This window comes from Dromaius novaehollandiae, chromosome 8 (genome assembly GCF_036370855.1).
Source record: "Dromaius novaehollandiae isolate bDroNov1 chromosome 8, bDroNov1.hap1, whole genome shotgun sequence".
Lineage (NCBI taxonomy): Eukaryota > Metazoa > Chordata > Aves > Casuariiformes > Dromaiidae > Dromaius > Dromaius novaehollandiae.
The window spans coordinates 23,549,986-23,674,118 of record NC_088105.1 but is presented as its reverse complement, the minus strand read 5'-3'; the positions used below and the strand labels follow the sequence as shown (position 1 = coordinate 23,674,118).

At 41.1% G+C, this 124,133-nt stretch overlaps 1 protein-coding gene and 2 long non-coding RNA genes across 12 annotated transcripts in view; 1 reads left to right on the top strand and 2 right to left on the bottom strand.

Annotated features, from left to right (window-relative positions):
- The window catches only part of LOC112993096 (uncharacterized), a 14,951-nt gene extending 4,627 nt beyond the window's left edge, over nucleotides 1-10,324 (bottom strand). The window contains exons 1-4 of one of the 2 annotated variants that reach the window (XR_010390203.1): nucleotides 10,178-10,324; nucleotides 8,928-9,000; nucleotides 933-1,267; nucleotides 667-756 (exon numbers count right to left, since the gene is read on the bottom strand). This is a non-coding gene — a long non-coding RNA (uncharacterized LOC112993096). The remainder of the gene's footprint in view (nucleotides 1-666; nucleotides 757-932; nucleotides 1,268-8,927; nucleotides 9,001-10,177) is intronic. The other variant, XR_010390204.1, reaches the window with a different exon arrangement.
- An 18,451-nt stretch (nucleotides 10,325-28,775) lies between these two features.
- Nucleotides 28,776-111,867, bottom strand: ZNF644 (zinc finger protein 644). Of its 9 annotated transcripts, XM_026116564.2 has the most exons (9): nucleotides 85,357-85,519; nucleotides 64,633-64,684; nucleotides 49,101-49,174; nucleotides 45,708-47,751; nucleotides 44,711-45,266; nucleotides 43,929-44,534; nucleotides 41,256-41,378; nucleotides 33,990-34,092; nucleotides 28,776-33,449 (listed from the first exon to the last, which is right to left on the bottom strand). In XM_026116564.2, the coding sequence occupies exons 4-9, from the start codon at nucleotides 47,718-47,720 to the stop codon at nucleotides 33,257-33,259; spliced, it is 3,594 nt and encodes a 1,197-aa protein (XP_025972349.1). In that variant the 5' UTR covers nucleotides 47,721-47,751; nucleotides 49,101-49,174; nucleotides 64,633-64,684; nucleotides 85,357-85,519; the 3' UTR covers nucleotides 28,776-33,256. The 9 variants fall into 9 exon arrangements, with proteins under 9 accessions (XP_025972349.1, XP_025972346.1, XP_025972347.1 ...); XM_026116561.2 differs by lacking the exon at nucleotides 85,357-85,519 and adding an exon at nucleotides 111,763-111,867 and having other exon boundaries at nucleotides 44,711-47,751; XM_026116562.2 differs by having other exon boundaries at nucleotides 44,711-47,751; nucleotides 49,068-49,174; nucleotides 85,357-85,522.
- A 1,986-nt stretch (nucleotides 111,868-113,853) lies between these two features.
- LOC135329042 (uncharacterized) lies at nucleotides 113,854-123,269 on the top strand. Its single transcript, XR_010390202.1, has 2 exons — nucleotides 113,854-114,243; nucleotides 115,326-123,269. It is a non-coding gene; the product is annotated as an uncharacterized LOC135329042 (long non-coding RNA).
- The last annotated feature ends 864 nt before the right edge of the window (nucleotides 123,270-124,133 follow it).

The following is a 124,133-nucleotide window of genomic DNA, read 5'->3' as shown; positions in this document are numbered from 1 at the left end:
CATCTTAAAGAAAGTGACAAAAACAGTTGACTAGCGCTCAGACGTGCTGGCGCGCTGCTCGGAGGGGCCGGCAGCGCCCGCAGCGGCCCCCTCCCGGCGCCGCCGGGGACGGGGGGTCCCGGCCGCCCCGGTGCGGGGCCCGGCTCTGCCCCGGCCCCGCCGCGTCCCGCGGGGAGCTGGCCGGGCCCGCGCCCTGCTGCTCGAGCCGCAGGGTCCCCGGTCCCCGCACCCCGAGGGGCCTCCCCGGACTCGCAGCTGCCCTGTTGCTCTGCGGCCTCGCTACGCGACAGGCCCTGGAGGGGGGCAGCCGGGGAGGCCCACGGACACGCAAGGAAGCGCTCGAGCCCCCGGAGCTAGCGCCACCCGCGGCCCCCGCCGAGAGCTGCCTCTTGCGGAGTCCGCCCCCCCTACCCCTCCGCGGCCGGGAAGAATAGACGGTCCGTGGCCAGCTCCTTGCTCCAGCAGAGCCCAGGCGATGCCTGGCAGATCCGCACCCCACAGCTCCAGCTGGCGCCTTCCAGCTGCTCCGAGCAAACCAGAGCTAAAAGCCAGTTGGAAAGGGGCAAGTGGAGGGCCCGGGGAGAGCTCAGGGCTCAAATCCAGCCCGGGTCCGCGCACACAGCACAGATTCTTCTCTAACTCCTCAGCTTTCGCAAAAGGCCTTACCTCAGATCTGGTGCAAGCAGCTGGAGGCGGCCTTTTCTCTGAAGCAGGCTTGGTTTCATCTATTGCAGGGTGCCCATGAACAGCAGGTACCTAAGACAAATAGCAGCAAAGCCTTTACTAGAAAAATAAAATCTTATGAGCCCTATCAACAGATGCAATGTATTGCACTTCCACAAGCACACAAAAACAGCGGTGCCCTGACACCACATCCAGGCACCCTTGCACCATGCCTTCGTTTTGGAGAGCACCACTTTCAGAGAAGGTACCTCATTTCTCCGGTTGGCTGGGTTAGACAGGAGTGTTGGCATGTGATTTCAAAGGCGACAGGACGAGACTTTCCACCCGAGAGCACAGGTTTCCAATGGGATGTCCCATTGGGCTACCCAGCATAAGGTGCTGCGGCTCTTGAAGGTATGCTACAGTCACCAGGCTGCTCCGGAGTCAGGTGCTGGATGCCTCAAAAGTCAGGGAGCTCAAGGAAGGGCCAGTCCTGTGGCTGTGCTGAAGCCGGGGCACAGCGCCCTGGTGCCAGAGGAGAAAACTGGGCTAGCCGCAGCGTGGCCTCAGGATTTGCAGGCCCCGAAATGCAGGCTCGGCAATTCTGAATAATTTAAGTAAGGACAATGTGTCATTAAAATAAGGCTCATCTCTTACTGATTAACTGCCACAATAAACTAAGCAGGACAGGAGCAAAACTGCCATCTCTTGAAATCTTGGAGACCAGGGGCCTTTCTGGAAGACACCTTTTATTTGAACACAGATTATTGGGCTTAATGCGTTAGGAACGGGACGAAATGATAAGGCCCCCGTAACATAGGTCAGGCCGATGATTTAACGGTCTGTTCTGCCTTTAAGATATTTTGACTTGCAAACTCGCCATTTGGGGTTTATCGAGTCACCCCTCGGCCGAGGCACTCTCGGGCCCCCCGCGGGCAGCGGAGGCCGAGGCCGCCCCACCGCCAGGGGCCGGGGGGCGCCGGGGGAGCGCGGGGGGGCGCGGGGCGGGGGGGGCCTGCGCGGCCCGCGGAGCTGCCCGGCCCGGCGAGGGCAGGAGCCCTGCGTGCAGGGACGGCGGGCTCTGACCCCCGGCTCCCCTCGCTGTGCAGGCCCTCCCGGGAATCGGATGCTCCCCTCGGCCGCCGTGGTTTGCCGTCGTGGGAAAAAGCCCACGTCGAGGTCCCGCTCTGACGTGCTGCCTCCCATGCAGGAGGGAGACTCCCTACAAAATGGAAGACAAGGATCAAAGGAGATGGTCGGTACACCACAAACGCTCGCTGGCGCTCAGAAACGTGATTTCCTCAAGGAACACATTTTCCGCAGGAAGTCATGGTGTAACTAAATCTTCCTTCCCCCACAGTTTAACCTGGGAAAAACGAATGATCGCGGACTGAATTTGGAAGAAATGACCGGAAGAATTCACCATAACTTCACCTTAACGCCAGTTGAGCTAACAGGAGCCAATGCTGCCCCTGTAAACGACTCTGCACGCAGCAAACCACGCGAGGAGACCCGGGACAGCGCCTGCGGCAAGGGCAGGCAACCGCCCCCAGGCCAGCGGCGGGGCGCAGCCTGCAGGAGGCCCCGGCCCGGGCCCGGCGCCCCTCGGCGGCTCCGGACCCGCGGGGCAGCCGCTCGCCAGCGCGCAGCCCAGCGCCTCTGGCTGGGGAGGGCGGGGAGAGGGCACCTGCAGCGTCAGCCCCTACCAGCGCGGGAAAGGTGTTTTCACATTTTAGCCCGTCTCCCGATTTCTTCTCGTGTTTATCCGGATAACCGTAGCGAGCTGGCTTGCAGCGTGCCGGGCGGCCCGACCACGCGGGGCGTCTCCAGGCCGAGCACCGCCGGTTCCCGCCCGAGTCGGGAGCGCCCGGCTCGCTCCGAGCGGCGGGGGGGAGGGGGGGCACACGCCCGCCCGGCGCCCGCCTCGGCGAGCGGCGAAGGAGGGACGGCTCCTGGACCCGGCTCAAGTCAGCCCGCACGGGGTGGTAGGATCCGGCCGCGGTCGTTTGGAACGCAGCCAGCCGGACGGCGTCGGATGTGCGCGGGGAGGGCCCGCATGACGCGGAGCTCCGCGGCTGCGGTTCGGCGGCGGCCGGAGCCGGGCGGGCACCGCTCACCGACGGCAGCGCCGCCGCGGCGGCAGCCTGTGCCCGCGGCGTGAGGGGAGCAGCCGCCGTCCCCGCCCCGCAGCACCGCTGCCCCGGGGCACCGCCCGGGAGGCGTCTCCGCGCCCCGCGCTGTCGCGACTTCCGCCCCCTTCTCCGGCCGGCGAAGGCGGCGAAGCAGCGGAGGGCAGCGACGCGGGAGCAGCAGGGCAAGGCGGCGTCCGCCCAAACGCCTCGCCCGCCGCCCCTGAGCCAGCGACAGCCGCGGCGGGGAGGTGGCGGGGCCCGGGGGCTCGTGGGCCCGCGGCCGCCCGCCCCGTCGCGGCCCGGCCCGGGGGACACGACACATCCCGCCGCCTCCAGCACGGCCTGCCGGGGGGACCCTGTCCTCCCGCCGGAACGGCGAAGCTCCCGGGAGAGCAGGCGTCGGCTTTGGTGGTGTTTGTCCTGCGGGATCTCTGGGGAGAGGGGAGCGTCCCCGCGGCAGGCACTGCCGGCAGCGGCGCGGGCAGGCGTGGCCGGACCGCGCGGGGGCCCCACGCCCTGCCTGAGACAGCGGGGCCGGGGGGGAGGCACACACCGCTCTCTGCTTTTCCCTGCGGAAATTTAAGGAAGAGTGATCCTCTCCGGGTCTTCAGACAGTTAACCTGCCGCGTATCCCTGCCGTGGCTGCTGCGCTCCGCACACAGAAACGCGCGTATTCAGATCAGCAGATATCCCCCGGCTGGAAAAAGGTGTCACCACCGGTGATAAAATCAAGGTGGTTCTCTCCCCCCCAGCCGCCGTTGCAGTTCATTAGATACAAACACCATCGCGGATGCTGGGTAAGACTCGCAATTGCACCAGTAATTTTTGTATGACAGGTCTAACGTTACTTGAGCCGCGAGGCGCAGCAAAATTAAAAAGGGCTCCCCTAACCATTCTTTATCCAACGCTCCCAGGAAGTGCAAAGTGGTGGCACGTTTAAAGAACGAGCGTTTACTTTTACAGTGCTGGTACTTGAGGGACCTTTACAACAAAACAGTCCAGATTCCTAAGGACATTTTCTTTTCAAGTCACTTTCTAAATATAGCACATGGCAATCCACTAAATAGCACCGCGTGCTCTGTCGTACAGTTACGGATATTCAAAGTGAAGCCGAAGCATAAAAGGAGAGACGAAGACAAAAATCACTGTAAAATTTACAAATAAGCATCGAGTATTTAAAATCCACGTGTGCATTAAGGTCATCCGAATAGCGAGCAGGACGCTCTAGTCTTATTTTAAAATACCTGTCTTTTCCACGGGGACAGTTGTTTGCCTCCTGACCCATCGATAGCCTATTAATACAATTTAATTCTGCAGTTGCTTCTGTTTAAAGAGTGTTTGGAGTGAATTGTTTCTTTTGTTTATGATCAAACAAACGAGCCCTGGTAATCTTATGTTTTATCTCCCTAACATATGGAAAAGCTATTTATCCTAGCCAATCACAATAAAGTGAAGAAAACCCCATTTTATGGAAAGGTATATATCACAAGTTTGTTCATCATTAAAGATATGATTACCAGTGAAAACCCTCCGAAAGTGGCACATTTATGATTCCAGGAACAGATGGGGACATCCATTTTCCTTGCAAATACTTTTGAAATTGCTCTACTGGTAGCAGTATAAAAATGATATACAGATGCCAGTGCCAACGAAGCCGGGACAAGAGGTCCAGATTTACACAGTAAAAGCTTCACATGCGCTCTGTCAGCTCTGATTGATCTGCACTATACCTCAGAAACTTGTTGACTGGTAAAGGAAACAGTGCAAATAATTCACTGCAACAAGCCAGATAATTCACCCAGCCAATCGGTCTGCTTCACTTTTTCCTAGCTGTGACATACGAGTCCTCCTTCCGCACAAAGATGCATCATTTTCCAGCGTGAGCAGTATTCAGTGTCAGGGAGGGGGAGGGAGGGAAGAAGAGAAGAGAAGAAAAGAAAGAAAGGTAGGAGCAGCACACACAAAAGAAAAGGCGAGACAAGGAGAAGTTGTTTTTGGGTAATGGGCACAGCCATCTACCTTTTCCACTTTGAGCCCCAGCAAAGCCATTCAGCCCCAATTGTCATTATCATATTGATTAAGTTCATCAGAGAGCAATTTTAGGTTTAACGCCAGCGGATTGAGAAAGGGAGCAAAGAATTATCTAAGAAAAGCACAACATTCTTACCGCAGGGACGTTTCCCTGTTCCAGTTCATTGAGGGAGTTGATTAAGTTTAAATGAAGCAGACACTGGATAAAAGTAAGGGTATTGACCACTGGGCAGTGCGGTCTGCGCTTGAAAAGGCCTGATACATGCAGAAAAGCAAGATTTGCTAAATGCTCTAATCTTCAATCAAATCTTACATCAATACAGACAAAGTTTGGTAATGAGAGATTCAATGAAGCATGCGGGAGAAAGAATTAATCCTCTTGGTCTAAACTGGGTTCAACTTTGAAGCCTGCTCCGAAGGAAAGACAGTTATCTAAATGCTAAATAAGAAACTTATTGTACTTTTCATGGCATGCTAATCTTTTGTCTATTTCATCTCTATTATTTGTATGCTCATAGATGGCAGTTGTCATGGTGATTATATCAAACCACTTCTGTGCGGATGACTGCGAGGAACCGGGGCCTCCCTGCAGCCCTCAGCCACAGACGCAGCTCAGCCAGCCGGGGCAGTGGAAGGCTGCCAGCCCGGCCCGCCCGGGATGGGCAGCCCCGGCCCGGCCCCGGCAGCCCTGCTCCGTGCCCCGGGCCAGCACCTCGGCGGCCGCCGGGCCCGGCCCCTCCAGCTGCGCCCGGCGGGGAGACGGGGTGCGGGGAAACACCTCCCCTGTTTGACAGCGTCCCTGTGACAGCACCGGCCCCTCCTCTTTTTTTCTCCCCAAGATCACCCAAACCGGAGCGATCTCCCTCCATACAGAGGTGCTTTTCTTTTCTTTCTTACTTTCTCCCTCTCTCTCTCTCTCTCTTTTCTTTTCTTTTTCTTTTTTCTTTTTTTTGTGAGCTTGCCTTGATAAGCTTTTGATGTCACAAATCAAACACTCGCCAGGAGGTAGATAATGGGGAGTGTGATCTCCTCTGTTTGTACACAGACAGCGCTTTTGCACCGGCGCTGCCTTGAACCAGTGTCAAACTCCGCGGGCTCCGTCGGACGCCGCCTGCCTCCCCGCCGGCCGGGACAGCCGGCGCTGCCGGGCAGGGTGCTCGCCCGGCTCCCCGCGCAGCCCCGGCGGCAGCCGCCGCTCCCGCAGGCGCGGGCAGCCCCTGACAAGGGGAATTAAGATTCATGTTATGCAAATGCCGAGGTGAGCGCAGACACTCTAATCGCGAAGGTTTGGAGGAAAAGAAGAAAGCGGCGCACGGGAAAAAGAGAGAGAGAACCAGCGAGAGAGAGCAAGCGCGCAGAGACTGGTTTTTAACTGCACTTTGCTAACGTTTGCAGGCAGCCGCCTGTAGCAGCACCGGGCTCTACCCACGGCAGCGCTGCCGGGGCCGCTCGGCTGTGCGCACCGGGTCGGGCCGGGTCGGGCCAGGCCGAGCCGGTCGCCCCGGCCGCTGAGCTCGCAGCCCCGGCCGAGCGGCCGCGGCAGGAGCAGCCCCCTTCGCCGGAGCGAGGCTCCCAGGCTGTCCATCAGACATCCTAATTTCTCCCGCAGTCCTCCAGGGAACCGACAGAGACTTCTTTTGCCCAGCTCCAGGGGAGGGAGGTGCGGAAAAGGTGGAGGGTTTTGCTCAGCTCCAGGTGGGGAGCCAGACAGCAAAAAGATACGGGTCCAGAAAAAAGGGGGTCTCTCCCCCGGCTTGTTTCCCTGTGATATAATCATCTGAGCACACAAGGGTGGCACCCGAGCTTTTATGTGTTTTACAAAAGTTGCCAAATTAAGGCCGGATTAGGGCTCCCTCCAGGATTTGTGGGCTCTTTAGAGGCTGGGAGCTGCCCATATAACCAGTCAGTGCTTATGAAAAGCTTAAAAAGTAATAAAAGGGGGAGTGATCCCGAGAGAAAGTAACATGTATAACTCTTATTAAAGGAGCAGCGAGCGGGGCTGTGAACTTGAATAACTGTTTGAACTTTAATTTGTTCATTAACAGGATTTGCCCCTCACTGTGAATGTTATTACTTCTCTTAAAAGCGAGGTGCAAACGCAAAGCCATAATGAAAGAGCCTGGCAAAAAGTTAAACGCCTAGTAATTACACTAGCCTCATTGAAATCTTAAAGTAATACAAAAGTGAAGAAAATGGGAGCCGGGCTGATACTCTCCCGACGACCCAACCTTTAAACAATAGAGGCGCAGAGCTCAAGGCCCGCATTTGACTTCCTCGCAACTCAGCTACACACAAAGCTGCTGCGAACTAACGGGGGCCTCTGATCCGCATGAACTCCAGGTAGCTAACTATATGTATATGTAAAATGCCTGTGTTTAAACAAGTTTAGAAAACCTTTAAAGCTTAAAAAAATCCTTGTCTTTCTGTTTTCCTTTTCCTCAGTGGGGGAAGTCTGTTTTATTCCTCTAACTGTTTTAAGTCTTGAGTGAAACACGGTGTCAGAAGTCTGATCTAATCTGCATGTTTGTATCCTAAACAGGGCGCATTAGCTTCTTCTCTATCACACCGACAGTAGATAAAACTCTGGAGATCCGGAATAAAACAAACTACCACTCCTCTCAGAAGGTATATGACTTTGTACTGATGCGTTTGCCAGTTAGCTCCGCATTGACTGTCTTTTCATCTGTCAGTTATTTCTTTCCTGTTTTTGTCAACTGGTTTTTTTTCCCCTTATAGATTCACTTGTCATCTGCATCCTTCCTCAGCAGGAACATACAGCCAGGTCGCAATTAAATATACAGATACACGAGCTGTTAGCAAGACTTCACCCTTACATCCGAATCAGAAAGCAGCAAAGTTGGGGAAATGATTGCCCTGTCAATTATTCTTTATACTTAAAACGCCTTAAAGCTCGCCGGCAGAGCGCCGCGTTTGTTGTTCAGACGCCTGCTTTTGTTGGTGTCCCTTTCGCTGCCTACCAGGCCCTTGAGGCATTACCCTGAGCGGCTCCTTCCCTTCCGCAGGCGCTAGAAGCGGTGGCCTCCGGAGCCCCCGGCCCGCCCCTAGCGGGCTCGTCCCTCCCGCCGCTCCGCGCTGCGGTGTTTACGCGGGCGGGGAGCCGGGCCTGAATAATTTATTTGGCGGGTCGGCGCCGTCTCCCGGCCTCCCCATGCACCGGGGGAGGGCTCGCCATGCTAATAACAAAAACCTCGCAATTACAAAAAGAAATCTTAATGCGGCGGCGGCTAATTAAAGCAATTAGCTCCCGCCAGCGCCTGCCTCCCTCCCCGCCTCCGTTCGTCAGGGCGCGATCAGGAGCAGCCCGGCCCTGCTGCAGGGGAAGGGCCCGGGAGGTGCCGCTGCCGCTGCCGGAGCGGGGGTCGCGCGGGGCCGGCCCGGCCCGGCCGCGGAGCTGCGGCCTCCCGCGGAGCCGAGCGGCGCCTGCGGGTAGCGGCCGCCGTGGGGCCCCCGCACCGGTACGGGACCGGCCGCGCGGCGCTCGGGAGGCGCCCGGCCCCCGCTGCCGCCTGCGCGGGCTGAGCCTACGCTCGCAGGCGAGCTCCGCCCGGCAGACAGTTCAAGGTCTCCCAAGGACCGTCCTCCTCCAGTGCTGCGCCTCCACCAGCAGTGCTGCACAAGCGTGCGGTTTTTGACCACCTGAGTTGCTAGTGTTTGAATTTATTTGGCTTTATTTTCTCATTATGGTTACGTACACATTTATATCCAGCATTCTTTCTTTATTTTCCAGCTCAGCTGGAAATGGACAAAATTGATCAAGCAATGTTTTGCAGTAACATCACAGGCTAGAAAAAAAGGCAAGACAGCTCCTTATAGAGTGGGAATGAAAATCCCAGTATCAGTTTAAAATGCTTCCCTACTCATACAGCTGCATTCATATTAAGGAGACTATGCCATCTTAACACTACAAAGTCGAATCATTTCAACTATACCCGTATAAACAAAGATATGTCCTATTTATCAGTCTAACCATTTACTCCTTAAAAAAAAATCTTTCAGCCAGCACCACTAAATTCATTAGGTAAAAGACCCCGAAGTATTTATTCAAATTGGTTCCCAGAGAAAAAGAATATTATTACTCACAAAGTAAATTAATTTCTTCAACTATACTTGTCCATCCCAGATGGATAATCAGCATTGTCACCCAAGGGAAAGTCTGCAAAAACAGGAAGACTCTTCAGTGTACGCTGAATAGCAATAAATGCAGCCTGGACTTGACCAAGAAGACAGGAGAATGAGAGAGCTGAAACCCAGTGACTCCTGCTCTCATCAAACAGAAAGGGAGCATAATTTTCTGTGCTTTAACTAATCATGACTGTTGTTCTAACTTGCAAATTGAAAGACAGTTTCTAAAATAACCAGGTCCCAAGACAGCAGCATCTTAGTCAAAAAAAAAAAAAAAAAAACCTTCCCCTGCACCTGAAAATTAAATAGAAGCCGGAGCAAAGAACAAAGCACAGGTGTAGTTTGTCTTATGTGAGAAACTCAGCACAAAATACACACAGCTGCATTGTGCACCAGCTGAAATATTTGAGTGGCCTTCAGCTCCCATCGCTTTGAGGCCATATTGCAAAAGTTATGCACACAGGTGATAGGATGGATATCTCTAGCAGGGTTCCTCAAGAAAAAATCCCAGTCTTTTCATCATGAAGAAAAACAAAAAGTGTTTCTGGCAAGGGCTGCTAAAGTAATAGCATATGCAAGTTGTAATCTGGTTAGTAAATTGCAAGAAAGTGTCCTTAAAAGAGGGGGAAAGCATGGCCTTAGTCTTGCAATGAACTCAGACAAATACAGATCAATGTATGTATCTATTATTTTAGTGTGACTGACTGAACAGAATTTCTTACAGGATCAGGGCAATAACTGCTACTATTTAGTTAGGTTGCCTCACCTAACCTATAAAGATTGCTGTACATGTGAAGTGAATTTAATTTAGCACAGATAAATAACATCCAAGGCTTGACCAGACACTGATTAAATTGTTCAATTTCCCCAAGTGGACTTGATTAACTGCAAACTTGGAGCTTGATATCACCTTCATACTAGCATCAAAACCCTTGCTGTTTCTTCTAGCAACCTCATCTGCACACTGAGCAGGAAATGACAAAATGGAGCCTGAAGGAACTGGCTCCCCATGGGAGACTCCTTGGGCACAGGAGCAACTGAGGCTGCTCAGGAAGAAATGATCGTGAAAGCAGCTCCACCAGCACTGCGCAGGCCCGAGCACGTCACCTGATGGCCAAGATGCCATCAAAGTCAACCAGATTTTAAAGAATGAGTAGGCATCTACTTGGTTTCACTGAAGTATTTCTCCCTTTTAGCAAGGTGCTTACCGCTTTTAGCAAATGATTTGGTGAGATTTTTGCATGTTAGTAGCCGACGTTTGTTATCAGAATATGCGAGGGTTTTGCCACAGCTTCTCAGGTCGGGGTTTGTCATGAGATGCATCTTCTATGTCTGCTCCGCTACATTTCTGGCACCCTCACCTTTGAAGACAACAGGAATTTTGTGTTAAATACACACTGTCAGATGTATTCTTGGTCATATATTTCATACACTTCGACCTGCCAGATGTATGGATTGTAACGCTTTCATTAATCAGCATTTTACACAATACATCTTGCTCCTGTGAGCTAACCTTATTTTCATATCAGAACTGACAATTCTTGACATCATAGCTTTAAGCATTAAAACGGCAAGACAACAATCTATTGAGTTATATTCTAACTGTGAAAATAAGTATATAAATACTGTACAGTGCATCTGAAGTTGAATTAGGAAACAGTCAGGATTTAAAATCTTGTTATATTAGCAAAAATAACCATAATTTTAATGCTAAAAAAACTTAGCCTGTAATGAAAATTGTTGGTCTGGATTTCAATCGGAGCAGGAAAAGCATCTGTATTTCAATGAAAGTGCAACCACACAAAAAAATCAGAAAATTTTTTCCTTTTGCAGATGAAAAATAAAAAAAGATTTTGCACCAACTGCATGAAATGCTTCCTAGTTAAGCATTTGAATTTTAACTCTCTGTTTTTAGTGATTCAGCTTTATATCGCTGCGTGAAACTGGATGGTTCTTTGCAGGCAAAAAGAAAGGCAAGTCCTCCGTCCGGAGCGGCCTTACAAATGCGGGTTAGGGTAATTTGTTTTCAGAAGGGCTTGTGCAACCAGAGAGCCGTCGCTGCCGGCGAGCAGCCGTGCCCAGGTGTCCCGCAGCGCGACCCGGCGCTGCCTGCGCGGGCCGGGCCCTCTGTCCCGCGGCCGCCCCGGGAGGCAGCAGGATCGGGCCCGCTGCGCTCGGCGGGGAGAGAACGGTCCTTTGCACCCTCGGTGCGTGTGCACGGGAACCCGCTGCAGCTCCCGCCGCAGCACACAGGTCTCCACCCCCCCCCGGGCGCTTTTCTCCCGAGTGCCCGCACGAAGTCCGGCGGGGCCGTGGGGGGCTCAGCCCGCCCTGCCGCAAGGCTCCACCGCGGCCCCGCACGGCGGCTTCCGAGCACAGCTGCGGCCGGCTGAATTGTCACTGTGGATTTATCGTGGCTCCTTCCTAAAATTAAGGATTTTTTTTAAATAATACATATAAAATGACCTGGGTTGTATCATTAAAAAAAAAAAACTTTTCCCAGCGAACGATACACGGAGAATAAAAACCGCGTCTAAACGTAACCGCGCAGGCGGTATCGGAGCGCTCCCAGTGCCTCTGATCGCGAATTGCAAACGCGCCAGTCGTTTGGGACTCCCGTGACTGCATCCGCGGTCACTTGAACCCGCCGTCTAGCTCAGAAATGCACCTTCCGAGCCGCGGCGGCAGGGCAGGGACGCGGCTCAGCCCCGCGGCGAGCGAAACCCGCCGGGAGACGCGGCCCCCGCCCCCGGGGAGGCTCCGGACACCGCGGCGGCTCCGGGCAGCGCGCTCCTCCGCCCCGCGCCCGCCGGGCACCAGCAGCAGCGCGGTCGGTACTTACTCGCAGCCGCAGCCGGCCCTTCCGCGCGCCGCCGCCGCCCGCCCCGTCCTCCGCCGCCGCGGCGCGGGGCGCCCCCTGGCGGCCGAGGGGCTGCCGGCGCCGCCGCCATGTCGGGCCGCGGCGGCCGGCGCGGGAGCCGTCCCACCGGCGCGAGCCGCGGTCTCCGTCTGACGGCTGTAATTTATTCCGCGCAGTCCGTGGGCTGAAACGATCAATTAGCAGCCCGGAACGCGCTGTGAAGTAAATTGTCACACTCCCTATTACAGGGCGGTTATCATATATTTATAAGGTGCGTTTTCTGCAATCAGAGCCAACAAGGTGTTGAGTGATCAGTCATAAAAGCCGCTCTTCAGGCGAGGAGAAGCCAGGTACCGCGCGCCGGGAGCGGAGCCGTGTGGCAGCTGTCGCACCTCTCCGCCCGGGTGTTAGATGGTCTCGCGGGGAGGCCCCGCGCGGGCACGGCGGCGGGCTCGGCCCGGCCGCGGCTGTCGCAGGCGCTGCCGCGGGGCCCCTCGGCGGCCAGCCCCGCCGCCGCGCTGCGCGCCGCGCTGCCATTGTTCGCGTCCCGGCGAGCCAGCGGGGTGCGCGGCCCGCACGCGCTGCTAATTGGAGTTGGCAGCCCGGGCTGCAGGCGCGAGGGGCTGGCGTTGAGCGCGCTGCCGCGGCCCCCGATGCCGCCTTCCCTCCTCTCGAGCAAACGCCGCGGCAACGGAGGGGGAGCCGCTCCGCGGGGGTCGCCCTCCTGCCCCCGAGCGCCCGGAGAGCGGCTGGCGGCCGCCCCGACCCGCCCCGCCGGGCGCCAGAAGCGGGTCACGCCGCGCGCGCGGCCGCGGTGCTTCCCGCCTCCCGCGCAGCGGCCGCGGGGCCAACGGCCGCAACGGCCGCGCCTCGCGCCCGCCGCGGGCAGGGCGCCCCCCACGCGCTCCGCGGGAGGCGCGGGCCGAGCCCGGGAGGGGCAGGCGGGGGCCCGGGCCGGGCCGTCCCTCTCGCCCTGGCCCGGGGCGGCTCGTCCCGCCTCCGCGGGCGCGGAGTCACCGGCGCGGCGGGGCTCTGCCCTCGCAGGCTGGCGCGGAGCCGCCGCTGCCTTCCCCCTTCGTCTGGAGTCCGTAATCAAGAGCTCGATTTTGTCATTTGGAAATACTAATTATCTAATCACGCCACGCTGCAGAACGTACTTGTCTGCCCAATTAGCTAGGACAATTATTAAAATTCGGAGGCCTAATTATGTCTCAATTTAATGCTGGCAAACTCGTGTATAGAGCAGTAATTAAAATCCTCTCTTTGCCTCTGCCTTTAGGGCAGTGGTTGATTAGGACCTGTCAGGGGCTGTACTGAACCAAACCAGTCAAGCGTATTGTGCAACATGACCCTGCATTGTTAAGTGTGTCAACATATTAACCTGAATTCCCTTCAGCCCCCATAATCACATTTGGTAGGAGGAAGAAAAGGGCTAAAACATGAAGCATTTTATTAAAAAAACATAAATTCTTTTTAATTAATGCTGTAAGAGATCTGACGCGTTTTGAGCTACCAAATGCTGCAAGTCATGTAAGACTGGTGCGTCTAATTACCACTAAAGGAAGATTTGCTCTCCTCTGATAAAAATCCTTCCCTTTCCTCTCATTTAAAGAAAATGATCTTTCTTTTGGGTAGTGTATTTTTTAAAACCCAGCTAGTTGGCTTCCAGTGATAAAGTTGATTACCAGTTTTTTGTTTGATGATGGAACACAAGTGAATATTGACTTCTGTGAGAATCAAACAGAAGACTGGAGGCATAAATAAAACGGCCAGGATTTAACACTTGAAAGAAGTTAATAAAGTTTAAAATTAAAAATCATAATATTGGAATAATTTCTAAATATTTATTTTTATTCAGCTCTCAAGTTTGATAGGAACTCACTGTTAAAGCGCAGAGACATGAGAATTGGAGTTTACCCTGCTGGTTAAATTTATGCCCAGGATAACTCAATCCGTTGCTTTGAACAAGGAAGCCCAGAGCCCAGTGCTCTGCAGCTCGGTCCACCACGGGAAGAGGCCTGGCCCTGCTGCGAGTTCCCTTTGGGCACATCTCTCCTGGCTCGAAGAGCCCAGTGCTGAGGAATTTTGTTCCTTCGTCTCTAGTGAGTGAGTTCTCCAGGGTTTGAGATTATGAAAACAGATCTTAATTCCCTGCAAAAGGAAGGCCTCCGTGCTGCACAGAAGGGAGGTGGCCCTGCTCCCACTGTATGTGCCCTACATCTCCAAAGTGGCCCTGCTCTGCGCCTCTTTGGATCACAAACCGAAGTGCAAATCTGTGTTCTGACTTGTTCTAGTGCCTGTCAGCGTGTTTTCCTCTTGTCAGCAGCAATTGACTGGTCAGGTTCACCCTTGTACCACAATTGTAACAGCTCATTGACAGACCAGTGACCCAGCTGGACCCGATAATGGAAAACTATTGATTTTTGTGGGCTCAGCAGATCTAAAATGAATGCCCAATATAATGTCATCAACTGTCTTGGACTCTGATAAGGAGACAAAGTATCAAAGGTGTGCTACCCGTCCTGACAATTTGCTTGCAAAAAACACTGGATACAAACAAGGAAGTGGCCTTTCTCGGGTCCCCCTCCCACCCCCAGTAAACAATGACCAATCAATCCCTGTGTAAATGCTAAGAAAGCTCAGACCAGATGTGATGGGGATTCCAACTACCCTTTTAGCTGAGGAAGTCTATGACAGCCCCTTCAGAGTTTAAAATGCTTGCCACAGAAGAATAAACATTTAGGTGAGTGACAGTAAAATCCACACCCATCTACCAAACTCCAGAGAACAAGAAACATAAAAGGAAGAAAGACTGCCAGGAGATGCAATGCAACAGAGGCCACTATTAACTCTTAGCTACAGTAAAGCAAAAAAAACCCTTGAATAAACCCGTGACACTTGAGCTGCTCACACAACTCTTGTGTCATAATAAATGTACTGGGCTTAGCAACACATTGGATGATAATACATTATAGTTAATAAAAATACTGATGATGCAAGGTGAAACTTTAAACTCATAAGTTTGAATTTGACTCAGTAGCACTCATACAGCTGAGACATTTGTGGATAAAAAGGTACTCAAGTCCAACTGAAGTTTGGGGCGGGGGAGGGAGATCTTCACTTCAGGGTTTTCAGGACTGTGACAACTATTTGAGGCAAAGCAGTATTGTGGATAGGTTTAAACAGGAAAATAATGTCTTTTTCACTAGTGTCTGATGTGACATCCTTCTTGAAATAATGTTTGCCTTCGAGGGAAAAAGCAATAGCTTCAAGATTTACTTTTTCTGTCCTGGAGAACCCCATTCTAAAATTGTAACATACTCTCCTCGAGTAGATCATTCCATTTACATAAAGGAAAAAATCACTTTCATTTTCCTGTAGCTGTGTGACTGAACTCAAATCTCACCTATACTTAAATAAATCAGAAAGTCGGTCGAATATTACCAGCACAAGACCCATGGGAATCAGCATCAGCTAGGTGCTGATTTTCTGTGTAATACCAACCACTTTCTTGCAGAAGATATTTCAATGAGCCCCAAACCCTTCTGTAGGGCTTGGGGCTTGCCAGAACTTTACTCCTTCCAAATTAATGAAGTGTTCTCTAAGGGTGGGAGGGAAAAACAGAGATACTTTTATCCTGGCAGATGCCAGCATGCATTTAATTCAAGATCTAATACCAGTGGAGATTAGAACAGCTTTGTGATTCTGACAAAAATTCAAGGGACCTTGGGGAAACAATGTTTCTTCTAATGAAGAACGACTGGCCACTATTATCACAGAAATACCAGCCCTTCCTTGATGCATTTTCATCTTCTGTAGCTTTCTGTTCAGTGGCTTCTCCCCATACATGCCTTGCACCTCCCACATCTTTGGTCTATCCAGAACATACACACATAGGTATTGCCTTTATCTTCCACCTTTTTGACAAGAGGCATGGTTTGGGGATGTGTTACATACCCTCGTCAGGAGGAAATGACTGCATGGATTACTTTAACATGACAGCAATTGAATTGCTGTTTCTTCCTATTGCATGCAGCCTAGGCTTCCTCTCCTCCAGACAGCTCCTGAACAGTAGACCTACCACCACTTGAGCTTTTATTTCATATTTAATTTCCATATGTTCCTTTCAAGCATCGCTCTTCCTAATGTCCCCTCAGGGCCTGATCCTGTGAGAATAAGTATGTAGCACCTGAAAGTGCTAAGCAACGCTGTATGAGTTACTGATTATTTAGCTCAGCACCCAAACCTCTGTGGCTTTTGCTTTTTTAATGATTATTTTGAATTAGATGAGATGTAAACTCTTGCAGCTTTTTGTTTTTTCCAAAAGAAAAACCCAGAACATTTTCCATTAGTTAGAACAAGGAACTCAAATCCTCCCCACCCCCATCTCCAAAGAGTTTTTCACGGCATCAGAAATGCATTGGTGATGCTCAAACCCAAATGTTTTGTCTCTGGAGTCTCAGTTCAATTCTCAACTCCTTTTTCTTCCCATCTGCCAGAACCCCAAGTCTTGTGTTAAGCCGGGCAGAGATAACATCTACACACTCCTCTCTGCCTGAGTACAATGTACATATTCAGGCCTTTAGATAGCAAGCTCCCAGGACAGGGCTTTTGCTCAGTAGTATTACTGTTGTCATATTTTCCCTGTTGTAATGTTCCATGTACATTTAGGTCATTTATAAAATATAATTAACAGACCTACTGGATTCCACAATGGCACAAAGAGGGGAATAATAAAAGTAGAATAACCATGTACATTTGCTTTCCATAGCCATGTTGGCCATGACGGCTGACTCCCAAATACTAGATGAATAATAAAAATGAAACACAAATCTGAATATTTAAGAAGTATAGCAAAGCTGTCCATAGTTCACTTTCACTTAATGGAATTCACAACACTGTTAAGCTTTTCCATCTGAAGACGTTGATCCTCTCTGCCCTCACAGCACACCTCTCTTCATTCCAACGATTATACTTAATGAAAGTGTAGTAATTTTATGATCTGCTGGCAAAGAAAGTATCTAAACACACTAAACCCTAAACTCCTGCAAGCACTTTGTGCCCCTCATATTTTCAATTAAAGGCATTAACTGAATATAGACTTCCACTTGTTTATTAAATTGTTTCTAAATCAGTTTACATACGTACCCTATAGCATTCAGTACTCTGGACTCAAGTCCAGAGTATGTCAATACTACGTGCACTAACCTAGCTGACCCAGCCTGTTCTCAGATAGCAGCATATTTTACAGCTGCGGCCATGCAGTACTGCAGCAAAATCATGGGTACTTCCTTTCACTGCATGCAGCTGTATTGTTGGAACTCCATTTGGGCTGTGATTTTTATAGGCAACTGCCCTCTGACACAGCCCAAATTATGTTTTGAACATTTCCGAATAGGTTTTTGCTAACAATTGATTCTTCTATAAAACAATTGAATGAAATTAAAAAGAGCAAAAACCCACATTCAGATCAATCTGAAATAATACTTTTCAGTTTTCTTTGCTGAAACAAAACAAAACCTTTAAATTTTGCATCAAGGAAAGTGCTTTGTTTGAGCCAAAATGTTTTATTTCAGGCACTTGCAATAAAAAAAAAATTAAAAAACAAAGGAAATAAGAGGTTAGATTCACCACAGCTGCTGTCATTCCTCTTTTATCCACTAACCCAGTAATTAGGGCACTGACCCAGGATGTGGGAGATCCATGTTCAATCCCTTCTCTGCCTGAAGGGATTTGAACCTCCATCTCTCATCTCGGAGGAGAGCGTTACAAGCAGTGCACTAGCGGGGCAGCTCGCTTTGTCTCCTTTTGTCTCTGTTCCCTCTTGGGCAGGCGTTTGGGCGTTACCTGGATCTGTGAGTGCAATCCAGGCACCCCAGCTCATGCAGGAGCAGCTGAAGTGCCAGCCTGTGGCACTCCTGTACGTCTGCCCTGCAGTTTGGGGAGTGCTGAGGTATTCTGTGACAAGTAGAACTGCAGATTCAGATTCAGTAGATTAAAAGCATCTCAAATGCATCACACCACAGCGGCTAAGGTATATCCCAGGACACAGGTGATCGGGCTATCAACAGCTGAAGCAGAACCTGGGTCCCCCTTCCTGGCTATGGGTCATAATCACGGGGCTACTGCATGACAGGGGGCCAGAAACCCAAACATCATGGCTTCATTTTGTCACTCTAGATTCAAAAAACAAAAAAATGCATTTACTGAGCCAACCTGAGTCTGCAAATAGTTTTAGTAAAAATCATTTTTTCCCAGTAAATAAGCAATGTGCTAAACAATTGTTGCCCAATTCTAATAAATATTATACTTGTCTAAACCTAAATCTCTTCTCACTCTTCTAACCACACTTCTCTACAATTTTCAATTACTCCCCTAGTCAGTTTTTATCTATTGTGTTTCCTGTGATGTTAAAGATTGATGTAAAGAAGAATTTTCAAATACACAGTTACCACTTTCTTGTTACCTTTTTTGTACCTTTTAATCATAATTAGTTTCATAAGCAGCTTACACTAGCCCAGGAATTAGTTTTAGTGTTGAGTATAGAACTAAACGTTTCAAACCACCAGTCCTATGCACAGCATGCAAGGAAGCTTTTCACACAATAGTTAATATGCATCATTTTCCACTATCACCAGTGAAATCAACTGAAGTCTTGTTTTGTATTAGGAAAATTTGACACTTCAACTCTACTTTTTTTCAGTTTTTAGGTTATCATCATCATTTTAATAATTACTATTTAAAATTGTTTTCTACTATAGATTTCTATAGAAAGGAATGTCCTACGTTGTTCAATTTCTGCTCTTTTATTTCTAGAAGGTAAATAAATTACCTGGCACTTCTTATGAGCAGATCTTGATTACCATGTAGAAGTCTATCATTTCTCAGTATTTGATAATCTTTTATTACAGCTGACCTCTGGGGACTCTCTAGACAAGTGGCCACACGAAGTCACAGTCAGAGAAGTGGATTCACTCATTCAAGTGTGAGAAGGACTCCTTTGTGATGAACATTAAATAAAAAAGTACTTTCATCTTGCTTTAGGAGCCTCTAGCACAGCATATTTATGGAATAATAAAACAGGGCTTCAGGCCTTTCATACTCTTACATCAGTAACATTATTCTCCTCCTATCATAATTATATGCTCTATACACTATATAATTTAGTGTGTCTAGCTTCTCATAGCTAATGGCCTCAAATACTCTAAATGAAATAAATTTTATAAGGTACTGTTATCACACAAGAAGAAAATCACGGCACAAAACCAGCTGAAAATAACCCTGTGAAAACAACTCTTTTTTTTTGCCCCTCCAAAAAAGTAATTGTTAACCAGCCACATCTTGTCAGGCTGTTTGTACATCCCATTTATTGTTGCTCAGTACAAACCATCACTCTGATTATTACTGTTTATTTATATTACTGACTAGAGACTTCAGATGAAAACCCTAGTACCAAAAGCTATACAGATACAAAACTAAGATGCTTCCCTTCTCAAAGAACTTTATTCTTAAGAGACAGAACAGACAGAAGGTGGGAGGGCAGAATAAGACATGTAAGTACAGTGATCAGAGAGCTGACAGTATGCTCAAATAAAGGAAAAACTGTTTCCAGAATTAACTTTGTATCTCCTTTACGCTGATTTTAGAAAGGACAAAAAAAACCTTCAGAGTTACTATTAGACTTGAAAGCATAGAATGAAGCACAGAACTTCTGGGGAATAACATGAATCACAATCCATCAAGGTAACCTCAGACCTTCATCTCAAAAGTAATAAACATCTGGGTTTTTTTATACCCACTTAAGTCAGTGGGAGAATGCTATTGTAAATTATTTGTATTTCCTGTACAAATGTGTATGTGAGTGCATGTATATACATATATATGTTCAATATTTCATTTAATTTTTGTATCAAGCAAAATACATTAAATGGGACAGAAACAGTAACAGCCTTTCTTCTCATGGTATTTTTATTCTGAAATTATGGAAGAGATTAAAAAAGAAGATCTCATGCTATTTTGAGTCATAAATGGTTCTCTTTGGCAATGAAGGTTCAGAGCAACTGCGAACACTAAAGGAAGCCTCAGGTGCCCTCGAACCCAAATCCACAGCCCCAGTTTGTGCACTCTCAAAGCGCAGCACAGCAAGGTTATACGCACAAGCTGTGGGCACGCAGCCTACAGCCCTAGTGCTTTGAGCCTGTTGTGTGTGCAACATGAGAGCAGCGTAAAACAGCCACAGAGCCAAACCTGGCTCCCCACAATTCCCCCTCAGAAAGGAAGAAACTCAGATGCTGACAAGTCACGGCACAGATTTACCAAGGTCCCTCTCTCCTTGCCCCCCTGTGCCTGTCCTTTAGCCCAAAGGAGGCTGGGCATCATTTCTGCGACAGCACTGATGCTGTGCTTCAAGTTGTCCTTGAGAACAACTCCAGAAAGGAAGGAAAGCCACGCTACTCCCTCTCCCGTATCCAGCTCTACCAGCTACGTCCAAGTGCAGTCTGACAAGATTCACAACCACAGCCTAGGAGTCCATCCACAAAATCACATGACAATGAACTAGCGTGATCTTATTGGCATCCTTCTTTGAGGTGAAGTGTAAAATGTTAAGTCGTTCACTGGTTAGTGAAAATCCCTGTAAAGGACATCCCTATTTCTAACCCCATATGGGGCACTTCAAATTTAGTCTCACTTGGAGCACCAGCTGCTGTAATTACTTCATCCTGATCTTTTATAAGGTGCGTTAGATGAGCAAATACTACATCTATAGCAGTGACAAATATTATTCTTTAATTGTATCAATGACATTTTTATTTTCAAGGTTCAAGAATCCTCTTCAGCAGGCCTATTTTATCTTTTAACACTACCTAAGAGCCTTAGTGAGGACTTCCTAGGATGCTTTCACTTGTATCTGTTTATGATAAGACTCCACTACATACGGCCAGGAACATTTCTTGCCCATCTGCTCCATAAATTTCTCTGTAAGGCTTATTGTAGGACACAGTAAATGAGTTATATAGTTGGTCAGCTGTTGCTTTCCATTTTTGTTGCAGTTGCTTAATATATTGCAGATAGAGCCCATACCTGCATCAGCCTGTTTGATATAATTTCCATCTGAATGAAACTATTAGATAGGGCATTTGAATTACTGCACTGCATTATTTATCCTAGTCATATACAGCTGCTGGAAAGGATCTTGAGGTCTATAAGTTACTTTATTCTAATGTTATATGAAAGAGATGCTTTTCCCTTAATTCCCTTGGCATATTTAACACTGCCTATGACAATTAGAAATGCAATGACCTGGAGACTGATTATCCAGCATGTTTACTGACAATTTTTCAGACCATCCTTTTTTTGTCCTCATAATTGATGTATTATTTCCTCCCACCATCCTCTTGGAGTATGAAGAAAACTCTTGGAGTATGAAGAAAAGTCACTCTTTACTAACTTTCTTTAAGAACAGCAGCAGTAACAGGACAACTGGTTGTGCAGAAATAACTGCACATCCCACATGCATGTAGAAGTATAAGACAGAAAGCCAAGGTTCTCCATCGTCCAGAGATACACAGCAACATCATGTTAGTCTTCTCCTTTACTCCAGATCACACCTGGTGGAGCTCAATCAGCTAATTTGAGTCTTCTCTTGATCCTGCTCATTTCAGAGCATTCATTATGCTTGAAAATCAACATATAACAGCAAAATACATCGTAAAGGAAGAGGAACAACCTAAAATCAGGAAAACAAGCTTGTTTTCTGAGCAGCAGCCGTGCTGCCACCCATTTAATTTCACCAACGTCTACCTTTCTTTGCCCTAGACCCAATTTATGACATTAATTGTTCTGGAACAAAAGGAACAAGAATAAGCTGGTGTACCTCCTGCTCTGCCAATGTGCTGGCCTTGGAGAAGGGCACAAGGCAGATTTCCAAATGCCAGGTTGGCCCACGCTTCCTCCTGGAGCACGGCGAGGATGGACGGGAGTCCTTGTGCTCATGACCACCATGCTACCACGATAGAATGGTATGCAGCTTTTAGCCTAGGTACTGCTGATTTTTCTGGGCAGTGGTCCTGTTTGACTGATTAGCTTCCCAGATTTCTTTATCACCAAACCACCGTCTGTAGCCAAGACTCTTTGCTCCCTTAGGGGAGCAAATTCCCTTAGGGAGTTTCCCATGGTAAAAGCTTTTGCTGCTTCAGCCCAAGGGGGAATAGGAAACACCTCTCTTTCTTTTTGCCTTGTTTGTGCTAAGAAGCAAGAAGAAAACATGAATAGACTATATCTGGCTTGCATAACCACTGGCAATGTTGAGTGTTTCACAGTTCTCAGCAGAACCAAGAAGATTGTTCTAGAGAGCTCTAGCATCTGCTAACATTTACTTTACTGATGGATTTGGGCATTTATCTGTTCAATTGCTTTGATGTGTAGGTTTTCTGCAACTCTAGTATCTCATTTGCCTTTAAATTGTGCCTTTCATCTCTGCATTTTGTCCTCTATATAGGTGAACATCTGAAACCCACTTACTTTCCAAAACAATATTTAATGCTTGTGATTTCTGTAACTTATCCAGGTATTTGTTTACTTCACAGAAGAGTTTTGAATAACAAAAATTGTGTGGCCCAAATAAAGCCCTACAAATGCTGCCTATACCTTTTATGCCATGCAAGAAAACAATAATTTTTCTTTTTTTAAGTGATACTTTCAGGAGAAGAGAAATGTAAGGGGGAAACAGCAGTGACCAAGAGAACAGTTGAAAAGAAAAGCAGAGAGCAAAGTAACTGAGATCAATTCTCAAAGAAAGAAGTTACTTCCTGGAAAGTTAGCATAATGTTTTGGGCTGAGATTTCAAAAAAGGTGACTGACTGCCTTGCATGCTGCTTGTGATGGTCTCTCTTCAAGGATCAGAATAAAATAAGTAAAGCCACTATTCTTTAGAGAACAGCAACACACACACACACACACACACACACACACACCAGATTTTGGGAACATTTAGGCAGATAACAGGGAAGTTAAAAAATGGAAATAAATAGCTCACCACCACCACCACCACCCCGCTATTCACACAATGGGCAGAAGAAACTAGACCATTACCAAAAACAGAGTTAAGATACAGACAATAGGAGAACTAGTGCCTTTTTAAAGAATTTAAAAGCAGAACTCTGCCAAATGGGACCTATGAAGAAGGAAAATTCATCTTGCACACCCTTACCATTACTAGGCTTTTTGAGCTTTGGATGCAAATTGCACCTTTCCTAACCACCCTGAACAAGAGTATAATGCTTCTCTGCAACCCACGTCATCCAGCAAAAATGTCACCCACTGCACTTGTGAATAAAAGCACACGAAGAAGGTTTATAGGCGTGTGTCTGAAATACACTATACCTTGGTTTTTGAACAACATACTCCCACATGATGTGAAATTAGGGCCATATTCAAGCTTTTGTTATGAAAAGATGATGTGCCTATGTTTAAGCAAATTTGGTATGTCCCACAGGGCTACGTGTCATTCGCTGAGCTGTGCTGCTGGAGCCAGAGCCAGATGGCTGATGCAGAAGTCTTTTGCAGGGATACATCTCTATAGAGGATGATGTCGCACTGTACTTGGTGACCAGGCTGTCACTGAATGCAACTCCGTCACGGTATTTAAATCACATTAAAGCTTTCTTTTATTACATACCCCCTTGTGGGTTTGTCTGGCTACATTCTAATTACTAGCCTCACTGCACTACACGGATGCTCCACTGCTCACTATCCCTCCTGTTCTATGGGAAATTACTGTATTTTGCACAATCCTAATGAAAATACTCCAATCAGATAACTCTCACCTTTTTCTCTTGCATTTCACATTTTACAGCATAAGTTGTCTCTTGTTTGGGGGAGACAAAATATTCAGGTATACATTCATTTTTAGAAACTGCAGAGACACCTGTTAAAGCTTCCCAAAGTAGAGTTCAAATGATTACGTTTGCTATTTTCTTACATATTAGCTGATCTTCAAATATCAAAATATTTTTCCATGAAGGAAGTCAGATGTCAGCTACTCCTGTTTTTCAAAAATATTATATTTTTTGTTTCTTGTTCTCCACCTGTTGACTTACCAAATAGAATATCTTAAATGAGATGCATTTCACTAACTTCTAAGGGCTTGTATGATCTTTTTCTGAGCAATCTTTTTTAGCAGTAGGCACAATCTATCTCTGTTGCCCATGTATTTCCTGACTCTGATTTGGTCAGAAGTCACCGGACTTTAACGGAGAACATGATGTTCAGGAAAGGGCAGGGAGCAGGCTCTAGCTTTGTGCAGTGTGTCCCCAGCACTGCCACCGCCACAGCTCTGCCAGTCCAGTCTCCATCTTCCAATTTCAGCCCTAACCATACCTGAGTAACAAGCTGATTTCACACTTTCTTGTTGTTTTCATCACTTTCCAGCTGAATAAGATCAAAATCATTTTGACTCTTAATCAAGGCAAAATGCCAACACGGTACAAGGATACATTGATACTTACTTCCTTTGGCTTAGTTCCTAAGTATAAAACTGGAGGTCAACATCATCAGCCTGTGAAAGCAGAGCACTTCAGGTGGGGAAGCAGCCAGATCCACTCCAGTGAAGAGAGGTACAAGTTCTCAGTTTTCCAAGTCTGTCTAGAATAACCATGGGCTTTTCATTAGAACCTTTTTTTGTTAAAAGCTACCAACTAATACTTTCCTAGGGCTAGGGGGAAGGGTCAGAGAGAGAAAGGGCATGCAGGGAAAGCTGGAAAAAAGTAGGGGAAGCGTTTCTATTATCTATGTTGATAAATGAGCTCTCAGAGACAGCAGTGAGTATTAGCACTGACTGCAGACAGCACATGCTACAGTTTGCTGGCAGCTGGAACATGAAGCAGTTGAACTTTTGAATACATATGGTTTAATTTTCAGCAACTGCTTGATTTTTTTTTTGATCCCGAAAAGATCGGAGTTCCCTCTCTGTGCACAATAATAACAGTAACATCAGAACTGATTGGTCACTTAGGTCAAATTCTTCACAAATAGAAATCTGAAATAAAGCACCTAAATTCAAAATCAGGCTTGACAGTTAGAGATGCTGAGCTCTCACCGGCCATTCCCGTCTCTCTCTAAAACCAGGAGAATAGCTAAGTGCCTGGCACTAGGTAGCCAAGATTGACATTTTCAGTCTGTCAAGGCAGCAAGGACCTCTGAAATCTGGAAGATGACGACAAGATAAGCACGTTATTGCTTCAAATAAGAAAAAAAAATTCCATTGTAGATATAGCTGCCACAGTAGTATGCATCAAATAAATCTAGTATGTAGGCAAAACAATCTCTCTCCTGCAACATCCCTGCTACTTTCAGTTTCTAAGGTAACATGAAGAAGATGTATTTTGTATCATCATACAACATCTATAACCCATGCACAACACGTTATAGTATGGGAAATTTAAAATCAGGGTTTTCCCATCCTCTCCCCACCCTTTATTGAATTATGTGCCAGCTGCCACATACTGCAAGAAATTATGCTAACCTGCAGGTTGCTGATTTTGTTTGCTGCTAACAGCAGGGGGGTGGGGGCAGAGAGGGGGAGTTCAGATTTTCAGCTGGAAATGTGCCAAGGGTCTGAAATCACAGTTTAATTTCATAAGGAGAATTTCATGAAATCTATTGTGTTCATTATTTACTGGTACATGTGCTGAAATTCTTGATCTTCAAAGTTTTCACCATTTTTTAATAGATACCTCTGTTTCCATTTGCTCAAAGGAGCTAACCAGCTGCTCGTTCACAAAGATCATTCAAGCAAATGCCTCATTTTCTAAATAATTTCCTGTTTTCAGGCTGTCAAGAAATAAAGAATAATAGAAAAAAAAATCAACCTACCTTTGCATAAACAAAATAGGAACACTGTGCCAGGAAAATAAAACGTTCAGTTTTACATATGCAATCATTCTACATATGGTAACGCGTTAGGTAAAATGCTAGCTCTAAACACTAGAGTGAGCTCTAGAAGTCACGATGGGCAAATTGTATGATTTTGGCTTTGTTTTTTTCTATTTATTTTCTCTTCCAGAGTAATTTTAAAACCTAAATAAGAACCTCCTGTTTCCCCTCTTTACCCTTACCACTTAGTAAAAGACAGCTAGTGTCTCCCCTATAAAGCAAATCAGAATCAGATCATTAGATATGTTTTTTTGGAATACTAAGCAGTATACTATTGCTTAGATCTTTTCCATAAAACCTTGGGAGCAAAGTATCAGCCTTCAAGAGGTAGAAACTATTGGTTGCTATTGGAGTAGCAACCAATGGTAAAATAAAGTCATAAAGAGGAAGAGAGACACAAAAGGGAGAAGAAAAAGCAAATGTAGATGTGAACAAAAATTTAGGAAAGGGAAAACAAAGCGAGGCAGGAATGAAGACAACAGGAGCAGTCAGGTTAGCAGTCCAGTAACACGCACATGAGGACCATCCCCAGGTGGGCGAATAGAGAAGTTTTGGATCCAGGGAGAACACTTACACCCTGGGTTAGGGGGTCTCAGATCAGCTAAGTCAGAGAACACAGTTTTAGTAGTAGAGGCTATTTCGATTAGAAGAAAATAGCATGGAACTGTAGACGTAAAAGAGCAGGGAGGAGAGATTTTTTGAGGCACTGAATGGTAATCCCTGTAAGAATAGAATCTGGAAAGTTAAGATCTTGGTATCAAATCTGTGACGAGACCATATGTGGGAAGAGCAGCTCACGCTTATTCATGACAGACCTAAGCATCTATGGATTTATAGGCAGCACTTTCAAAAAGCAACAGTAAAAGCACTCCGGAGGGCAAAGGGAATGGTTACAGTTGACTTCCAACGCAAGAGCTTGGACTGAAAGCCTTTTCTCCCTACCACTGCCTATTTCTTAAACAGTTTGGAGTTGAAACTTATTCCATGGATATTCAAATAAGGACACTCTTTGCCCTAAACTCCTCTCCACCCCTGCCAAGAACCAAGACAAGAACGCACACACCTCAAAGATTTAGAAGCACAAGAAATGCCACCATCAGCTGAATGTCAGAGACTACAGGTTTCAACTTCAGGCTTATACTGTCCCCCCCTCTCTGCAGTTTCCATTTCATTTTTTTTTTTTTTTAAAGATTTTTTTTCCTGCTTCTTTATCTAAGTAAGTATATTTTCTCTTGCTTTCAGACAATCGTTTTTTCATGGATGAGACAGATGAAAGAATTATTTCTTGTCAGTAAGTTTACCTGGATGACATGCAATTCCTTATTTGGTTAAAATACAGGTTAATCATGTCAGCTTGCATTCTGCTTTATCAGTCACTTTTGTGAAGCTGTCTCAAAGAGCACAGTGGGATTCAGAGCTTTAGCATTTGTTATTAGAGCAGTGACTTCAGTTGTATTTGGATGAGTTCCACAGAAATATGATTTGTATCTGCTGCTGGCTTCAAGATTCGTAATCAAATGTCTAAATGTGTGAAGTTTCTAGAGTTTTCAGTAAGAGGATTTTCCAAATGGTGGATTATTGATATGTAGGAGGACTCACCACAAAAATCATGCAAGAATATTTGATGTTGCAGGTCTTTGCCATGAAAACAGAGCATTCAATAAGTGGTGTTATCAACACCATTTAACACGTAAGCTTCAGTTCTTATGAGTCAGTACACTTTTTACTGGACATATAGAACGTGAAGCCCTACAGCACTGCGATCGATGCCTCCATGCCCTCACCTCTCTCGCTGGACCAGCAGTAGGAGTTAAGCTCCTGAGGCCTCCTGGTCTCACAGTTAACAAGATGCTGTTTAGTTTGGTTTTCATTGTATTAGAAGAGTTTGCAGAGCCTGCAGGAGGAAGTTCCCTCAGTGCTTTTTTAACAAACCTTACCTCCATCTAGAGAAGGGCATTCTTCAAGGGATGCATTTATTGTTTCCTTTCTAGCCAAATTAACAGCATGTCACCCTCCAGCAAATGTGTGCAAACCATACTTGCAACCAACGGACCCTTCCAACCCGCATACTGGCATGGCAGGTCAATCTGTACTTGAAACAAGAGAGGCAGAAGCCACTTACCTGAGTCACAGACACCACCTTCTCCAACCACAAGGTTCTTCTACTTGATGCACTTGCGTACCACTAAGTTTTATAAACGACTGCAACGTGATTAAAGAATTCTGCCATTTTTAAACTGTAATAGGGGAACAGGGCACCAAAACTGGAGGGAAATATTGTTTTGCTTTTTTAAATAGAAGGTTGCCAAACTATAGTGTAACTATAGGTAAGAATGAGCAAGGCCAAAGTATCCACCCTAGCAAGATCAAGGGCATGGAGGGAATCCACACTCTGGCCCTTATAGACAACAATTATTTTATGCTAAATTCGATTAACTCCTACATTTTTGCTCTTATGGGATGAAAGGCTGTGGTATGGGCAGGGAATCTTTTTGTGCTACAGCTGGAAACTGTGGAGAATTGAAGAGGACTCTCAGAGCCACAGCAGAGAGCTGATGGGATTTTTCAAAGTGGACTCAGGAACCAAACACATCTGAAAGCCACAGGGCAGGCCAGTGCTGTAGGAAGGGATACTGGGAAATCAGGAACTCTGCAGGACAGAAACAGCTTCTAATTGGAACTATCAGCAAAACTAGATTTTGTGGAGCAAGAATTAAGGAAAATATTTGCAGATGCTAACCACTTATTTGTCAAACGAGAGGTACAGCTTCAGAGTCTGGGCATTTGGGTCTGCAATCTTTCCTCAGCCGCCCACCCTCCTCCTTGGTCTTCAGTAGTGGAACGTAGATTAATGTCTCCCTGCCTCATTTGTCCAAGTTTTCAGAAGGCTATAATCAGCAAGGCATTCTCTCTGCCTTTCAACTATATTGGGAAGCAGTTCCTAGTTAGGATAAAAGTGCTTGATTTGCTCTGCCAGTGACCTCAGAACAAAGGGAAAAATGCCAAGCAGCCTGCAGGGTTAAAAAGAAACACTTTATTGCAAGAGATTACAGACCAGGCACCATGGCCAAAATGTTTCTGTTACATTGAAATTGCTAACCATTTATCAGGCAACACCACCTACAAAGAAAGCGTGGTGGATCAGAGTATCTGAAACCATAATGCAGTCTACCTCTTAATAAATACTACCCTAAGAAGGTAAGTTTTTTAAAAACAAAGTTAAAACTTTATAAACCAATTTTGGGAATATGAAACTGATGCTTAAATATTCGACCCATTAACTATTGTGATAAAAGTGAAAATTCTGTTAACTATAAGCCCTTGACTAAATGGGCCTCTTTCATGGTCCTTATGATTTAGTTAAAAGCAAGTACTTGTTATTCACTGTTAATTTTCCACACTTGTTCAGCCCACATGGTCTCTAGCTTCTATAGATTTTCAGAATCATGTAGAGATATAATTAATAACCCTTTTAAAGCATTACTGAAATGCAAGATGCTCTACAGTTGTAAGTGGCTCAGGAAAAGATTTAGTGTCACATGCTTCATAGGAACCGCCATGTGAAGCTGAATTTTCAAAACTTTGGATGTATGCACATCTCTAAGCCCTGATTCATGTTCTTCCTGCAACGCACTTACCTGACAGACCTCGGTGATTTTCCTGAGCATAGCTGAAAAGGTAGGACTTTGTTTAGGCATACAGCTCAACTGCAAAAAGTCTGGTCCAGGACATAAAACCCGTCTGTTAAAATCCCCGTCTTTGCAAAGGTAAGGTGCTTGCTCTCACTGCCCGATAGCTTTTACTACAATAGCAACTAACACAGAAACAAGGCTAACACAAGGTCACCTTCACATCATCTCCCATGAAGAAGAGTGATCTGTTTCCTAGCACCTCTGGCAGGCCAAGGTGAGCCCTGGGCAAGCACGCCTAAGCTAGATCTGCAGACAGAGCAGGACATCCTAGGCTTGTGGATACAGCCCACCTAATGCGTTCACACGATCCAACTGAAGCAGTATATGGCAAAAAGGAGTAAATGCCCAGGGACACTCATGATCTACTTGCCTCGCTCTCTAGCTTTCTATGCATACAGCCTGAACGCATTACCATTCAGCAGCAGGGGCCAAAGGTACTTTCAAGTTGCTTTCCAAAAGTTCTGCAGAAATCTCTCTTCAAGAAATGCAGATAGAGCTTTAATTTTAGGTTTTCTTTTAAAAAAGGCTATTTGAAAATAGTACTGGAGCTAGAGGATATAGAGATTCTTCTTACAAAATGCAGGGGTTGAACTACACTTCACCAGACTTGTCTAAAAATCCCCCAAATCCTTTTATAATTTTCCAGAGGCAGCTACTTACCACAGCTTTACCAGGAACTAGGCTAGATAGCCGAAGTGCAACTCCAGAATGACAGAAGATTGTAATAATGAAAAAAAACTAACAGAAAAGGCACCAAACACCACACCACTGTTGTTTTTAACCCAAAACAATATAGCTAAGTTGAACAGATTTTTAACACTGGCGTTTATATGTGCAATTCCAACTGTCCAGCCCTTTAGCACAGACTTCCATTAAGCCTCTCCAGCATCTGCAGTAAATACAAGACTCCTCAGAAAAATCAAGTCACTAGTTCCAAGGTCTAAATATGCCACACGTTAGAGTAATATAATAAAAAGTGACTGATTTAATTACCTCTGTTCTACAAGATTTAGAATCTCCGTAACTCTAGTTTTATATCTACTAGTAGGTACTGAGAGAAGACTTACATTTCCAAGCAACAGAAACCAAGAAAAAAAATCCCCACTTGAGGCCTATAGGCTAAAGAAAGCTTAAATGGACTTTTTTTTTTAAAAAAAAGACCATTCAACCCATATATGAACTAATTTAATGATCTGAATAGTTCCACGACTTTTCTGCACACTTCGTATATTGGCAAGCATCTGATGCAAGCATAGCAGGACATCAACAAAAGCACATGGCTAAAAAACCCAGGCAGCACTGATGCACCCACTCAGAGAGCCTGCCACTGAGAACAGCTGATCCTAATCAAAGAATCTCATTTTGGAAGCTATAATCAGGATTAGAGCTTCATGCTCTTCAGATGCAACCTTACATGTTTAGCATTACACATAGTAATTCACTATTGGGTTTAATGAATTAAATTAAATTCACTAAATTTATTATTATAAACCTAGTCAAGTTTGTTGCTGCTAAACTCTGCATGATATGGCATATATATATACATATATATATATAAATAAAATCATTTGCACTTAATTGAATTTTTCATCTCTTAACCAGCCACAGAACATGGTGCTCTCACAAGCACCTTTTTTGGTGAGAAGAGTAAACAAGCACTCTATTAAAGCATTATGAACATTTGAGGCGATCTGATCACTTCCCCTCTATCTTCTATCCATTTCAACATATTGCTGCAAATCTTCCATCTTCACATCATCTAGATTTGTAGAAGATTGCGGGACAAGTTTTTAGTTGCTCGCATATCACTTGTCTGCAATACACTGCAACATACTAGTCATCTATCCCAATATTTCTAAAGCCATTTCTTCCCCAGCCCTTAAGTGTACTCATGTGCATTTTCCATTTAAAAAGTAGGGATATAATTGGACAACAAACCTCAAGTTATCTGTAGCAACTTGCAGAGTAAAACCCCTCATAGTACTAAAGATCTTGATAGAGATAGGATGCCCTTGTCTCAGGACTATCATGTACAACCATGTATTGCTGGCTCATCTAATTTTTCCAGAATGTTAACAAGTCCTACGCATTAACTCTTAACTGTATACATACAGGAAGACAGATATTTATTCATATTTTCCAATCAACTGTAATGCATCTGTGAACACGTCATTTTATTGCAAGTAAATATTTTTACTTAAGATCATGAGACGATTCTAATCTCAAGCAAGACAAATCAATTTCACAAACTTAATTCACACAATGCAAATAAATGCTTCACATTATAGACATTTAGATTTTCTTTAAACCTTTTTATTTAGAGATTTTTCTGGTAAGGAGATATACCATAGGAAAGCAATTTCACTGGCAGTGAGGTATGTATATACTCTACCAAAATACTCCTCTTGTTTTAACTGCTTTTAACTTTATTTACATATAAAGAAAATATCAATGCATATCCTTGGCTTAACTACAGTATTAGTTACCCTATATGAGCAAAATGAAATGTTACTTGCATACAAAATTGATTTGCAGAGGAATCTGATTTATGATTTAAACAAAAATCATGTTCTGAAGACAGTTTAAGTGAACAAACACAATTCATCATGACCAAGACACCTGCACCATATTTCCATCCTCACAGCACATTTATTTCAGTAATTCTGTAAGTAGGTCCTTAGCATGAGCATAGTGTTACAGTTTTCATACATATAATCACATCCAAAACAAGCTCTAAAATTTAAGTTGTAAACATTCTCTTCATATGTAGAAACATTTCAATGTGTTTGAATTTTCTAAAATGATCAACCTTTTAACAGAATTATAAATGAAAAGTCTACTCTAAACCATGTAGTGAGCAATGCTTATTAGTACATTTCTACAGTGTTAAATAAAATAGTAGAGAGGCAAACTTCTGTAAGCAAGTCAGACTTTAAGTAAATCATCATAAAGAAACAAACTTGTTAACAAAAAGATGCTTTGTAATAAAGAAAGTTGTATTTGAATCTACTATGATACAAAAACATAAGGGTAAATACCATCTTTGTTGACAAGTAGGAGGTAGCATGGATGCACCACTTTATTGTCAGTGAGAAATGCAACTGAAGTAAAGAATATTTCCTTACCACAAATTTCCAGTATTATGTACATATTTCTCTTAGAAATTTGTTTAAACAAGTTTCCCTCCACTTTTTAGTACAAAAAGCCTCATGTGATTAAAAAAACAAAAACACTTACACACCTAGATAGAATAGTACTAATTGCCCTATTTGAATGAAACAGTCTCTTGAACTATGAAGTACATGATATTTAATGCCCTAAGTTGAGTAAATTGTATTAGCAGTTCTTGGTATTATACAAAACACTACATACATACAAACAAAATATAATAATATCTTATTTTACTATGTAATTCTTTTTGGAATAAACAGAGCCTTGATTTGGGTAACACTGCAGAGAACATGGTTTCTTTTTTTTTTTTTAATTTTATTAAAATCCGTCTTTAAGTACCCATGTGCAACAATTTAAAAGTGGCTGCCATACATGTAATGGTCTTGTATTGATAGTGAACACGGTAACTGACAAAAACATAATAAACCTTAAAAACACATCTTCCACCCTATATAAAATATAAAGACTACTTACTGTAACTGTTAAGTATTCAATTTTTGATGTTACTGTAATCCACTTTATTTTTCTGTCTTTATGATTTATAAACATAATTTAGTGTAGCAATTTATTTTTAAAAAATGACAAAGTATTTCAAATTTACATCCAATTCAAATTTAAAATGTTTCCTTGTTCTATGATGCTGCTTCTGCCATCAGTAAAGAAAATGAAGTTTCAGTAATTGAAGCAGGCTTTTTAAGTAGTGATGTGACTTCAACCATGCCAGCTCCAGTCCGTGGAAGATTTGCGTTGACGATGTGTCGCTGCAAGTGCTTTATCCAGTCTTCTTGAACAGACAAAGGTCCTCGAAAGACCAGACCACAAAACCTGGGCAAATATTAAGATTATTCCACCAAGATATATTTAGCACTACTGAACAATGATCAAATCAAGATATTAAATAGGAATTGCTCCCCCCAAAAATCTTTTCTTGAAGTTTGCTCCTACAGATTTCAACCAAAAAACCCTTAGTTATTGATTTCGTTTATAGTAACTTTGAGCACATTAAAAAAATTGGAGTTTATACTACAAGTTTCCCCTCTTACATTTCTAATACAAGAGATAACAATCTTTACTTCTTCAACATGGGGTTTCTTTTGAAGGACAGAATATTACTCAGAGATGACTAATAGGATTTTAGCTAGAGCAACAGGAGTTCGCAACCTAATAATTAAGTATAACTGATTCAAGTCCTCTTGTTCAAATTAATGGAAATAAGGAACTGTTCTCCCTCCCCCCCCCCAATTTTTTTTTTTTTTTTTACTTTTATCGCATTTGCATTTACAGGATATAATCTTAAATATTCTTATGACTACAATTAGCAAGGTCTTAAAAATGTGTTCTTTCACTTAAAATAACCACATGTACCTGCATCTGAGTATGTAAACTTCATCAGCACTATGAGGTAATGGCAGCATTTTTTTCTTGCTTCCAGATCTTGACCTTGACTTCTTTTGCTTACAGTCTAAAGCTAAGAAGACAGAAATTTCCATATGTGAAAGTGATACTTAAATCAGTCTTAGACCAAACAGAGATATTCAGCAAGTGTCCCTTATGGCACTGGTGAAAGACTTCTACCTGCTTATTCTATGTTTAATCATAAGATAAATCCAAAATAATTACAGTGTGCGCTAAGAAATTTACTGGCAAAGCATGTTAAGCTATTTCTTAGTTTAGTACAATGTTTGCTCTTTAAAATATTAGATAATTGACATTAAGCATTAAACTATTGTCTTAGTATCAGCAAGCACCTACTAGCTTATCGGGGAATTATACAGAAACAAAGCACCACCTGAAATTCCCTTTCATCCTTAACATGTTGTCAAAATCTTCAAACTTGTTTTGTAATTCAAGCAATGTAAGACCACACACACTTCAACCAGATTACAACTGCAGAGGTGTAGCTCTTAGCTAATATCATCAAGAAATTCTATTTCGAATGGAAAATCTGTCATTTATTTTCAACATAAAGCAAAATTTTGCCCTGTTTTTATATTAAGAATCTCAGATGAAGCTTCTCCTTCACTTCTGTCTGAATTCTATAGTAAGTTATAAAAAATACGTAATAACCCTTTGCTGTAGGCATGGATATTAGCACAATCAACAGGCATGGCAAGGCCACTTGATTAATTCAGTCGTGGTGTGTAAACTATGTATGAAAATAACGTGTGTGAACAGGAAATACAGAGCAAGTGGGTTCAATTAGCATTAAAGAAGTTTGTATCTCCCATAAATAGAATCTTCAGGTTTTCTTACAGACTCCCATTTCATCTAGGAAACAGCTAAAGTTGGGGGAGGAGGGGATTAGACTGAGTTAATATTGTTATGATGATAAAGCTCAAGAAAAACAAGAAGTTTGGGACTATTCAGACAGGAAGAGAGCTACACTCTGCTCCTAAACCTAAGACATTGACACTAGAACGATGCAGAAATCTGAATGACAGTAACAAGTAGTATTCTTGATACAAAAAAGGCATATGCTACATTATTGAAACACCTTAACAGTAAGATCCAAAATTTTCATTTGTGTCCTGTTATACTCATCTAAATTTTGACTTGTGTGATAGAAAACAGAATAAACTGCTTAGTACCCCGAAGCACAGAACATCTGCTGAGGCAAAGCATACAGATTAAAAAAGGCAAAATAAATGGACTCGACTACATCTTTCATTTTTCTTCTGTCCTTCAAATAAGCAACTCTCATACATGGCTTTTAACCAGTAGCCAAGCCGACACACTGACCTTTCCCAGCTGCGTCCTCAGATTCAAAGATTCCTATAGTATCCAGAAAAAATACAAGTCAGTAGAAAATGCGATGACTTTTGGAGGCCTGAAGGAACCAGAGAACTAAATTCAGACTGCACACAAGTTCAGAGCAGATACCAAGCTAAATGGCTTCACCCAGGCACTGGAGGATGTCTATCACTAAGATGATGAGACTCAGTGTTTTTAAACTGATAATATTAATGAAAGCAGTTTGTATATAAAAAGAGAATAACCCAAAGAGAGAGAGAAACAGCCAAGATAACTTCTGAGAAAATGATCTAGATAATTGGTATGGGATTCCTTCTGCTTTATGCTCTTATCAAAAGCCTAATTTTTATATAATTAGGAAGAAAAAGCCCTAATCTTTCAGACCTTACAAACTACCAAAGTAGTAGAAACATTAAACCCACTGTATCATCAGTAATAGCACTGTCAGGAATGCGAACTGTGTTTGGAAAGATGAGATCAAATACCAAAATCTGGATACCAATTCTCTGAAGAGAACTACTTTCATGAGGGGAGAGGTATCTTCAGCAGTTATTACAGCAAAAGCTTTGCCATTATAGATTTTGCAGAACATCATGGGGAGGCGGGAAACATTTAGAAGCCACAGTCTTATCAGAATGCAAATGCATCCATGAGTTGCATCTGATGCCAGTTAGCTGATATCACTAGATAAATGAGTAAAAAAAAGCAGTAGAGAGAAGGCTCCTGTGACAGCAGCCCACAAGTACTTGAAACTTAAAATAGCTCATTTACCTTTACATTGGCAAATTTAAGACGTTCATTCCCATCAAGAAACTTGAGCCTACTCACACACATCCCAAGCATTTCAGACAGCCTCTGCCTTCCTATTAGTCCTAAATTGGTCTTTTGTAATAGACTAACTCAATCCCAGTAGTTTTCCATGTTTGTGTAAACTTCTAGGAAAAGACAACCCTGAACTGTTGTGTAATCAAGTGTACAGCAACATTGTAACACTTGTCCTAATATACCACAAAAGGTAGTTTCCACTCCCTCCAAAGGCACCTTTTCCAAGAAAGTGAGAAAACAAAACAAAAGAATGGGTATCTTCTCAGAGTCATTTAAGACAGAGGCTCTAGATACAGAAATTACAAAACAACAAAAAGAAAATATTACAGTAAAAGATATCAAGAAAAAAATTCAGATCACCCAAAGAATTCTTAGGGTAATTTATCTAAGACTGGAAGTCGCATATTAGACTAGCAAAAAGCAGTTACAAGAAACAGAAAAATACTAAGAATACGAAACCTGTGCTCTGTAAGCAGTATTTTTTGTTCCCCTTTGTCTTTTGACCTAGTAAACACATTTCTTTACGTTTTAGGGGGCACAAAGTAGCACAAATACATTTTGAAGTCATTCCACTGAAACAGAAGAGTAAGTGCAGAAAGAGAAAAATCTGGGTGAAGTTTGACTGAAATATGTAATTTCAACACCAATTAAGACACATACCAGTAACTGTCACATTAATTCCATTTTTGTGTGTCCAGAAAAACAAGTTCAAATGAAGTCACATGCACGCACTTGCTTAAGTACTCTACTGATATGATGCTTACAATTAACAGAGCATCAAATAAAACACACTATTGTCTCACCTATAGACAAAGCATCCAAAACTCAGTTACTGTTCTTCCAGTGCTTTTACTGGAATAAAAGCATAACCTTGGCAGAAAGTATGTATTTAATACTTTCAGGAAGAGACCAAGATGACTCAGCACTAGTAAGCTGCATGGAAACTCAGTCCACAATTGCAGCAAATTGCCAGAATAAAGGCAGGAAAACTGGTAGGTACTACCTACCATTATGCCTACTTTGTGGCTATTACAGCTTTCCAAACTATCATCCTCCATAAAGGCCCAATTCTCTCTGAAAGAAGCCTTCTTCCTTCAAGTTTGGCCACATGCTCTCTCTTAGTTGCTGTTTCCAAAAGCTTTTTGTGAACAACCGGTTACACCACTTTATCAAAAGCTCTGATAAAGCACCACAGAGAGAAACAACCCATTTAAGAAAGAGAAGACAATCATGCTTTGGAGAGCTCTCTTTGACAAACTCCAGTCCAGTTTGACTGCATACTACTTAACAGAGCGCACACTAGGTAAAAATGCTACATATAAAAAAACCCTACTTTACCTCAGTGACAGCTTAGCAAGAAAGACTACAAAAAGATGGAGATAGGAGGCTAAAATGAATATGCCTAGGACAACATGGATTATATGAAAATCACAATTAGAGGTCCTTCATTCCTGACATTTGGATTAGAGGTCCTGACATTTGGTCTGAGGTTCGAAATTAACATGCATCCATGCTAATTTTCATGTCCTGCTTCTTAACATCCCCCAAAATGGAACACTTATCACCTCAAAGACTGAAGCTGGGTCTCCTTATTAGGACCTCACTACCTTTGCCAGAGAACAATACACAGACATAGTATACGTAAACAAATGTAAGTTCAGTAACTGCATACATAAATGGGTCTAATTAGCCATTTAAAAACACTACCAATTAAAAGGTCAAAGTTGATGAATTTTCTTTCTTACATATTTATTTACTAATTTGTCAAATTAAGTCATTTGCTATCTCTCATCAGAATATTTTTTAAAATTCCAGTAATTTGCTCCCTGAAAGATTTTATGGGATATTAATTAGTTCACTGTGCTGGTTGATCAATTATGACTGTTACAGCACAGAACAAAGACACGCAAATTCAGATTTTTTTCTTTGGCTACACGTTTCCACAGCAAACTCCCAGAAGCTACAATTCTGACAACGTAATATTAGAAATTATTTGGAAGTGTAGTAGCCACATGAACTATTATCCCTTCATGCTGTCGGCTCAATGGTCAGATTCCTTGTTCTGCATTTCACTGTTCTCTCCCAAACGTCTGAAAAAGTAGTCTCCATCTACGAAAGCAGAGACAAAGGGAAAAAAGTGCTGATTCCCAGAGGATGACAGCTGGTAAAAGACGACTGAGCAAGTGAAGAGAAGAGTCAACAAACAGAAGATGTAAAAAGCTGAGGTGCAAGAGAGATTCAGGAGACCTCAGGGTGGCAGAAGAGATGCCTAGAGAGCAGAAAGAGAAGGAAGCTTTGGATACAACTGTATCAAGTAGAGCAAGATGCATTTTGAAGATTTGGCATAGATCTGTCTGATATTCTAAAGACACTCAGAAGTAAATCCACCACACACTTCAAGAAACAAATGCGTAGCTATTTACCAAAACAGGTCATAAAAGAAAACTAGCATCTACTCAAGATGAGTGATTAAATCATTATCTTGTTCAAAATTGGACTGCTTAGCACAAAAAATTAGCTGACTGCAATGTTAAAGACAGTCATGCAATTGCTAATATAAAATTATGTAGTTATGCAAACAAATGGATCCAGTCAGGCATCTGCTATGCAGCAGATCTTTACTGGATAATTGTCTTCAGAAATTAAGTTTAACACACACTAACCTTCCATAGCCAACAGCCCAGAAAGTTCCACTTCTGAATTTTTTTCCTGAGTCCATTCCCAAATTGACTATCACACTTAGCTATTTCTACTGTATAGCTACAAATGTCAAGTTGCATTTTGAGAAACTAGGATAAGATTTGACTAAATGTGATAAAATTACTGATTCTGAAGCAGCATGGCATCTCCTAGAAAAGCAGTATAATAATAGTCAATACTGAAAACATATGCAGACAAAGCAGCAAAAAAATGAGCAGAAGATGAGTATGTAAGCTAATGTAGCCCTGGGAAAGCTTTCACTTCTGCTTCAGTGACTTGAATAGATTGCTACATTTCTCTTCTTAAACAGTAAAGCCTTGATAGTTCCCCTAACAACTGCCGTATCATATAAGAATTACGGCACTCATGTTTGCATACAATTATTTAATTACAACAAGAAACTGGAACAAGTTTCCAACAAAATTTCTTTATGGTAGCTATGTTTGCTTTAAAAGATAAACGAAAAGCTTTATGAAAACATATTGTCTGTCTTCATACAGCTTCAAAGATGAACCCAAACTGAAGACATCTCAAAATTGCTCTCAACTGCAACCATTTTTTCATAAGAAAAGCTGAGATCTCCAAGAGCAACACTCATAGCAGAGTTTAAAACCAGTGCATGCTAGTGAAATCTTAGATTAAAAAGTCATTCTCTTTAAAAAAAATTTTACAACAATATATTGTGGAGTATCAAGTAAAGCCACTGTTTAAAAAGCATATTTTCTGGTCTACTAATCTTTCATTGCATTTTCTCAATTGAAAAGTCAACAAACAAATTGTAAAGTTCACAAAGTTCACAAACTTTGCAAAGCTACAAAAGTTTTAATGGTAATGATTAAATTAATATTGGTTAATATACACTGGTTGCATAATATTATAGCTACAATTTAAGTCTTTAAGTCACTGGTTCCAATGAAAGGCCTTTATCTGTGTGGCATAAACTATTGTCTGGCTTCCAGGCCCAAGTGACACAAGACTCAGGAGTTTTCTTCTTAAGTTCTTTTAAAAAAAACCCTAAGAAAAGGCCAACTGTTCTGATGAGTATGCTACTACTTAGTTAGCAAATTAATTAAAAAAAAAAAAAAAAAAGAAAAGAAATCTCAAAGCATCTTACAAGCTACCTTCACTTTTCCCATTTAGCAAAAGGGAAGCTGAGGTACAAAGAGCTTGTCCCAGGATCCAACCTCTTTGTACATCTAGTCTCTTTGCCACAGTGCCTCCTCCCCTCCTCCATTTAATTATCATTAGATTCAATGTGCCCCTTGCAGAATCACTAAGTGTATTCTCCTACACAATGCACATATTGCATCTGCTGACTTCATTCCAAGTCTCCTTTGTTATAGCGTTAACCTAGGGTAACGTAAGACCTGACATCCACAGTCCCAATCTGTAAAATAAGTATTTCTTTCAGCCTTCTGCAAAAAAAGCCTGAGACTCAGTTTACATGTTGTTCTTCGCATAATGAATTGCATCTATAGACACAAGTAGATCATGCATTTTACCAAAGCATTATGTAAATGTCTGTACTTGCTGATGATGGGGGGAGGGCAGACAACCCACAAAACTGATGGCTGCCCTTAAGTAATTAATATTCCAGACTTCCTATTGCCCAATTTTCTCACTCTATTCCAAGCTCTGCTCCCCAACCTGCTGTTGATCATATGAAGTCTTCCTAATCTCGGCAATACTCCAAGTAAACTCAGGAATTTGCCTACAGCCAAGCGAACTGCAGGTCTCTAGAAAGGAGTCTACATCAGAATATAAACTATTAGAGGAACCGCAGTATGAAATGTGTTTTAATTAAAAAAAATTAATAGCAGTGCCAAGTGTGGTACTACACTCATTCCTTGTCAGATCAGGTAGTTTTCGATTTGTGAGCCAAAAAAATGAAACCGACTACATATACAATGTGTTGTTAGAGAGGCATATACTGTAAAATTAGTCGCTTCTCCTATTTTAACTATTCTTAGTAATAACATAATAAGTTGTAAAAATTACTTGTTAAGTTTTTTTAAAATTTTTGAGATACTTCTAAAACAGTTTGTTAGAAGGCCAGCTAGCCATTTTGAAAGTTGTGATACGGTGGGAGAATGAATTGAAGCGAACATCTCAGTTTTGCTTACATACCTTAAGTATTGGATCCAAAACAAATCAGTCAGAATGAAAATCAGACATGAGAGTGGACAACAGCAACATACCTTTGTTTACAAGTTGCTGAAGTTCTATGGCAAATACAAATTCTGTTTTACCAGCGAAAGCTTCAAAATTATTTTGAATTAACATATGCTTTTGTCCAGTCTGATGAGGAAAATGCATCATAGACAGACTTGCTTTTACATCTGTAACAAAACATACCTGTCCCAGTCAAAAGTCCAGCACTCTTCTTTCGTGCATAAGCGCGTAAGTGGTTGGACAGGCTAACAGCACTTGTAAACGTCGTATTGCAATGCACACACGTTCTAAGCTTCACAGGCATACCTATCATTCAAAAGAAAACTATAATCCAGTTCTCTCTTCAAAAAATGAAATTCTCAAAGCGTTGTAAAAAGTTTTCTGTAATAAAGATGGTTTAAAATATATTCACTGCATTGATGTAATTGTTTAGTATATTAGAAGGATCCAAGTTAACCATCATTAGTTTTTCACGTAGTGCTTTAAGCCAAACCATGTTATTTGGAAAGACGAGAAAGGGGGCAACCTGGACCCTTAGGCTACTCTTGATTTAATACCTACTGTTAAGTTCCTACAAATGTCCATGTTATGCAGATCTAACCCCAAAATACAATCTTGCAATTTGAATAGCACAATTCTGTTGAGAAATTTCAAAGCTTGCAACTTTCCCAATAAAGAGAATTTAAAAAGTCTAGTTGACAAAGTGGTAATTAAAGTGTTTTACCCATAAGACTAAAAAGCTCAAAACTAAATTAGGCTGCTGTTGAAGGCTTGGAGAAAAAGGTGGTAAAACACGCCACTGAACAGCTGTTAGACAAAACATTTTGTTCAGTGCATTTTCTGTTCATTACCTTAGATGCGCAATCAATAATGCAAGTTAATGCTTTGACGTTTTTTGCTAAAATCTTTGTGCTAAATAAATGATCAACAAAGCAACATAGTATTTATCATAGGAAAACAGTGAAACAATACCGAACTCCTCATTTACCCATCAGAGAAACCATTACAATTTCCCCCCCGCTCAACTTTACCATAATGCTCTCCTTCACTTTACCAAAGATACAGTGTTTTCGTCAACTAAGATTTCAAGGTCTCTACTATTTATAAAAAGCATAAAAAAACCTGCTAGAACTACTCAGCTGGAAAGCCTGTTTGCAGGAAAGAAAGAATTCTACTCTCCAGCAGCCCACAGAAGACATGCTGTTTTTTCAGGCAAGTTATAGAAGAACACTTGGCTGGTAAAAAAAACAAAAAAAAACAAACAAAAAACAAATTTTAAAACTAAAAACAGAATTAGAAATATTTGCCTTTTTAAGTAAAATTAAGCTATTTCAACTTGATGTTAAAGATTTTCGTATTAACTCAACTGGCACAGTGCGTTAGTTGTCAAATTCTGTTACCTCAGCCACAAATAATTATAGGGCCCCATTCATAAATGTTAGTATTATGCAAGCATGTTTATTTTCACCTGGTTGTTCAACACAACCAAACAGGTGCTACCTAATATTCATCAGTAAACATTAAACAGAGAGCAATATAGTGTCAGATTTGGCAAGCTATTCCTTCAGCATTGTTTTTTCAAATAATTAATCCTGTCAGAGATACTCTTCCTTTATTAAGCAATCGCCTGTCTTAAAGGACAACCACAGACATCAAGACGACATTCAATGTAATTCTGTTCCACCTCTACTATCTCCCTTTAGAAAGCCACCTTTGTTAAGAAATGGATTGCCACACTTTGTGTAGTCCCCTAAAAGAACTTCTGAGCACATCAGATTTTCTGTTGTTGTTTGCTTTTATTTATTTAAAGGAAGACAAGAGTATAGGTGAAAAAGTACTAGGCACTGCCAGTTTTCTAACCTGCACTGAGTAATAACAAGAAAAATCAACAGAACCAAAAAGTCATGGGTATAAAAATAAGATCCTGCTCATCAGTCTAAAGAATGCTGCAGCATTATAAGGTGGTGTCCAAGCAAGAAATATGTAAATGCAAGCTCTAGATATACACTAAAAAGGATGCTCTAAGAATTGCCCAAGACTAGAGAGAAGTAGGTTAAAAACATCATTCTAAAAACTGTTCTATTAATACAGAGTGTCTAGGAAGCTAATTATGGAATTGTTTTGTTAGCACAATTCTCAGAGGAGGGGAAATATCTGTCCATATCAGTCAGGGGTTGAGTATTAGAACCCTGCTGGCAAGAACTGTATTAAAACAAAGCTTGAACTAGCACAGGTCTTCATTCAGGATGGACAGGCCCTAAAAGCAAGCATCAATTTCCTACAGCAGCCACAATTTTACAACAAACAAGAAATTAATTTATGTTGAAAGAGTAAGTTTGTCTAAGTTGTCAAAATTAGTCAACAGAAATTCATCATTTTAGAATATTATGCTTTTATAAGGGTGTCAGCAGTTCTGTCAATTTGAGCAAATGCTACTTTGCACAAGCCTCAAAGATTTAAATGAAGCAGTTCCAAAACCAGTAGTCTTAAAGCCCAGATGTCTGAGAACTGTTAGTCTACCAAATGCACATGAACACTTCAACTTATTGTTATTGTAGGATGTGTTTTCTTCCTTACTGAGGATCATTTTGTATCCACTTTGAATTCGCATGCCCAACCAAATGCAGAATAGGAACTACATTCCATGCAAAAGAACTCGGTGCTTCTGAATAGTCACTTTAGGAAAAACACATAAGAAAAGTTTGCTGTGCTACCTCTTGCAGTCAGTGTCCTCTGAAAATGAAACATGAATTAAATGAACAGATCTCCAAGTAAAATACTCTACACTCATACACTTTCTACGAATGAAAGGATTCTTTGGAAATGTAGTTAAGACAACTAGAAACATCATCTTACCTGACTGCATAGTCAAGTCCATTTTTTGCGGCTGATACATCAATGGACTGTCTTCATTTAATGGAAGAACACATTTCTGAACAAACCTCTTTCTTGCAGTTTGATTATGAATCTTTTGAGGAGAAATATCAGGATTCCTTTCTTCTCCTAACCTTTTGTTTTTCAGAAGTTCTATCAGTGTAAGTGACTGATTTTTTTTTTCATCATGTAGTACTGCTTTTGTTTCATCACATTCATTTAGGAAACTCAGCCCTTCTTCCTCTGATGCAGACACAGATGTATCTTCAGTCTTTAGGCCATTATGGTATGCTTCAAGAGGTATAACATTCTGAGATAAAAAGTCATCATTTGATGCAAATTTCTGAGCAACAAACGGTCTGGGAATAATGCGGCGACTGTTCAAAGCCTTTAGGATTTTTTCATACTTCTCTTCATTTTGCATCATCTCATTCAGAACACAGATTGGAGACTTGTGTGCATCCCACTTGGTTTTGCCAAGCCTCTTCAGGTGTCCTCGCACATGATTAGACAATCCAATTTTAGTATCGAACCAGCCTCCGCAGAGCTGACATGTATGCTCAGAGGAAGTTTCAGATTTCTCAATTGCTACAAAGAAAATAATCGTTTTCAAGTATTTTGACACTTAATTACACACAGTTTAACATTAGAATAGCAAACCACAAGGATGAGAGGCTTTACAACAAGATAAAGCAAGTCCTGTCTAATGCTCAGTAAATCCCTTTGTCCCCTTCACTGCATACCCAAATTTTAAAAAAACTTACCTTTTCTAACACGTTTAACAGGAGTTCCTGTTCCAGTTCTTTTAAAATGTTGCATTTTGTCACTTGTTGCTATCTGTTCTGGTGAAACAACATGACGGGCTTCATAGCTTAATCCAGCTCTGTGAAGATGTCCTCGGACATGATTGGACAAGCCAACACCTGTTTCAAATGTTGCTGGACAATATGGGCAGGACTTCTTTTCAAGCGACAAATCAGTCCAATGGAAAACTGAATTATGCTTTGGCAATGCCGATCCTACATTTTCTAAATTCTGAGGATCATGCAAATCATGCAGGAAGTTACTACCCTCAGCATCTTCATAATACTCAAAATAAAAGCCATCATTCTGCTCATAACTAAGTGAAGATTTATCACCAGCTTCATGATCTTCCATTTTACCTTTGAATATGGGGAATAGGTTTACATGCTCCTGATTAATATCACTGTAAGATTCATCCTCCACAGATTGTGTAGTGTAATCACATAGTTCAACATTATCCCATGAACTTTCATCCTCCGTTTCATAGCTGTCTTTTTTTTCAGCAGAGTTAAGTTTCTGTAAAACAACAACAGTCATTTTATGCAGAAAATCTGGATAGCAATCCAAATCATCTCCTGTAACAGAGCCTTCCCTCTTGGATTCTTTAACCACTCTTTTAACAGCTACATGCCTACGATCTTTATAGCCTTCTGCCCTTTTGCAATCAAGATTATTTGAATCCATGACAAAACAATTATTATGGGGACTATTTGACGAAGAAAACAAATGTAAAGAACCGACAGAGCTGGACTCTTCCTTTTTTAAATGTAAAGGATAAGAGTCACTAGATTTTTTAATCATCCTGTAGTTTTCATATTTGTTTCTATACAAATAATTACTGCTTGTTTTGACACTAGCTTTCTGCTTTGCTGCTTGATGAAAATACTTAGGTTTCTGGTCATTGCTATTTCTAATCAAAAAGGTCTTGTTTGTAGAATTTAGATTGCACACACTTACAGCTGACTGCGAAACGCTTTTCCGAGCCTTCTGTATCCTGTAGGGTCTCTTGTGAAGTTTTGTGAAGTTACTGGACTGTGAAGTAGAGCCAAATGATCTTTTTACATCCTGTTTTAAAACAGAGTTCTTTGGAAAAGTAGAAGATTGTTTGATCAACTGTTTTGTCCTGCTACCAAAATCTAAAGATTCTTCAATTATGCTGCCTTTTCTTTTTTCTAATCTAAGATGGCTACCAAAGGGATCAATGCATGATGTTGGATGCAAATATTCCATGTGTTTTTTTAAAATGCTTCTAGCTGATGTAGTAAACGGACACATCTTACACATGTACGTTGATGACTTTTTTGAGGATCCTAAATATGGATCTTTCATGGATGCTTTTTTCTGTGTTTTCCTCTGGGATATGTCGCTACCGATAATTGAACATTTGACTACTGCTCCATGAGCAATCCCTCGATGGCATTCCAGTTCATTTTCTGTCACAGCCATGAAATTGCATTCCTCACAGCAATAATATCTTTTATCTTTTTCATGGGTCTTTGCATGCTGCACAAACGTTTTGGGACAATTGGTACCAAATACACACTGTGGGCACTGTAACCGTGCACTCCTACCCTCATCCTGAAGTTCTTTCAACTCACGGATTTCTTCCATCAGTTTCTGCCTTCTTTCCTGGTGAATTATCATATGTTTAAGAAGTGAATTACGATCTCGAAATGTCCGTCCACATTCCCTACATGCATAGGGCCTGGGGACATTGAGATGTCGGAAATGACTATTCCCATCTAAATGGTACATCATATGCCTATGCAGATGTTTCTTCTCCCTAAAATTCACATTGCACTTTGTACAGGGATAAAATGATGGTTCATCAGTACTGAAAGTAGATGGTGATTCAGAATCATTCTGTTCACATTTATTTTTTAAAGTATTGGAAAGAAAAGTGCTAGTGTGAACAGGAGAAGCATCTTCTGCACAGTTACTAGCAGGACTATAAATCAGCTGCTGAATAGCATCAACAGCTTCCAACTCTTCATCTGTTGATTCGGGCTTTACTTTACTCAATGAATATCTTTGTGGTTCTATTATTTGTAGCTCCTCATTCTGCTCTAAGAAGTCAACATTTAGTAATTTTGATTTACTGGGAATATAACTGGTATCACTAAAACAGTCTTCAGTATAGCGTGTTATTTTGCTAACATCCATTTTTCGTTTTCTCTTTTTTTCTAGACCTACTTTACAGTGAATGGGAGACTTCTCTATTGTTTCTTCATTTGTCATAAGAAACTGTATAAACTCTTTTTGAGGATCCCAGCTGGGATCACATCCTGATCTGAAACCACTTGTACCTGAGGAAACACCTGTTAATGTGTCAACACAATCATCTTTTACTAGTAAATTTTTATCATCCTCACAAACTTCTACTTCGCCTACTAAAGTGCTGTCTACACTATTTCCTACTGATTTCGGTGAATCACAACCAATTGAAGCAGAGGTAGGTAGATTTTTAATGGAATGAGTCAGGTTCTTAGCATGTGCTACATCAGGTAACAAAAATAAAACTTGGTGCTGACTTGATGTCTGCGTTGTACTCTTTGCAGGCAGCTGAAGATCATGAACCACTGTCAAAGTTGAGCAAGAATCTGTATGACGACCTACAGACTGTCCAGTGGTTAACGAAACACTGCCTTTATTCATATTGGAAGTCTTGGTTGAGGTGGAGTGTGAAACTGGTCCATTAACAGCAGTTCCTCTAGGCAAGATAAAGTTTTCACTAGAAACAGTAGGAGCACCAGTGTGAATAAATAAAGAAGTCTGGCCTCCACTTAAGGCTTTTTCAGATCTGTCCCTTGAGAGCTCCTCAGACAGAGTCAATGTATTGTTCTTCTGAAATGACGTGTCACTCTCTTGTGGTTTAGGAATGCCACTGTCTTCCTCAGATACGAAATTATCATCACATAGGATTTCTTCTTTAGCACCAGTGACTTCAGGATTTATTTCCAAATCATCCATACTGCTGGTCTGTCCATTAAGTACATTTATACTAAAATAATAATAAAAACAAAAACAAAAATGAATCAGGCACTCACAGAAATAAATAATAATGGCAGTTTTAATTTACAATTTTCTCCAGGACCACCCTTTTTCATACTTTAAGCTGAAAAAATAATTTTTGAACTGGTTAAAAAATATATTTAAGATATTCAAGACATTTTTAAATTAATCAATAAAACAATAAAAATTGTATCCATTTATGGGCTACAATAACAACTATACAGCAAACTACTGACTGTCTAGTGTCCTAGTTCAAGATGTCCAAACACCTACGTGCAAGCAAAACGAGGAAAGCCCTATTGACAAAAATTGTGCAAACATATTGTGTGTACCTAAACATGAACACAGTTCCATCTTCAGTACTTTTCTGGACTCAAAACAAGTTATGAGTAAAGGCTTTGCAGACATCTGTAAGACTCATTTCAGTGAACTTTTTAACCATATTTGCCTTTAGCATCTGTGAAGCTAAATTAATCTGAAAGTATCACTTTGTTTAAAGTACTTGTATACCACTGATTGATACTACCCAGAAGCTTACAAAAGTGTTTGCTTTGGTATTAATACAGAGAATACAAAACTTATCCAGGTTCTAACAAATGATTACTGATAGAAACATAGCAAAGGATCATAAAGTTCACTGAAGAAAATAAATAATTTCTTTCCATTCCCATTTTACAAAAGAACTCTCCTTTAAAATCAGATCCTGCTTATGCTATATGGCCACCTTGAATGGTAAGCAAGTAAAATAGCATTACCTCAAAGGTGGAAAAATTAAGCAACTGAAAAAATGTTAATTAGGATTTATGTACCTTAGCAAATCACCATGTTGAATCCAGAGCATGACAACAGTAGTGTCTACTAGTACAGAGAGCTACTATATATTAATTCCCTCTGGGATACTTTGTGTACCTAAGTATGTTTTTCTACCAGTGATTTTCATTTGCATGCAAAATAATCTACCTGACACTTAGTGAGCACAAGGGGCTTGCCTACACATGAAAATCAGTGTGCAGTAAACTAGAGCGTGAATTTAAAGCTATTCAGAATTTACCACTTGTGTGGACGCTAAGAACACGGTAGGAATAAGTCATTAAAACATCCACCCCAGGAGCTGGAAGCATCTATCAATATTTGGGGGTGGTGGTGGTGGTGAGGGGAACACCACAAACCACACCACCATATATTTTATCCTTAAGGAGTACTCACTTAAGATCTTTTGGGAGATTTGGCTCCTGTCATCACGTATTTAGCTTCAGTTACTAATTAACATTTTGAATAAAAAGTTCTGTTAAAAGGAGTCATTACCTAGACTCCTTCAATTAAGATGTTATAACTCACAACAAGTGTCCAGGGCTCCTCGCAATGGTCCTTCGTCAAAACCAAGGAAGACCATGTCTGACATCCTTTTCTTCCTAAGGAGAGAATAAACAATCTGCTTAAAGGGCACCACTTTCATCTTTATACATCACAGACTAAAATGTTCAGAATTGCTATTAGTTTTTCAGTTATGATACACACTTATCTGTGCAATCCGAGGCTACCTAGGGCCTCATGGAAATTCAGCCATATTATGCTTGCTTCAGATCAGAAAAAGAATGAAACAAGTATTTAGTTTGTTAAAAAGAAGACTTCAATGTAATATGACTTTCTCACTATTTTTACAGCAAAGTATAGTTTAAGGCAAAATATAATAAAAAAGCTTCTCAATGCAAGAAGTTAAAAAAAGCTGCCTTTGCTACACAATCACTGAACCACCCAATATAGAAACACTACAGCAACACACATCAGTTCAGTAAGAAATGCTTAAAATATATAAAACACGATTATATTATTTATTAACATGCCCTTTTGCAAGCATGCTATTGGACAAAACAATTATTTTTTGTCTTATTTCTTAAATTTCTGAATTTCTTTGCTGCTTTGACACAGTTCAGTTTCTGCCATAATAAAAAACAGACTCCCAATAAGATCGTATTTAATGCTATCACCCTAAAATGGTGATGATGCACCACCAGCAGGAGTATTTATATCACATAGACAAGTTGAAATGGGCACCACAAACACGCACTAAAAATCAGTAATGCAAAAGTCAGTTAAAGGAAGCGATAGCTGCAAGCATGCACCACTGCACCTGCAACAGTTTTACTACTGAGTAGTATGAACTGCATATAAACTAGGCAGCAGAGTTCAAAAATATACACAAGAAGTTTAGAAGAAATTTAGTAAGTTAGTTATGCCAGAAAATTTGTATTCTCCTCATTTTATCATCATAGACGTAAACAAATGTATGCTCAGTCAATTCGAGAGCCTATATTAGCTTTTCTCAACAGGAAACAACATTGCTAACGAAGTGGTAAATTCAGTGTTAATGAGTGGCTTCACTGTTACCACCTCGGAGGTAAAACCTTCCATGCTCCAAGTTCCACCCATCTGTTCTGGTGTGAGGGGTTCAGAGGAAGAACATAAGGCAACTTCATTTGTACCCCCTGAACAGCAGGGTGGCAAACTGAGAATATCCTGCCTGCTTGGAGCCTGCAGTCCTCATTATCAGAATGACTCCCCAAAACTTCTCATGAGTTTACATGACGAAGACAAAAACCATGTTCCTCTGCAAACAAAACTATACGTGAAGACTCTAAATTAGTGTTAAAGCTTAAGTTAAAAAAATGGCAATGGCATCATACAATCACCCATAAACCAAGATTCCCTTCGAAGCTATCATAAACAATAGCTAAAATTTACATCGTGCAATTTTTAACAAACTCCTTCCCATATTGTGTATTTATAGAGATTGTGAACTATTCCATATGGATCAGATTAGAACATGTCTATGCTAACAGATCTGTCTCTATGTAATTCAGTCTTTGGATCAAGCCCTGAAGTTTACTATATCAGTAATATCACTGCAACATTTTAATAATTTTCTGCTAATTATCACGTTTTCAGCTATCAGGGTGGTGCGATTCCTTATTTTATGTATAGGACAACAAAATTATGTTAAGAGATTTAAGACGGTGCTATTAAAACAAGCATGTATCTTTTTAAATTACAGGAATTTCGAGTCTTGCGATAATAGAAGCAAAATTCAATACTTCATTTACAGTGAAATTATCTCCTCCAATGCGTAGGTACATATGCAATAATACATGCAGCTAGATAAATGCAATAAAACCTACACGCTGCCGTCGTCTGAGGAAAATGTTACTGTTCAACCTGCATCATTCAGGAAGCGCAATACTCAAACTGAAACACTACCTACCCTGAGCACTCTGGGTAGAGGGGACGAAAAACAAAACAAAGCAAACAAACCCCAGCCACTGTAGTAACTAAGATTCAACCAACACTATACAATACTCTTAGCATATTTCTATCACATAGTTTTAAAAGCATCTCTCTCCATCACACCAGAAATACACACAGTACTGATTGCCAGAATATATAGTAACTAACCCATATTTACTGTACTTAAAAAGCTAAACATTGACAGATTAAGCTTTTAATTTAATGTTGCAAATAATGCTTAATAGATCCCCTGCCAAGGCAAACACTATGCAGTTGGGCTAAATTTTTATTTAAGCACAGAACAACTGCTGACTAAAACCCTCCATGACATAACGTTTGCAGGTGCTATTGCAATATATTGAGGAGATATTGTATAAACACAAAGTGACAATGCTTCAAAAGCCTACCCGAGCACACACAAGTAGAAAACAATCAAGGATTTAGCTAGGCCACCTTCCACTCCACCTCAGTTTTATTATGGAATACTTGTAAATTTAACATGTTAAGTTCTTACATGGTTTTTGATCTATTTATTTTTTCATCAAACATCAGTTTTAAAAAATCATAATGAGTGCTGTAGATAAGGCCGCCTGTGGCCAGATACTGTAAACATTAAAAAAAGCGTAAGGTCAGATCTGTCTTCAAGCTGACAGATCATCATCTAAATGCCTTAAGCTAATCTCATTGTCTCAAAAATCTCGAACATTAGTATTTTTGCAAACTATCAGCACTTGCTATAACACCCATACTACACTACATCTTGAGGTTACTACAGAAGAAACGAGGTGATAATTGCATATTAACATAATTATTCAGTAATCCCTCTGAGCAAGCTTCCTAGGTCACTCAGTAATTCAGATTAGATGCAACCTTCCTGTCATCAGATCTATGCTGTCCACTTTCTGTTCATTAATAATTCTTTTTGATAGGAAATGTACTTAATTCCATTCTTCTATGTACATTATTAATTGTATTTATTACACGTAGGTTTACAACGTTCCCAAGTTCTCATTTCATAATGACAACCTTTGCTATGTAATAGGGTCACACACCAAATCAGAGTAATGCTTTCCTACAATGCTAGTTCATTCAAACCACACTCTGGAGCTAAGCATAGTTTGCTGTTGCCTCCTGGCAGTTTCAGTTAGAAATTTGTCAGTTTTGGTTTTATTTTACTGGGGGGGGGGGTGGGGGGGGGGTGGGGGTGGAAAGCACACTTTATTTTACAAGGGTTTTAGGATCTGAAAGCACACTGGAGCCGAAAAATTAAGATGGAGCAATTTGGATGAGTTTGTGAAAAGCATGAAGTGCTTTTCTGTGGTTAAATGCTAAGTTTCTCATTAATGCTAAAAGCATACACAGTGACTATTTAAGTAGCACAAAAACTTATAAATCATTTTTTTAAATGGACTGAATTTACAGCCTAGTTACAGAAACTGAAGAAATGTAAGTTATTTCAACAGTACTGTAGCAAAGGCAAAAAAACATGATACCCCCCCCCCCAACCCACTCGTTCTGTGCTAAGTAACTCTGTGTTAAGTCAAGTTCTTCAAGCAGACACAGGAATAACCAGGACGCTCAAGAGATGATTCAAACATTCAAGGGATACAAAGGTGTTTCAAGTTCCCCCTGACTTTCATTTAGATTTCTTATTTCTTCAAGACTTTGTTTTATGTAAATACAGAAAGCTAATAAAATCCACCATTTTATCCACAAGCATTCCTGCAATAAAGCTGAAATACATGAGATGATGGAATCAAACACACACGTTTTTAGGCAACAAACAGCAGACCAGAGAGCGCTTCAGTTTGTCATGGCATAGGACTAAAGCAGAGGCTCCTTCATTTCTGCCACAACATACAGCCTATAGCTTTATTAACTTAATTATGACAAACAGTGAAAAATTTAGGAACCTTTGGAAAAATGAAGGACCATCTGGAGAAGTAGGAGCTAGTACAAGTTTTACAGGAGTCCACTGAGGGAGAGAGGAGGAGAGAGACAGACAGAGACTGCCTCCTAAAGTACCAGGTATATTAGCATAAAGCAGACATTTTCAGAAAAATCATGTTAGATATTTGGATGATGTTTGTGTCTCTTCCACACAGTAATGCATAGCATAAACTCCATAACGACTGAGTTTTGGGTGTTATCTAGCAATACGAATACCCAAAAAAATGAATAAATTATGACACTTTTTTGATCATTAGAAAAGTGTTATAGGATTCTTTATTTCTTCTTAAAAGCTATCCTGATCCATTCTTCAGTTTGAAACAGAACTACAAAGCCTTACAACCAAAGGACAAGTCACTGACTCACTCTGCCCTCCTCCAGTTTTCTATTTGTGTTTGCAAATTAAATGTTTTAAAATACATTCCCTTCTACATAACATAGATGCAAACTATTTGTAGACTGCCTTACTTATCTTTAAAACCTACAAACTTTTGTAGTGAACAGAGCTTGTTTAATATGTATACTACAACACTAAGAACATTGCCCTCCCACACTTTACATACAAGCATGCGGTTATTAACAGAGCTATAGGCTGAAGGATTCTATCGAAAAGCAAGTATACCTGAAATTCTGATATGTAGCTGTTAACATGAAAACCCAAACACTGGAGAACTCTCATAGCTAATAATACCCCCACATCAGAACTGCTTTTTAAAGCAGTGAGGAAAAAACACTGCCACAACATGAAGAAGTTGCATTATTAAGTAAAGAAGTACAAAGTTACTACAGCCCACAGGAACGGCAGAACAATCACCACCTGTGCAAGTGATATTTTTTCCCAGTATGGATTCTTACCAAATTAAGAAACAAGAAACTAAAAACCAACATGGAAAATATTTTTCCCAATTGTCAGATTTCTGTAGGACAAGTTCACCATGGCCAAGTACGACAATAATCACACAGCCTTTTCTCCAGGAGCTTGCAGGAGATAACACAAGGGAGAAGGGAAAAAAAAAAAAAAAAAAAAAAATAGAAGTACCACTGCGCAGGAACTGGAAAATTCTCCAGTTCAGCTTCTATCAGCTGGACAGCTTTATCACAAAAGGAAGGTGTCCTGCACAGACCACGATTAAAACTTCAACTGCTGCTATTTGTGCAATCCCCCCTGATCAGAGACAGAAGTATTGATTTCAATTCCTACTAAAACACTGCAAGCCTTGATAGTGTAAGTACCATTTACGTCTCTTATTGCCTTACCAGAGCATATATAGGTCACTTAACACTGATCTCAAACACACTTCTCTGGATCTGTGTTTTAAGTGCAGACTCAGTTTAGACTAAGTACGACTAAAAAGAACCAAGCCAGCTAACTATTCCTTGTCTGATCATATGATGCTTCAGATTTCTAAGCTACTTCTACCTCTGCAAAACACATCCAACCTCAGTGCAAAGTCTGACAGAAATTCTAAACAAAAATATTTTTTCAAGACATCTGAAAAATTGAAATAAGATTTTTCCTATATTTCACAAAAAAAAGCGCATGTGTAATGCAGAATAGAGGAAAAAGAAACCTAGTGTTCTACAAGAAATTTGCTAGTTCCTAGGATTCAAAATTCACTATTAAGTCAGTAAATGTTTTAAAAAATTGAGTGCAAGCCAAGTTGCAAGAAGGTTTTCCATGATGAAATTTACTATTTCAAGTTCAGATCTTCCAGGAAAGGTAGGATGGTATTCTACTAACCCATCACCCTACAAAGGAAGCCGATCTTTTCAGCAGGATTATACTTGGAAACGTCAAGCCTCAAGCATAGTATTTCTCAGAAAGTTTATTTACCTGAAACTTTGTTTCTAATGGAACAGCTTCTTCAAAAGTTATGTATCAGCTCGTAACGGAAAAATGTTTCATAAAAAAAAGTCAATTTTAGCAACTTGATTTCTTGTCTGGAATATTTAAGAGCAGTATTTTAACATTTCACATCTTAAAGAAAAGATTTCACAACTGAAGCATGACTGTCTTACAATTGAAAAATCATGGAATATCACTACTGCCACCAACCATTCTCCATCTTATTTCTCTAATATTGATTTGCTTGGGAAAATAAATCAATTTGTCACTTACAATAGGATGCATCATGTTAAAATTCAATACCAAAGTCAATAAAATAAATGACAATACAATTTAGGTGCCAAAAGAATGAGATATATGACTTAATTTTTTTTTCTAGTTTTAAGTGCTAATGCAGCATTTTAACAGGGTTACATTGCCCAAGACTATTTAAGTGAATTAGATACTTCTAAAAGATGCCTAACCAATACAAAAACAAGATTTTGAATCTAGCAACCTCAGTTACAGCTTGAGTGGAAACTCGAGGCTTCCACAACTCCCCACCATATTCCATACCTCTGTCCATAAAGGATAATTGACTACTGCAGTCTCTACATTTATGCAGACGTCTATCTAGTTTGCGTTTTTGGTAGTAAGATCAAGTTTGAAGTGGCACACCAATAATTTCTCACTAAGGATAAGAAGAACTATAATCAAATTAAGTGTTCCAAGATGCACATGTACATGGCAATCAATAACAACACTCCAATTAAATGGATAAACGTTAGAAAAAACAGTTCATACTGCTGTGTTTAAACAATACTTGAGAGCAGCTTAAACAAAGATTTCCATTTCTGTTTATTCACACATAAGCAGAAAAAGAACCAATGCTGCCCAGACTAGATTTTATCATAATTACCTCAAAAAGTTTCTCGATTTTTAAAAAGACCCAATGACACAAACTTTAAAGAAGCCTATTTTTGAATTCATAACATTGTCAACATTGGGCTACAAGCAGTAGCCACTTTAGATGAAATATAGGAAATAATGCTTCTGATCTAAAGCCCTAAAAAGAGGACAAATTACTTTTGACAAAAGGTACAAATAACTTTGCTTCTACAAGATCCCAAGCAAGACTGTGTTTTATGATTAGAAAACTTTAAGAACAATTCATTCTTTTTATACTAAACATTACATTGTATTAGAAGTTTTTTTTTTTTTTTTTTTTTGGCTGTTCAAGAGACAAGTATGAATTTCAGTAACCGGTCACATCAGTAACGCAGCTTACTAACAGTACCTGCAGTATTTGCATCCAACAGCACTTTTTCAAAAGACTGGGGAGTTAGATCTTTGTCATCCTCAAGCCGTGTAGTAAGCTAACATTTTGAATTCTCTTATGAAAATATGGCCTTGTGACAGCAACTCTAGGAGGCATTTTCACCAAGTGCTGCTGGATTCTGAAGGTAGTAGACAACCATACCATACAACGTATGATACAACAGTTATGGGAATATACCCTTGTGACTAAAAATGTAGAGAACAGGTAGGACCTCCTAGCCCACAGTTAAGGCAAAGGGCTGTTAAGATGCATCAGATCCAGATTTGCTTGATCTCTCAAGACCAAATCACTGCAGAATCACTGTCTACTTAAGCCTAGTGATGATTTACCTGAGAGAATACTACAGCTAGAAAGAATTTGAAATTTTATTATGGTTTTTTTTTTTTTGGGTTCTGAAATTCCATGATCATGTAATTAAACCATTGCTACTGTTAAATATTCAAGTATCAAACTCCCTTATATATTGTCAGACAAACTGTAATGTTGTGATACTCCATAGCATACGTTCTTCTGTACCCTGACTCCCATACTCTGGTGGGCCCAAGATGGCCAGCTTCTCTCCTTTTTCCATCACTGTATTACAAACTTACTCTCACCTCTGCTCTACTGTCAAATGAGCACATTTAAAGCTAAAAACAAACATACACTTGCATTCCAAGTATCATTGCTTCCCTATGGTGACATCTTTCTCAAACTGAATTTCTTTGCTGACTGCCTACTTCTTGCATTCATAGACTTTACATGCAAGAAGATATCGAGGATTGGACTAAAATACACAGGACTTATCCAAGATTATAGTAGAGGCAAATAACTTATAACTGAACTGAAGTATACCTTCTACAACGTTAAACATTCTTTCTCTGGGAAAGTACTGAATTTCTTAATCCATCCGAAAGCAACTACTTGGAAATAAACGTACATCTCTTTCCATTTTATTTTTCTGCCCCCCAACAACTTCAGTTTTAAGTTGGTAAATCTTGCTACACCTTTGTTGCTAGAACTGTTTAGTATCAGACCTCTTCCTCAATTACTTAAAGTGATTACAAAATTTCTAACACTTGCTTAAGAAACTTAAGTACATAGAGGTCTTTAAGTCTCATTAATAAGGAATATTTGCCAGAAGGTTAAAAACTCTCTTGACTTAATGCTCTGTGATACTAATGCACAGTATTTCTCTAGAAACTCAAACTCTTACATGCATTGACAAATTCTTTTCCTTCCTATCAATCTCACATGCTTGCATATTTTTCCCTCTAAAAAACCTAAACCCTTGATAGAACACTTTTTTTTTTTCCCATCACCATGACCTGCCTTTAGTCAAATGTATTCTGATGCCTAATGGAAGGTACCAGCAATTATTTACTTAGACACAATATGATGAATGTTTCATTCTATTAACTAGCAGCAATGTTCCTCACGCTCAGATTTTATTCACTTCACTTTTTCTTTCATTTTAAAATATCAGCAATATAGGCACAAAAGCATTTTATCAAAAAAGTTTCCAACTACTATTTCTGACTCATCATTTTGACAGTTTAAGAAACTTTCAATGAAAGTTTAATCATACAGCAAAATGGCATCTTCTCTAACCCAAGTTAAACATAATGTATTCACAGCAACACTAATTTACTGCTCTTCTTCCCCTTTACCTCTCTTTCGGTGTTCCTGCTTTCCAGGATTCTCTCACAAAATATTACTGTTATTACTCTCAAATATATTAGTATGTCTTCATCTCATCATCATCAGGCTTCATCTCATTTTCTACTGATGTTGCCAAAATTCAGGACTTTCCACAACCAATAAATTTACCTATTAACAGGATGAGCCTATCTTCTAGGCTGGGATAATTTGCCTAGATGCTTTCTTGATATTTCACACCTCAAAGGAGCCTAAGGATGCTACATACTTAGTGTCTGCTTTTGAGGCAATATAAGAAAATATTTCCTCCTCACAGAACTCATCCTCCGTCAGTAATGTGCTCTAACTACGATCACAGTGAGACATTTCACAAAGAGACCATGTTTAGGAGAGTACCAGCATCCTTGCAGGCTCCAGTCCCACCACTGCAGCCTTTTTTTTTTTTTTTTTTTTTTTTTTTGGGGGGGGGGGGGGGGGCGGGCAGGCACAGGCAGGAATGCTAAAAGTCCTGCTGTCATTGCAGAATATTTTGGCTAGCAGAAAAGGGAAAGTAGTCTCAACGTGGAGCCACATCCTGTCAAATTATTGTGCTATACATTGGAGCTATACTTCTCTTTGCAGGAAAGCCAATTTAAATGACTCCTGCCTTCCTGCCTTCCTCTGCTCCTCTACATTCCTTCCTTCAGTTTATCAACAATTTCATTATCATGTTTAAAAGGCTGGGACCCAGACACTGCTGCATCAGCACAACTGAGAGGCAATAAACTAAGAGTAAGGCACAAACTTTTACTAGCTTTGTTGACAGAAAAATTGAACGTGGAATCTTTTCCTAAGATGTTATTTTAATATATAAGAAAATTTGAAAAAGCAGGGAAAATTTCAGAGGCAAAAAAAGCAGTTCTGTCAGTCTTCTGTTTACCTGCAAGAGACAGCATCGCAAAGAGGAGCACTATCACAAAGCAAATTTAATGTTTTAAGATTCCACTGAAATACACTATTCAATGGAAATAAAGTGCTAGAAGTAAATGCTAAGATAACTGAAATTGGAGAACGGTAAATACATCTTCTGAGAATACTATATTAATACAAGGAAATATCTTAAATTACTTATTGGACAGATTAGCTAGATTTTCCATTGACATACACAAATGTAACTCTCTCCAGAAGTTCAGATAAAAAGTATGTTTTCGTTTCTAAAATACATCAGTAACTTTCAAAAATTTTTAGAACAAAGCTACTCCACCTTAGCCTATAGTTTTAAAGGATTAAAGCCAGTTTATCTGCTCTGAAACAAGTCCTTTTGAAGCCAAGTAGTGCCACCAAGTGGTGGTCAACTTCTCTGTGCAGCCTCATTTTTTCCCACCTGCAAAGGCCACCGAACTGGAAACATTCCCCCCCATCCTACAAATGAGGAGGGCAGATTCATGGTGTACTAAGAAATATTTAAAACTAGTCAATCCAAGCAAAACTGCTGAGCTTTCATATGCAAATCTGAAACTGCCTTTCAATTTTAAAGTGATTTTTCCTACAATAAGATCTTTTGGTTCAGAGACATCTGTTGTGAGCAGTGAGTAAAGACCACTTTCTTCCAGCACGTGCCCAGTACATACACTGGAGCAAACTGATTCTAATAATTAGTTATCTTCCCTGACCGCTGTGCAAGTTCACCAACTATTGCAACTATAGGATCACTCAAGTCTCATTCTCACAGTAACCACAAACTTCAGAGAAAGCCAAATTCAGTAACTGGAACAGAAACCTTAAAGCTACAAACATCCAGCTTTTTATTTGAATAGTATGCAGGTTGTTCATGTTTACACTGTGTTAGTATGTAAACATCAGAATGAGACTGGGAAGGATTTTCAGAAATCAGGTTCATCTGACTGTTTTGACAAGAGTATTTCTCAAATGCATCAACTATACTGTTCATTATCTCCATAAGTTAGCCCTGAAGTGTCAGTACCAAAGATCACAGAGGAAGAGAACCTGCATGACAACACCACGATGCAGTGTAATGGATTTACAGTGCAATTTTCTTGAACACATTAAAAACAGTTCAACTCAATTTTATTGATACATATCTTGGAATAAGATACCTCTTTCAACTTTAGGAAATTTTTGAAAAAAGTAGTTATTCTTCTCTCCAGCATGACCTGAAATGCATCAAGTAATTGTTGATGGTTTTTGCTTTTTTGACTGATATCCACTTCCTAAACACATTTTAATAGTACAATGAATTTTAAGATTGCACCTCCTACTGGTGTAAAGACTTCTTAACCCTTAAAGCATGCTATCCTTCCCAATTACAAATGCTTTTGGATAAAGACTCCCTGAAATGAACACTTTGCTTTTACTCATTTTCTTCAGAGCTTTATTATAGTGAATTATATTTAGTGATGTTCACTGTTCCTCATCAGCAGACTGGCTCTCACCATCCTTTATTACAGATGCACACTTTCTATGATCAAGGGTTAAAAAGGTTGTAAGATAGTAAATAACAATGCAAGGAAAAGTTAAAACCTATCTTGTACCCTTTCAGTTTAAGAGCAAAAAAAATTCTGTCAACTTGGAGAAAGTTATCTTTTCAAGTATAAATCCTTACTGATGAACATAAAACCCGTATTTCATAAAAGACCTGTAGCTTTACAACTCTATACATGACAGACAAAACTCATACTCCACATCATAAGATACTTGCTCCCCTAATAATTGTTAAAAAAAAAAAGCGCACCACCCATGAATGATTTAACAACATTAAAACTCAACTTTTAGTATGTTACCAGGATAATCTGAACAGTAAAATGAAAATTGTATGAGATTCCTGTCCAAGCCAGAGAAACACAACCAGACATGCCCATAGTTATCATCCTGTGCTACTTCAACTTCTGTGGTCATTATTCATTTGCTACATTTTCTATGTTTAGGTACAGCAATACTGACTACATGCAAGACAGTTTCTAGAAGCAATTCCATTTTTGCCTGATCTCTCAAATACTTAAAATCATCTGACTTCACTCCATATATTGTTATAGGAAAATTCAGCACTACTTCTGTAACCTTTCCTGTTGCATATAAGAAAGTGTGACCTATTATACCGCTAACACATTGAGATGAAGATTATTTTTCCTAACTTTCCCTATACATAAAAGATAGGTCCTCCTATACAGCTCAGAAGATGCAGTACAGAAGGCAAAAAAACTAAGAATGAAGACTACAGATACCCAATAAAATCCATTCATTGCTTGTAAGTAGTATCTTAAATGTATGTATTTTTAACTAGCAATGGATTTTTTGATTCCCTAATGTCAAGATATCACACCATTTTCATTAGAAACTAGGAAAGCAAGTGATTTGCAATTAGGAAACTAGGAAAGCAAGAAACCTCCAAATTCTTTACTCACATAAAGAATATTTGCATAAAAAGGACACTTCTGGAATCATTAGGAAATGCATTCTTGTCAAGAGTATAAGTAACATGCTTGAACAAACGAAACTGCAGTTTCAACCAGTGCTTAAAGTGACATAAGCTTACACCAAAGGAGGAGTCCATGCTGAGTTACAGGCACAACGAAAGTTCACAGGATGCTCCAATCACTATGCTTGAGAGGAGACGGAAGTCTAGAGGCAGTTGGAAGGTGCAGCTTGTTGAACAGAGACTCACTTTCAGTATATAAGAGTATGATACCAAGCATTAAGTACGTAATTTAATATAGTGGAGAAGTTGTATTGTAACAAGCCTAAGTACGGCTTACTTTTCTGGAACATTTAAGAGTGTTAGCCATTTCAGGGATAACACTCTGTTTTAAACCCATTAAGTTAAACAGAAGTTAGTCACTATTATGCTAAATTTAACACCAAATACATTTCCAGTCATATTCCTCCTATATAACAGCTCTTTCAATGCTTGGCATACTGTTGAGTTTTACTCTACTCAAACACATAACTCAGATTCACAGTTGGATATTATTTTACAAATCTCAGCTCTTCCAAGTCCTCAGTTTGAAGCTACATCTAAATGTAGAAGGCTCTGAGCCTTCTCACCTTGTTCATTTCTGTTTAGAAGGCTGCTGCAGGTCATTCTCCTAGACCACTTAACATTATCACCATTTTTACGAAATTCTTCACCACCTCTCCAGCCAATGTTCCATGAAAAGAGAAGGGCTTGTTTGCACTCTCAAAGATCAGAAGAACAGGTGCATTGTGTCATACCACAGACCCACCTAGCTCATGATCTTATTTCTAACAGTGGCTAAGCAGATGCCTAGTAGCAACAAAGAAAGAATACAGTGATGTTATCTCAAAATACTCTCCCAGCTTCCAACAGTTTGCAGCTTAAGAAATTCCTGTGCAAGAGGTAGAATCTATTAAATCATCCTCAATGGATTTCTCTTCCACAAAACTTTGTGGAGAAACTCTAAAGACATCCACTGGCAAAAAAAAAATCTATTTGCCTTTTCTTCTTTTGAATCTCAATCTGCTAGTTTCCTCTGACATCTCCCAATACTTTTATTTAAGGAGAGAGTGAATAATCTGTCCTAATTACCATCTTCCACACTGCCATGATTTTAGAAAGCTTTCGTATCTTCATCTCAGTTATCAGCTTTTTATGCTGAGAAGTCCCAGCCTACTTAGCAAGTTCCTTGTGCATCTTTCCATACCTCATCCATCTTTCCATACCTCGTTACCCCTGCTGCCCTTCTCCAAACCTTCTCCAGTTCTGCTATGTTGTTCTTGAGTCACTAGATCAGCACTCAAGAGGCAATACGCACTGCAATGCAATGTATCTATGGTATACCATAAATGTATATAGCCAGATACCTGTTTTCTCTTTTTTTTCCTGATAACGCATAATGCCTTCTAGTTGATTTATTGAATATTCAGCTGTCATTTTCCTCAGGACTGTGTCAGAACCTCAAGATCTTATCCAAGCAATAACAATACTGATCAAACATTATTACACTGTTTCCATGATTTTTTTTTTAAACACATTTTTCTACACATTTTTCAGTTCTCTTGTTATGTATACAAGAATACAGGCTTTCTCCTCAAGTACAGTGGTTTTTTTTTTGTTTTGTTTTGTTTTTAATCTTATACATAGCCAACCCCCATTAAGATGAAAGGACTTTGGAGTTTCATTCAGATTCCATACTTAAACACAGTTACTTATATATTACAAACTTCTTGATTAATTTTCTAGGTGCCTGTATTTAAACCAGTAACTAGATACCACGTAAATCAGAACAGACAGAGCATAAACTAAGTATTGAAAGCATTTGAAGGTAGTGGGAACAATCTAAACCTTACTGCAAATTCAAGCCATCTCCCTAGCCATCATTCTTTTGTTTTGAACTCAAGCTCAGATCAAGAAAAATATTTCTTTTTGCAGAGTTGTATTTATTCCTCTTTTTGAAAGCAGCATGTTCTAGAAACTTTTGAAGTCAGGCTAAAACATGAAATATTTCTCTACATACACATAAGCATACACACACAAACAGTATAATTTGCCTTTTAATTGTTCATAGTTCAGAAGACGATTCATAATCTAAACCCTGAATCAGTTATACATTATACAAGGGAACCACACTGAAAAGAAGAGCTGTTTTATATTTCCCCACCAAGTGTTCTGCTTTAATATTTTAAAGTTGAGAGCAGTAGTTCTCCAAAAATCTTAGCAGAACAGAAGATACAAACAAAGCAGGTCAGGCCTATTTTAAAATGCACATGCTATATTATTAGAAGCTCCATTAAGTATTTTAAGCTTACATATTAATCAGAGATTAGAAAGGAAGAAGCAGCTCATTTGAGTGCACGGAATCTCTCGCTCACCTCTTCAAAACATCAAGCTGCCAAAAGCCACTCTATTCAGAGATAACATAGTAGTTAAACAGTAAGCAGAAAATTAACAGATAACTTAGCTTTTATTTGGTAAGGAAACTTGTGTACATATCATACCATCATGACCTGTCTCTATAGTAAAGAAAATTATTGAACTTTAGGGTGTTACCTGAAGATAATCATGAAAGAATCAAGCTATTTTAAAACAGTTTAAAGTGAACTGCTGTTAAATTTGTTTCACATGGTTTAATGGAATTTTAATTAATGGTATCAATTTTATAGTTCAAAAATCTTCCTGAAGTAGAACATCAAGTAACCTGAAGAGAAACAAAATGTGGGCTTAGCTAAAGTCTTTATCTCAAACTAGTTACTGCAATTGAAGGGGAAGGTGGAGGGAGGCACATAATGCCCAGGTTCTATAGCCCGTGAGTACTCGCAGTAAACCTCCATATACTCAGTCTCTCAAATACCTCCCAAGAGAGTTCCTAAGGACAGGAAAGGAAAGGAAAAAAGAAAAGTAGAATTTCACTGTTAAAAACATGAAATGTTATTCTGGTAGATAGTCAAATTTCCCATACACCTATTTAGTAGTAGAATAAAGTACAAGTTTAACACACGACTTTGACAATGCAACAAACTTCATTTTCAGTACTTTCAATCCAGGAGGATAATAGCAGAGAAACAAGTTACTTTGAAGTCTTCATAATTTTGGTTCTCAACAGCTAACAGAAGGCCATAACAAATTCTTGACTATAACAATTTATGGAGGAAAAACAGACTTGTCACCATAATTTTAAATGTATTCAAACATATTTGGGGGAGATTGCTTGGTCCTTTCTTTTGGTACACTTTTCCCATACCTACAAATTGCAGTAATCAAGATAAAAGTTTCATTAAAATTCCTTTTTTTTCTTTCCTTCCCCCACTGACCACTTTTTTCTAAGCATTTAGCAGTATGTGCTATTAAATCCAAGGAATCTGGCAAAAACATTTTTACTCACCTTAGTTTTATTTGCATTAAGCTGTGAGATCCACTTCCACATTAACACAAACCTGCAAAATAAAACAAGAACTTACTGTACAGTTACCATTGTTTTCTGCTTGTCCAGTAGAGCATTCAATGAGCAAAGCAAAGCATAAAGGTGAAAATCCATACCGATAAGATGTATTCTATCAGTTTCATCTTAAGCTGGAAATACCAAAATCATAATGTCTCTCTGAAATGCAGATGCTGGTGTTTTAATTAAAAAAAAGGTACGAACACAAACCATATCAAAGTGGGCAGAACAGAAAAAAAGAGTTATGTGTCAAGAAAATTTCTGCTGCATTTTCTGCCAATGCCTTCAAAGTCTGCTAATCTATGTTCCTTGAATGTGGAATGAAGCACAAGTGAAAGCATTTTTCTAAACTGTTCTAGCAAAAAGAATCATGTGTGAGATTAAGTATTGGAGAGTTTTAATCCTGGGCCTCACTAATTCCTCACCTTTCCTAGGAAAAAAATATGTTAATTAATATCACCAAAGCTAGCTGTCCCATTTAAAACCATAACTTACTTTGCCATCATGAAGGCTGATTAATGTCATATTTAATGATTTATTTGAAATTTTGCTCATGGATCTTTAAAAGGACTCAAACTGTACAAAGAGATTCCTCATTTCCTAATTGGAGGTATCAGACCATGTAACATTTGGAAGAGACTCTGAAAGTCACTGAAGCTGCAAGAAAACAGGAATGAGGTTGGATACATCATCTCTACACAATTTATCTAATTCCAGTGAAGACAAAACAACTAGAATATAACTTCACAGAGTAAGCTGTTCATATCTAGACTAAATATATCACATATGCATCACCAAAATTAACTCAGGAAGAGATACCTGTCCTCATGTACGGCCTAAGATTCCTCCCCCCTCAATTTGTGGGCACACTGCAGTCACTTGATTCTGAGCTTCCCAGTCAGCTTGTAGATGTCTCAAAGACACCTGCCTAAACTTCAAAGGTAGAGCGTAAGGAAAGATAGGCCTTTCTGAAAGATTTTGCCAGGCAATACGGAAGCAGCAAAATACAAGTCTCCAGCCGCCTTCCCCTAGCTCCAGGATCATTTCCCAATTATCACATTAAACTGTAGCCTTTATACCTTAATGTTATACAAAATGTATGCTCATTTCTCAAATCAGATTACCCCCCTCCCCACCCAAAAATTAACATGCTTTAGTCAGGTTTTAAAGAGATATTTATGTGCCTAGAGACAAAGAGTTATTTACAAACAGTAATGAATCCCTACCATATGTAACAGAAGGTAAGTGTCAAAGAACAGTTTAAAAATCTCACAGAAATACACTCTACATGTATGAAGAGCCAAAATGCCCTTCAAAAAATGCAAAAGGACTGCTCAGGCTGTTACCAAACACTAAGATCAGCATTAAAACAGATGCCTCAGTAAACTTGTGCACTTTGTCTATACAGAGCCAATCCCAACCTAACATCTCTCTCACTGCAAGTAAGTATTACATCAATGACTCTGCCTCCTTGTACAATGATCTCACCGCACCACTCTAACAATTCTCACATCTTCTGAACGTTACAATTAGCTAAACACTAAGAGTAACTATTCTTAACACAGATTTTGAGGTTTTTGATTCAAGTGCAGACAGAATCTTTGCAGCAACAGACTGAGCTCAGACTACTGAAGATTACTGTAATACTACATCATGCTGTCACACAACCCATTACTCACTGTAACAGCTTTTCCAGGCATACCCATAACTTCGAACCAATCAAGACAGAGGCTAAACTGCAAGGGTCACCTGTGAGGTTTGGTCCATTGACATAAAATGGAAAGTGTCACCCTACACTGCCTATCTGGGGGTATGTACTCTTGTAGCCATCAAATAAGCCCTTTGGAGAAAACCTGAAAGCAAGTACTCTCTGGTTCACATGGAGCTCAGAGACCACTTCGGGGATAAATTTGAGGCTGTGCCGTACCTATACCTGGCACAAAGGGAAAGAGATGGGAAAGAAAAGATGGGCCATTATAATTTAGATATTGTCCAGCTTCCCGGCTGAAGGAATGGCAAAAAAAATACTTCCACGAAGGGAGAGGCAGCAGGTAGCCCAAAGGGCTGGCCCACCACAGCCCTAAGCACTGTGTTACAACTCTGCAGGGCCCTCTGAGGTTAGAAACAGCTTATCTCCCCGATTTTGGGATTTGAAAACAGTCTGTACTCAAAACTCCACCCAGTGGAAGACTATCTGCAGTGGCATGCAAACATCTCAATGCAGGCAATGCAATACACGTTGAGACATCAGATTTTGGCCCAGACTATGACAGTATTGAAGCTCATACTGCTTGAGGTGACCAAACCTACACTATTTAACCAGTATTCCCCTCTCAAATGTCTTTCTGCTGTCAAGCAGGATTCTTCTCATGCCAGCATGAACAATCAAGCCTTAACACCTACCATTCATTCCAGCAGTGCTGACTTTGGGATAACTGAGCACCTGAACTGCTTTATCAGCAGATTCAAGAGAGGTAAGTTCTCCAAGACTCTTTAGGGAAAGGCAGAGACTTCAAAAAGTCACAAATGCCTTGACTGTAATTTTTCCTGCCTTAATTCTCATAATCAAGACAGACAGTGAACAGAAAAGTGACTCTCCCTCACCAGGTAATAAAGGCGGCACCAAAGGGGACTCCAAAGCAGGTAAGAAATGTAGTTACAGAACATTCACCTTGAGGCCTCACCATTCAAAGAGCAAAAGTGGCCCACAGAATGCAAGAGGACTCCTGTAAAGATGTTAGGTTTCTGACCATTGATAAGCAACTAGCCTGTTCTCACAAAGGCAGAGAACAGGAGTTAGGAAGAAAACAGCAAAAGTGGAGATGGGTAATATCACACATGCACCTCCATGGATACTAAGGAAACACAAACAGACTGAAAATCCTTAACAGCATTAGCATTTCTTACATCTCTAGTCAATAAATTTGGACTAAGGCTGGTCCAATGCTAGCAATAATCACCTTGCCTTGTAAAGAAAAGCATATCAATGATACTTCTTTCATGGACAAGTAGGACAAGTCTATGATCATCAAGTGTTACAAGTCCTTCATACAACACATGAAAGAGGCCAAAGTAGACACAAGAAGTTCTCCAGCCTGTATGCAGTAACAAAATCGCAAACATGGATATTGCTCAAAGACAAACATGCAGTAACTCAAATGTATCCAAGCTAGAGAAAGAGACAAAAGAAAAAAGTGAGATATTTAAAAACCACTTGTTTGAGGCCTATATTAAAATACAGGGGCTCTAAAATAAGTGTTAAAGATAACTGCACTGAACCAGTTAATAAATTTAACCTGACTAGCTAAGGAAAAACTACAAAAACTTTCCTAACACTGCTTTTCCAAGTTAGCTGCTACATTCAAACTTCAGGGTCATAAAGAACTATTAAGATACACTGACATCTATAAATAGAACAGAAAACATTTTATCCACAACTCCTGCATCAAGCTCACAACCATTCATTATATAATGTTTATAAAAATAATTGAGTTCAAATGTGAGTTATACCCCACACAACTTGCCTAACTATTCCTCCAGTAAGGCTTGCGGTCATTAGAGCTGCATGTCTCAGTCTTATGACTGATTTACTCTTTCCACTTTTTGCCATTTAAGTTATTAGGGCCTTCTTTGCTATAATCAAAAAATCTTCTCAAAGTGTTTCATAAATATCTACTAAAACATAGTCCTCTCTGGGGAAAAAGTTTAAAAACATTACAATGTAAAGGTGTATACTGATTAGATAAAACTTGCAGTAATCCTGACAACAATTTTTATGGATCTATCTACTATTTAGTTCTTATTTGTAATACAGAGGAATTCTTTCCTGTAACAACTGACACTTCTACATCTATTTAGGAAAAGACACTTAACTATTTCTAACCACCACCTTTTCCTGGAAAAAGGAATCAAATTCAGGGAGTTTTTGCACAGAAAACAGTTTTGGCATAGATAACAGGTATAATAATACAAAACTAGCTTTTGCCACTATAGCTGATTTTGCTTACAGGGAAAGGAATGAAAAGGAAGAAAAAAGGCTAGAATAAGCTATGCCAGAAGAACTGGTTTTGTTGGTATAAACCATGGCTAAACACTCCACTATCTGCTAAACTCAAAGGGGCGGGGGGAGGGGGCAGGAAAGAGAAGAGTCACATCTTCCTAATATCTGACGTAGCTCTGGAACCCTTCCAGCGTCTCGAAGAAATCTAATAACTCTAGGAATCAAAGCAGAGAAACAGCCAGTAGAAGGCAGAGACTACTCTAAGAAAAGGGCTATTACAAGAAGTCCAGAAGTCTCATGGTACCCACAACTTTATGCAGAATAACATAATTTTCAAAGAGGACTGAAGAGGCAGAAAACTCAGCTGAGACTAGTCTCCTCTGAATAAGTTCAGAGCTGAATAGCTCTTTGAATGTAAACCCAGGTTGCCATTTTCCCAACAAGTAGTCAACAATGACTAGCCCTATACAAAATGTAGTTTCCTGCTCTCTGTTTGCACAAGAAGCTTTGATGCTCTGATTCCCATTTAAAAAGTCTAAAAATAACTTCATCTACATTCAATACCCATATATATCCAGAACTAACATTCAAAGATCAATTTAAATAACTCAAATTTAAGAGACTTTCTTTAAATCTCAAATATAGTTGTTTAAGAATTTGTAAAACTTACCTCATAATCCGTGCTATTCCAACTTTAGTTTAAGTAAACTGATTTATAAATACCACAATCAAATTTATTGAAATTAAATTTGCCAAGGAAAAAATAATAGTTAATGTTCTTGCCACAGCTATTGAAAAGTGGTATTTAAGCACAAGTATCCTACTGAAATAAGAACTATCCAGAAATCAAATTAAGCAAATACATAATGCTTGGCAACAAAGAGACAAAGTTTAAGTGCTTTTCTTGGAGATGATTCTGATCAAAGAAACTTCAATGAGTGAAAGAGTGCAAGAGCAAAAAAGCACATGTAGAAAAGCATGCAACTGTGGGGAGGGGAAAAAAAAAAAAAAAAAAAAGACCTCCTGAATTTTGAATCTCCTGCTAGATTTCTGAGTCACATGAAAAAATGGTTCAAAGCAGCTACAGTTCTTCCCTTATCTACACATCAAGCTAAAAAGCACGTACAAAGTTCCCAAAGCTGTGATGGGGCTTTTGTGTGGAAGTGTTTCAATATCTCATTTTTCTACTCGGAGAAAGTTTTGCTTTTTGACAATACCCTGTATGGGGTGGTGAGGCACTTCAAGGAAACACATGACAGTATAGGAAATGAACAAAACTGATCGTAACTAGACTGTGAAGCTGCTTCAGTCCAAAAAAGACGACTGCAAGTCCATGCATGCAACATTAACAGGAGTACCACAGTAGGGAAAAAAAAAGTAGTCAGAGTAACTAATTTGGCAGAAAATAAAGAACTTGTGTTTTACCAATTAAGTCAAATGACTGATTCAATTATTTCAAAAATCTGTACAGTTTGAATAAAAAAAAATAGAACCATCGGATGAAAAATATTCCAGGTAGAGTGGGGTATGGTCTAACATGACATTTATTAAAAAGGTTACTTTTCCTCTCCACCTCTAAGCAGGTAAAGATGTAAGCACTTCCTGCAGAGCATAAAGGGGAAATAAACACAGTAAAAATATTTAAGAGCTGTTTTCTTTGAGTGTATATTGCCCGATATACAAACATATAAGCATACCAACAAAAGCATCATAAAAGTCTGAAACTGAAGTATCAGTTGAAAGATGGAGTTTTGAAAACACGTAGAACTTCAAATCCTTACCAGAACGTATTAATGCATTGTTTTTGAAGGTTATTTACCAATGCATTTCTCCCCAAAATAGGATTTGCTGTAATATTCTATCTACTGCTATCTATTAAATAAGTTTACAATCAATATCTGACAAAATAAAATAGCATCCACTACAATGAGAAGTATCATTAAAAAGCAATAAGCTGCAAAGAAATAATTTGCCTTGTTCCTGTATCATTTCTGTATTGGTTTAAGTTACAGGTCAACATACCACTTGCACAAACACATACCTGTAACAGTTTTCAGTCACCCTTCAACCTATTTATCTTGACCACATGAACTAGCTCTTGGTTTCCTGCATTTATATACCTTGAAGGTAACAGTTTTTCCTCAAATAGGAAAAGCTTGCTAACGCACAACATGACATCGTCTATCCATTTCAACCCAAACTAACAAACGCCACTATACATAACCTTGGCATCATCCTTGACATTGAACAGTTCTCCTTTCACTGTGCTGTCAGCAAAATCTCTCCTATACCTTATCTGTGCACTACTGCCTCAACGTTGGCTATGGAATTCCCCTCTCATCCAGTCTGAATTACTGTGTATTCCCTGACTACAGCATCACATCAGCCTAACATGCAGCACACCAAAATTCAGCCATATACCCTGCCCACCATGAGCACTGCACAAACACACTCTACTTTAAAAGACAGGCACACAGTTAAAGGAGATCATGCCCACTTCAAATAAATTGGTTATGGTTCCCTAGGCATTTCTAGTTCAAGTTTGCATATTCAATTCTGCAGCTGACACTAAGAAGTCGGAGATCCAAATCAGAAAGCTTCTTCACTGAAGTGCTTTTCTAAAGGAACTAATGACCTTAATTTGAAAACATGCATTTTGTGCCTTTTTTTTTTTTTTAAGATAGATTTTAGAAAGATCTGAGCCAGCAGCCTCCATTTGCTCATTTGCAGAAAATACCCAATTCCACTTCATTGTTTATTTTTAAAATACCAAACTGTACAATGGTAAGCAATAGATGTTTGTACTCCATCATCTACTCTCTTCTACAAAGCCCATGATATTTTAGTAAAAAAATATGAAGGAGGCAAAGCTAAGCATAACAGTCAAAAATGTTCAAGTTAAGGTTGTGTACAGCAAAGTAATGCATCCCCGCCTGAGTATCACAAAGCAACATCATTATATAGTCCAATTTTTTTCATACTGTACATTTTTCCACAACCTCAAAAACTGCATTTTATATTTAGCACACATCTGTAAGACACAGTAAACCAGACAAGACTTCACTGAAATCAGTCAGAAGACAGCTTTGTACTTAATATTCTGAAGGATGTAAAATAAGGCTATGCAATAAAAATAAGTACACTTGTACATTCAAAATAAAGTATGCGTGGTACTTAAGAAATATCATTTGTTTTTAAGTATGGATAACTACATTTCAAGCTTTAGGCAGCTGTATTTTTTTTTGTTTGTTTGTTTTTTTTAACATCAAATAAAGGTCTTTTTTATTCAGTAGCCATTGGTAAAAACTATCTTACCTAAGTCCCTTGAACAGAGAACGGCACCCCAGCTCCACCTTTACTGAAGGAGTCAGGGGCCTTTTCAGCCAGGAGGTCTGCAACAAACTTCATAAGAAACCAAAAGAAAAGCAGAAAAATGGAATCTGCGGTACTGCCATGAAGAGCGGACACAGCACTCTCAGTCTACGCCTGTAAGCAAGTTCGCCACCTGCGTAATCCTGACACGCGCACACATGCATCAACTAAACTTCACACATTCACCACACTCCATACGTCCCTTTCCTGACTTACTACTACATTACAGTATCTCTGAAATTCTTCAGCATAACTGCGCTCTTCCTAAAGAAATTTATACAAAAAGCCGGCAAAAAGTTTACTCTGCAATGCATGCATTTATGCCCTTATTATGAAAGCAAATATATTAATACAGATAGTTACACAGATTCCAGCCTGGAATCTGAGCCTTATTTTTAAATCCTGAAGCAGGATTAGTTTTTTTTTTTAATTATTATTATTATTTCAACTCAAAATATAACAATTTCTTAAAGAACAAAAGCTCTGCTGTATTAAAAAATAAAAACCAGCAGCTTTATTTTTCAAAACCAGGATAATCTTAATAGATACCAAATACTTCCAGAAACAGACTTTTTTTTTTAAATATAAACATTACTGAAGAAATATCATTACTTAGTATCGTCTTTTCTGCAGGTTGTTTTATAAGTACAAAGTTTGACAATACACATTATAACCATTAAATGTGAATTATTGTATTTTGCAGGAAAGCAGTAATTAGATGTTTTTATATAGTTATTTGATTTTTCTTTTAATAGATTAATATTCTAAAACAGAAAAGCCTGATGAGATCCATTAATATCTAGACAGATTTAGGACACTTTTCCCTAAAAGCAAAATCTCACACAACATTTCTAACAGTAGATGAAAACAGCACATGAAGAATCAAGCCATGTTGTTACTGTAGCAACAATGATTTCTGGTAGCCATTTTCTTTTCAGCTTTAACACTGTTCCAATGCCAACAGCTCTTACTGCAATCTCCGTTCAAACCCAAAGGCGGCAAACTGTTAAACAGTTTTCTCTCTAACTACATACCCTAACATATCTCCTCCGACACCATTTTCTTCAGTTGAATGTACTTACCTAATAGCATTCTCTAATGCTGTACTCTCTTGGCTCTCAGTTTGCACAAATGAACTGTTGTTCATTTTTTTTAACCTTAAATTTAGGAGACTAAGCTGTTTGCAGTACACTGGAAGAGAAGCACAGCAGTGTGGGAATTATTTTAACTTACAGCCTATAAGAGTACAGTCCAATACAAGATTACCTACATAGCAGGCTTATACCCTTGGTCATTACATTAAGAAGCAGCCACAGACTACCCCATCTCAGACCAGGGATTATAAAGTCAAAGCAGTGCTGTGGCCAAAAGCAATTTCTTACTAGATTCACATCTCTCTGCATTTTCTGTATTTGGAAATCTGACTAAGACAAAAATACCATACACAGTTTAACTCTTCTTCAGTCCTTTGTAATCTTAAAAACAAGCCCAATTTAAACACACTCCTGGCTTTCTTAAGACTGCACTGCAGTTTTTAGAAAAGGGCGAGCCTAAAATCTTATAGCTCTAAATCAGTGATAAATAGCACTATTTTCACTTTTTTTTCTTTAAAAAAAAAAATTCTTTCTTGAATTGGGACAATTTGAGAGAAAACAATGGGAAGGGGAGGAAGGACAACAACAAGCAAGTGAAATATATACTTCAAAGATTAAACTGGTATTTCTGAAGGTCATCAAGAAGAATTTAGCATATAAGAACCCCTACAAAACAGGATCCTAAGTCCAAATTCAGTTCCTCACAACTTTGTTCTAGTTGAACAGTTAGCTATGCTAGGATCACGAGCTCTAATGCCTGCTGTCATCTGTCCAGACAGCATTGCTGACACTTCCCTTAGACCATGACAGAAAAGGGCCTCATGTTCATAGCCTCAAAGGAAGTATATTTTCTATGCATGTGAAAATGTAAAATCCAATAAAAATTTCCTGAAGAGTTTTCACACACTTGGAAGTTTTATAGAAATATTTTAAAAACCATGCTTATAAACTATCACAGCTAGTAAAGATTCCACATGTAAAGGCAGTTACTTAAGCTTAAAATGAAGGTAGATTTATGCTGAACTGTGATTTGGTATGGCTGAGAAATGTTTTTTTCCCAAAGATGGTAACCTCTGGCAGAAGACAGGGTAGACGTTCTGGGGCATTAGCATCTTTGAACACCACAGCTAACTGCAAAAGAGCCTGCATATATCACAAGAGTAAGCTGTCACTATAATAAATGTTCCAGTGTGAAGAAAACAACCATCCAAAATTATAATCTAATAAATAAAATACAGTATTACTTTAACACCACTGCTGCAATAGTTCTGTTCAAATGAAATATACATATATATATATTTTTACAATAAGACTCAACTACTGCTTTTCAGATTTGAAAAGGAGCTACAAAATTCTTTACTTTCTCCCAAACCCAATTGGGTTTGTATATACATTACTCCTTATAATGTATGAAAGATCACGTTGGGGACTCAAAGTTAGTAATGCAAAATCTTTTTTCACTTTGCAGAAGCCTGCTTTTTGGTGACAGAGGATTGCTTTCTGGTGATGGGGGAAGTTAGAGTGTGCTGCCAGCTCTATCACCTCCATATACGTTGAAAATGTTTTTAAAATAAGTAAAATCCACTCCTCATTGAACTCCTTAACGTTCACTCTTGCTTTGATGGTACTTTAAGCTTCCAACATTGCCTACTGTCTACACAGATAGGTATAAAATACTGCCTACTTTATTAAGCTGTAGCAATGCAACGTCATTACATCAATTAGGTTTATTTTTATATCTTTATGCTAGAGGGCTGCATTAGGGTTTTTTTTTTCCTTTTATAAAAACAACCCACATCTCACAACCCAGGTTATACTACCACACCTGTGCAAGCAAACCAGGGCAAGTGTCTCCAAACACCTGCCTGAAATGTAACCAGAAACCACTAGTTACTGTTTTTGAAGCTTCACCATACCCGCCACACTTGTCCAGCACCAGAACTGTAGATCAACTCCAATATGACATCTATGTTTAATTAGCAAGCTCCTATTCACAGTCCTTATGTTCAGAAGTGCTAATAACACTTTCATTTAATTCATCCTCATATATAACTGCTTCCTATAGTATAATTTCCTAGTGGCTTGTAACATTAGTAAGCTTTTACTCAAAAATTATTCTATGAAAAACATTTTGCTATGAAGTAGATATTCCCAACATCTATTGCAAGGTCTATCCAGCTAAGTTTTGCAGTACCTTAAGGTCTATTTCCTACACTGTGTTTAATAAACTTCTGTGGAGTCTCTACATGGGATTACAAGAAAGCACAGCAGTCCTAGGCAGGCTTCACTGCAAGATTAGGGCTTCAGTAATCCTCCTCTCTTGGCACTTGCATCCTCTAAATATTTGTGGACTCTGTTCCTCTATTCATTTCCTTTTGCTTAGTCGTCACTTCAGCAAAAGCCTTGTATCTTTGGTTCTTTTACTTACTATTTAAATTAATTCCTCCTAGCACATGTGAGGCAATGGACAAATTCACTCCTTCCAACCTGCAAGTGTGTTTTAGTATTAAAGTATCCAGAACTGAACAGAGGATTTCAGGTGTAAGCATGGAGTGTACCAGAGAGACTTATCTCCCTTCATTTGCATACATATAGTAAACTATACTTTTTCTGCCGCCTTGTCACATATGCAAATATGCATGTTCCGGTCTAATTTCCACTGGCTATATATAATGATACGTAACCAATAAAGCAGAGTAGGACATACATGTTCTAACAAATATATTCAAAGGTCATAACATACCTGCCATGCCATGTAATGGGATATCTTTTCTGTTACATAGTGAGTGTCTGATCACCTGATGTCCACCTTCCCATATAGCCCATTCTGGTCACATGACAAACACTGCTACTCTTACCAAATATTGATCTTATGATAAAAACACTGACATCTCCATCATATGATGAATTATGGCGCTGAATGACACTGGTTCCGGTTACAGAGAACATCCTCTGGCACCCCCACGGAGAAGTTGGGAGACTTTCAGAAAAGACGACAGTGAGAAGCAAGCCATGTTAGTTATTCTCATGTGTATGCATCCAGCCCACAGGCTGTTAAGTTAGGCACCTAATCTAGTGGGGAGCTTAGTAATATATGCTTGTTTGCCAGTGCTTTAGCATTTGATCTTTTAAGTTCAGTTTTCCTGACCAAAACCTCAAGAATAACTTAAGAAACAGACAAATATCCTAAGCATATTTCATATGCTCTACATTAGATTATGGAGAGGGCACAAAAGAACTGCATCTACATTAGCTAAGGTTGTATAAAATCAACAGTAGGAAATAAAGATCACGTGGTACAAGTTGCTCCTATAATGACTCAATTTCAGAATACAGACATGAAAGATTTTGAACTGAGGCAAAGAAATGTTTATGTTTCACACCTTCCCTTACACATGACACTAAGGCAGAAATACTTTCTTCTGGCAGGAAGAATAAAACAACATGAATAAAAAAAGACACTGGTGACAAAAGTTCACATTTCATAGTAGCACTTCAAAAATTATGTATTCTTTCAAATAAGCTGTTGATTTTAACATCACGCAGCTTTTGTTTTAGTTTTTCCATGCTAAGATCTCCTTTAAGACCAGTAAGGAAGGCTAACGAATCAATAGTGACAGAAAAAGACAAAGCCTTAAGCACATAAAAAACTTTTTCCTGAAGAAAGCCATCTGAAAGTGGTGTTCCAGGAGATGCCTTGAAATTATTTCACTTTTGAACAAAGTCACCCAGAGCCCTAGTATTAACATTACTAAGTTGGGAGAAGACTTTGCTTTACCAAGATCACAAAAACACACCACCAAGGATCACTTTTGTAATCTTCCCTCCTAGACATTTACATCCCTTGAAAATATGCCTTGCCATGCTTCAGGAGCAGCTCACAAAAATGGACCTAAAGCCAAGTTAATTTGAAACACATAAAATAGAATTTCATTTAAAACAATGCCCAGCATCCTAAATATCAAAATAATGACCTGGTAGATGTCAAACAAAAAACATTTTTCTCTCTAAGTGGCTTAGCAGACAAAAAACAACTCACCATAACTAGCACTCAAACCACGTTAAAAAAAATTTCAGCTGAGACACCACAGTACTTTCCATGCAAAAGTGTAAATCCATCCCTCAAATTCCCTGATGCTGCTGGATTCCTGAACAGACTACAGAACCTGAATGTCTTGATTTTACTAAAAGTTAATACATTACTCTACAGCCTTAATTTAGAACTGCATCTCTTGTTCCATAACACAATACTCTTAGACTGGAAAACAAACAAATTTAAATTGTTTCTCTCTACATAAACGTCTTTAAAGATCTATCCAAATAGATAAGCAAAGGGAGACACGCATAGACCACACACAACTCCCACAATGATGAACTATAACATTTCAGGTTTTTTTTTTTCTTTTTTTTGATCATAAAGCCTCGCTAGACTGCTTCTTGCATATCCTCTCCTCTGCTTAACTATGCTTATACTTCTCTGGACTGAAAAATGCAAGCCAAACTCAAGTTATTGTTTTGGGGGCTGGACCAGATTATCTCCCGAGGTCCCTTCCAACCTCAACTATTCTTCCATTTTTTAATAACTAAACTTCCAAATCCATTTATCTCAAGCCAAACAAACTCCACAGAATTCTGCATCAAGAGTAGAGGTGCAGAACACAGAAAAGGCAAACTTCACAATCCCTGCTACCCCAGCTAGACACACAAAGAACCATCTGTGTTCAAAGACAACCTCTTTCTAGGAGGTCGCAGTCACTTTTTTCTCTTGGAGGATCACAATGGAAGAGGTTTTCTTCTTTTGGACATTTCTAAAAATGACTTATTGAAGTACCTGTGTGGTATTTTTGAAAACACTGACATTTTAAGAACTCAAATGTTTTCTCCCAAGCATCATTTCTATTTTTGGTTCTTTCCCTTGTGCAGAAATATCTTAGGCCTGTTAATGTCCATTATTGCTGGTAAAATGGTGAAAAGCATTCAAAAAGCAGCTTTCAATCATAGCAGAATGACAGTCCAAGAAAAGAGTTTTTCTGGACAAGCGGTCTCTCTTCCACTGCAATAAGCCAATACTAGTACATGCCAGCAAAGCAAATGGATCTCTAATCCAACAAGTGTCCACTACAGCTTACTGCCATAGGTATAGCAGTGAGAATCACAGTTAGCTTAGCCTTAAGTCTCACCATCTGGAAAGTTTGAGCAGAGCTGGAGCTTATAGTTCACAGAAACATGGCACTGAACACCAGTGATGAACCTTATTTCAAAGAACTAACAACAGGGAAGGTCTGTGAGAATTCCTGCTAAGGTAGTTCATCAACAAGCCTACCACTTCTCACCATAACTTCTGTTGCTCTATTGCTCAAAACACTCGAGGCTTTATAAGGACACAGAAAAAAGACATTCACTATCCCAAAGCACTTGCAAGCTAACAAGTCAGACAAAACAAACCTTTGGCGGGTTCTCCAAAGTAAAGATGGAGAAAGAATATACAACATACACTCTAAGTTGTCAAAGCCATATCTACAGTCATGTTTGTTTTATGCACCACACAAACAGCCTTTCCACCACAGTTTTGTCAGCATTTCAGTTCAGTTTGTATTTTTAAACAAACTCAGTCCTCTCCCATTCTGTAACTGCTCCGAAACCCACACTTCTTTTCTTCACAGCTACTCTGGGGTAATTCACCATCACATGCCCCCAAGAAAACCATCATAGCATAATATTTTTTCTCTGTTAATGCGTACCTAAGTAGGGGGCACTATCTAATTGGTATTTTGTTTTCCATTTCACAAAAGATTAAACACTTAGAAGTAACTTCAGAGTTCTAGCATACCTTTATTATAATTGTTTATATAATGCAGTTTTTATTAAGGCAACAGGTTCTCAGCTTTCAAAGGGCTGCTCAAGAACAGAAAAGCCTGAATGATTTCACTGATGGGGGGGGGCAGGGGGGGAAAGGAACCAGGAACTAAGCAGAAGAGGACAAAGTACCCACTTCACTGTGGGAGAGAAGTGGGAGAAGCCAGCTGCAAAACTATCACTTCCCACTCACAGTGATAGCACATACAAACAGGGATACAATCAAGACTTTCTCACAGAAGATGCACTCATAACAGCTCTGGTATTAAAACAACAAAAAGCAGCACTCGTGTGAAGAAACAAAGTTATTTATACTAGAAATTCTCTGGCAAAGGCTGTCCTCTGTTAAAGAAATATGTATATTTTTCCAACGCAAAGTCAATTTACTGTAACAATATAAAAAGCTCTGGAAAAAAACAGTGCCAATTCCCCCCCCCCCAACACACACACACACACACACACACACACACACACACACACCCCAGTTACCACAGAGGTAACACAGGAGCCAGAGTCTTTCATGAAGGTTCCCAAAAGCATGCATAACAATACACACATTTTGTAAACAAAGTAATCATAAACACTTAAATAACCAACAGCCATCATTTTACCAGTGTGGGCAAACTTTTAGGACATAACTATTATGAAGTTTCTACCTCTTACAACTGAAAAATATGAATTTGGAAAATAAAGCTGGTATTAGAGACAGCTTCTGAAACTTTAGACAGCCACAAAGCTTCTGATCATGCCTACACTTGAAGATTAAGAAAAGCCATCATCAATAACCACCGCAGGCATTTTCAAGAAGTACTCAAGAGTTATTTCAGATTGACAGTGCTACTGGAAAAGCTGAGTGGAATCAGAAGAAAATAGCAGAAACATTCAGAGGATATCTACTCCAGCAGACAAATCCTGAAGGAAAACAAAGCCAACAACAAAAAATTCAAACACACAGCCTACCAGCCACAATACTCTAGGAAGAGTAAAGAGGGTAGGAGGAAAAAAAAATAAAAAAGAAGAAAAAAGCCTCCCACCCATCACCCCCCGAGACTGCATTCAGACAAGAAACAGATACTTACCACTTCCTACCAGCAGCAGCAAGGAGCAGTTTCAGAACCACCACACTTTAGAAGCAGACATAAGTAACAGCTTTCCAAAAGTAGTCCCCTGACCCCCTGTTATACTCCCTTGCTGGAAAGAAACCCTGAGTGGAAATCCCAGCACTGTCCCTATGAAGGGGTCAGACTGGGAAGGCAGCTGGGTAAAGCACAACTCATACTATCAAGGCACCAAAAGAACAGCCCATAAATAGGCAGGAAAGAGGGAGTCACTACTACTTTTCAACATTACAGTGATCACTTTTGTTAAGAAATTCATTGTTTCTTCCACTCTTAAAAATATTAAAAACTAAAAAAACCCATCCAACTCAGGTTAAAGCTTGTAAATTACATTTGTAAAGGTAAATTACACAAGATGTATAACTTGCATATTGTTTGGCTTATGTTCAATCACCTTAGTTGTGGAAAGTATTTTTACAAGGGAAAGATAGCAGTTGGCCCAGAAAACAGGGAAAATGATGATCTTGATTCCTGTCTTCAGCTACAGTTGGACAAACCTATAAAAGCATCTGTCTTTGATATGTACAGTAAGCATCTAACTTGCAGCATTAGGCATACTGAAAACAGTTACCACACACTCGTGCTAGGCCTGAAATATTCTGAAGTTCAGCAGTCTGACCTTTATTCTGATTTGAGTACGAACTTCACATCCTCTGGATTAAGTTTCAAGAAATACTGAATTACTAAATACCCCACTACCCTTCAACTAGTCAATTATATGTAAGATTGAGCACTCAGTATAAATCAATGAACATCAACAAGAACACTACCATTTCCAGTAGCTGAATGTAGTCACTCCTAAAAACAGCAATTCCCATATCCACAGTATTACAGTTGCATCAATTTGAGTACAAACTCTATACTACCAAGTTTGCAAAGAAATGTTAATTTAGTCAGTTAATATCTAGTGTAACAAAAACAAAAATGCATACTCACTGTTAAGCCACTGTCTTCCCCCCTTTAACCTCATTGGCAACCTAAGGGCATTGCTGCAAAATTTTATCACCATAACAGCTGCTGTATACAGTTGAACAGTGAAAGAAGTGTAGCACAACTAGATCCTCATCTTTATATGAATTACTTTACACTTACTTTTAAATTTAAAAAAGCTCTCTCTCCTTCAATGAACCAACATCATTTAAGGGTAAATACTATTGAGTTCTGGACAGAATTCTTATCAAGATGAAATACTACATTGCATTGCATACCAGGCAGCATGATTAAACCTATGATTATAATATTCCTTTTCAAAAAATTTGAAAAAACACACATTAGAAGTCTACACAGAGTCATTAATTAGATGGTCTTTCTTGACAGACAGCTGTGATTTGAGCATCAAATTAAATCTTGCACAAACATTATTATTGTAGTTTCAGGTCTCTTTCAGACAACTTTTAAATAATCAAGGAAATCACAGTGACTATTTCACATCCTTGCATATCAAAGAAAGGAGCCTTCCTACAGTTCAGTAAGCAACAGGGGCATGACCATTCTTCCATCACTGCTTGTGTGAATGGCTGTTATAATCGACACAAGCTTTGATTTAAGAGCACAAGGTATTTGAGCATAAAAGTGTTTTGTTTTGTTTATTTGTTCATTTTCTTGAGCTAAGCATGAAAAGGATATTCTTTATTGATACCACATGGAATCCGTTAGTAGTCTAGTAGCATCTTTATGAATATCAGCCAAAATGACCAATATCCACAACTTCCTTGGGTAAGTTAAATTATTCCCTCAGCACCTATATGAAGCTTGTATCAACATCAAAAAAGTAGCAGCAAGGAAAAAAATGTTTACTATGAAAAAAACCAGCTTATATTTAGAGCGCTCAGAAAGACTACTAAACATATTTTCAGAGCAGAAAGACTTGTTTTAGCTTATTTTAGCAGGGATTTCTTTACACTCTGAAGCTGTGCGGACACCAGTTTCAACTGAAAGAATCGTGCTTTGAAGGCTATGCCAACTTAAATCAGTTTAAAAGTCAATTTAAGTGAGTGCAGCTTTGTTCAGATATAACCTATTTTTACTACACGATTTTCTTCCATGATCTCTGAATGCACCGTGCAATACATTAAACTTAGGAGCACAGATGAAACCCATTCAGTCTGGCTTAAAATAACCATAATATTAGAATAGCCCCCTAGGTATAAAAAGGAAAGACTGAAATTAAAAAAAAAAAAAAATTAACAGTCTTCTAACAACTGCATCACTTGAACACCGTTGAAGAAACCAAATTGTTTTAAAATGTAAAAACACAATGAAAACAAGTTCCAGATTAGCCAAACAAATATGGCCAATCAGTAACTGTTCAAAGAACTTTCATTCAAACCAACCTCACAAGAAATTGCAAAAAAGTGTCACACAACTACACCACATTTTTCCCAATTTTAAATTTCTAATCTATTGCAAGCTGTTAAAAAGCCTGAAAGTGAACATTTCTCTCTTCAGTTCTGTTTTCTCCAGAAACAACTTAAAATGGCTTGAAGAAGGGGGGAGAAGAAGCATATGTGCTAATAGGTTCTGTAAATATGTACAAGCATAAGCACAAACTATTCCATAAGAAATTCCACTGACAACCCTTTAATTCAGTATCCATATTGAAATTTGGCCTACACTGTCATTTTAAAGTGTAAGACACTGCCACTATTGTTTAACATCCTGTTTATTCAATTGCTGATGCTCCCATTTCAATCAATTGTTGCTGCTCCAAGCCATCAGTGCCTTTCTTCCGACTAGTCAGGTCACCTATTGAGATTTCAAGACAGTAGTATTTTCTTCTAGCATTCACTCGAGAACTTTCATACACTTTCTTAGGCATATACCTTCTAGAGCTATGCAACATAGAACAGTTGTTGCACTAAATGAGATGAAAAAAACCCACAAAGGAATACACCTTTTCTCTGATTTTGGTACAATGATGATACCACATTTTCTAACATGATGGACCACCATACAGATTAGGGAAAACAAAAGGAAAATGAAGAAAAGTTTCTTTGGAAAAATTAGCAACCTTTCCCCCCACCCATCACATGAAACCTGTTCCTTGGATAACTTTTTTTTTTTTTTTAATAGCAAAGTCAATTGGATTGAATGCTAGATGTTGAAAGAAACATCTTAAGACAGTATTTTGAAGATTGTTTCCTTCAAATTTGGTTATAATTCACATATAACTCTGCACCACATCCCCCTGCAGTCTTATTAGACAGGTTTGCAACATCAGCTTTGATAATAAGTCAGTGTAATAGGATTGTCACACTGCACTGCTCCTCCATGCGCTCTGTTTAAACTCCTCTCCAATAAGGCAATTCCTGCATTCTCTCTGCATCTAAGTGACCCATTAGAAGCTTCTCAAAAATCTGTTTTGCACTGTGAAACCAGTCCATTTATTCTGCCATCAAATTACCTGCCCTGCACAAGTCAGGTAGTGGGATTCTTACACAGAAGAATCATACTAATTTGCCAAAACTCTCAGACACCTCTTAACTATGAAGAATCTTTTAATTAAAATTATAACACACATTTATGAGTTAAAAGTTATTTTGCAACTTTTACAGAGGTATAACGTATTGCATAGACTTCTCAATCAAATATAAAATTCCATGGCAGAATTCCACAGATGCTCATCAACCTCTTGGAGTGTTTGTCCCATGTGTTAATTCATTAATCTATACAACATAAAATGGCTTCTTATTCTAAATCTGGTGCACATTCATTCCCATATGCGTCTCAAAGCTCAGTTCCATGACACAACTTGATAATTAAGTTATGTGCTAGAGGAGGTGAAGAAATGTCAGAATATCACTGCAAATGAGATTTTGGTTAAAAGGCTGGACTTCTACAACACCAATTATCATCACAACTTGTCAGTTCATAGCCCATATTACCACAAGTTTTCTCAATAGACTAAAGGTTATGCATAAGGCATCTGAAGAAAGAAAACTTTCTAGATTTCAAACAAGAGATTACATTGGTCAAGAGGATGCTCACCACTGCAACACGCTGCAACACAAACTTTGTCAGAGAAATCGCCAGACCCTGAAGCAGGTGGGGGCCCAGAGACACAACTCCGGTACCCGGACTGCTAACTTATCCCTCGCTGCGGTTAGTCACTGCGGCCCGCGCAGCGCGTGCAGCGGCAGCGTCCCCCGCACAGGGCACATCGGTCACTCGGTCCCACGGCGGGCCGGGAACTTGCCAGCCCTCTGTAGCAGCGACACGCATCTCGGCGACCACCTCGCCTCCCGCCGAGAAGGAAGGAAACGAGAGGGAGGGATGGCGTCGGGCATCACCCCCCACCCGGCGGCGGCAGCAGCCCTGCCCGGGACGGCTGCGCGTGCGGCGACCGGCGCCAGAGCGGGCACGGGCGGCAGGGACAGGGGAGAAGCGGGAGGCAAGGTCGCCCGGCAGCGCTCGCCACGCCGCCCTGCAGCCGGGGCGGGCGGCGGGAGGGCACCGGCGCCCGCCGGAGCCCCCCAGGGTGACCCGGCTACCCCTGAGCGGCGGCATCCTGCCGCCCCGGCCCGCGGCGGCCGCCGCTGCGAGCGCCGGCGCGGGCGGCCCGGCAGCGCCCCGCGGGGCATTACCTGGCTCCCCACGGCGGCGCGCTGCGGGCGGCCCGGCCCCGGGCGGCTCTCCCGCGCCGCTGGGCCCACCGAGGCGACGCCGGGCTGCCCAGCTCCTCCGCGCCTGGCAATGGCGGCGGCCCGCTCCCCCCCCAGCTCCGCGCTCACTGGCTGCGCCGCTTCATGTGACCGCGCAGAGCCCTCCTCAGCGCAGCCCTTTGTGTCCGGCCCGGCCGGGGCACCGGGCAGGCCGCTCGCCGGCTCGCGGAGGGGCGCGGGGCCGCGCCGCCGCCGGAGGCAGGCCGAGGGGAGGCCGGGGCAGCGGCTCCGCGCCCGCCCGCCGCCCCTCCCTCCCGCCGCGCCGCTTCCGCCGCCGCCGGCCACTCACCGCGGGCGGCGCGGGCGGCCGCGGCCGAGTCGCAGTGCCGCACCAGGTCGGGGGCGGCCGCCATGTTCCCCGATGCGGCAGGATGGCGGGGACAGCGGCCCGCCCGCCAACCGCCGCCAGGGCGGCCGGCTCGCCCCCGCGCGCCCGCCCCAGCCCTCCGCGCGCGCCCGCCCCCCGCGCCCGCCCCGCGCGCCGCGGCGCGCCCCCTCCCCCGACAGCGCGGGGGGGGGGGGGCGGGGAGGGCATTAAAAAAAAAAAACCATAACGGGAAACTCACGGGCTCGCCAGGGTGTGCGTCACACCGGGGTTACGTCCTGCGCGCGGCGTCGTGACGTCATCCCGCAAACTGCCCGCTCGCTCGCCCGCCCCTCTCCCTCCGCTCTGCGCGCGCTTACACACGCACATATACACATACAGCCGCACACGCGTCCCGGCGGGGGGCGGAACGCGCATGCGCAAGGCTTCCCGCGTCGGCGCTCCCCAGCCCCCTCCCACAGGGGCTCGCGCCGTCAGGGAGGGAGGCGCGCGGGCTCCCCGCTCCCCGCCCCCCGCTCGGCCAGGTGTGCGACCGTTAACGGCGCGCGCGGCTCCCACGGCGCGGGCGGGGAGATGCGGCCCCAGGAAGTCGGTCACTCCCAGCAAGGCTTTGAGGAAGCGTCTCTCGCAGGCAGGAGGCAATTTTGTGGAAAGACCCTTCTTCAAAAGACAAACTGCCACATGCGGCTGCCCCCCGCCCCAGTGTGGCCTCCTCTCACCTGTGCCGAGCTCCACACCAGGCTCAGAAATAGGAAGTCAGAGTGTCAGTTGCTTATCGGTACCTTTCCTACAGAAAGTGGAAAACTAGGTCAAATGCTGAAGGAGCTGTACAAAAGAATCTGCAGTGCCAGTGCAAAAGGCTGACTCCTGTAACAAGCTTTGATAGGCAAAAGATATGGCAGGGCAATGAGAGAGAGTAACAAGAAACGAGAGCAAACAAAAAACATGAGAGAGAAGAAAACCAAGGGATTGTTGGTCTGTTTTTCAACAGGGAGGGAAAGGTATGAGATGTCACCAAGCAAATAGAGTAATATAGTGCCATTTTTGCTTCAGATTTATGTCCCCTCATACAAAAGGGCAGGTATTTCAGAGATAACAGCAAATGGATAAATTAGAGACTATTCTGATAAGTTAGATTTTTTTTCTTCAAGTTGGCTAGGCCCAAAGGAGTTCACACTAGAGTGAGAAGACTAAGGTAACTTTAGAGACATAAGCCATCATCACTGAGAGCTCAGGAAGACAGCTGAGATTTCAGAAGACAAGAAAAGGAAGAACATAGCACATATAATTCAAAAGCGTAGAGTTCTTACTGTCAGTCACTCCAACCTCTATTCCTAGAAAAGTACTGAAGCAGATAATCACACATCTTTAAGTACATGGTAGCTAATGAAGTGTTAAGTTACAGTCATATCAAACCAAACTCATTCTATTCTGTGACAATATAACAAGACCTGGGATGGGTACGGCAGTAGATCTGTTATGGCTTGACTTAAGTTAGACTTTTGACACTGTTTCAGAGAACTCTACTAACTGAGCAAGCAAAAGAAATATAATCATAATTAAATTACTCTGCAGTGGTGCAAAACTACCCAAAAAGTAATCAGCAATGCTTCACTGTGAAAAATAGAAGGGTATAGAAAATGTGGTTCCTTGGAGGTGGATATGTCCTGTGTCTGATACCAAGTCTCTAATTACCTGAATGATGAAGTACGTTTACACTTACTGGATTTGCAGACAATACCAAATTGGCAGAGCTGTAAGCGTACTGCAAGACAAGAATAGAATTCAAAATGCTCTTGACAAACTGGTTGCAGAAATAGGATGCAATTTAATAACTTAAAGTGCCAACTTCTACATTTAGATAGGAAAATAACAATTGCACAAACACAAGACTGGGAACAAATGAATAAACATCAGGTCTTCAGAAAAGGGGTTGGGCATCAGAGGAGATCACAAGCTGAACTTGAGTCAACAATGTTACACTGCTGTGAAAAAAGCTGCAGTACAGAGGTGTAAACAGAACTGTCATATCTAGGACATACAAAGAAATTCTACTCATATTCAACATTGGTAAAACCTCAGCTAGAATACGGTGTCCAGTTTTGGCTCTGCATTTCAAAATGTGTCTTTCAAAAAAGTCCAATAGAAGGGATTTCAGAGAAGGGTGAAAAAAATCAGAAATGTGAAAAACATGACCAAAAATTGAAAATAGGAATGATTGAGATTTCTTAATCTACATAAGAGATGACTATTGGAAGAAAAATACATTGTTCACTAAATTCACTGAGGAAAGGACAAAAAGTAATAATTTCAAATTGCACTGAAAGAAATTTAGTTTAGACATTAGGACAAGTTTTACTCTGGTACGGATAAATAAAACTGACATATTGTCTAAAGCATTCTGGAAATTACATTAATGTAGGTTTTTAAGACTAAGCTAAATAAATATTGTAAGAAAAGATTAAAACCATTTGATTCTGCTGTGAACTAATGGAGGCAGACTAGGTGATCAAAATTTTTCCATCATTTTTTTCTATAAATGCAGTTACTATCCAGATATCCTTTCTGATACTATTTTTTTCTGATAGAAATGAATCCCAGAGATATTTAAACATTTAATGTGTTGGTGTAATCTTATCAACAGATGTAGATACTCCTTTGGGTGTCTTCATGTTAAATTTGTATAGGTCCACATGCGGCAACATATGTCACATGCTCAGCTACTTTGCTAATTTACAAACTTTATATAAAATTCCGTGTTTAAAAGTAATGCTTTTGTTTAGTGCTCATGTAACTACTGTGAATGGAGGCTTTTGCTTTGCTTTGGTTTTTTTTCATGGTAACAGCAGACTCTTTCCCCAGAAGCCATTAAGTTTTTCGGTATCTCTTGAGCTTGCCAGTTTAGGAGAAAGCAGTGAATGGCTTATTATATGGGACTGAGACCCACCAAACTCATCTCATTAGAGATTATTAAAAGGCCATTAAATAGGGCAATTTTTAATCTCTACTGAGTTAGACTGAATTCAAACTGTTAGCCCACGGGCAAAAGGCTACAAATTCCATTAACAGTACCCTGAAGCATTTAGTCCCCCAATGAGTGCTCATGTTATTCTTCTGAGAATTAAGCTTGTTTTCTGAAAAGATACATTTATAAAGTCAAGTTCGGATATTTTGGAACATGCATGGACAGTTCTCCACTGTTCTCAAACACGAGAAACATTATTATCCCATGCAACCCTCAGACTTCTAAGACTTGATACTATGTGCTCCATGCTAACTGAAATAAAAACAATAAAAACATGAAAAAGCAAATGTTAATACTACCTCTATCCTTATTGCTAAATATAATATATTTTATTGTACTCAATTATTTTAAGGTCATCACATTACCTTAAATATGCTTTGTCCCCTAGCAGATAATTTTTAACTAACACCAGTTCCTCCTTCGATTCTGTAATTAATAGTTGAAGGAAAACACCAAATTCTATAAAAGTATTACCCTATAGAAGAATATGTAATATGTTTTATTACATTTCACATTTATTTGTGAACAAGTAAAGTCGTTAGCATAAGGATATCTGAATTTTAGTTCTAATGCTGCCAAATCTCACAATTTTATCAAGAGGTTTAAGCTATTTAGCATTTTTATTTAACACTCAAACTTATTATTTGAGCTAAAAGGCCCAATTCCGTAAGCAATAGTGGACGCTATGTAAAAATGCCTATGATCCACCCATTGTGGAGAAAGCAAAATCCACATGATTAAGATGATGGCCAGTCACGTCAGAACTCTAGCTTTGATTTCTGTCAACAGTGACTCTGCCATTTGTGTGTAGATTATGTGAAAAGTGGTAGCTTATCTTAAAGGTTACCTGATGGGTTAAGAAGAGCTGAGAAATGCACACAAATATTAAGAACAGAACATTCAAGTCCAGTTTTCAATTACACAAAAGTGGGACTGCATGTGTGCACAGACTAGAAATTTCAGCACCAACCTCCAATGAGGTGTTCTGGATTAGTGAAAGAATGCGTGCTTGCCAGTAAAGGACCATACAGTCTGGTACTTGAAAATTAAATCCAGTATTACACTGCTGATTTTTGTTTCCATGAATTGTAGCTGTGATCCCGTATCCTCCACCAGCGTAGAGAAGGCCTAATAACAGTTAAAACAGCATTTGAAAACCTCTTGAGAGAAGGTTGCTACCTCGTTCCTCTTGGTCTTCAAAATGCTTAAAAAAGCTTAAACGAAAGCAGGCTCATTAATGTTAGCAGCAAAATAGGATCAACTGAAACCAATTTAGAAACTTTTTTCTTCATATGGACATTTTTATAGACAAATCTGCAGAGGGAGAAATGGGGAAGGTCTAAGCTGAAGCATTTTGCATGAAAGAATATTGCAAATGCCTCCTTGTAACACACACAGCAAAATCCCCAATGCCTGGAGGGAGAAACTTTTTAATGGTAATTTCTTACATTTATATAGCACCTTTTATTCCCTAGGACCCCAAGCACTTCATTAACTCTATGCAAAAAGCTTCACCATGGAAATACAGCCACTATATGCATCATTCTTTGAAAATTTCATTTTCAGTTAACACATTTCTTTCAATAACAAAATATTCCGTTCATCCTGTATATAGCAACCAAAACAAAAAAAGAGAGAAAAGATTAAATTATATAGTTTTAAGATTTTCAAAATGGTAGTGCACTCATACAATGGATACATTGCATTAATCCCATCCATTTTCCCTCTCCATTTACTACTTTGATTTCAACTTTATACTGTAGCCTTTGGAGACAGCAGAAAATTTTGTCTTCCATAACATTTCCAAAATTGAAATGATACTTGATGTCTCAATTTCTTTAGACAAAAGTGGGGCTTATAGGGAAAAGTAGTATCTTTTATTAAATCCATTACTATAACTGGAAGAAGTAGACAAGCTTTTGAGCATGTAAGACCTAATGCTTTTTTCAGCTATAATGGCTGTTTTAATACAGTGTCTTACCTCTACCTGCAAAGTTTGACCTGTCTTTGTCCTTAAACCCTCACAACTACAAAAACAATACCCCACGAACATGGTCTGAAAGATATCTGCGTGTTATTGCTCAGTTTGCCGCAGAGATTTTCTTTTTATCCTACAGCGGTGTCTCCAGTTTCTTGTTCTTACAACGATATAGTACTTATTTCACTAGTGTCAACAAATTCAGGAACTGGCTGGTTCCACAAACAGCAATTAAAGTATTTCTACTGAAATTTTAGAAGGACTAACATCAGAATGAATTGGATCAGTTTGATTTATTTCAATGTTATAAAAATTGAAAGAGGAAAAAGTGACTTTTCTTAACACTTTTTTATTTGAGCTGTTGATTCATGTTTTGTTGGCTTGCCTGTTTCACAGGCTCTTTTGAAATACAGTTGTCAACGTTAATTAAAGAGGATTGTCTAGTCTTTTCTATTTTTCAGACAACACAAGAAATGTATTTTTGTAATATAAATTTAGTCTCCACTTTAAATCAAGATATTTTAGGCATCTTTGCCAGTACCAATTAAACTTACATCTTTCAGAATTGCCAGTAAAACAGTAAGAGGGCAGTAAGAATGTATAGGTAAAACTATATGCCATTAAAACCTATGACTGTCTTAACAGTAATGCCAGGGTAAGGTTAGTCCTGAAATAAAATATTACATAATGGGAGGATATTTAGAAATTCTGTCTAGGCAAATATTACTGCTTGCTATTGTGAATTGCTTTTAGGAGTGTCCTGCTGTTACAAGTTTTTTTAATCTCTGATCTATGAATAAAAAAGATTTCCCATATTACACAATAAAGACAATGCCACTTTGTTTTCCTGTTTCTAGGATTTTATCCATAAGTACTAGTATAAAAACGTAGTATCTGTTGCTTAAATCTGCTCCTATTGGCTAAACCTACTCTAGCCATTACAAAACAGCTTTTGTCACAAGCACACTAAATATGTATCCAGCCTCCCACTGTTGTGTCCTGTTTTCAGTCTCACCACTAAGGAGTGTCATTGTCATAGGCCGTTGATCAAAGAGGAGCAGCTGCTGGGGCAGCATGGTCTGCCTGGCACAGTAGGCTCCATTTGTAGTTGCTCCTTAGGTACCACCATAATAAACATTATTAATTAACAAATCCTGGATTAATTATCAATAATAATTAATTAACCTTAGTCTTTATGCTTATTTTCTTTTATCTTGCCTTATTCTAATTCATCCTACATTAAAAAGGTGATAGCTAATCCTCTCTCTTTGTTCCCTTCAGAAGGAACAGTCATCTCTCTCCTCTCGTCTGAGTTACTGAGCTCAAGTCTCACAGAATTCAAAGATCACAAGAAAGTAGATTAGTGTAGGAAAATACAACTATATATTATCGCACTGACCTTCTTAAAAACAACAATGTATTGCCTTGGAGGGTTGCCATCTGCATCATGCACAGGAAGTATTAATATACGAAAACATGCTATGAGCAACAAAACTGTAACAAATTTCTTCCTGAGTCTGTTCATGAATTGTAACTTAGTGGCAGAGGAAAAAAGCTGCAGCAATAAACTGGCCTTCAATAGGTGATAGAAAGGCCCTAGATATAATAGCTATAAATTGTCATAGCTCCACTGAAACCAGTCTGATGATTTTCGGTTCACATTATAGTGCTGAAATCAGACACAGAGAGAAGACAGAGATAGTAATTTCAAGTTCCTTGTTTCAGGTGTCACACTGGTAATCTTAGTGGATCCCTGCAAAGAATAGGGCATAAAAGAGTCCAGCTCCTACCCCTGTCGGTCTCATGCCTGACCTTCGCCAAGACAGTCCGGTGCCTGGAAGGGCAGCAGGCTGGCGAGGTGTTAACTGCTAGACGGAGACTGCACGAGGCCTGCAGGGTTCTGGTCTTCCACCTAGCTGTGTCACAGCCCACTTCTTCTGACACCCACTTCTGTGACTAGCATTAGGGTCACACCCGTGTCCAAAATGTATATTAAAGACCTGAGCAGTTTTAATGTGGGGAATTAGTGACAATAATCCTTTTAGGCACACTCCAACTCCAAATTTGTACTTGTGACTTCCACATGTCCCCAGTGTGCCCTATATGTACCAGTGAGAAACATGGCTAGCACAATATGGGGAAAGCCACCTTTCTGAGCTAAACACCATTCAAACACTCCATCAAAAGGGAAGAGATTTTGGCAGCCAACTCCGACCTTTTCTGTACTTCAAAGTCATCTAGCCAGATGGAAGTCAGGACCAAAGTCCAAATGAAGATATTTTCTCCAGAAACTCTTGCCTTTAGAGGCAAGTGCCATGTGTTTTAGCATATTTTGAAAAATGAACAGTATTTCTCAGTTGTCATCGTCATTGCCAGTGTAGTAGTATAACTACGTACCAGACAGGAATTCAAACTGCCTTCTTTTCCCCACGATTTCCTACTGTTCTGCCTTGTAGTTCCTGCTTCAGCATTTGTGATTCCTTTCCCTAAGTCAGATGGACACATACCCTTTTGTCCATAATCCAGGCACAAACAATTAAGTAGATCTTTATTATTGTCTGCTTATAAAGCTCCAGAGGTTTGTGTATGGGAAGACATAATAATGATACTTACAGAACAAGTAAAGAAAGCAAAAAAGTACTTTATTACTATTAATATGGAAGTACTGAGGAGCTTATTTTGTATTTAGGTAAGATCACAGCAGTAGAAAGTCTGTTTGATATGCCATACCTTCTGTCTGTTTCTTAATTGTAAGGAGTTTGGTTTTGATCGAGACAATTAATTATGAATATAGCTGAGTTTTCTAACATCAGAGATAAAGCTTAGAAAAACTACAAAAGCTTTTTTAGAGTATATTCTACTGTATACATAAGTATCTATCTTCAGGGCATGAAAATGGACACCTTTGTAACTCAATCCTGGAAAGGAGGAAAAAAAAGATACATAAAACTGAGATTGTTTTAGACACTTTTAGAGTTAATGTGCAATTTTGAAAAATTACCAGACTTTGTGATTGCACAGAATCAGTATATGGCATGGTAGATAAGTGTATTTGATATTTCAGTTTTGTCAGTGGAGTGTAAAGCTTCCTCCTGCAGAATAAAAATAATGACAAAAATGAACAGAGCAGGTTAAAACTTAGGGTTATTACAAAGGGAGTTTTACCACCCAGTAACTTTTTCTTTCCAACCTCCCTGCCAGTCCCTCTCTATGCAAATAGAGGGGAAGCATCTCTAGTTCCTCGGCTTGGCCACATCCTTTACCACTCATCTGCCAAAAGAGTACCTTCAATACAGTGATCAAAGCTATATTAAAACTTTTGCTTCTCTCTTGTTCATGCAGTACTTCCAGATCACATTCTGTCTATACTCTCAGATGAATTCTTTGTGCTGCAGTCCATTCGCCATTATCCCATTAAAAAAATACTGTCTTTGGGATTTACAGGGAGATCTTGTATTATAATATTACTGGTTTTAGTGTGAAACTCATAGCAACATAAAATGTCTCACTACATGCTCAGTGAATTAGCTGCAAAGACTGCCATTGACTTTAATGAGCTTTTAATCAGGCTCAAAGAAAGAAAATTCTAACCTATTTTCCTAGTAATACAAATCTACATATTTAAAATAGCTGTAAAATAGTTATTTCAGTATCCTGAAATGCATGCTGTGTGGAGGTTTCTCAGACAAAAGAAAGAATGAAGAAATTTAAAGGACTTGTCATGTTTCCTTTTAGATTTTGTCCCAGTTTCGCATCGCTCCAGAAGGCTTTGGTTTCCAACAGTGTGTTCATAGGTCAGTGTAGACATGGACTCAGGTAAGGCTTTAGAAATGTATTTTTAGTTAGACCAGGCAGACAATTCATTGAGTTAAAATGGGGTATCTGTAAAGGCAGAAATAGCAGAGTAGTTCCATTTGGAAATTTCATCAAAAGAATCTATGTCTGAATACTTACAGGCAGTCTTCAGATCTGTCCACTAATATATCAGATTTGTCTCTAATTCAATCCCAAGCATATCGAAATTTCTTTGTAAGAGGTTATGTGTGAATTGTCATACCCTGGCCTTTGAGTTACAATGTTTATATTCTGCTTTAAAATAAAACAGTGAAACTGTTTTTACTTTACTCAAAAAAAGAATCCTGATTTTGAAACATAACAGGAGTGAATGAGGTAATAGTGGTTTAATATTTCATGTAGACCTCTTAATCAGCAAGTCCTTTAACCCAATCAATGTAAGACTGAGTGTACTTTTAAAAGTATCCCATTTATGAATAAGCAATGACAATATCTTTGTCACATGAGTACATTTTATCAATTACGCTTTCTGAAGGAGGAGGGTGTCATCACATTTGTGGCAGTACACATACCTTTTCACAAGGACTGTTAAAAACAGTGCTAGGATTAATTTAAGACAATGAGTACTCACTGAACGTGAGCTCTATACAATCGCTTCCATCATCAATGCCTTATCGTTTATCTAATCCCTTATACAGAAACAAGTACTTACTGAGAGTTCATTTTATTCTTCGGCAGTGGTCAACAGGAGCTGACAGAATTTGAATTACAGGCCCAGGAAGCAGAGGGGTTGCACAAGGCCTGCAGCGCTCTGGCCCTGCCGGCAGACAGTGCAGGGGACAGTTCTGGCAGCAAAGGGTTATGAGGAACAGCGATAGCTCTTCCTGTCAGGAGCTTCAAAAGTAATAAGCTATGGAAAAACAGTGATGCCCAACTGTTGAAGTTTGTATTGATCGATCAGCTCTCCAGCACGCTGAGAACAGAGTGGCTGAAAACACCATCTGAGAGAACACAGCTCCTTTGGCTGCGTAGGACCCACCAACAGAAGACCGTAGTGCTGCACAGTACCATGGGGGTGACACGTGATGCTAGCAAGAGGGTAGGTCTGGAAATGGTGGTGACTCTGCAGGACATGGAGCCACTGTTTCTAGCCCTATGCATATGTTCATGTTGGCCCTTCTACGTTCCTCCTATGTGCTGCAGGATCACTCTAAAATAGAGCTGGAGGGAGACAGTGAGGGAACCTTTGAACACAGACGAGCCAGGAATCAAGGTGGCTGCACAGGGGTGTCCCCACACTGCTGTGTCGGGTTGGTCCTGAGCACTTGTTTGAGTCTGAGGAAGTTCCTAGGGTGTCTCTGGGTCTCTCAGCAGCAAATGAGGTGCAAATGAGGCTGTGCTCTGCACAGCACAGCAAATGAAGCACATCAGTCCCACAGCACTAACAGAATACCATGTAAGGCCTTTGTAGTAGTCATGTGACAACTCATTTGCACCACATACAGCCCACAACCTACACACCCCTACCTTTATGTACAAAGCCTCACCAATCACCACCCTTCTGATCTTGCTGCAGCAACATGTTGTGACAAGCTGCCACTCACAAGGCTGGGGAAGGCCAGGGAAAACAGCAGCAGGCTCTGCAAAGTCACAGACAAGGAGTGAGGTAGGACGGCTGCCCCAAGGGGGAAGGGAGCCAGCACCACGATACTGTGCAAAGTGAGATAAACCCCACGCCCAATAACAGCACCAGGCATGTCTCAGCTGCTGCTCTGTTGCACATGCCTGCCTTGCTAGGGGCTGCCCTCACTGAAATCATATTTGACTGTAGGCACACATCACAAGTATCTGGTGGGATGGCACAGGCATCACTTCCAACTGAGGGGCTGCAGGAACACCAGGTGTTTCCAGGGACTCTCCTTAGCCCAGCACCGACCTGGAGGGCAGTCCCAGGTATGGGACAGGGCAAGAGCAGGAGCAGGAGCAGGAGGTTCCAGGTGGTTCTGGAGAGGAGGATATGGTGCACCCAGCCCAGCTTGCTGGCTGGGTGAGCTGGGCTCCCACTCAGACACTCACAGGGCACATAGGATTTGCCTATGTTTGCATGCAAGCAGCATCTGACATGTCTGAGGACATGTTGTATGAGCACGCTGAGTTGAGGCAGGATAAGAATGGCAGCATGCGGTTTGGATCAAGGCCATATCCCATGTCTCTGCTTCACCCTCCCTTGGATAGCCAGCATCTCCATGGTATAGCTCTCAGGCGCTGAGGACACATGGCCAGATGGCGCCGAACAGGTCTGGGCAGGTATGGCACAGGTACAGGTCCTGAGCGTAGCATAAGGGCCAAGCCATATGGCTTTGTGGGATAGGCATGGGTGTACTCCAGGCAAAGGCACTGAGGAGTGGAGATGGTCCAGACTCCAGTGCGTGTGTTGGGAGTGGGAGGATAAAGAACGTTTCTGAGGAATTTCCCCCCAGCATCCTAGCTGGGGCACTCCCAGGGGGCCCCAGAGGGTATATGATGGCCAGACAGCATAGCCCCAATAGTAGCATGGGAGCACATTTACTGGACAGAAAGACATAGCTAGCTAGCTGGCCTCTTCAGATTTGGTAGTTTTTATGTTCCAAGTGAAACGAGGACATTTTATTTGCAGTTCCTTGGCTAAATAAATTCCATTTTCCAGTAGGAGCAGGCAAATGAAATGGCTTGGAGAGTTTCCTGTTGCTAATTTGGAAATAAGTCATGTGAGTGATGATCTGGGCACCAAAGAGGAAAACTAACCTACTATAAAATGCGGTATGTACCAGTGTCAGCTGACACCCAAGTTGCAATGCCTTCCTAGACATGGGATCCTTTCTTTGAAAGGTTATACGATTTTCAAAAATACGCCTTTGAGGCAGTGAATGAAAAAATCTCACAAGTCCAATGTTTCCTTTAAGTTGTAAATGATAACTTACTTGGCTTTTTTGATCATAATATACACTGATCAGGGTATGAGAAGAGACTAATGGAAGTGTAAACTATCACAGAAGAGCTTATAGAAAGAATCTAAATTTTCTCATTGTTTTTTACTTTACTTCAATGGAACTATCTGTGTAAGAGGGCTGGCTTGGTCCAGATTTGATCATTCTCTTCTGAAGCCTGGCAGACTGGTAGAAAGAGAGCCTGGGCTATCATTCAACATCCCCTTTTATTCTGCTTTGTGGGAATATTATTGTGATTTTCATTTTACTATTATTTAAAAGCGCTAGAAGTTACTGCAGCTGTTTGGTCACATAATAACAGACAGACTCTAATTTCTCATGCATGACACCCAGCATGGTGTGTCACTAAAAAGGCCCCAAACCTGCTCCTGCATTCTAGTAAGTGTGTGTGCCACTTTGTAGGAGATTAGAATCCTGTCCAACTTCTGTAAAGTCTAATAGAACAACAGTTGCCAAATGACAAAATCTATCAGAAGAAACAGAGTAAAAAGGCATGTCTTTGTTTCAGATCTTCACAGCTTCAGTACTGGCAAGAGAAATGCCAAGGTTTCCAAAGTAAAGCCAGTTAACCACTAAAACTGCCATTAAATATAAACAGGGACATACAAATAGAGATGTTGGAAGCCAGAATAAGAACATTTGAAACAGTAGCTATGTATACAATTACAGTTTTGTTAACGTCTCCCACTACCGGGCATGCAGCTCCGTGACTGTGACAGTGCTGGGAAGAGAAGCGTAGACCTCTGCGGCTGACAGCATTTAACGAACAACAGGGAATTCCAAGAAAAAAGGTTCTCAGTTGAGCTGCAGTATAGTGGGAGGAGGAAAGGGACAGCAGAGAGGTGCAGCTTGTTGCCTGTTACTGTGATGCAGAGTACACGTCACATGGAAGGAGCACGAGTACCTCCAGTGTCTCTGTCCTTCGCCCCAGTAATCTCACCTCATCATAGTCAAGGCAAGCAAGCTACATACCGATGGCAGCAAGTTGTTTTGAAGGCTCTCAGGTGGGAAAACAACAGATTGAACCTAGTCTGCTGCATTCGCAACAAGGCAACTACACTGGTGTCCTAAACCAGATAAAATCACTTGGAAAATAATATAAAAATGAGATCTTAATGGGTATCAATTAGTGTGTTAAAAATATCACCATTTTCTTTGCATGGACACAGCTGTTAAATGCTTTACTCAACACTGATCATGCATATGACATAGTAAATGAAGATGGCATATTCTTAAGTAAGAATTATGATCTTGTCTGTACACAAAAACTGCATCCATTTAACTAAATCAGTAAATAAATGGATGCAGCACAAGCCAAAATGTAGACAAAATGCAGTGGGTAAAATGATATTGTATGTATCTATTCAAGACTTACGATTTTAGCAGCCTTGGTTTCTTTTCTGCAGGTACAATGTTGGCATTCTGATTGTGTAAATGTGACACGTAATGATCAATACTCTGCAAGTGAGGAAGAGGAGGAGCAAGACTGTGATCCAAGGCTCACTGGAGCCCATGCTGGCCTTTCAGTGAGCTTCCAAAGGAAGCCACGCTATCTGTGGCAATAATGTGGCCATTACTGAACTACTCCTGGTGTTTCAGTTATAGAAAAGAAATAAATTAAAATAATGAATTGATGTCATTAAACCACAGTGGTGTTGAACATATACTATTGTTAAAGATAATGAATGTTTTCAATTCATTATTTCACGTTTTATGACAATATCTCTGTGATAAATATTTCTACAAATTCTAAGTCAGATACAGGAAGGAAAAGTCTGCATGCTGTAAACTGCCACAAAACCAAAGACTTGTCAAAACAAAATGAGCTATAAAAACAGTAATATTCAGGCAACATCACTCTCATTAAACACCTAATGATGCCACAGGCATATTAGTAGGGAAATGCTCATGAGGATCGTGAGACATTAGGAGAAAAAATAAATAAATAAAAAACCTGCCCCTAAAACCGCCTGCCAAGCTGTTTGTATATTCTGCTGCAGGCAGTTTCTTGAAAAAGAGGGAGACGTGCATGGAGATAGTCAGTGGCTATTAGATGCTGATGATGGAGAGGGCAAGCAGAAGAACTGATGCTAGAGATTAAGGGCTGCATTTTGCTTTCAGTTGTCTCACTTGTCTCAACATTTCATAGTATTTAAATGAATCTGTTACATACGGCTTTTCTCCTGTCTATGCTGCTCAGCAGCCATATTCTCCTTTCTGGTATGGATTGTCTTGGGAAACTTGCCAAGTTGTGAAAGAGCAGTGCATAAAAGGAAATCATGCTCAAAAGCTGGGGGTGGGGAAAGCTGCAGGTGAACAGATTCAGTGCAGCAGCCTATGTACAATCTTCTGTCTCAAAAAACCCTGGGTGTAAGTGAAATGGGAGCCAGAAGACTTTTACAAAAAGTACAGAGGGCTAGTAGAGCCCCCGAGCCATGACACAAGGAGGGTGTGAGCACAGAGCAGCAGGATTGCTCAGCACCTCACAGGCTGCTGCTCAGCAGATTAGAAGAACAATCAAGTATTTCCTTTCAAAACACTAGAAAAGCCCCATCCAGTTTGGGAGCCCATTACTGCCAGATACTGAGCACTTCCTTTACACTTAGTAATGATCTGGACCTTTTAATTAAAGACAGAGGGAAACTAGGGTGGACCTAGCCCCTTATAGGAGTAAGGACGGGACCTGCCCAAAAGACCTGGTATTTCCTACAGAATTCAGTGAATGCACACATTGTTAATATTAATTATTCTATTTATTAATAGCCAAGCTCTCAGGTAGCTGTTGGTGTTTCATCTCTCAGAGTGCTTTACAAAGGAGATCACTATCAACAAAGGAACAAAGACATCTACATTTGGGCTTTGGCACATAAACAGCATCCTAGTTCACCTGTAAATTAGATTTGCCAGTTGAGCTTTACTATAGCCATCTGCCTTGGAGACAGTCTTTAAATCTTAAATGGAGGAAGGAAAGAGTTTTCAGCTGAAGTTCAGTAAAACAAACATCTACAGGGGATTAGGCAACCTGTGCAATGCTGTGCCCCCCTGAAAGACGCAGAGGTCAAGGACACTCTCAGCCTGAAGGTTCGCGACACGGGGGCAACCTCCGGGTGTCTCCAGAGCAGACCAGGGATTCGTTGCCGTGAGGTGCTGCTGCAGATTATGGCACTGAGCGTTTTCAACTGCTCCATCCCTGAAGACAAGATTTACTGTACCTTCACCATCTTCAGTTGTTATAGTAAAGGACAGGTGAGGAAGTGTGCTTGGGCTGATAAATTTTTGGGCAGTTTTACACTGCCTACAGACTAGGATTTTTCATCTTAATGACCTGCAGCTGAAACAGATGTTTTGCTTTAGTGTTTTAAAAGCACTTCACAAAACTTAACACTAATTTATTCTTTCACAGTGCAGAAAAAAGATGTTTGATATCATTACTCACATAACAGAACAATGTGAAAAATGGAAACAGATGTTTCTCATTTAAGCATGAATAAGAAGGAAGTGAAAGAAAAAAGATGATGTAGTAGCAATGATGAAGAGAAATATGATGGCTTGGTTAAGTCAAGACAATTTCTTATGGATCTCCAGTCAGTTCTGAAAGATCTTTCTAAGGACTTGGTCCCTGATTCAGCAAGCACATGTAAGTGCTTAACTCCAGCTGTGGTAGTTGTCTCGTATGCTTTATTTATAATACTTTTAAAAGGTGTATAGCCAAATGGATATTTTACAGTTAGGAGCTGAGGGTGCAAGGATCAACAGCAGTGTCCCTGTAAATAGTAAAGCACTGACTATTCCTTAAACTACAGACATCTAAACTTGAATATCAGAATGGAAATAAAGTGAAACTGAAAATATACTGTTTCTTGAAGCCAGAAGTGTTTGATTGGACTGCGGCTCAGGCAGAGTGTTGTCAGGCCCCGAAGAGGCAAGTAGAGACCCCCTGGGTGCTACAGGGGGGCTGCAGGGCTCCGCTCCGCACAGAGAGCCCGCTGCCCCCAGGACACAGCAGCTGGCAGGAGGGGCCCCTCCGCGCCGGCAGCGGCCTCACCTCTCCCTGCCCCAGCGGAGGGAAAGGTCCAGCTCTGCGAAGGGGCCTTTCCCAGCAGAAGCCTTTAGGAAGCCTCCAGTGACTCAGGTTTCACCAACTGAAATGTGACCCTTTCCCAGTCCACCAATGAGAGGAAAACGACCTGCTGGGGGGACCTGGAGCTGGGGAAGGGTGCAACATGCCCCTACCTATGTGTGTCTGGCAGGATTTGAGTGCAGTCCAAAGAACACATCCTTCATTCCAGTTACTGCTTTTTGCCTTAAACTTTCCTTGGAAGGTGAACGATCCACACAGATCTGCGCACACCATCAGACTTGGAAAGACTGTTCCCCGTCTCCTTTTCCTCCTTCCAGAGTAAAGCCTGGGCCACGACGACACCACTCTGCCACCCCAGCGCCACCCCTCAGCACCCCCCAGCCTCCGGCCTGCCCAGGCCTCCCACCATGGGGTAGAGCTGCCCTTCATGCACTTGGAGCCGGGCGAGAGGCAGGGAGTATTCCCGCGGCGGGGGGACCCTCCGGGACCTTGCCGCGCTGAGGTCTCCGGCAGTTTGCGCTCCTTGTTACTCCTGAGAAAATGGAGCTCTTTCCAGCCTCACATTGGCACCAGAATTACTTTTGGTCCAGCTACAATGACACGTTCTGCCCTCTCCAGTGCACCCGAGCCCCAACAGGCCTAGCAGAAGTTTAACTACTCGTGATGTTCACAGTAAGGAAGAACAGCAAAAGTAACTTTCAGATTCCCCATGGACTACAGCACTTAAAAACAAAATATATCACTTTATTGCCAGACTGTTCTGATCTATTAGGAACCACCGGACACAAACATAAAGCAGTATACAATTCCTTTTTACAGAGGAATTTTTTTTTTAACTTTTAGTTTTCAATAATCCTTTCTTAGAAGAAAAACTGAAAACTAACATTCTCATTCTCTTGTTTGTATTTTAAGGACAACACTCCAGTTCTGGAAAACTGTCACTTTCCACTCACCTTTTTGTGATACAAAAAAATATCTCTGAGATTGACACTGACTTCAGCATAGCTGCATCAGGGAGAGATTTGGCCCTGTGTGTGGAGTCCACAGACTGTGCATGCAGAATTAATAATCTCGTTAACGTTACTATATGCAAATGTTCCCATGATGCAAAGAGAGATTTGTATTTCAGATTAATTTTTTATGGGAATTTTGTGTGTACACGATAAATGAATAAATGGAGGGACACAAGGGGACATGCAGAACATGTGCATCATGTGTGAGAACTGCATTAATTCTTAAATGTTTGCAATGGCCACAAGATGGTTAAGGAACAAGAAGATTTATTATTGTAATTACATAGGAGGAGAGAATAAGAGAGGAAAAATTAGAGATCAAGGGAGTCGTTTCATGTTACAGTGTCTCCAGCTGCAGAGCTGGCTTGAGAGGCTCTCCGAACCCTCCTGCCCCCATTCTTTGCACCCTGTGTGCCTTCCTCTGCCTGCAGATTACCCTCCCTTTAACTGCACCAATTCAACCGTTTGCATGTTCGTGCTCTAAACCAGCTCTTAATTACAACATGGAATCACACCCTTCGTCTGTCTGGTCTCTCATTCATTTTCAGCTACTCTATAATAAGGAGCAATACTATATAAAATCTCAGAGCTGGTACAATCCTGCAGAGATGAAAAAAGGGGCACGGTGCGGAGACTGAGAATAGGTCTCTGTGATTTGGGCTTTAAAAAGGAAAGTTATTTGGAGAGAACTGTCACTGGCTCCCCACTGTTTCAGCTCCTGGGTCACCCCCTTCCTCACCTAGCTGGTTGGCCTTATTCCACTGAAGTTTTATTGCTACTCTGGAATGACACGAAGCGCTCTGATGCTTTAACTATAAGAAATGGAATATTGTATTTGTCCAAAAAACCTACATGAGTAAAGAAGATCCCTGAGGGGATATTATTAACTACCTGCTACTTATCATTGATGGTTATTCTCTGAGACAACTCTCCTGTTTAATCTTTATGCTCTCGACAATAACCCTTCTCTCTTTTTGATCAAGTGTTTAATTTTCTTGAAAGATTTTCTCTGACTTTAGTTATTATTGAAGGGGATTTTAATTTTACCCCAACTCTTTAATGGCTAACTCTTGCATATCCACTATTTCAAATAGGGGTATTTCAGTTATTCTAAGTAAATAGTTCAAGGATTTGGTCTTGATAGGTAGCTGGAAAATTTCGAATCAAAACAAAATTGAAATTGCACTTCCTTTTCCACTTCAGAATAGAGTTTTTAGTCTCTCTGAGTGACCTGTCAGTGCACTGGAATAAGAAATGGGTACTGCTACAGAGCACACTCTGGTGTCAGAGGAGTCTGAGTGGCAGCCCTGTAGGTGAAATCAGGTAGTTATTTCATCTGCAGCTGATCAAAGACAAACAAGATAAAAAAGACAAACAAAGGGAAGTGTTGATGCAAAATGTATTCTTACTTTCCTAGTCTTCACAGACAATATTATTTCTAAATTTCCTCTAATTGTTTATAGTAGAACTTTTAAGAATAATAGGAGAGAAAAAGAAAGAAAAAGCCAGCAGAGGTTCAGCAGAGAGCAAAGACAGGAAACCCTTGAAATCTCGTTGCTTTCCCTTCTCACAAGCATCCGCAGTCCTTCCCCACTGTCACTGCATCTCTGCAAACCCACTAGGAATGTAGATGACGGGCAAGTATCTAACAGTTTAATTTCATTTAGGGCAGCCCAAACCTCTTCCGGAGCCAATAAAACATCAGAATGGGTCCACGATTTTGGTGGCTCTACTCTGTGTTCTAAATATTGGCGTATTGTGGTGTCTGTCAGCAGACTGGCAGAGCACCTTTTTCAGCTCCCCGCAGCTGAGCTGGGGCTCAGCCCAACGTCCTCCTTGAGCTACCGGGCAGGCTTTCTCACGTCCCATACAGCCTGATGCAATACAGCCATTTATTCGCCTTCCTCTCCCCTGCTCTGCAACAACCCCCTTCACCGCTCCCCTCATTGATTCACTCACAGGATGAAATCAGAGAGATGCCAGGAGAAGCATGGGATGCTGCTGCTCAGTGACCAGGAATTTGCATGAGAAAAAGACCTGAGTGAAAGAGTAGGGGAAGGAACTTGTCAACACTTCAAGAAAAACAAAGTGGTGCCTCAAAGTGAAAGGGCATCTAGACCACAGACACTAGACTATGTACCTCTAAATCTACACATCCAAGCCTCAATCTTTCTTTTTTAACAGATGGGGAAAAGGAAAAAAAAGAAAAAAATGGCTTGAAATACTTCCCTATTTCTCATCAAAGTTATTGGGGTTAATTGATTATTTAATTAATGCTTGTATAACACCATATTGTCTTTCCCTGAATCCATGTGTTTTCAAATATTTCAGTCGAAGACTTAAGTTTTACAAACAGGTATGAGACAGGATATAAATGGGGGCAGATAACCTTGAGATGATACCCTTAAAATTAACCTAATATTGCAAAATCTCTAAGAGCAGCTATTTACTTTCCCTGCTCCATTTCTGTTGAGGCAGTTGGACTCAGCAACCCCATTTGCTTTCTCAGCATCTAATGCCAGAGTACACAAGCAGTACGGGTGGAAAGAGCACAGCAAGAGAGAGATGTAATCACCAAAGAAATGGAGCAACAGACTTAAAAAGAGCATGAATCTCACAGCAGGTCAGTTGAAGTGGCAGCTGTGCATTTCTGGGCTAGTACCAAGTGTCCACCACGGCCTTATGAGAGCCTTGTGACTTTAGATTTTATGCCCACTGACTAAAATATATAAATATTTTCTAACACTACTATCACTTTTCAAAAAGTACTAGCTCAGCCTTAGCATAGGACAGACTTTCTCCAATACTTTATTTTTCTAATCTCCAAGACTCAAACACGACATGTGCGGAGAATTTTTTTGCGCTGCCCTTCACACTTACATTCAAATCTTCCCTGCTTAATGAGCCATGGGCTGTTGCTCTGAAACAGAGGACATTAACAGTTCAGAAAAAATAAACCCCTGCAGATTAATCACCTGGCTTCATCATGGGCCCAATTCCAATCAGTAGACAGGGTGAAAGCAGAGCATCTCTGAATACCCTGTCTGCCTGATAAGCATGTTAGTGGATCACTACACCTGGCTTTGACAAGCATGTAGCATATGGGTCCTATTCCGTTGTTTATTTGAAATGAATACCAGAGGTCTCCAAATGTTACTATATTCACAAAACTGACAATTGTGTAGCCATTACACCATTCTCTTCACATTCCCCCCTTCTCTGTGCCAGTGCAATAATATCTATTTCATGCCTCTTTATTTTTAAAGAGAACGTTTTACCGCTTCCCAAACACCACTAAACTGCTACATATCACTTCCAAGTCTGCCATGCAGTAACCCTTGCAAAACGATCTCCACACATTGAGAACCTCGCTTTGCTAGAAACTGGTCACTGACTCATGGTATTCATGCGCCTTCATAAACTGCTAGTAGCTTTATTGTTACTTAGCCCAGGTACTCCATTTTAGTACAGCAGGGGCAGTAAGAGAAGGAAACATGATTAACTGTTGGCCAAAAGGATGACAGACCCATCAAAAGCCCTTTGCCAAACCCCGAACATAGCACAGACAGGACACGGGGCTTAATTCTCTGGAAACACGGAGAAAAGAAACGGCCGAAGAGCCAGTTGTGCCATCAGCACAATTTCCCGCATCCCACAACAGGCTAAGGTCAGAAAAGACAAATAGTATATGGCATTAAACAGTTAAACAGACCTGAGCTGCTCCAATTTATGTAACAATACTCCCCCCATCACCACAACTCACCTCTTCACCCCTGCCGCCCCAGCCCTCCATGGTTTGGCAGACTTTTTGAACAGAGTGATTCTAGCATAAAACGAAGTAAATACCAGATCTATTTCTTGACCATTTCTTATTCATCTCCTTTCTCTTGTTGGGTCAAATCTCAGTCCCACTGAGATCCAGATTTGGCCTATTAGCCGGGAAGGGTGAACCTCCATCCTCATTTCTTCCCTTCACCTATTCTAATAGCTTATTTCCCATGTTTCCATTTTTACAGCCCTTAGTGCCTACAGGAGTGTGCTGCTTTGATTGCCTTTACTTTATCCTTCCTACAGGTCATGCAGGTCAGTGGCATACCTGGAATAAACTGGGACTGTTATTTCAACCATCAGTCGTGTGTCAGCTGAAAGGCAGAGTCCCGCTGGCAGGGAGACTGAAGCGGCACAGAGCAAAGCAGCGGACAGTGTCTTTGATGGCAACTGTGCGCTTCAGCTCCCGGCTGTTAACAGGTATCCATGGGCACGGTTGTTCCCCTGGCCCCATTTCCCTTTGATAATTTTGTGTTGCTATTGGAGCATTTCCCCTGTGACAATGCACCACAGGCTACATCCTCCACAGATTAAAACTAGCACAGATCTGGGCAGAAAGCAACACTGTGCTGTTTCCCTGAGCTGAGGATTTGGCCCTGTGGTCTGAATAGTCCTCATGGACCTGATCTGATGGCCTCATCAGGCAGGGCACCGAGGAGCACCAGGTTGGATTAAGAACACTGTGAGTGGGGTACGCGCAGCCTCAGATTCCCCAGAAATGGTCCTTTACAGACAGCAACCTGGGTTCTACAAAATGATCCACATGGGGAGTTCCCATAAATACAACAGGGCTTCAAACATCTTTGCAAAACTTCGGCCTATGCTGGGGTCACAAGCCCTGGGCTTGGGCACTGTTAATTCACCACTTCTTCATAGAAGCAACAATACTGCTGAGAGGGATGCAAACATGTTTGCTTTATGATGACGCACAAGGACTCTGCCTGGAGTCTCCCAAACAAGCCTTTCCTTTCCTTTAGTGGCATGCAAACAGGGCACACTACATGCTTTAAATGGGATTCAAGTCACTTCTTTCATTGCTACTAGAGCAGGTACTGCTGGAGATAAAAGCAACTGTCTCAGAAGAGCAGGTATGACATCTGGTACACAGCACCAAAAATAAATCTTTAACTTCCTCTCATACCTGCCAAATCTGCTCCCAGGAAATAAACCTGGGAAATATTACAAATGCACACTCTTCTCTGATTTCAAAGGAAGGACTGACCTATTTTTTTTTTTGCCCATTTACACATTTCCTATGACAAGAGCAGTTTGCTAAAACAATGGGATATGTTTGGAGTAACCAAAATCATAGAAGAAAACTGCATGCAAATGAAAAAGCCAAGCAGCCTGATGTTTGCTTTGGAGGTAGTTCACGCTAATACCGCTATTTATAGCGCAGCAGCACCTTAGGGACCCAGTCACGCTCAGCACACCTACTTGGTAGGCACTATACAAATATGAAATCTGATAGTCCCTCCCCTGAAGTGCACTCACACTTGTGATTTATGGAGACTGGTTGTGTAACTCATCAGTGCACTTTGGGAGTGCTTCTTTGTTCAATTATTTTCTCTGGTCATATTTGTGTAATAAGTGTTTTCTATACCATTTTAATAGCTGATCTGGCTTATAAGAAGATGGCAGATTTGTGTTTTGGAGATGATGACCTACTTAAATCAGGAACAATTAAAGATCCACTTCCTATTTACATGCTTGACTAAGGAACCACACACGAAAATCAAACTGAACAAGCTGGGAAATGTTTCAGTGCTAGAATTCTGGTCATACTGGAGGGTCTATGAGGGGATCAAGAAGGCAGTATATGTGATTCTTTATTAGCAATGTAAATAGGACACATTTGGAGGCTGTCACCACCCTGATCGCTCATCTGCTTTTATTAGTCCTCATTCTTTATTCTTATTGTCTTTGGTTTTCTGCGCTTGTCGTTAAAGTTAGTTATGTTATAGGCATCTGTTTAGCATATTCTACATGAAAATGCAAATGGAGATGAAAAACAGTGAAATAAATATATGCAGCTTCCATATCATGTGTGTATTTGACTGTAGCATGTCAAATACAAAAGAATTGTTTATCACCATAAAAGTCTGCTTTTTCATTCTGTGCATTACTGTTTTTACCAGCAGGTGGCAGTTCACTATTATTTTAAATAGGCTCCTTTGTTAATATCAGATGTCTTAAAGTTTTAAGTGACATGTAAAAAGTCTTTAGCTAATATCAAAGCTAACTTTTAATTTAATTTTCTTCTGCATCACCCCCTCCAGAAAAAGTAATCAGAACTAAGCTATTTATTTCAGTTTATAGCACTGCTTTTGACCCAAGCTAAACATTATCTATACAGAGTTATCTGACAGCAAGTTCATCCAGCTCCACTGGGCATTATCGAGCCCCCCAAAAATCACCATTGCAACCAGCCCCCGAAAGCAGACCTTACACTCGCTCATTCTCCGTCTGTGCTTAGGGCGTTACACACAATATTATTAACCCGGGAAACAAAGGCAATGTGAAGGATGTGACTCTGCACGAAGGGGCCACCAGTTTGCTTATCTCTGTGTGGCTGGACACTATCTGAGTTGCAGGTGACAGAGTTGAAGCTGCCGGCCCACTCTTGCTGCGAAGGTCCAAGGAGGAGGCCGGGGTTGTGCCTGGAGGACTCCTGGGAGATGCAGCCCATGGGGCACTGCCGCAAGTCCTGCTGCCGCCCAAGACTCTCCTTTCATTTGCCCAGAGGCCCAACTATGAGGCCATCGCTGCTGGCCTAATGCAGAGCTGAGAACAAGCGCTTTCTTAGTGCAAACCTCCGGCCACGAGCACAGCCAAACAAAGGGATGGGGCTGTCAGTCCAAGGAGGCCTCAGCCCCTTCAGGGCACAGCTTTCCCGGGGTCCCAGGAGCTGCCCCTCACTGCCGTGTGCAGCTCTCGCAGGCAGAGCAGTGTCCTGTAAGTCTTAAACCAGGCACTCAGGAGGACTAACGCACCAACAGCCTCACTTCCCTACTGCGCCCGTGGTGGTACTGCTCAGCCTGTGCGAGCCCATGTTCCCCCTCCCGCCCCAACGTCTCCCTCCTTTGTGCCAGTACCGCATTCAGGCCAACCTGATGAGGAAATCGGAGAGCTTTTAGTCTGGTTTGTCCCCTCATCCAACTCTCTGCCACCAACCACAGCACACAACTGCTCCTTTTGGCAGCAGCAGCCACAAAGATTTATGCCAGATTAAAGCGATCACATAAACCCTGGCTTCTTGCAGGAGCAGCATCAAAACAGCAACAAAGAGCAGAACTCCCTTCAACCTGCACCACAGGCACGCCAGTGCCAGCTCAGCCTTGGACAAGGCAATGACACTTCAGGTATATATACACATTTCTGCCAACTCTCCAGCCACCGAGCACGACAGCAGGCTGGAACAGGCCTGTGTAGGGAGCAGGAGAGAGTAAAAGGCTTCCCTTGCCTTGCCCACAGGCTGGGGACAGACTGGTTTTGTGACTGGGTCGGGATTTTGTTAATTTGTTTTTTCATTTTGCTTACATGGCAAACTGCCTTTTCCCTCGGGCTGCACATGTCCTCTCAAGTCCTGTAACTTTTGAATTTCTCCGTGTTCTTTGTATTCTCACACTGAAGTGCCAAATAGGTTAAAATCCAGAGATCATTTTGCATCTGTTAAAGAACTAAAGAAAGCTAAAAGTCTCTAAACAAAGAGTATTGATGCATACCTGTGCGATACACTAAGTGAGCTATCTTGGCAATGCAGTGGTTTCTTGTTTTTTATTTGTTTTTTATTTTTATTTTTTTAACAAGAAGTCCCACATAGCCTCTTGTTAATGATCTGCACAGAGAGTGAGAAATTCACCAGTGGTATTAAATTAGGAGAAACTGAAAACAACAGAGAGAGCAGATGCATTATACAAATAGACAAAGAAAGGTGAAAAACATGGGGAGGGGAAAGGAAATGTGATTCCATTTGGGAAAAAAGCGTTTTAGTTTGGGAAACAATAGGAAAGATGGATACACGATATTAGGTGCAGGCTGACCAGGGAAACTGCCAGGTGTCGTAGCGTTTGCACTCCTGTGCCACCGAATACTTTCATAGCAACACGGCCCCCATGCAGGCTGGGGCTGGATCCGTCTCAAGAACTGCAAGTAGGTGCGACGGGATGAGTAACAGGAAGGGAAACCTCACTTTGAACATCACAACAAACTGTTAACACCAACATGAATGATGTACTGCCACAAAGCTCATCATCTAGGACTTTTAAAGCTAGGTTAGAGAAAATACTCCAAAATGTCCTGAAGGGAACAGTTTAGCACTAGCAGGGCGAGAGACTGCCTAATGGGACCTTTTCTCCCTCTAACTTAGAGGATTCCCAGAGATGCAGGACGCCAGCTGCCCAGCATGGCGAACTTCTCACAGGAAAAGCTGTGCTTGTAAAATAATGCCAATAGAATACCAACAGCCCAAAGCAGCAAATAGCAAGTGGAAGTATTTATGAATCACATAATAACTTTTTAGCCTTTGACAGTTCCCAAACAATCACACAAGCTGAAAATACATGTTAATTAACCTCTCTTCTTAGTGTGTGCAACAGCATAAACACAGCAGATGTCCAAGTGAATCTGACACCATCCTATCAACTTCTATTTCCATTCGGGAAATACTTTAAATAATATTCAAAGTTGGTTTAACATCAGTTATTACTCTGTTTGATTACTGCATTCCTAAGATAATGGGTTTCAAAATTGTATTTTCCAGCTGAAGATTAAAGAGCTCCTTTCTGGGCTTCCTACCTTCTTTAATAAAGCAAGATTCCATCTAGTCTCAGAAGCTGAACATTAATATAAAGGAGATTTGCTGTCATCTTAGTAAGTGTTAGCAGTAATCATTTAGCATTTCCATCATTTTCCCACCTAAACCTCATCTACTCACGTTGAAAAGCAAACTAGAGTTCTTGTACTCACACGTCACCTTCTCCTTGCAGATACTCAGGGATATACTCCCCTGCTGGACACCAGCTTTTCAGCTCTGCCCCACAGAGAGTGAAAACAAGTTCCCATCTCAGGGCAGAAAGAAGATTAGTTCCTGGGCCCGCTGTTGGCGATATTAGCAGGGAGGGTACAAGAACACACATCCTGACAAGAATCCAGAGCAGGACTATGCCCACAGACTTTGTCTGAGATACTGCATTGCCATTTTTCAAAGACACTCTGACTAAATCAGGAGGTCTAATCACCACACAATACACTCGTACTTGCCCCAAAATCTGTTCTAAAGACTGAGCACTGTCAGCCACGTCATGCTCCTGTGCTGTGGGTCACACTGAAAAGTAAATCAGCAGCCGGACTCCGCTGAGGTTAGCCACTCTACAGAGGCACAGTGTATCGGGGGGAAGGAAGAGCTGCAATCCAGGCCTAAGAGCCAGGATGTGCGTTTCCCCACAGGCTTTCTGCCACAAGCAGAGCAGCAGCTAAGTGACTTATCTGTAGTCAGCACCTTCTGTTTTCCGAGTTTCCTATCAGAGCACAGAGGAGCCATAATGCTGAAGAACTACAGAACCTCACTTTAAACCAGATTTTCCACCTCCCTTATGACCTGTCATGCCAAAAATCTTTTGCCGTTGGAAGAGCAGGAGATGAAGGCTGATCAAAATCTGCAAATTTGCCCAGGATACACAGCAAATGTCTAATTAGAAATTAATGGTTTTGGACTATATTCCTCTCCTATAATTTGTTATGCCCCGAAATATCTATATGGCATAACTTAGAGGACAAGAAAGGGTCGAGTATAAGTCTCTTAATGAAGAAACATAGCAGAGCACCATGTAGGGGGCAGAAGAGATTGCAGACTCGCAATATTTGGCTCTATAGAAATACTGGGCTGCAAAGCAGGAACAGAACAGCCTAGGGACAGGAGAACTTCAGGACATTAAATACCTGGTGGCTGAGAGCTGGTGTAGCTGCAGCAACCAAGAAGGGTTTGTCTTCATCTGCGTCTGAGCAGGGCTGCAGGATCGCTCCCGATGGAGGCGGACGGACGTGGGTGGCGTCACGTGTGGCTTTGTCCCTGGAGTCTGGCTTCCTGCAATGTGCTCTGCAGAGGGCAGCAGCTGAAGTCAGCTCAGAAACTGAAGCTAGTGAAGGGGGAAAAAAAAAAGAAAAAAGAAATTAGACTGTCAGGCGACATGTCTTGCTGTGAGTATGTCCCCATGCTCTCTGCCTTTGCCTGTTGCTTTCTGGGTAGAATTAAGTCCTAGAAATCAGTGTCTTGAACCAGGCACCACAAAATAGAGCTTCAAAATAACTAGGTAATTTTAAAAATTTGCACTGTAATATGTATTGCAAAGTCAGGAATTAAACATACAGCAGAAATTAATGATTTGACTGTGTGTGGAAGAAGCCATGTCCCATCAGAAACCAACCTATGATTAAAACCAGGAATGAAATAATACATGAGTACCTACAGAATGGAAAACGCTCTCAAACGAAGCAAATCACTTTCATTTCTAACAGAAACAGAAAGAACCTAGAGTCAGATCCCCTTTCACCTCGAGGCGGCACGCAAACTCCTGAGGGCCAAGCTTAGCCACAGCTTCTGGTGGTTTCTGTGGTAAGTTCTCCCTGATTAAAAAACATGTTTTGGTCCAGCATCTGAGGAGATCTTTGGTCAAACTGCACACTGCTGTGCACTCGGCAGTTCTAGTCAGCCAGGGAGTGGGACAAACGCAAGACTAAATCCTCAGCCAAGACTCATCTGTTGTGGAACATATGATGAAGTAAGAACATACTCACTAGGTCAGTGGGGTCTATAAATTACAAGCGTTCCAAGGGTTACTAAGAAAAGAAATTACAAGACTTTCACTGATGGCTACAAAGCTTGTTTACTGGAAATAAGGATCTTTACCCTGGAGTGAATTTTGCTGAATGAAACTCTTAAACTTTAAGTAAATGCAAATAGCCTACACTGAAAATGAAAAATAAACAAAATATCATTTAATTTAATTTGAGCACCCAAGCAAGTCATTCAGAAGTCTGTTTAATGTTTAGGGAGAAAAAGCCTTAGTTCAGTCACTACAAATGGTTTCAGTTAGTTCTGTGACTTACCATCTCATGAGGATAATCTGCTCCTAATAAGGACAGTTGCTTAGATTTATTACCCCATTGAGGTCTCGTTAAAGATCTAACAAAAATCCGATTTAATGAAAAGGACAATAGAATCTTTAAAATCAGGATAGGGTTTAATTAGAACCTGAAACAGAATCCCTGCCTTTATGCATAAGAAAAGCAAAAACAGATTTCAAAGCTGTCTGACTACATGTAATTGGCAAAAGCCATCCATTGAGCCAAAGTTAAAAAAAAGTAGGCTATCATATGGAAATTGGAGTCTATTAATAAATAACAAACCCGATACATGTGCACAGCACTATATTTTTTTCATGTATTTTTTAATTTGCCTAATTTGCTGGGCATATCTTAGAGCAAACACGAGACACGCTAGCTGTTAAGTTGAACAAATCCAAAAGGGACACAAAAAGACTGGTTGAAATCAATGCATTAACATGCACCAGCATTTAAAGACAGTCCGTAATGCTCCCAAAGAGCGCACGCAAGCCACGGCAGCCCCGCTGCAGAGCTGCTCTAATTTGCGTTCCCACATAGTCGTTACTTGCACATGGGAGTATACAATTCCTACAGTCATTTTTCATGCATGAATAGTTTAAAACCCAAAATCACTGACATAAATACACAAGGGGGACCTCCCTCTCAAAAGTTAACATCTTATGAACTCTGAAAGGGAGCGTGAAGACAGACACCAGCCCCCGCGCCGGCGCCGCTCCCCGGGCATGGAGGACGTGGGGGCAGCTGCCCCCTGCGGCTGGCCCATGCCCCCCCGGCCGCTGGCCACCACCGGCCGCTCGGCCCCGGCTGCACGGGGCCGAGCGCAGCCAGGTCACCGCAGCACAGGGCACAGCAGAGGCTCACAACTTCTCCCTTCCTGCCGCAACACGTTTTGGGAGGAGAGGTCAGCCCCACAGCTGCTCGGGGCAGGCAGCTCTTCCTTCTCGAGGGATCATAAATTCTGAGAGTGAAGTCCCACAACCTGTTTCTGCTTTAAGAAAAAGGCACTTTCCCGGCTCTGCTTTTCCCCAGGACGCAGCAGACGTTAGCTGGGGGGCAGGCGCACGCAGGTGGGCTCCGCGCTGAGGAGCCGCACGTGGAGATGGCTCTGCGCAGCAGCATCGAGCGTAACATGGCGGCTCGAAAGGGAGGTGACACAAAATGGTGGCCCAGCCGGGCCCAGCGGCTGGTGGGGGTCACACCTGCGCAGCCCCAACGACAACGCAGAACAGCCAGCGGGAAACTCCAGCCTGGACCGGGCCACGCAACTCCTGCGTGGGGAAAAGCCCGCAGAAGATGGTACGTGGATATTCCCTCTACAGCGAGTCACTCATTTACTGATTCAATGTGTTTTGTCAGGGTACATTTCAAGCCCACAGTAAGTGGCCCGTTTGCTATTTAGGCTTTTCTTTACCTAAAATTATGGCCCTTGGTGGTACTGCACGAGGCAACCAGCACCTTTGCTTTTAAAGTGCGTTTCTGTGTGCGTGAGCCTGGCCAGCAGGGCTACAGCCATCGCGCAGAAACGGCCAGGTGACCCGAACCGGCTCCCAGCCCGTGTCTCAGGCCCCGGCAGCGCAGGTGGGGGGCGGAAGGAGTCGTACAGCTTCGGGGACGCCTCTGCAATCGGGATTCGGGAACGAAACGCTGCCCCTCACGCAGCCCCGCTGCCGCTGCCCCGCGAGGGCGACGTCGGCGCCGGCCCTCGCCGCGCAGGGAGCCGCTCCCCGCCCCCGGCCCGGCCCGGCCGGGCCGCTCGGCGACGCCCTCGAGGCCGCGGGCCCGGCCCGCCCGTCCCCATGGCGACGGGCCGCGGCGGCTCAAGGACGCGCCGCCCGCCACCAACGGCCTCGAGCGGCGGCGGGGAGCGGGTGGCACCGCGGCCGCGCCGCCGCCAGGGCTCGGCCTCGTCGCTCCGCGCCGCGGCGGGGGCTTGGGCAGGGCCTGTTCGCGGCCGCGCGTGTGCGGAGAGGGAAGCGCGCAGCAGCAGCGCTTTTTTTAAAAAAAAAAAAAAAAAAAAAAAAAAAAGCTTTTTCTGCGTACATTTTTTTTCCAAGGCAGCTGGGTGATTCTTCAGTGTGCCTCAGGCTGGAGATTGTTAGCATAATTAAGAAGGGGAAATGTCCAATATGAGGCCTCTGTGAGAGCCATATTAAAACACTTAGTGTGCGGTGCATCCTGGGGGTTGTATTCCTCAATGACCTTTTTAAAGAAATATGTTCTCAAATCTCTCGTCTGAGTCTGTGGGCAGGCACAGACGTTTACAGATGTTAGCCGGTACTTGAAATGATATTACCGATTCTGCTTGGTGGCGGAGAGCTCATTTCCCATTCCATCTGCATGGCAACTGGAAATGTAAATTTAATGCTGCCTTTTTTCAGCTCTTTCACTGATGACACAAAACCCAGCGCAGTTTCAAGGCAACGTGGAGAGCTGTGAAGCGGGGATGAAATCTTGGAGTATCCCAAGCACTCTCTGCCACCTGTGAAGCTAACAGACAGGACTACATCTTGATGAACTGTCACTAAGCTATGATAAAAATACAATTGAAAAGATATTTATAGCTGCCAATGGCAATTCTAAGCAGCATTCAGGATCTCTATTTAATTAACGTGCTATGTAGTCCATTTGCCATATGCATAAAACAAAAGCTCTGTTAATTATCAGATGAACTGATTAAAAGTCTTGGGCCAGACATTCCTCTCCCACATTAAGAGTTACAAGAGGGGCATTTTCATAAAACACATCCCCCCGAGAGCTCCCGCAGCAGCCTTACTCTGCCTGCCCCTTTCCGGGGACGGACTGGGGTCTTTTTTCCGGGACGAGCTGTTCCGAGGGGGCTGGCCCCAGCCACATGGCTGCTCCACACACTTTCCTTGATGCAGGACTTAGGACTCACCATGCAGCCCTGCATCAAGACGCATCCATGTCCAACAGTGACAATACCTATGGCTGCAGGCACAGGTTTTCCAGTGAATATTAGGGCAGCTACAGCAAACGGCCTGGCACTGCAGCGGCCTGGCACTGCCAGAACATACAAAGGATGTGGAGGAATACAGGTGAAGTGCCTTAATTTCTTCCATGCATCATTACACACTAGAAGAGGAAACAGTTCCCCAAAGGGCTTCTGTAAACAGAAAATGTGGCCTATGAGCCTGCAATTAACTGGGGCCACAGATGTGAACATTCTGATAATCACCTCTGTGAATAGCTAAATGCTTCAATGATAACACCTGAAACCTTAAAAATGGTGGTCACATTTTAAAATCAGCCTAAGAGAAACAAATAATCCAAAGGGGAATATACAGCTGTTGTGGAATATATTCATGCAGAGTAAATCCAGTCAATAGCAGAAGCTGGAGTTACTCATAAGCTCCTCTGTTCCTCAGATCTGCTCCTCTGAAAGAAAAGCACTTTGGGAACCTGACAGACACTTTGCTTTTGAGCACTCTCCTGCAGAACTCAGATGCCAGCTCACGTGAGTTCGCTCAGGTGAGCAAACAGGCATGTCTCACATCTGTTACAGCCTGTCCACTGGCAAAACTAGCACCCAGTTTTCTCTGTAAAGCTAAAACAAATAAATGAACAGTATTTATTAAAAAGCAGGAAGTATTTTCTTTGCACAAAATTCAAAGTGACATTCAGCCAGTACTAAACTCAAACATGCTTTCAGGCAGACTACTTCTGCTGTCACTGTGATTGCTGCCATTTTACTGTCACCTTAGTTTTCCTTCTGTTGTTCACTGGTGCTCTGTTTCACACACATGTATGCGCAGATACACCCATCTACTAAAACAAAATGCAATGAAGCCTCTACCCAGCGTTATATCTGCTTAAACTGATCATGAAGCCACACAACTCACTAGGAGCTACCTATAGGCATTCTCAAGAAAATACAATTAAGCTTAAATAAAATTCTAAAAATGTAAGAAAATTTACAGCAGGTGCTGTAGGAATTTTCAGACATGAACTTACAACAATACTTCATTTCTTTTCAGGTTACTATTTGTTTTGCAGTACATTTAAACATTAAAGAATATTGCAACATTTTCTATTTTTTGTTGTGTGCTAGCAGGAAAAGGTGGCTATGTTGTTATTCTGCTGGTGTTTCTCCAGGCACAATAGGACAGTCCTTCTCCAGCAAAACTGCAAAGGTTGGCTCTGGTGATAGAATGCATTTAAAAAGGATGGCCAGATGGTGGCACAGTAAACACCCTCTGCTGAAGGGCTCTGCGTGCATATCAGAAATACCCTTGTTCCATATGCATATTACAGCACATACAGGGTTAGACACTCCTCATGCAGAACAACCGCCTCCCAAAACATATGTCAGCAGAGTATTTACTACCAAATCCAGACAGAGTTGGTGATTCTAACATTGTCCCCATTAATGAGAAAAATGTCACTATATGAAAGCTTTTTTTTTTGCTCCTTATCAAATCCTTCAAGCAGCTGATAACTAGTTTTTACAGATTGGAGAGTCAGATAGAATTCTGAATCTATTATTTTACTAAAACCCCAGGGGTCAACTTATCACCTGAAAACCATTTTACATGGACAATTTGACTTTCATGTGGAGTGTCAGGACATACCCTAGATGGAAATCTAAAATAAATTATATGGAGTACTGCCTTATTTGTGCTGAAATTTATCGGTCCCACACTACAATAATTTTGAAAATTGTATCCCTTAAGCTGCAGTGCTGAGATATTATTAACTGCTTGAACTGAAAGAACATTTGCGATTCGCTGCTATAAACTCTATGGACAGAGACTAATTTCAATTGAACGACATGCTTCTCTGAAACTGCTTTCCACCATTCCAAGCTGCCAACTTTATCTTCTTCCAGAACAACCTCCATTTTATCACCATCATCCTCAGTATGCACTGTTATTTCAGTAAATCTGCTCCAGAAGCTAAGAATGTTTCTAACCCTCTGCTTATATGGTTATCTGAGACAATCACACGCAAGACAGAAAGAGCGATCCACTTGTACCTCTTATCTTCCTAATATAGGCTATTTTCCTCACTGTGCAAGCCTCGAGTCTCTCAAATGCATCCCTGTAATACATCACAAGTCAAGCAGATCCATCTCATCGCCCACACTTCCTCCAGCATTTCTACTGCCATTCTTCTGAAGTAAAGTTATTCTGATAATAGGTGTTGATGCTTTGCTGAAAGCTGCCTTTGCCTTTCTCAGTACAATTTTCAGAAACCACCCAACTGACCTCACAGCCTAAAATTTTTTAAATTGAGAAGATACTGAAAATGTTACCAACGTTCCAGCTGCTGGGTGATTATTCCCTGAGTAGAAATTCCCAAGCTAGGAAGAAAAACCTCCTCTAGGTGTAACATACAAGAATGGTGCCATCGGATAAAAGAAGTTTATTTCCTGCACCCAGTCACCTAACAAGTCTGGACTATAACAGCTAAAATATGTCACAATGAGAAAAAAAATCCTACAGCCTCATTTCCATTCAAAGAAAGCAATAGCCTTTACAAACTAAAACAAATTGCTAAGAAGGAAGTTCACTAGTCTTCTAACCTCCATATCCAAGTCTCTAGCATTAAAGCATTCCTTTAACCAGCTCTTTCCTCAACGGTACCAAGCCTCGTCAGGAGGCATTCAGACCAATTCCAATTCACTGTGACCAGTCAGCCCCTCCGCAAGTGGGAGCCCTATGGCTTCTGGCAACAGCATTCAGCTCAATGAGGCCTTCGCCAGACAGGAATCTGAAAACCAAGGTTTGGAAGCCTTAGCGAGACAAATCCTTCACCTCCAAATGCTTTACTGCCTGGCTCTCTGACATCTTTCTTTTATTTTAGGCTCTATCACAGAAACAATGGGAGCCCATTAGTAAAGGGACACTATCACAAAGTGGCAGCCATGCCCTTTCAGGAAGCAGCTGCATCTGTGGAGACCAGCACAGCTTGTCTGGGAGACACAGGGTCCTTTGCACAGAGCCTGGCTTTGCTCGGTGTCTGCGCCTTGTGGGACTACTGGTGAAGTCATGCTGAATAGCATCGTATCTATGTTGTAGCTGTTGAGCAATTAGATAATAATTACGCTGAAGGCAGTTCATTAAAATCACCTAAAATTGTACTTCAGGCTGAAATAAATACCATATTTTGGAGAATTTGTGTGGTGAGATGAAAGAACTGGGCTAAAATGGCATGTCTAGGTTCATCTTTGAAACACTGAATTTTTGCTTTGGCCCAGCATCTCAGCTGGTCAGTGTTTGCCTACCTTTGACAGAAATTTTAGAAGCATGAACTTATCCTTGATAGAGAAGATAAACTGAGGAAAATATTTGGGATATTAAAATTAATACCCCTCTGCTTCAACTATATCTTACCATTTATTGAAGTGATTAGACATGATTAGCAGATTTTTTTCTATCTTATCCAAACAGCGCTTTTCTCACACCACAAATTCACAATATTGAAGGTAAGGAAGAGTGTAGAGTTTGCAGTTGGACACTTGTATTAGTAAATATTCTGAGTGTTTATAAGTGCTTAAATTGTTGAGATAAATGTTTTGAAATCTATTTCTAAAAATGATTTATTTAGCTCACATGCAAAAATTCAGAATTTCATAGTGGTTAAAACTGATAGAGCCTGAATCTAGCTGGAAGTGTGATCAGATATTGACAGGCAGCAGCTTAAAAATTAAGCTACACAAGCTGACCTTAATATGTGTGACTATCAGGTTTTCACTGTAGAAATATGCATTTTTTCAATATCCCTCTCTGAGCTGAAATCATGTCATTTATATGCAAATCAGACCATATTCTGCAGCTGTTTCTTCTCTGCTGAAGCCATAGGAATTATTTGCACTTAATAAAGCCTCATAAATAGGTTTTGTCTCTAAATGGGTGGGGGAGCAGCAAATATATCATAGCCATTTACAGTTACAAGCATCTTTTTATTTTGAAAGTTATATGCATCCTTTAATAGGAAGTTTCACAGTTGCAAAAGAAACATTGTTTTATTTATGCACACAAAACAATTCCAGCCTCCAGAACAAAATCTGTTTTGCATTTTTTTCCATGTTAAGCTATCTCAAAGGTAGAAATTGCCATTTAACATGAACCAAAAGGATTGTCTGCATAATCACTACATGCTAGCTCCATGTGGCACATGTTGAATATAGGAAGAAATTCCTTGCCAGCATACTTTTGCACTTTATGACACTGGAAAGAACAAATAAGCAGTTTACACGGAATATATCCACCCACCATAATGCCAATCTACTGCATTTCTGTAAAATGTGTAGCAGTTCCACACACATTCCATCAGATGGTTCTCCGTGCAAGTGCTGGTGCATGGAAACAACCCCTTTAAGTGCAGCCGGCGGACAGGCTCGGTAACGCTCCAAAGCACGTCCCACAAGGCTAGCATAAAGGTGGTTTTCAGCTTGGCAGGAAGCATACTAAGGTGCTTGGGAAGCAGCTCTCCCTGACTGACTGGGACTGCTCACTTAGAATGGGACAGGCAGTGCAGGCTAACAGTAGTGGAGCTTATCCATTACTTCACAGCCACAGCAAAGAGGAACGGTGATCGGCACCATCTACAGAAAGATAAGGGGACAAACATTTCCCTTCTGCAAGGGTCCCTATCACTTCTGAGGATAGTCCTTGTCCTCAGACCTCTCCATCTGAACTACCTGTCAAAAAACACATGGACACCAGGCATTATATCACAGGGGCAGAGGAGAGAGCTTGGATGGTGGCAGCAATTTTCTCTCATATGGGTTTAAAGAATAAATATAGGAACACAGTTCAACAGGGGTGGCCCTTATAATCTCAGCTGTACAATGGTAGGAGTGCACCATTGGCCTTTTTCTATCAGACTTCTTCAGTCATTGTGAATTTCATCACTGCAAACTATCAGCAGAAAATGTGTGCATCATTTTGTTACATAAACCCTCAATACATTCAATGTTTTGTTAGTCTTCTGCAGGAAATGAATGTGACTCTAAGGAGTCCCTCCTTTTCTATTTCCTTGTTAAGCAAAAGATCTTGAAGAAAACCAGGCATTCATGGATATCATTTACATATTCAGTCAACAGACCAACTGACATGGTACTGCTCTCTTGCTCCTACACAAAAAACAGAAGGGGTGAAGTAAAGAAGTAAAGATAGCCTGTTCTTTTAAAAGAGATACCACTGATTCTGTAATAATGGTGCCTTAGAGCGGTAACATTTACATTGTACAAAATGACCAATCGTAACTATTCTTTTTTAGATGCATATTCAATACATTGACTTCTGTTCACTCTTTATCATCATGCTGACTACCTTTAAAAGCACCAATTTTATATCTCAGCTAATGAAGTAACTATTCTATAAATGTATAGCTAACTAAAAATACACCCAAACTTCTTGTACTGTAATGTTTAACCCATTAAGTTTTCAAATACATGAACAAAGTCTACTTAATTAAAAATGAATGTGAGACATGCTGCATACAATTAATATTATGTCACAATACATTTACAGTATTCTATATGTTAGAAATGTACCTTATACACAAATGCGTCTGACTGGCAACATGTTTAAACACTATATATATTCTTCTACTAACAGTTCTGAAGAATATGGTTTTTGAGTGCATATTGCATTTTCTTCAGGCACAGATACAGTTGACCTCTGTTTGTATTCTGAAACCAGTATATGTGATAGGACAAGGAAGCATATAAGAAAGTTGAAGTTAAATTAAAAGCAGGTATGAGCATGTATTTTATTACAGAGAATCAGATGAGTAAGATGGTAAAATCAGACTTCTTTTCACATTGAATTTTCTTTCACTACTCCATTATGGGAAACAGTATTGTTATAATGTAAATTATATAGAATCTTCCCCAGAGTAATGACCATGGCATTCTGCTGCATCCCCAGAATTCCTTATTCAATCCCACTGATCCAAACTCAGCCACTCAATTAATAACTCTATGCAAAATTAAAACACACGATACAGGCAAACTTTAACAATATTTTTACGCATTTTAATCTGTACTTTATCTGTTGGGAGTGGCTTAGTGAAACTGTCTTATGTTATCCTGTTGAATTAAACTAGCATGTTTTATCACCTGGGCAGCATCTGAAAGGAAGCTGCATGCAGCAACGCTAGTGGAGCACAGCCATCTTTTGCTGGACAGAAATACAACTGTCCAATTTACAAAGAAAAGTAGGATCCTTATGTGGATAAAAGAACCCTGACATCTCATGTGCACAGGAAAGGTAACATTCAGAGAGCCTGGCTGTGAGTTTACAGCATACCAGCTTCTCCACACTAACTGTATGAGGTTGCTTTTATCATACATAATTTGATGAATTCCACCATAGAGCAATTCAGCTCACTTACAATCTGGACCATCTTCTGACAGTGCCTGTCTCCTTCTAGTGACTGTAGAGGGAGTCCAAGTAAACTCAGTGTATCACTTAAGATGATTCAGTTAAATGACTAAAGTTAGACAGCTCTTAATAGCTAGGTAAGCTGCACTTACCTTTCAGGGCATGCAATTGCATGACCTGAGATTTTGGTCCCCTGGTCATTCAGATCAAGCATCTGTGGAGGGACACCAGAGGCTCCTGCCAGGGGCCCATCTGATTCCCATGGAAATCAGCAGATGGTGATGGGAGGGAGCTAAACTCTGCACACTTAAATCTCACCCTGACATGGAACTGCGACATGACAGGGATGTACGTTTAGTCCTGGAAGATCAGAAGGACTGCTGGGCTAAACATAGCAGTAGTACAGTGTGAGTTACCTAACTTTGGAAGTTTAATTATAAAAAAAATTTAGTTTGACCGTTTTTTTCTAATACTGCAATCAATTTGCTCTTTCCGCTTGTACTAGTTTTGAAGTATAGTCATTATGTAGCTGCAATTAATTACTGTCACACAAACATATTATGCTTATCGCTTCTGATCTTTCAACTATAATAACTAAAAAAATTGAATGACAGAAAAATGAATGTACCATACGAAAAATCTTTCCTTCTCTTGAAATAGGGAACACTTCAGTATATATAAATATTTCCAAATTGGTTTTCTGAAAGGGATTTAGATTTTAAAGAGTCATAGAACTAATATGAATAATGAAGTAAAGCAGCAATGTCAAATAAAGCTCTTTCTTCTAGAAAAATGTTTTGTACTAGAGGTTTAACATCACTACAAGGACACAACAGTGTTGAAAAGACGTATCTTCTGAAATCTGTAAAATGTTGTCAATATTTGTTGTTATTTTCCAAGTATGATATAGGATGCCGATTTCCTGTGAGAAATAGTCAGGAAGTGATCTAATAAACTAGCTCAAAAGTATTCCAAAGTCTTGAATGTACTGAAATGCATTTATTATCATGTGTTCTGACTACGGATCAAATTGGAAATGAAAGCCTTTTAAAAGCAAAATAAATGTCAGTGTATTGCAAATAGAAATCCAGGATACTACCCAAAGAATGGGGGATATGCCATTGGTGAACAGGATATGGAAAAGCAAGTAGATGTGAAGAGGAAAGAAAACATAAGAGCGAGCTTGAATACAGTATCAGAAAAGTAATCAGCCCGAACCTTGAAGAAACCCAGTAATGATTACTAAATGCCCACACTGGGGAAAACTTTAAGAGGAAAACAGAATAACTTCAAGGATACAGTACTTTTATTTGAGGCAACAGTCTAAATATAAACCTATGACAAACTGACCAAAAATAACTAGTTATACTTAGGTTATGCAAAAAATCGAAGCAAAAGTGACAACAATATCAGCCACATTCTGGACATTATATAAATTACAAAAATATTTGTCAGAAAAATAGAAATACATTTCAAGTGTATTGGAGATGTAAAAACATCTCCAAACTGAAAAGATACATACTTAGTACAGAGAAATTGAAACTTACCTTTTTCATTTTTATGAAGACCTAAGCACGATCCACTTCCACTACAGTCAGTACCTCACATTTCAGAACCTTTAACCACAAAGGAAGAAGCTTCATGCAGAATAGCAGTAGAAAGTGCAACGGTTGATACAGCAAGTCTGTCCAGATTGTGGGTGATGCCTGAACAACTGGCAGATGACTGAGGTTTTGGAAAGCCAGGAGTTTCAGCTCGAGTTGAGATTATATAAATTGTTTCCTTCCCTTCCCCCTCTTATTCTCCATGTCTGAAGCTGAGCTTTGTGCTGCT

What these genes read in the sequence shown, in the direction of transcription:
- ZNF644 (XM_026116561.2), bottom strand. Translation starts at nt 47,720, where the DNA reads ATGGATGATTTGGAAATAAATCCTGAAGTCACTGGTGCTAAAGAAGAA. An exon ending in TGTTAAACGTGTTAGAAAAG is followed by an intron (nt 44,535 to 44,710) that starts GTAAGTTTTTTT and finishes TTTTCTTTGTAG; the next exon opens with CAATTGAGAAATCTGAAACT. An exon ending in TGGACTTTTGACTGGGACAG is followed by an intron (nt 34,093 to 41,255) that starts GTATGTTTTGTT and finishes CTGTCTTCTTAG; the next exon opens with CTTTAGACTGTAAGCAAAAG.